The sequence below is a fragment of the Oncorhynchus kisutch genome, unplaced genomic scaffold (genome assembly GCF_002021735.2).
Source record: "Oncorhynchus kisutch isolate 150728-3 unplaced genomic scaffold, Okis_V2 Okis09a-Okis19a_hom, whole genome shotgun sequence".
NCBI classification, from domain to species: domain Eukaryota; kingdom Metazoa; phylum Chordata; class Actinopteri; order Salmoniformes; family Salmonidae; genus Oncorhynchus; species Oncorhynchus kisutch.
This window is the reverse complement of record NW_022261985.1, coordinates 14,071,070-14,207,009: the sequence shown is the minus strand read 5'-3', so window position 1 is coordinate 14,207,009 and position 135,940 is coordinate 14,071,070. Positions and strand designations below refer to the sequence as shown.

General features: G+C 46.6%; 2 protein-coding genes across 3 annotated transcripts; one reads left to right on the top strand and one right to left on the bottom strand.

Annotated features, from left to right (window-relative positions):
* Positions 1-4,695: 4,695 nt before the first annotated feature.
* Positions 4,696-12,102, top strand: LOC116360532 (transmembrane protein 178B-like). The gene is made up of 3 exons (XM_031815238.1): positions 4,696-4,720; positions 6,913-7,050; positions 11,599-12,102. Exons 1-3 carry the CDS (start codon positions 4,696-4,698, stop codon positions 11,847-11,849), a joined length of 414 nt encoding a protein of 137 aa, XP_031671098.1. The 3' UTR covers positions 11,850-12,102.
* A 26,182-nt stretch (positions 12,103-38,284) lies between these two features.
* LOC109883097 (CCR4-NOT transcription complex subunit 4) lies at positions 38,285-92,911 on the bottom strand. 2 transcript variants are annotated; one of them, XM_031815425.1, is made up of 12 exons: positions 92,698-92,911; positions 77,646-77,868; positions 74,038-74,235; positions 68,206-68,292; positions 67,892-67,993; positions 65,829-65,954; positions 65,470-65,591; positions 60,606-60,857; positions 59,265-59,340; positions 57,730-58,000; positions 56,822-57,391; positions 38,285-40,620 (listed from the first exon to the last, which is right to left on the bottom strand). In XM_031815425.1, the coding sequence occupies exons 2-12, from the start codon at positions 77,793-77,795 to the stop codon at positions 40,283-40,285; spliced, it is 2,292 nt and encodes a 763-aa protein (XP_031671285.1). In that variant the 5' UTR covers positions 77,796-77,868; positions 92,698-92,911; the 3' UTR covers positions 38,285-40,282. The 2 variants fall into 2 exon arrangements, with proteins under 2 accessions (XP_031671285.1, XP_031671284.1); XM_031815424.1 differs by having other exon boundaries at positions 59,265-59,358; positions 92,698-92,903.
* Positions 92,912-135,940: the final 43,029 nt, after the last annotated feature.

The window sequence follows — 135,940 nt, the reverse complement described above, 5'->3', positions numbered from 1 at the left end:
CTCCCCCCTCCTCAATCTCTCTCCCCACATCTCAATCTCTCCCCCTCCTCAATCTCTCCCCCCTCCTCCAATCTCTCCCCCCTCCTCAATCTCTCTCCCCACATCTCAATCTCTCCCCCCTCCTCAATCTCTCTCCCCACATCTCAATCTCTTCCCACTCCTCAATCTCTCCCCCCTCCTCTCATCTCTCCCCCCTCCTCAATCTCTCCCCCTCCTCAATCTCTCTCCCCACATCTCAATCTCTCCCCCCTCCTCAATCTCTCCCCCCTCCTCAATCTCTCTCCCCACATCTCAATCTCTCCCCCCTCCTCAATCTCTCCCCCCTCCTCAATCTCTCTCCCCACATCTCAATCTCTCCCCCCTCCTCAATCTCTCTCCCCCTCCTCAATCTCTCCCCCCTCCTCAATCTCTCCCCCCTCCTCAATCTCTTTTTGAAGTTTGAGTTCGAACTACAAGCTGAATCCTGATGAAATAGTATGATTATATTAATATAGAATATTGTGATTAGATTATATATAGATTATATTGTATAGATATAATGTATAAATAGTATGATTATAGATAGATTATATATAGATTATATTGTATAGATATAATGTATAAATAGTATGATTATGTATAGATTATATAGAGATTATATTACTATTATATTAATATAGATTATAGATCATATTAGATCACATTCCTCTATCCCTCCCTCGCTCCCTCTAGTCCTCCCTCTATCCATGCCTACTGTGTATATCTCTCCCTCCCTCCCTCCCTCCCTCCCTCCCTCCCTCCCTCCCTCCCTCCCTCCCTCCCTCCCTCCCTCCCTCCCTCCCTCCCTATTGTATATCCCTCCATCCATCCATCCATCCCTATTGTATATCCCTCCTTCCATCCATCCATCCATCCATCCATCCATCCATCCATCCCTACTGTATATCCATCCATCCCTCCCTACTGTATATCCCTCCCTCCCTCCAGCCATCCATCCCTATTGTATATCCCTCCCTCCCTCCTTCCATCCCTCCCTCCCTCCATCCATCCCTATTGTACATCCCTCCCTCCCTCCCTATTGTATATCCCTCCCTCCCTCCATCCATCCATCCATCCATCCATCCATCCATCCCTATTGTATATATCCCTCCTTCCATCCATCCCTACTGTATATCCCTCCCTCCCTCCATCCATCCATCCATCCATCCCTACTGTTTATCCCTCCCTCCCTCCATCCATCCCTATTGTACATCCCTCCATCCATCCATCCATCCCTATTGTATATCCCTCCCTCCCTCCTTCCATCCCTCCCTACTGTATATCCCTCCCTCCCTCCATCCATCCCTATTGTACATCCCTCCCTCCCTCCATCCATCCATCCCTATTGTATATCCCTCCCTCCCTCCTTCCATCCCTCCCTACTGTATATCCCTCCCTCCCTCCATCCATCCATCCCTACTGTATATCCCTCCTTCCATCCCTCCCTACTGTATATCCCACCCTCCATCCATCCCTCCCTACTGTATATCCCTCCCTCCCTCCTTCCATCCCTCCCTACTGTATATCCCTCCCTCCCTCCATCCATCCCTATTGTACATCCCTCCCTCCCTCCATCCATCCATCCCTATTGTATATCCCTCCCTCCCTCCTTCCATCCCTCCCTACTGTATATCCCTCCCTCCCTCCATCTATCCATCCCTACTGTATATCCCTCCTTCCATCCCTCCCTACTGTATATCCCACCCACCCTCCCTCCATCCATCCATCCATCCATCCCTACTGTATATCCCTCCACCATCCATCCCTACTGTATATCCCTCCATCCATCCATCCATCCCTACTGTATATCCCTCCCTCCATCCATCCCTATTGTACATCCCTCCCTCCATCCATCCCTATTGTACATCCCTCCCTCCCCCCATCCATCCCTCCCTATTGTATATCCCTCCCCTCTCCATCCATCCCTCCCTACTGTATTTCCCTCCCTCCATCCATCCCTCCCTATTGTACATCCCTCCCTCCCTCCCTCCATCCATCCATCCCTCCCTATTGTATATCCCTCCCTCCCTCCATCCATCATCCCTACTGTATATCCATCTCCTCCCTCCCTATGTATATCCCTCCCTTCCTCCATCCATCCATCCATCCCTAACTGTATATCCATCCATCCTCCTATTGTATATCCTCCCTCCCTCCCTCCATCCATCCCTCCCTATTGTATATCCCTCCCTCCCTCCATCCATCCCCTCCTATTGTACATCCCTCCCTCCCCTCCATCCATCCCTCCTATTGTATATCCCTCCCTCCCTCCATCCATGCCCTCCTATTGTACATCCCTCCCTCCTCCCTCATCCATCCATCCATCCATCCTCTCCCTATTGTATATCCCTCCCTCCATCCATCCCTCCCTATTGTATATCCCTCCCTCCCTCCCTATTGTACATTCCCTCCCTCCCTCCATCCATCCATCCCTCCCTATTGTCACTCCCTCCCCTCCCTCCATCCATCCATCCCTCCCTATTGTACATCCCTCCCTCCCTCCATCCATCCATCCCTCCCTATTGTATATCCCTCCACTCCATCCATCCCTCCCTCCCTATTGTACATCCCTCCCTCCATCCATCCATCCCTCCCTATTGTACATCCCTCCCTCCTCCATCCATCCATCCCTCCCTATTGTACATCCCTCCCTCCCTCCATCCATCCCATCCCTCCCTATTGTACATCCCTCCCTCCCTCCATCCATCCATCCCTCCCATGTGTATATCCTCCCTCCATCCATCCTCCCTCCCTATTGTACATCCCTCCCTCCATCCATCCATCCCTCCCTATTGTACATCCCTCCCTCCCTCCATCCATCCATCCTCCCTATTGTACATCCCTCCCTCCCTCCATTCCATCCATCCCTCCCTATTGTACATCCCTCCCTCCCTCCATCCATCCATCCCTCCTATTGTATATCCCTCCCTCCATCCATCCCTCCCTCCCTATTGTACATCCCTCCCTCCCTCCATCCATCCCTCCCTATTGTACATCCCTCCCTCCCTCCTGTACATCCCTCCCTCCCTCCATCCATCCTATCTCCCTATTGTACATCCTCCCTCCCTCCATCCATCCTATCTCCCTATTGTACATCCCTCCCTCCCTCCCTCCATCCATCCTATCTCCTATTGTACATCCCTCCCTTCCTCCTCCATCCTATCTCCCTATTGTACATCCCTCCCTCCCTCCATCCATCCCTCCCTCCCTATTGTACATCCCTCCCTATTGTACATCCCTCCATATTGTACATCCCTCCCTCCATCCATCCATCCATCCCTCCCTATTGTATATCCCTCCCTCTGTCCATCCCTCCCTCCCTCCATCCATCCATCCATCCATCCATCCCTCCCTATTGTACATCCCTCCATATTGTACATCCCTCCCTCCATCCATCCATCCATCCCTCCCTATTGTATATCCCTCCCTCTGTCCATCCTCCCTCCCTCCATCCATCCATCCATCCATCCATCCATCCATCCATCCATCCCTCCCTATTGTATATCCCTCCCTCTGTCCATCCCTCCCTATTGTATATCCCTCCCTCTGTCCATCCCTCCCTATTGGACATCCCTCCCTCATTCTAATACAGTGTGAAATAACACTAACACTATGTGAGAAAACTATTTTCTGTGTCGTTATAATAAGGTTGGTAGCGACTTGAACACACAATGCAGTAATCTCTATGGGCTGGCTGGCTAGCTGGTCAGCTGGTTAGCTGGTTAGCTGGTTAGCTGGCTAGCTGGTCAGCTGGCTAGCTGGCTAGCTGGTCAGCTGGTTAGCTGGTTAGCTGGCTAGCTGGTCAGCTGGTTAGCTGGTTAGCTGGCTAGCTGGTTAGCTGTCTAGCTGGTCAGCTGGTTAGCTGGCTAGCTGGTTAGCTGGTTAGCTGTCTAGCTGGCTAGCTGGTCAGCTGGTTAGCTGGCTAGCTGGTTAGCTGGTCAGCTGGTTAGCTGGTTAGCTGGCTAGCTGGCTAGCTGGTTAGCTGGTTAGCTTGTTAGCTGTCTAGCTGGCACTACCACCATCAAACCTTCCCCTAAACAATACTACATTTATCTTTGTTCGATTGTTCTGTGAATGTAGAACTTTAAGTAGGTTAAAAGAGGGTAGTTTAATAGAGGGTAGTTGAATAGAGGGTAGGATAATACAGGGTCGTTTAATAAAGGGTAGGAAATAGAGGGTAGGTTAATAGAGGGTAGGATAGTAGAGGGTAGGATCATAGAGGGTAGGATCATAGAGGGTAGGATAATAGACGGTAGGATCATAGAGGGTAGTTTAATAGAGGGTAGGATAATAGAGGGTAGTTTAATAGAGGGTAGGATAATAGAGGGTAGTTTAATAGAGGGTAGTTTAATAGAGGGTAGGATCATAGAGGGTAGTTTAATAGAGGGTAGGATAATAGAGGGTAGTTTAATAGAGGGTAGTTTAATAGAGGGTAGTTTAATAGAGGGTAGGATAATAGAGGGTAGTTTAATAGAGGGTAGGATCATAGAGGGTAGTTTAATAGAGGGTAGGATAATGGAGGGTAGTTTAATAGAGGGTAGTTTAATAGAGGGTAGGATAATAGAGGGTAGGATAATAGAGGGTAGTTTAATAGAGGGTAGTTTAATAGAGGGTAGGATCATAGAGGGTAGTTTAATAGAGGGTAGTTTAATAGAGGGTAGTTTAATAGAGGGTAGGATGATGGAGGGTAGGATGATGGAGGGTAGGATAATAGAGGGTAGGATAATAGAAGGTAGGATAATAGAGAGTAGGATAATAGAAGGTAGGATAATGGAGGGTAGTTTAATCCCTCTCTGCACCCTCACAGTCTCTCTCCCTCCGTCTCTCTCCCTCCGTCTCTCTCCCTCCGTCTCTCTCCCTCCGTCTCTCTCCCTCCGTCTCTCTCCCTCAGTCTCTCTCCCTCAGTCTCTCTCCCTCCGTCTCTCTCCCTCCGTCTCTCTATCTCTCTCCCTGCCCCACCTTCACTCTCTCTCGCTCTCTATTTGTTCTGCTCTGGGGCAGTTAGGGCAGACATGGGACTGTTGAAAGGTAGAGTATTTATGGGCCCTGTGGGACTGTGGGACAGATTACCTAGAGGGCGTTGGTGCTTGCCCGTCAAGGTTTAACGAGCCTCTCCCCACATCATTCTTCCTCAGCCCGTAAAAACATGCACACGGACTCGCACACACCAGCAGCGGGAGCTCGGTGGATGCTGAAGGTGTTTTCCTGAAATAGTATAGACAAACTAAGGTCTTACGGTATAAGGAAGTGAGGTCATACGATATTAGGAAGTGAGGTCATACGGTATTAGGAAGTGAGGTCATACGGTATAAGGAAGTGAGGTCATACGATATTAGGAAGTGAGGTCATACGGTATTAGGAAGTGAGGTCATACGGTATTAGGAAGTGAGGTCATACGGTATAAGGAAGTGAGGTCAAACGGTATTAGGAAATGAGGTCATAATGTCAGGAGATCTGATACGAGCAACATTACAGATTCCTACATTTGTCTTCTGTAGACGCTACAGTCGATCTTCTATCTCTGCTGTGTCGTCAGTAGTCTGTTCACAGAGTCAGGGGTTAGGACTGTTATGTTGGGACACTTCCAATAGCTGAATCACAGGCTTCCTGACAGGGTCAGAGGTTAAAAACAGTTCCAATAGCTGAATGACAGGCGTCCTGACAGGGTCAGAGGTTAAAAACAGTTCCAGTAGCTGAATGACAGGCGTCCTGACAGGGTCAGAGGTTAAAAATAGTCCCAATAGCTGAATGACAGGTGTCCTGACAGGGTCAGAGGTCAAGACAGTTCCAGTAGCTATTTCTGTCTGAACGTTGCCTAACCCTTCTGTGTGTGTGTCTGAACGTGGACTACAGTGTGTGTGTCTGAACGTGGACTACAGTGTGTGTGTCAGAACGTGGACTACAGTGTGTGTGTCAGAACGTGGACTACAGTGTGTGTGTGTGTCAGAACATGGACTACAGTGTGTGTGTCAGAACGTGGACTACAGTGTGTGTGTGTCAGAACATGGACTACAGTGTGTGTGTGTGTGTCTGAACATGGACTACAGTGTGTGTGTGTCAGAACGTGGACTACAGTGTGTGTGTCAGAACGTGGACTACAGTGTGTGTGTCAGAACGTGGACTACAGTGTGTGTGTGTGTCAGAACATGGACTACAGTGTGTGTGTCAGAACGTGGACTACAGTGTGTGTGTGTCAGAACGTGGACTACAGTGTGTGTGTGTGTGTCTGAACATGGACTACAGTGTGTGTGTGTCAGAACGTGGACTACAGTGTGTGTGTCAGAACGTGGACTACAGTGTGTGTGTCAGAACGTGGACTACAGTGTGTGTGTGTCAGAACATGGACTACAGTGTGTGTCAGAACGTGGACTACAGTGTGTGTGTCAGAACGTGGACTACAGTGTGTGTGTGTCAGAACGTGGACTACAGTGTGTGTGTGTCAGAACGTGGACTACAGTGTGTGTGTGTCAGAACATGGACTACAGTGTGTGTGTCAGAACATGGACTACAGTGTGTGTGTCTGAACATGGACTACAGTGTGTGTGTCTGAACATGGACTACAGTGTGTGTGTCTGAACATGGACTACAGTGTGTGTGTGTCAGAATGTGGACTACAGTGTGTGTGTCAGAATGTGGACTACAGTGTGTGTGTCAGAACTTGGACTACAGTGTGTGTGTGTCAGAACATGGACTACAGTGTGTGTGTGTCAGAACATGGACTACAGTGTGTGTGTGTGTCTGAACATGGACTACAGTGTGTGTGTGTGTCAGAACATGGACTACAGTGTGTGTGTGTCAGAACGTGGACTACAGTGTGTGTGTCAGAATGTGGACTACAGGTGTGTGTTGTAACCATGCTAACCCTCCCTCCTTGTATCTCTCCTGTCTCTCCAGACCTGAGGCGGATGACGGCAGGCTTCATGGGCATGGCTGTAGCCATCATTCTGTTTGGCTGGACGATAGGTGTTCTGGGATGCTGCTGGGATAGAGGACTGATGCAGTACGTGGCAGGATTACTGTTCCTAATGGGAGGTAAGAGGACAACACAGATACTGTTCCTTATGGGAGGTAAGAGGACAACACAGATACTGTTCCTCGTGGGAGGTAAGAGGACAACACAGATACTGTTCCTTATGGGAGGTAAGAGGACATCACAGATACTCTATACACACCGACTCTAACTACACACCGACTCTATACACACCGACTCTATACACACCGACTCTATACACACCGACTCTATACACACCGACTCTATACACACCGACTCTAAACACACCGGACTCTATACACACTGACTCTATACACACTGACAGGGCCCTACACACTACACACAGGGGGGGGTTACTGTGAACAGGAATAGCACCAGCTCAGGGGGGGTTACTGTGAACAGGAATAACACCAGCTCAGGGGGGGTTACTGTGAACAGGAATAACACCAGCTCAGTGGGGGGGTTACTGTGAACAGGAATAACACCAGCTCAGGGGGGGGGATTACTGTGAACAGGAATAACACCAGCTCAGGGGGGGGGGGGGTTTACTGTGAACAGGAATAACACCAGCTCAGGGGGGGGGGGGGTTACTGTGAACAGGAATAACACCAGCTCAGGGGGGGGGGGGGGTTACTGTGAACAGGAATAACACCAGCTCAGGGGGGGGGGGGGGTTACTGTGAACAGGAATAACACCAGCTCAGGGGGGGTTACTGTGAAAGAGCATAGCATCAACAGCCACATAGAGGACTGATTGTCTGGTGTGGAGGTGCTGAACTCTCATTAGTAGTGCTGGTGACTCTGATTAACAGCCTGCATTCTCCATGCCCCCCACACCACACACACACACACACACACACACACACACACACACGGAGGCAGTGGCGGTAACATCACACTAACAAATTATGTCATGCACGGCAGAAGGGGAGGGGGGGGCAGAGGGAGCGGAAGAGGGAGGGAGAGAGAGGGGGGGGACAGGGAGAGAGAGAGACAGAAGGGGAAAGAGAGAGAGCGAGAGAGAGGGAGGGGGGGGAGAGACAAGAGAGAGAGAGAGAGGGGGGGGGGGGGGAGAGAGAGAGAGAGAGAGAGAGAGAGAGAATAGAAATGAAGCAAAACAGAGGGAATATTACAGGTCAGATTACTGTGGTCAGGTCAGATTACTGTGGTCAGGTCAGATTACTGTGGTCAGGTCAGATTACTGTGGTCAGGTCAGATTACCGTGGTCAGGTCAGATTACCGTGGTCAAGTCAGATTACTGTGGTCAGGTCAGATTACCGTGGTCAGGTCAGATTACTGTGGTCAGGTCAGATTACTGTGGCCAGGTCAGATTACTGTGGTCAGGTCAGATTACTGTGGCCAGGTCAGATTACTGTGGTCAGGTCAGATTACTGTGGTCAGGTCAGATGACTGTGGCCAGGTCAGATTACCGTGGTCAGGTCAGATTACCGTGGTCAGGTCAGATTACTGTGGTCAGGTCAGATTACTGTGGTCAGGTCAGATTACCGTGGTCAGGTCAGATTACTGTGGTCAGGTCAGATTACTGTGGCCAGGTCAGATTACTGTGGCCAGGTCAGATTACTGTGGTCAGGTCAGATTACTGTGGTCAGGTCAGATTACTGTGGCCAGGTCAGATTACTGTGGTCAGGTCAGATTACTGTGGTCAGGTCAGATTACTGTGGCCAGGTCAGATTACTGTGGTCAGGTCAGATTACTGGGGCCAGGTCAGATTACTGTGGTCAGGTCAGATTACTGTGGTCAGGTCAGATTACCGTGGTCAGGTCAGATTACCGTGGCCAGGTCAGATTACCGTGGCCAGGTCAGATTACCGTGGTCAGGTCAGATTACCGTGGTCAGGTCAGATTACCGTGGCCAGGTCAGATTACTGTGGCCAGGTCAGATTACTGTGGCCAGGTCAGATTACTGTTGCCAGGTCAGATTACTGTGGTCAGGTCAGATTACTGTGGTCAGGTCAGATTACTGTGGCCAGGTCAGATTACTGTGGCCAGGTCAGATGACTGTGGCCAGGTCAAATTACTGTGGTCAGGTCAGATTACTGTGGCCAGGTCAGATTACTGTGGTCAGGTCAGATTACTGTGGTCAGGTCAGATTACTGTGGTCAGGTCAGATTACTGTGGCCAGGTCAGATTACTGTGGCCAGGTCAGATTACTGTGGTCAGGTCAGATTACTGTTGCCAGGTCAGATTACTGTGGTCAGGTCAGATTACTGTGGTCAGGTCAGATTACTGTGGTCAGGTCAGATTACTGGGGCCAGGTCAGATTACTGTGGTCAGGTCAGATTACTGTGGTCAGGTCAGATTACTGTGGTCAGGTCAGATTACTGTGGTCAGGTCAGATTACTGTGGCCAGGTCAGATTACCGTGGTCAGGTCAGATTACTGTGGTCAGGTCAGATTACTGTGGCCAGGTCAGATTACTGTGGCCAGGTCAGATGACTGTGGCCAGGTCAAATTACTGTGGTCAGGTCAGATTACTGTGGCCAGGTCAGATTACTGTGGTCAGGTCAGATTACTGTGGTCAGGTCAGATTACTGTGGCCAGGTCAGATTACTGTGGTCAGGTCAGATTACTGTGGCCAGGTCAGATTACTGTGGCCAGGTCAGATTACTGTGGTCAGGTCAGATTACTCTGGCCAGGTCAGATTACTGTGGTCAGGTCAGATTACTGTTGCCAGGTCAGATTACTGTGGTCAGGTCAGATTACTGTTGCCAGGTCAGATTACTGTGGTCAGGTCAGATTACTGGGGCCAGGTCAGATTACTGTGGTCAGGTCAGATTACTGTGGTCAGGTCAGATTACTGTGGCCACGTCAGATTACTGTGGTCAGGTCAGATTACTGTGGCCAGGTCAGATTACCGTGGCCAGGTCAGATTACCGTGGTCAGGTCAGATTACTGTGGTCAGGTCAGATTACTGTGGCCAGGTCAGATTACTGTGGTCAGGTCAGATTACTGGGGCCAGGTCAGATTACTGTGGCCAGGTCAGATTACTGTCGCCAGGTCAGATTACTGTGGTCAGGTCAGATTACTGTGGTCAGGTCAGATTACTGTGGCCAGGTCAGATTACTGTGGCCAGGTCAGATTACTGTGGCCAGGTCAGATTACTGTGGCCAGGTCAGATTACTGTGGTCAGGTCAGATTACTGTGGTCAGGTCAGATTACTGTGGCCAGGTCAGATTACTGTGGTCAAGTCAGATTACTGGGGCCAGGTCAGATTCAAGTTGATTGATTGTTACTCAGTTTTACTGATGTTATAGTGCAGAGAAATTACTATAGTTCCGGGCAGGGTACTGGGGGGAGGCTAGTAACAAGTGACTGTAGTTCAGGGCAGGGTACTGGGGGGAGGCTAGTAACAGGTGACTGTAGTTCAGGGTACTGGGGGGAGGCTAGTAACAAGTGACTGTAGTTCAGGGTACTGGGGGGACACTAGTAACAGTGACTATAGTATAGGGTGCCATTGGGTCCTGGTCAGAAGTAGTGTCCTATAGAAGGTTGTTGGGTGCCATTGGTTCCTGGTCAGAAGTAGTGTCCTATACAAGGTTGTTGGGTGCCATTGGTTCCTGGTCAGAAGTAGTGTCCTATACAGGGGTGTTGGGTGCCATTGGGTCCTGGTCAGAAGTAGTGTCCTATACAAGGTTGTTGGGTGCCATTGGTTCCTGGTCAGAAGTAGTGTCCTATACAGGGGTGTTGGGTGCCATTGGGTCCTGGTCAGAAGTAGTGTCCTATACAGGGTTGTTGGGTGCCATTGGGTCCTGGTCAGAAGTAGTGTCCTATACAGGGTTGTTGGGTGCCATTGGTTCCTGGTCAGAAGTAGTGTCCTATACAGGGGTGTTGGGTGCCATTGGGGACACAGATAAACAGCCCAGCGGTGTCACACACCCAGCTCACAGAGTTAGGGTGGAATTACACCCTCAATCTACACACAAAAGAGAGGAACCGTTGAAAAAGTCCAAAGTAATATATTTTAATGCTGTACAGTGGACAGTTTTCTGTTTGTACAAAATGTTCACAGTCTGAATGAGAAATTGGTTCTCCAAAATAATGATGATAGGAATGTTGTATTATATTACTGATAAACGGTTTCACACCCAAACACCAAGTGAACATCGTTCTTATTGCATCAGTGTAACCCTCTCTCTCTCTCCTTCCCTCCCTCTTCCCACCTCCTCTCTCTCCCTCTTCCCACCTCCTCTCTCTCTCTCTCTCTCTCTTCCCACCTCCTCTCTCTCTCTCTCCCTCCCTCTTCCCACCTCCTCTCTCTCTCTCTCTCTCTCTCTCTCCCTCTTCCCACCTCCTCTCTCCCTCTTCCCACCTCCTCTCTCTCCCTCTACCCACCTCCTCTCTCTCTCTCTCTCTCTCTCTCCCTCTTCCCACCTCCTCTCTCTCTCTCCCTCTTCTCTCTCTCTCTTTCCCTATCCCCACCTTCTCCCTCGCTCCTTTCCCCAACCTCCCCTCTCTCCACCCCTCCCCTCTCCTTTATCTTCCCCCACTCTCTCCCTCGACACCTCCCCTCTCTCCCTCGCTACCCTTACCCTCCCTCTCCCCACCTCCCCCTCTCTCTCTCTCCTCCCCAGGCACCTTCTGTATAATCTCTCTCTGTACCTGCGTGGCGGGGATCAACTTCGAGCTGTCCCGTTATCCTCGCTATCTGTACGGCCTGCCGGACGACATTGGCCATGGCTACGGCTGGTCTATGTTCTGCGCCTGGGGAGGTCTGGGGCTCACCCTCATCGCTGGTTTCTTCTGTACCCTGGCTCCCTCCGTCCAGCCCATCCCTCGATCCACCTGCCCCAAGTCGAGGCAGGAGAACGGGACGGTCTGCTAGAGGGACTGGGATGGAGGATAGAGGGACTGGAGGTCCAGTCCTAGATAGATAGCTGACTACACCTTTAACCACACAGGACAGCCATAACAAAAGAGAATTTAACAAACAAAAATGTAACAATGAGTTGACAAATCCATTTAATTAATAATTTTCCTGGCCACTTAAAGACAATGTTTAGTTTTTTCTTTGATTAAGTGTGTGTGTGTATAAACATGTTGAAAGTGTGTGTGTGTGTGTGTGTGTGTGTGTGTGTGTGTGTGTGTGTGTGTGTGTGTATAAACATGTTTAAAGTGTGTGTGTGTGTGTGTGTGTATAAACATGTTTAAAGTGTGTGTGTGTGTGTGTGTGTATAAACATGTTGAAAGTGTGTGTGTGTGTGTGTATAAACATGTTGAAAGTGTGTGTGTGTGTGTGTGTGTGTGTGTGTATAAACATGTTTAAAGTGTGTGTGTGTGTATAAACATGATCTTGTTTCTTGAAAAACAATAGTTTTTTTTAAACACACAAACTGACAGAAAAATCTAATCATCGATCTGAAGTTGTGCTGGGGGGGGGGGGGGTTGTAGTCGGGGAGCGGATGTTGTGATGCTTGAAATGGATGTACCATGAAACGGCCTTCTCTACTGGGAGGAACCTTTCAGTAATGATCGATGACAGACGGATGGACAACAAGGGATGGGAGTTACAAGAACAACAGTCTGAACCTCAGAGGAACTAACTCATCATGGTGACCAGCCTCCACAACAAGGAGAATAACTGAAACTCTGTTGTTGCTGAGGGGAGGATGGCTCATCGTAATGGCTTGAACGGCGCAAATGGAACGGTATCAAACACATGGAAACCATGGAAACCAAACCATTCAAACACATGGAAACCATGGAAACCAAACCATTCAAACACATGGAAACCATGGAAACCAAACCATTCAAACACATGGAAACCAAACCATTCAAACACATGGAAACCATGGAAACCAAACCATTCAAACACATGGAAACCAAACCATTCAAACACATGGAAACCATGGAAACCAAACCATTCAAACACATGGAAACCAAACCATTCAAACACATGGAAACCAAACCATGTGTTTGATACCATTCCACGTATTTCCTCTCAAGCCATTTGCCACGAACCCGTCCTCCCCAATTAAGGTGCCACCAACCTCCTGTGTCGAAGAGGGTCAATCAACACTAACTGAGAGGGGTCAAAGGTTGGATTATTATAAACAGCACATCCTGTTCTAAAGAGACACCTCAGCATGTTGGAGACTTCCGATTGGACTAGCTGTGTGTTCCTCAGATCTACTCTGGGTCAAAGGACTAGCTGTGTGTTCCTCAGATCTACTCTGGGTCATTGGACTAGCTGTGTGTTCCTCAGATCTACTCTGGGTCATTGGACTAGCTGTGTGTTCCTCAGATCTACTCTGGGTCATTGGACTAGCTGTGAAGGAAGAATAGCACATCACACGATACAGACTCTCTAGAGTATCTCTACTGTTGTACAAAACTACAGAATCATCCTTCCAGAGAAATTACAGCCAATCGTCCCAAATGGCCCCCTTTTCCCCTCTGGTCCCTAGTCAACAGTAGTACAGTACACTGGACAGGGAAATAGGGTGCCAATCGTCCCAAATGGCTCCCTTTTCCCTCTGGGCTCTAGTCAACAGTAGTACACTGGACAGGGAATAGGATGCCAATGGAGACACATACCTATTTCTTAAAGCCCTGTCTATCCTCAGTCATCTAACATTTTATACATTCATTCCTTTTTCTTTGTATCATCCTGAATTAACTGTGTGTTGTCCTGAAACCCATCCTGAATGAACTGTGTGTTGTACTGAAACCCATCCTGAATGCAGGAAACTGTGTGTTGTACTGAAACCCATCCTGAATGAACTGTGTGTTGTACTGAAACCCATCCTGAATGAACTGTGTGTTGTACTGAAACCCATCCTGAATGAACTGTGTGTTGTACTGAAACCCATCCTGAATGAACTGTGTGTTGGACTGAAACCCATCCTGAATGAACTGTGTGTTGTACTGAAACCCATCCTGAATGCAGGAAACTGTGTGTTGTACCCATCCTGAATGAACTGTGTGTTGTACTGAAACCCATCCTGAATGAACTGTGTGTTGTACTGAAACCCATCCTGAATGAACTGTGTGTTGTACTGAAACCCATCCTGAATTAACTGTGTGTTGTACTGAAACCCATCCTGAATGAACTGTGTGTTGTACTGAAACCCATCCTGAATTAACTGTGTGTTGTACTGAAACCCATCCTGAATTAACTGTGTGTTGGACTGAAACCCATCCTGAATTAACTGTGTGTTGTACTGAAACCCATCCTGAATTAACTGTGTGTTGTACTGAAACCCATCCTGAATGAACTGTGTGTTGTCCTGAAACCCATCCTGAATGAACTGTGTGTTGGACTGAAACCCATCTTGAATGAACTGTGTGTTGGACTGAAACCCATCCTGAATGCAGGAAACTGTGTGTTGTACCCATCCTGAATGAACTGTGTGTTATACTGAAACCCATCCTGAATGAACTGTGTGTTGTACTGAAACCCATCCTGAATGAACTGTGTGTTGGACTGAAACCCATCCTGAATTAACTGTGTGTTGTACTGAAACCCATCCTGAATGAACTGTGTGTTGTCCTGAAACCCATCCTGAATGAACTGTGTGTTGTACTGAAACCCATCCTGAATGCAGGAAACTGTGTGTTGTACCCATCCTGAATGAACTGTGTGTTGTACTGAAACCCATCCTGAATGAACTGTGTGTTGTACTGAAACCCATCCTGAATGAACTGTGTGTTGGACTGAAACCCATCCTGAATGAACTGTGTGTTGTACTGAAACCCATCCTGAATGAACTGTGTGTTGTCCTGAAACCCATCCTGAATGAACTGTGTGTTGGACTGAAACCCATCCTGAATGAACTGTGTGTTGTACTGAAACCCATCCTGAATGCAGGAAACTGTGTATTGGACCCATCCTGAATGAACTGTGTGTTGGACTGAAACCCATCCTGAATGAACTGTGTGTCGGACTGAAACCCATCCTGAATGAACTGTGTGTTGTACTTAAACCCATCCTGAATGCAGGAAACTGTGTGTTGTACTGAAACCCATCCTGAATGCAGGAAACTGTGTGTTGTACTGAAACCTTATACACTACTCAAAGAAATAAAGGGAACACTAAAATAACACATCCTAGATCTGAATGAACGAAATATTCTTATTAAATACTTTTTTCTTTACATAGTTGAATGTGCTGACAACAAAATCACACAAAACTTATCACTGGAAATCAAATTTATCATCCCATGGAGGTCTGGATTTGGAGTCACACTCAAAATTGAAGTGGAAAACCACACTACAGGCTGATCCAACTTTGATGTAATGTCTTGAAAAAACAAGTCAAAATGAGGCTCAGTAGTGTGTGTGGCCTCCACGTGCCTGTATGACCTCCCTACAACGCCTGCTCCTGATGAGGTGGCGGATGGTCTCCTTAGGGATCTCCTCCCAGACCTGGACTAAAGCATCCGCCAACTCCTGGACAGTCTGTGGTGCAACGTGGCGTTGGTGGATGGAGCGAGACATGATGTCCCAGATGTGTTCAATTGGATTCAGGTCCGGGGAACGGGCGGGCCAGTCCATAGCATCAATGCCTTCCTCTTGCAGGAACTGCTGACACACTCCAGCCACATGAGGTCTAGCATTGTCTTGCATTAGGAGGAACCCAGGGCCAACCGCACCAGCATATGGTCTCACAAGGGGTCTGAGGATCTTATTTCGGTACCTGATGGCAGTCAGGCTACCCCTGGCGAGCACATGGAGGGCTGTGCGGCCCCCCAAAGTAATGCCACCCCACACCATGACTGACCCACCGCCAAACCGGTCATGCTGGAGGATGTTGCAGGCAGCAGAACGTTCTCCACGGCGTCTCCAGACTCTGTCACGTCTGTCACGTGCTCAGTGTCAACCTGCTTTAATCTGTGAAGAGCACAGGGCGCCAGTGGCGAATTCACCAATCTTGGTGTTCTCTGGCAAATGCCAAACGTCCTGCACGGTGTTGGGCTGTAAACACAACCCCCACCTGTGGACGTTGGGCCCTCATACCACCCTCATGGAGTCTGTTTCTGACTGTTTGAGCAGACACATGCACATTTGTGGCCTACTGGAGGTCATTTTGCAGGGCTCTGGCAGTGCTCCTCCTGCTCCTCCTTGCACAAAGGCAGAGGTAGCGGTCCTGCTCCTGGGTTGTTGCCCTCCTACAGCCTCCTCCACGTCTCCTGATGTACTGGCCTGTCTCCTGGTAGCGCCTCCATGCTCTGGACACTACGCTGACAGACACAGCAAACCTTCTTGCCATAGCTCGCATTGATGTGCCATCCTGGATGAGCTGCACTACCTGAGCCACTTGTGTGGGTTGTAGACTCCGTCTCATGCTACAACTAGAGTGAAAGCACCGCCAGCATTCAAAAGTGACCAAAACATCAGCCAGGAAGCATAGGAACTGAGAAGTGGTCTGTGGCACCACCTGCAGAACCACTCCTTTATTGGGGGTGTCTTGCTAATTGCCTATAATTTCCACCTGTTGTCTATTCCATTTGCACAACAGCATGTGAAATGTATTGTCAATCAGTGTTGCTTCCTAAGTGGACAGTTTGATTTCACAGAAGTGTGATTGACTTGGAGTTACATTGTGTTGTTTAAGTGTTCCCTTAATTTTTTTGATCAGTGTATCATTAATATAAACCAATATTACCCTGGTTCTGTCCTGTCATCTGTTTAAACAATATTACCCTGGTTCTGTCCTGTCATCTGTTTAAACAATATTACCCTGGTTCTGTCCTGTCATCTGTTTAAACAATATTACCCTGGTTCTGTCCTGTCATCTGTTTAAACAATATTACCCTGGTTCTGTCCTGTCATCTGTTTGAGAGGACAATATTACCCTGGTTCTGTCCTGTCATCTGTTTAAACAATATTACCCTGGTTCTGTCCTGTCATCTGTTTGAGAGGACAATATTACCCTGGTTCTGTCCTGTCATCTGTTTAAACAATATTACCCTGGTTCTGTCCTGTCATCTGTTTGAGAGGACAATATTACCCTGGTTCTGTCCTGTCATCTGTTTAAACAATATTACCCTGGTTCTGTCCTGTCATCTGTTTGGGAGGACGAAGACTTTCAAATTGCATTGTTGCCCTCTGCCTTGGGCAGATTATATTTAGAGCTAGAGGACAACCGGTGAAAGATGTCGTGAGGAGAGGTGGCACAGCTTCAGGTAAAACCACAAGCTTCTAAAGATGGAGGACAAAGGCTCAGCCTATCAAAGGCTGGGAATCTCAGCAATTCTAAAGATGGGGGACAAAGGCTCAGCCTATCAAAGGCTGGGAATCTCAGCAATTCTAAAGATGGAGGAGGACAAAGGCTCAGCCTATCAAAGGCTGGGAATCTCAGCAATTCTAAAGATGGAGGACAAAGGCTCAGCCTATCAAAGGCTGGGAATCTCAGCAATTCTAAAGATGGAGGACAAAGGCTCAGCCTATCAAAGGCTGGGAACCTCAGCAATTCTCTTTCTGTAAAGGTTTGTCACAACATCATATCCCTTTTGATCATGAAGTACAGTGTTATTCATAAACAATTACAGAAAACTTTAAATGTAAAGAAATGTCCAATCCCAGTGGTGTAAAGTACTGAAGTAAAAAATACTTTTAAATACTACTTAAGTCGTTTTTTTTTTGGGGGGGGGGGTATCTGTACTTTACTATTCATATTGTTTATGTCTTTGACTTCACTACATTCCTAAAGACAATAATGTGCTTTTTACTCCATACATTTTCCCTGACACCTAAAAGTGCTCGTTACATTTTGAATGCTTATCAGTGCTTATCAAGAGAACATTCCCTGGTCGTCACTACTGCCTCTGATCTGGAGGACTCACTAAACAGAGAACATCCCTGGTCATCCCTACTGCCTCTGATCTGGAGGACTCACTAAACAGAGAACATCACTGGTCATCTCTACTGTCTCTGATCTGGAGGACTCACTAAACAGAACATCCCTGGTCATCCCTACTGCCTCTGATCTGGAGGACTCACTAAACAGAGAACATCCCTGGTCATCCCTACTGTCTCTGATCTGGAGGACTCACTAAACAGAACATCCCTGGTCATCCCTACTGCCTCTGATCTGGAGGACTCACTAAACAGAGAACATCCCTGGTCATCCCTACTGCCTCTGATCTGGAGGACTCACTAAACAGAGAACATCCCTGCTCATCTCTACTGCCACTGATCTGGAGGACTCACTAAACAGAGAACATCCCTGGTCATCTCTACTGCCTCTGATCTGGAGGACTCACTAAACAGAGAACATCCCTGGTCATCTCTACTGCCTCTGATCTGGAGGACTCACTAAACAGAGAACATCCCTGCTCATCTCTACTGCCACTGATCTGGAGGACTCACTAAACAGAGAACATCCCTGGTCATCTCTACTGCCTCTGATCTGGAGGACTCAACAACCACACATGCATTGTGTGTAAAGTGTCAGAGCCCCTGATCATCCCTACTGCCTCTGATCTGGCGGACTCAACAACCACACATGCATTGTGTGTAAAGTGTCAGAGCCCCTGATCATCCCTACTGCCTCTGATCTGGAGGACTCAACAACCACACATGCATTGTGTGTAAAGTGTCAGAGCCCCTGATCATCCCTACTGCCTCTGATCTGGAGGACTCAACAACCACACATGCATTGTGTGTAAAGTGTCAGAGCCCCTGATCATCCCTACTGCCTCTGATCTGGAGGACTCAACAACCACACATGCATTGTGTGTAAAGTGTCAGAGCCCCTGATCATCCCTACTGCCTCTGATCTGGAGGACTCAACAACCACACATGCATTGTGTGTAAAGTGTCAGAGCCCCTGATCATCCCTACTGCCTCTGATCTGGAGGACTCAACAACCACACATGCATTGTGTGTAAAGTGTCAGAGCCCCTGATCATCCCTACTGCCTCTGATCTGGAGGACTCAACAACCACACATGCATTGTGTGTAAAGTGTCAGAGCCCCTGATCATCCCTACTGCCTCTGATCTGGAGGACTCAACAACCACACATGCATTGTGTGTAAAGTGTCAGAGCCCCTGATCATCCCTACTGCCTCTGATCTGGAGGACTCAACAACCACACATGCATTGTGTGTAAAGTGTCAGAGCCCCTGATCATCCCTACTGCCTCTGATCTGGAGGACTCAACAACCACACATGCATTGTGTGTAAAGTGTCAGAGCCCCTGATCATCCCTACTGCCTCTGATCTGGAGGACTCAACAACCACACATGCATTGTGTGTAAAGTGTCAGAGCCCCTGATCATCCCTACTGCCTCTGATCTGGAGGACTCAACAACCACACATGCATTGTGTGTAAAGTGTCAGAGCCCCTGATCATCCCTACTGCCTCTGATCTGGAGGACTCAACAACCACACATGCATTGTGTGTAAAGTGTCAGAGCCCCTGATCATCCCTACTGCCTCTGATCTGGAGGACTCAACAACCACACATGCATTGTGTGTAAAGTGTCAGAGCCCCTGATCATCCCTACTGCCTCTGATCTGGAGGACTCAACAACCACACATGCATTGTGTGTAAAGTGTCAGAGCCCCTGATCATCCCTACTGCCTCTGATCTGGAGGACTCAACAACCACACATGCATTGTGTGTAAAGTGTCAGAGCCCCTGATCATCCCTACTGCCTCTGATCTGGAGGACTCAACAACCACACATGCATTGTGTGTAAAGTGTCAGAGCCCCTGATCATCCCTACTGCCTCTGATCTGGAGGACTCAACAACCACACATGCATTGTGTGTAAAGTGTCAGAGCCCCTGATCATCCCTACTGCCTCTGATCTGGAGGACTCAACAACCACACATGCATTGTGTGTAAAGTGTCAGAGCCCCTGATCATCCCTACTGCCTCTGATCTGGAGGACTCAACAACCACACATGCATTGTGTGTAAAGTGTCAGAGCCCCTGATCATCCCTACTGCCTCTGATCTGGAGGACTCAACAACCACACATGCATTGTGTGTAAAGTGTCAGAGCCCCTGATCATCCCTACTGCCTCTGATCTGGAGGACTCAACAACCACACATGCATTGTGTGTAAAGTGTCAGAGCCCCTGATCATCCCTACTGCCTCTGATCTGGAGGACTCAACAACCACACATGCATTGTGTGTAAAGTGTCAGAGCCCCTGATCATCCCTACTGCCTCTGATCTGGAGGACTCAACAACCACACATGCATTGTGTGTAAAGTGTCAGAGCCCCTGATCATCCCTACTGCCTCTGATCTGGAGGACTCAACAACCACACATGCATTGTGTGTAAAGTGTCAGAGCCCCTGATCATCCCTACTGCCTCTGATCTGGAGGACTCAACAACCACACATGCATTGTGTGTAAAGTGTCAGAGCCCCTGATCATCCCTACTGCCTCTGATCTGGAGGACTCAACAACCACACATGCATTGTGTGTAAAGTGTCAGAGCCCCTGATCATCCCTACTGCCTCTGATCTGGAGGACTCAACAACCACACATGCATTGTGTGTAAAGTGTCAGAGCCCCTGATCATCCCTACTGCCTCTGATCTGGAGGACTCAACAACCACACATGCATTGTGTGTAAAGTGTCAGAGCCCCTGATCATCCCTACTGCCTCTGATCTGGAGGACTCAACAACCACACATGCATTGTGTGTAAAGTGTCAGAGCCCCTGATCATCCCTACTGCCTCTGATCTGGAGGACTCAACAACCACACATGCATTGTGTGTAAAGTGTCAGAGCCCCTGATCATCCCTACTGCCTCTGATCTGGAGGACTCAACAACCACACATGCATTGTGTGTAAAGTGTCAGAGCCCCTGGCTATCCGTAAATGTAAATAAAATTTAAAAAATATTGCGTTCTGCTTTAATTAATAAAAAAAGAAATTAGAAATGATTTATATTTTTGCTGTTAAAACGTAAAGTATACTTCAGCAGTTACATTGACTTTTGATACTTAATTTAAAACTAAATACTTTTAGACTTTCACTCAAGGCGTATTTTACTGGGTGACTTTCACTTTTACTTGAGTCGTTTTCTATTAAGGGATCTTTATTTTTACTACAGTAGTACACTAGTACTATTACTGACTATTGGGTACATTTTTCCACCACTGTCATAGTGCTCATTTAGGGCTGAAGTCAATCCATATCGTGGAATATCCGTGTTAAATAAAAATGTAAAGGTCATTTCCCTGATTGAGCTGACATATGCGGCGTTTACCGTGAATGTCGTCTCTGCTAACGAGGGAACGTTGCTTTTAAATGTCAATCTAGCTATAAGCGCAGATCTTCCGTGATACTGTTGGAAACAGAATCCGGCCTTTAAAGCTGCAATCAGCAGTAAAAACATTAAGTAACCTTCCCTGTTTCAGATAATACATTTACTAACCTTCCCTGTTTCAGATAAAACATTAAGTAACCTTCCCTGTTTCAGATAATACATTAAGTAACCTTCCCCACCCCGTTTCAGTTAAAACATTAAGTAACCTTCCCTGTTTCAGATAATACATTAAGTAACCTTCCCTGTTTCAGATAATACATTAAGTAACCTTCCCTGTTTCAGTTAAAACATTAAGTAACCTTCCCTGTTTCAGATAATACATTAAGTAACCTTCCCTGTTTCAGTTAAAACATTTAGTAACCTTCCCTCCCCTGTTTCAGATAACACATTAAGTAACCTTCCCTGTTTCAGATAATACATTAAGTAACCTTCCCTGTTTCAGATAATACATTAAGTAACCTTCCCTTCCCTGTTTCAGATAACACATTAAGTAACCTTCCCTGTTTCAGATAATACATTAAGTAACCTTCCCTGTTTCAGATAACACATTAAGTAACCTTCCCTTCCCTGTTTCAGATAAAACATTAAGTAACCTTCCCTTCCCTGTTTCAGATAACACATTAAGTAACCTTCCCTTCCCTGTTTCAGTTAAAACATTAAGTAACCTTCCCTGTTTCAGTTAAAACATTAAGTAACCTTCCCTGTTTCAGTTAAAACATTAAGTAACCTTCCCTGTTTCAGATAAAACATTAAGTAACCTTCCCTGTTTCAGATAATACATTAAGTAACCTTCCCTGTTTCAGATAATACATTAAGTAACCTTCCCTTCCCTGTTTCAGATAAAACATTAAGTAACCTTCCCTTCCCTGTTTCAGATAACACATTAAGTAACCTTCCCTTCCCTGTTTCAGTTAAAACATTAAGTAACCTTCCCTGTTTCAGTTAAAACATTAAGTAACCTTCCCTGTTTCAGTTAAAACATTAAGTAACCTTCCCTGTTTCAGATAAAACATTAAGTAACCTTCCCTGTTTCAGATAATACATTAAGTAACCTTCCCTGTTTCAGATAATACATTAAGTAACCTTCCCTTCCCTGTTTCAGATAAAACATTAAGTAACCTTCCCTTCCCTGTTTCAGATAACACATTAAGTAACCTTCCCTTCCCTGTTTCAGTTAAAACATTAAGTAACCTTCCCTGTTTCAGTTAAAACATTAAGTAACCTTCCCTGTTTCAGTTAAAACATTAAGTAACCTTCCCTGTTTCAGATAAAACATTAAGTAACCTTCCCTGTTTCAGATAACACATTAAGTAACTTTCCCTGTTTCAGATAATACATTAAGTAACCTTCCCCACCCCGTTTCAGTTAAAACATTAAGTAACTTTCCCTGTTTCAGATAATACATTAAGTAACCTTCCCTGTTTCAGATAACACATGAAGTAACCTTCCCTTCCCTGTTTCAGATAACACATGAAGTAACCTTCCCTGTTTCAGTTAAAACATTAAGTAACCTTCCCTGTTTCAGTTAAAACATTAAGTAACCTTCCCTGTTTCAGTTAAAACATTAAGTAACCTTCCCTGTTTCAGATAAAACATTAAGAAACCTTCCCTGTTTCAGATAATACATTAAGTAACCTTCCCTGTTTCAGTTAAAACATTAAGTAACCTTCCCTGTTTCAGATAATACATTAAGTAACCTTCCCTGTTTCAGTTAAAACATTTAGTAACCTTCCCTCCCCTGTTTCAGTTAAAACATTAAGTAACCTTCCCTGTTTCAGTTAAAACATTAAGTAACCTTCCCTGTTTCAGATAATACATTAAGTAACCTTCCCTGTTTCAGATAACACATTAAGTAACCTTCCCTGTTTCAGATAATACATTAAGTAACCTTCCCTGTTTCAGATAATACATTAAGTAATCTTCCCTGTTTCAGATAATACATTAAGTAACCTTCCCTTCCCTGTTTCAGATAACACATTAAGTAACCTTCCCTTCCCTGTTTCAGTTAAAACATTAAGTAACCTTCCCTGTTTCAGTTAAAACATTAAGTAACCTTCCCTGTTTCAGTTAAAACATTAAGTAACCTTCCCTGTTTCAGATAAAACATTAAGTAACCTTCCCTGTTTCAGATAACACATTAAGTAACTTTCCCTGTTTCAGATAATACATTAAGTAACCTTCCCTGTTTCAGATAATACATTAAGTAACCTTCCCTGTTTCAGTTAAAACATTAAGTAACCTTCCCTGTTTCAGATAATACATTAAGTAACCTTCCCTGTTTCAGATAATACATTAAGTAACTTTCCCCACCCCGTTTCAGTTAAAACATTAAGTAACCTTCCCTGTTTCAGATAATACATTAAGTAACCTTCCCTGTTTCAGTAAAAACATTAAGTAACCTTCCCTGTTTCAGTAAAAACATTTAGTAGCCTTCCCTGTTTCAGTTAAAACATTTAGTAACCTTCCCTGTCCCGTTTCAGTTAAAACATTAAGTAACCTTCCCTGTCCCGTTTCAGTTAAAACATTAAGTAACCTTCCCTGTTTCAGTTAAAACATTAAGTAACCTTCCCTGTTTCAGTAAAAACATGAAGTAACCTTCCCTGTTTCAGTTAAAGCATTAAGTAACCTTCCCTGTTTCAGATAAAACATTAAGTAACCTTCCCTGTTTCAGTTAAAACATTAAGTAACCTTCCCCTGTTCGGGCTGCAGAAATGTAACATGTTTCAGATTCTTAGACAGAGCTATGGATGCAAGGACTGACCATCCGTGATATCAACATGAGAGTTTGAACCATGTTTTGAGGCTAGACAGTGTTTGTTTACATTTACTTTGTCTACTAACATTGGAGTAGAAACAAGCATATATTTGGGCTTCTGATGGGGTACGACAGTTGAACTAAGCTAAGGAGAGCGACTATGATCGACCTGCACCTTGCTCTTAAAAAATAAATAAATGAATTACCAGTTGAATATGTAAAAATAGCAGCCAACAGGAAGAAGTGTTTCTGAAGGAAATATAGAATATTCGATTTTGATGATCTGAGACGGAGGCCTGCGCTTCAAATGGCACCTTGTTCCCAATAGTGCACTACTCTGTTCCGAAGTAGTGCACTACTCTGTTCCGAAGTAGTGCACTACTCTGTTCCGAAGTAGTGCACTACTCTGTTCCGAAGTAGTGCACTACTCTGGTCCAAAGTAGTGCACTACTCTGGTCCAAAGTAGTGCACTACTCTGGTCAAAAGTAGTGCACTACTCTGGTCAAAAGTAGTGCACTACTCTGGTCAAAAGTAGTGCACTACTCTGGTCAAAAGTAGTGCACTACTCTGGTCAATAGTAGTGCACTACTCTGGTCAAAAGTAGTGCACTACTCTGGTCCAAAGTAGTGCACTACTCTGTTCCAAAGTAGTGCACTACTCTGTTCCAAAGTAGTGCACTACTCTGTTCCAAAGTAGTGCACTACTCTGGTCCAAAGTAGTGCACTACTCTGGTCCAAAGTAGTGCACTACTCTGGTCCAAAGTAGTGCACTACTCTGGTCCAAAGTAGTGCACTACTCTGGTCAAAAGTAGTGCACTACTCTGGTCAAAAGTAGTGCACTACTGTCGTGGAAATGTCCTCTATTTACCAAATCATGAGAGCAAACCACAACACAAGTCAGAGTTAGTTATCAAAGTCCATCTTTAATTATATGAGCTCTATCACAACCCTGTGACTCTCAGATCAATTCAGTGTCTCTCAGTGAATTCTCTGAGAGCCCCTTCCACATTGCAATAGCCTTTTGACTTTCAACAGTTCAGTATCTCTAATGAAAAGTTGAGAGTCCCAACACAACGGCAAAATGGGATCCTTTATAGCAAAGATACACAGGATAAGACAGCATCGACATAATTCATTGTTCAGCTTTGTCTCCGCTCTCAACCTCAGAACCATAAACCAATCCTCCATATCAACAGGCATATATCAAATTGTCATTTAGATACAACCAATTCTAAATACAACCAATCCTGGACAAGATCACACAGACACATTAACTGGCACACAGACATTGTGGAGCAAAAGATATGTTTACACATGATGACACCTTGACCTCTCCCCTCTCAGCGGCCCAAGAAACTTAGTCCTGACATAGAACATATGCTGCATCAGTATTATACAAAAATACCATTCTGATGAGAAGTAACTTACAAGCATATGATGAATATAAAACATCTTACCTATGTTACCAACAAATTCTGATTCTTCCACGACACTACTCTGTTCCAAAGTAGTGCACTACTCTGTTCCAAAGTAGTGCACTACTCTGTTCCAAAGTAGTGCACTACTCTGTTCCAAAGTAGTGCACACTAAAGAGAATAGGGTTGGGACCAGAAAGTAGAGCCCTTGTCTGACCCTTTACTAAACACCCTGACTGTTGTAGGAATGGCAGCTCACACACTGATCAATGAGGACCGTAATCTTGTACACCTTTGGAATGAGCTCTGAATCTATACGTCAATAATTAGGTTGGACCTATAGCTAATGAAGCTTGTCGTGAAAGGTCTCCTCGATCAATCAACATCCTCAGAGAAGATCACTTGGGGGCTCACGAGTGGCGCAGCGGTCTAAGGCACTACAGACACCCTGGTTTGAATCCAGGCTGTTTCACAACCGGCCGTGATTGGGAGTCCCATAGGGCGGCGCACAATTGTCCCAGCATCATCCGGGTAGGGGTAGGCCGTCATTGTAAATAAGAATTTGTCCTTAACTGACTTACCTAGTTAAATAACGGTTACATTAAAAAATATATATATATATATAATAATAATCATTCAATTTAAATATCTGAGGTGAGTCTCATTGAGTTAGGTTGTCTCCCCCTGTTACCTGAGATGAGTCTCACTGAGTTAGGTGGTCTCCCCCTGTTACCTGAGGTGAGTCTCACTGAGTTAGGTGGTCTCCCTCTCTAACCCCTGTTACCTGAGGTGAGTCTCACTGAGTTAGGTGGTCTCCCCCTGTTACCTGAGGTGAGTCTCACTGAGTTAGGTGGTCTCCCCCTGTTACCTGAGGTGAGTCTCACTGAGTTAGGTGGTCTCCCTCTCTAACCCCTGTTACCTGAGATGAGTCTCACTGAGTTAGGTGGTCTCCCTCTCTAACCCCTGTTACCTGAGATGAGTCTCACTGAGTTAGGTGGTCTCCCCCTGTTACCTGAGGTGAGTCTCACTGAGTTAGGTTGTCTCCCCCTGTTACCTGAGGTGAGTCTCACTGAGTTAGGTTGTCTCCCCCTGTTACCTGAGGTGAGTCTCACTGAGTTAGGTGGTCTCCCTCTCTAACCCCTGTTACCTGAGGTGAGTCTCACTGAGTTAGGTGGTCTCCCCCTGTTCTCACTGAGTTAGGTGGTCTCCCTCTCTAACCCCTGTTACCTGAGATGAGTCTCACTGAGTTAGGTGGTCTCCCTCTCTAACCCCTGTTACCTGAGATGAGTCTCACTGAGTTAGGTGGTCTCCCCCTGTCACCTGAGGTGAGTCTCACTGAGTTAGGTGGTCTCCCCCTGTTACCTGAGGTGAGTCTCACTGAGTTAGGTGGTCTCCCTCTCTAACCCCTGTTACCTGAGGTGAGTCTCACTGAGTTAGGTGGTCTCCCTCTCTAACCCCTGTTACCTGAGATGAGTCTCACTGAGTTAGGTGGTCTCCCTCTCTAACCCCTGTTACCTGAGATGAGTCTCACTGAGTTAGGTGGTCTCCCTCTCTAACCCCTGTTACCTGAGATGAGTCTCACTGAGTTAGGTGGTCTCCCCCTGTCACCTGAGGTGAGTCTCACTGAGTTAGGTGGTCTCCCCCTGTTAACTGAGATGAGTCTCACTGAGTTAGGTGGTCTCCCTCTCTAACCCCTGTTACCTGAGATGAGTCTCACTGAGTTAGGTGGTCTCCCCCTGTCACCTGAGGTGAGTCTCACTGAGTTAGGTGGTCTCCCCCTGTTACCTGAGGTGAGTCTCACTGAGTTAGGTGGTCTCCCTCTCTAACCCCTGTTACCTGAGATGAGTCTCACTGAGTTAGGTTGTCTCCCCCTGTTACCTGAGGTGAGTCTCACTGAGTTAGGTGGTCTCCCTCTCTAACCCCTGTTACCTGAGATGAGTCTCACTGAGTTAGGTGGTCTCCCTCTCTAACCCCTGTTACCTGAGATGAGTCTCACTGAGTTAGGTGGTCTCCCCGTTATCTGAGGTGAGTCTCACTGAGTTAGGTGGTCTCCCCCTGTTACCTGAGGTGAGTCTCACTGAGTTAGGTGGTCTCCCTCTCTAACCCCTGTTACCTGAGGTGAGTCTCACTGAGTTAGGTGGTCTCCCTCTCTAACCCCTGTTACCTGAGATGAGTCTCACTGAGTTAGGTTGTCTCCCCCTGTTACCTGAGGTGAGTCGCACTGAGTTAGGTGGTCTCCCTCTCTAACCCCTGTTACCTGAGATGAGTCTCACTGAGTTAGGTGGTCTCCCCCTGTCACCTGAGGTGAGTCTCACTGAGTTAGGTGGTCTCCCCCTGTTACCTGAGGTGAGTCTCACTGAGTTAGGTGGTCTCCCTCTCTAACCCCTGTTACCTGAGATGAGTCTCACTGAGTTAGGTTGTCTCCCCCTGTTACCTGAGGTGAGTCTCACTGAGTTAGGTGGTCTCCCTCTCTAACCCCTGTTACCTGAGATGAGTCTCACTGAGTTAGGTGGTCTCCCTCTCTAACCCCTGTTACCTGAGATGAGTCTCACTGAGTTAGGTGGTCTCCCCGTTATCTGAGGTGAGTCTCACTGAGTTAGGTGGTCTCCCCCTGTTACCTGAGGTGAGTCTCACTGAGTTAGGTGGTCTCCCTCTCTAACCCCTGTTACCTGAGGTGAGTCTCACTGAGTTAGGTGGTCTCCCTCTCTAACCCCTGTTACCTGAGATGAGTCTCACTGAGTTAGGTTGTCTCCCCCTGTTACCTGAGGTGAGTCGCACTGAGTTAGGTGGTCTCCCTCTCTAACCCCTGTTACCTGAGATGAGTCTCACTGAGTTAGGTGGTCTCCCTCTCTAACCCATGTTACCTGAGATGAGTCTCACTGAGTTAGGTGGTCTCCCCGTTACCTGAGGTGAGTCTCACTGAGTTAGGTGGTCTCCCCCTGTTACCTGAGATGAGTCTCACTGAGTTAGGTGGTCTCCCTCTCTAACCCCTGTTACCTGAGGTGTGTCTCACTGAGTTAGGTGGTCTCCCCCTGTTACCTGAGGTGAGTCTCACTGAGTTAGGTGGTCTCCCCCTGTTACCTGAGGTGAGTCTCACTGAGTTAGGTGGTCTCCCCCTGTTACCTGATGTGAGTCTCACTGAGTTAGGTGGTATCCCTCTCTAACCCCTGTTACCTGAGATGAGTCTCACTGAGTTAGGTGGTCTCCCTCTCTAACCCCTGTTACCTGAGATGAGTCTCACGGAGTTAGGTGGTCTCCCCCTGTTACCTGAGGTGAGTCTCACTGAGTTAGGTGGTCTCCCTCTCTAACCCCTGTTACCTGAGGTGAGTCTCACTGAGTTAGGTGGTCTCCCCCTGTTACCTGAGGTGAGTCTCACTGAGTTAGGTGGTCTCCCTCTCTAACCCCTGTTACCTGAGGTGAGTCTCACTGGGTTAGGTGGTCTCCCCCTGTTACCTGAGGTGAGTATCCCTGAGTTAGGTGGTCTCCCCCTGTTACCTGAGGTGAGTCTCACTGAGTTAGGTGGTCTCCCCCTGTTACCTGAGGTGAGTCTCACTGAGTTAGGTGGTCTCCCCCTGTTACCTGAGGTGAGTCTCCCTGAGTTAGATGGTCTCCCCCTGTTACCTGAGGTGAGTCTCACTGAGTTAGGTGGTCTCCCCCTGTTACCTGAGGTGAGTCTCACTGAGTTAGGTGGTCTCCCCCTGTTACCTGAGGTGAGTCTCACTGAGTTAGGTGGTCTCCCTCTCTAACTCCTGTTACCTGAGGTGAGTCTCACTGAGTTAGGTGGTCTCCCCCTGTTACCTGAGGTGAGTCTCCCTGAGTTAGGTGGTCTCCCCCTGTTACCTGAGGTTTAATGACTCTCTCTGCAAAGTGTGGGTGGATTAATGACTCTCTGCAAAGTGTGGGTGGTTTAATGACTCTCTCTGCAAAGTGTGGGTGGATTAATGACTCTCTCTGCAAAGTGTGGGTGTATTAATGACTCTCTCTGCAGTGTGGGTGTATTAATGACTCTCTGCAAAGTGTGGGTGTATTAATGACTCTCTGCAAAGTGTGGGTGGATTAATGACTCTCTCTGCAAAGTGTGGGTGTATTAATGACTCTCTCTGCAGTGTGGGTGGATTAATGACTCTCTCTGCAAAGTGTGGGTGGATTAATGACTCTCTCTGCAAAGTGTGGGTGGATTAATGACTCTCTCTGCAAAGTGTGGGTGGATTAATGACTCTCTGCAAAGTGTGGGTGGATTAATGACTCTCTCTGGAAAGTGTGGGTGTATTAATGACTCTCTCTGCAGTGTGGGTGTATTAATGACTCTCTGCAAAGTGTGGGTGGATTAATGACTCTCTCTGCAAAGTGTGGGTGTATTAATGACTCTCTGCAAAGTGTGGGTGGATTAATGACTCTCTCTGCAAAGTGTGGGTGTATTAATGACTCTCTCTGCAGTGTGGGTGGATTAATGACTCTCTCTGCAAAGTGTGGGTGTATTAATGACTCTCTCTGCAAAGTGTGGGTGGATTAATGACTCTCTGCAAAGTGTGGGTGGATTAATGACTCTCTCTGGAAAGTGTGGGTGGATTAATGACTCTCTCTGCAAAGTAGGACTCAATTTGGTACTTTGAGGTCAGGAGGATATTGTAAAAAGAATTATAAAAACAAAAATGTTTTTTTTGGTCTTAATTTAGGGTTAGAGACCACTCCAAAACGAAATGAATGATAAAAAACGCTAACCTATGCCTCTTAAATGTAAATTGGTCCAATGCTTAAGAGGCATTAGAAGAAAACAAAAAATGAATATTACCAATTGAAATCCTATTGCAGGATAAATCCATGTTAAAGTTTACATAGCTGGCCATATATGGATGTTGCATTTGACTTTATGGGTTGGTATGTACAGTACCAGTCACATTTTGGACACACCTACTCATTCAAGGGTTTTTCTTTATTTTTACTATTTTCTACATTGTAGAATAAGAATCAGACCTGTGATAACACGTATGGAGTCATGTAGTAACCAACAAAGTGTTAAACAAATCAAAAAAATATTTTCTATTTGAGATTCACCTGGATGTTTTTCCAACAGTCTTGAAGGAGTTCCCACATATGCTGAGCACTTTTTGGCTGCTTTTCCTTCACTCTGCGGTCCAACTCATCCCAAACCATCTCAATTAGGTTGAGGTTGAGTGATTGTGGAGGCCAGGTTATCTGATGCAGCATTCCATCACTGTCCTTCTTGGTCAAATAGCCCTTACACAGCCTGGAGGAGTGTTGGGTCATTGTCCTGTTGAAAAACAAATGATAGCCCCACTCAGCTCAAACCAGATGGGATGGCGTATCGCTGCAGAATGCTCTGGTAGCCATGCAGGTTAACTGTGCCTTGAATTCTAAATAAATCACAGGCAGTGTCACCAGCAAAGCACCCCCACACCTCCTCCTCCATGCTTCACGGTGGGAACCACACAAGATCATCCGGAGATCATCCGTTCACCTATTCTGCGTCTCACAAAGACACCGCGGATGGAACCAAAAATCTCAGATTTGGACTCATCAGACCAAAGGACAGATTTCTACCAGTCTAATGTCCATTGCTCATGTTTGTTGGCCCAGTTAAGTCTCTTCTTCTTATTGGTGTCCTTTAGTAGAGGTTTCTTTGCAGCAATTTGACCATAAAGTATAAATAAATTTTGCCTGCATTAAAGCCCCCGGCCACTAGGAGCGCCACTTCTGGATCAGCATTTTCTTGTTTGCTTATGGCCTCATACAGCTGGTTGAGTGGCCTTATACAGCTGGTTGAGTGGCCTTATACAGCTGGTTGAGTGGCCTTATACAGCTGGTTGAGTGGCCTTATACAGCTGGTTGAGTGGCCTCATACAGCTGGTTGAGTGGCCTTATACAGCTGGTTGAGTGGCCTCATACAGCTGGTTGAGTGCTGGTCTTAGTGCCAGCATCAGTCTGTGGTGGTAAATAGACAGCTACGAATAATATAGATGAGAAATATCTTGCTAGATAGTCTACAGCTCAGCTTATCATTTATGTGGAACCTTTAACTAGGCAAGTCAGTTAAGAACAAATTCTTATTTACATTGACGGCCAAACCCTAATTGCGCGCCGCCCTATGGGACTCCCAATCGCGGCCGGTTGTGATACAGCCTGGGATCGAATCAGGATCTGTAGTGATGCCACCAGCACTGACCACCAGCACTACGGATGGTAGAGGCACGTTACCCACTCGGGAAGCAGTATATCTTTCACGTGAGACTCACTTAAAGAAAAAAATCTTTGTCCAGTTCGAGGTGGCTCAGTATACTGACCACAGAAGGCAAGGTATACTGTGTTACAGTGTGTAACCTGTCCATAAAAGCACACCTGAAAAGCAGTTGCACTCTATCCAGTATTGACAGATCTCTACTTTGTAAGGGCCCTTATATCACCGGTTGGCAGACTCAGGGTCTTGTAATACCACACTGTAGGCTCCACAGAGATAGAACAAACGTCAGTGGTTCCAGGCCCTTCTACACATGTGTGTTTCTACGGTAGGATCACATGTGAACTCATTCTCTAGAACTGTTTGAACCCTACTGAAAAACATACCAATCCTCTTTACAGGAACAACTGACCAGACCAGGACAGATGCTTCAAATGCTTGACGAGTGTGGAAGGGACTTCTGCGAATGTGGGTTTGAGGTTTCAGATGGTTTGAATGGTGTAAAACAGTCAAAACAGAGATGCTGCACCTTTCCTTTTGGACGGATAATGAACAAAACCAAAGGATCGATCAACCTTTTACATCAGTAATGTGTCTGTTAAAACCCCTTTTACATCAGTAATGTGTCTGTTAAAACCCCTTTTACATCAGTAATGTGTCTGTTAAAACCCCTTTTACATCAGTAATGTGTCTGTTAAAAAACAACATGAAATGAAGAAAAACTGAACCCTGGAAAATGTTCAACTGTGGAATGTAAAATCATGATGAAATAAATCTCATTGGTGTGTTATCACGTTGGTGGTTCTGTTGTCATACTGTGTACAATGGAATGTCCCTCTCTCCCCCTCTACTGTGTAAATGGAATGTCCCTCTCTCTCCCTCTCCTGTGTACAATGGAATGTCCCTCTCTCCCCCTCTCCTGTGTACAATGGAATGTCCCTCTCTCCCCCTCTCCTGTGTAAATGGAATGTCCCTCTCTCTCTCTCTCCTGTGTAAATGGAATGTCCCTCTCTCTCCCTCTATAGGGAATAGAGCTCTGGTCTATAGTAGTGTACTATATAGGGAATAGGGCTCTGGTCTATAGTAGTGCACTATATAGGGAATAGGGCTCTGGTCTATAGTAGTGCACTATATATGGAATAGAGCTCTGGTCTATAGTAGTGCACTATATAGGGAATAGAGCTCTGGTCTATAGTAGTGTACTATATAGGGAATAGGGCTCTGGTCTATAGTAGTGCACTATATAGGGAATAGAGCTCTGGTCTATAGTAGTGCACTATATAGGGAATAGGGCTCTGGTCTATAGTAGTGCACTATATAGGGAATAGGGCTCTGGTCTATAGTAGTGCACTATATATGGAATAGAGCTCTGGTCTATAGTAGTGCACTATATAGGGAATAGAGCTCTGGTCTATAGTAGTGTACTATATAGGGAATAGGGCTCTGGTCTATAGTAGTGCACTATATAGGGAATAGAGCTCTGGTCTAAAGTAGTGTACTACATAGGGAATAGGGCCCTTATCTAAGGTAGTGCACTACATAGGGAATAGGGCCCTTGTCTAGGGTAGTGTACTATATAGGGAATAGGGCTCTGGTCTAAAGTAGTGTACTATATAGGGAATAGGGCTCTGGTCTAAAGTAGTGTACTATATAGGGAATAGGGATCTGGTCTAAAGTAGTGTACTATATAGGGAATAGGGCTCTGGTCTAAAGTAGTGTACTACGCAGGGAATAGGGTGCCATATGGTACATAAGGTCCGGATTCTAACAGGCTGACTTGTTCTATGAGGATGTAGAAATAACACACACTTTCCAAATGAGGACTGACTATGTAAAAATGTTACTGGATGTTTCCTAGCTTGGCTCAGCCAATTAGCTGGGAGTCATTTCACCCAAAGAGAGCATGACCATATCCCAGAGGAGTAGAGTAGCTGCTATATGTAGGGCAAATGGCAACCTATTCCCTATTTAGTGCACTACTTTTGATCAGGGCCCTGTGAGGGCTAGTGGAACTAGAAAGGGACTAGGGTGCCATTTGGGATGCAAACAAGTGTTAGTTCTCCAGCCAGCTAGGTTCATCAGAGTACGAGCAGGTTCGTTCTCTTGACATTATGGGATGTTAGTTCTCCAGCTAGTTAGGTTCATCAGAGTACGAGCAGCTTTGTTCTCTAGACATTATGGGATGTTAGTTCCCCAGCCAGCTAGGTTCATCAGAGTACGAGCAGCTTAATATTCTTGACATTTTCTAAGAGGCGCTGTCTCTTCGGGCTAGATAAAGTTAATTGGCCCACATGAAAAGACATTTGAAGTCTGTCCTTTCAAAGGAACGCTTCTTCCTTAGGAACGGAAGTTGGTGGTGTAGTCGACAGTCAAATCATCTTCTGAAGGTAATGAGCTGAAGTGTGGACTGAACTCTCTCTCTCCTGATGAGATGTTGGTTTAGTTCTGACAGGGTGCATGGGAACATGTCTCGTCATATCAGGTTCTTATGCAAAGGAAAGGAAGTGTTTGCAGAGAGAGAGACAGAGAGGGGGAGAGAGAGAGAGAGAGAGAGAGAGAGAGAGAGAGAGAGAGAGAGAGAGGCAGAGAGAGGGAGAGGCAGAGAGAGGGAGAGAGAGAGAGAGGGAGAGGCAGAGAGAGAGAGAGAGAGAGAGAGAGAGAGAGAGAGAGAGAGAGAGAGAGAGAGAGAGAGGGAGAGAGGGAGATTCTCAAATAACACCTCTATGAACAGTTGCTTTGAGAACAGGCTGTCTGTTCCCTGATGGGGGAGCGTTCACTGATGGGGGAGCGTTCCCTGATGGGGGAGTGTTCCCGGATGGGGGAGCGTTCATTGATGGGTGAGTGAACTGTGTTGTGCCACGGTCCAGTCTTACACTCGGGACCTGTGGTCTGTGTCACCGTTAAGACATGGCTACCAGGTGGCGACTGACTGAGGGAAGTTACAGTACAACAAACCCCACATAGTGGCGCCCAGTCTCCTTCCTGGCCCAACCTGTGCTGTTCTGAGTGGGTCACAGGTCCATCTCCATGCTCCCTATGAGGTATAGGTGGTCGCCCCCTTCTGGTCTGGCATGGAGCTGCTCCTTCCTCTGATAGACGGTCAGCTTACATCCACGCCTGGTAAGGGTCGTCTCAAATGCCACCCTATTCCCTATATAGTGCACTACTTTAGACCAGAGCCCTATTCCCTATATAGTACACTACTATAGACCAGAGCCCTATTCCCTATATAGTACACTACTATAGACCAGAGCGTTATTCCCTATATAGTGCACTACTTTAGACCAGAGCCCTATTCCCTATATAGTGCACTAATTTAGACCAGAGCCCTATTCCCTATATAGTGCACTACTTTAGACCAGAACCCTATTCCCTATATAGTGCACTACTTTAGACCAGAGCCCTATTCCCTATATAGTGCACTACTTTTGACCGGAGCCCTATAGTACCGCACTATAAAGGGGTTAGGGCACCTTTTTGGGATGCACCCAATGCGAGTCCTCCCAACCCCTCTCCCCCTTCTCAGGGAGGCCTGAAACCAGAGACCTATTTAGGGATGTGAGAAACTCTGAACCCTACCCTACTAGTCAGAGGCTTAGCTTTCACTACTAACCTAACTAACCTGCAGAGTAAACTAACCTGTAAACTAACCTGCAGAGTAAACTAACCTGCAGAGTAAACTAACCTGTAAACTAACCTGCAGAGTAAACTAACCTGTAGAGTAAACTAACCTGTAAACTAACCTGCAGAGTAAACTAACCTGCAGATTAAACTAACCTGTAGAGTAAACTAACCTGTAAACTAACCTGCAGAGTAAACTAACCTGTAAACTAACCTGCAGAGTAAACTAACCTGTAGAGTAAACTAACCTGCAGAGTAAACTAACCTGCAGAGTAAACTAACCTGTAGAGTAAACTAACCTGCAGATTAAACTAACCTGCAGAGTAAACTAACCTGTAAACTAACCTGTAGAGTAAACTAACCTGCAGAGTAAACTAACCTGTAGAGTAAACTAACCTGTAAACTAACCTGTAGAGTAAACTAACCTGCAGAGTAAACTAACCTGCAGAGTAAACTAACCCGCAGAGTAAACTAACCCGTAGAGTAAACTAACCTGTAGAGTAAACTAACCTGCAGAGTAAACTAACCTGCAGAGTAAACTAACCTGCAGAGTAAACTAACCTGTAAACTAACCCGTAGAGTAACTAACCTGAAGAGTAAACTAACCTGTAAACTAACCTGCAGAGTAAACTAACCTGTGAACTAACCCGAAGAGTAAACTAACCTGCAGAGTAAACTAACCTGCAGAGTAAACTAACCTGTAGAGTAAACTAACCCGTAGAGTAAACTAACCTGAAGAGTAAACTAACCTGCAGAGTAAACTAACCTGTAAACTAACCCGTAGAGTAAACTAACCTGAAGAGTAAACGAACCTGTAAACTAACCCGTAGAGTAAACTAACCTGTAGAGTAAACTAACCTGCAGAGTAAACTAACCTGCAGAGTAAACTAACCTGCAGAGTAAACTAACCCGTAGAGTAAACTAACCTGCAAACTAACCTGCAGAGTAAACTAACCTGTAAACTAACCTGCAGAGTAAACTAACCTGTAGAGTAAACTAACCTGTAGAGTAAACTAACCTGTAGAGTAAACTAACCTGCAGAGTAAACTAACCTGTAGAGTAAACTAACCTGTAGACTAACCTGTAGAGTAAGACGCTTAGCGGTATTTTGCCTTTCAGGCTACTTCCTGAAAGGGCTCCACCACCAGAGTGACCTTGGATTTGGCTGGTCTTAGAGACGAGGACTGCAATCAGCTGAATCCTCAGTGGTCTACACAGACTGCCTGACTGCATCATCAGTGGTCTCTACACAGACTAGGGTGGTCAGGGTTTCTACCACTAGGGTAGTCAGGGTTTCTACCACTAGGGTGGTCAGGGTTTCTACCACTAGGGTAGTCAGGGTTTCTACCACTAGGGTAGTCAGGGTTTCTACCACTAGGGTAGTCAGGGTTTCTACCACTAGGGTGGTCAGGGTTTCTACCACTAGGGTAGTCAGGGTTTCTACCACTAGGGTGGTCAGGGTTTCTACCACTAGGGTGGTCAGGGTTTCTACCACTAGGGTAGTCAGGGTTTCTACCACTAGGGTAGTCAGGGTTTCTACCACTAGGGTGGTCAGGGTTTCTACCACTAGGGTGGTCAGGGTTTCTACCACTAGGGTGGTCAGGGTTTCTACCACTAGGGTAGTCAGGGTTTCTACCACTAGGGTAGTCAGGGTTTCTACCACTAGGGTAGTCAGGGTTTCTACCACTAGGGTGGTCAGGGTTTCAACCACTAGGGTAGTCAGGGTTTCTACCACTAGGGTAGTCAGGGTTTCTACCACTAGGGTAGTCAGGGTTTCTACCACTAGGGTGGTCAGGGTTTCTACCACTAGGGTGGTCAGGGTTTCTACCACTAGGGTAGTCAGGGTTTCTACCACTAGGGTAGTCAGGGTTTCTACCACTAGGGTGGTCAGGGTTTCTACCACTAGGGTGGTCAGGGTTTCTACCACTAGGGTAGTCAGGGTTTCTACCACTAGGGTGGTCAGGGTTTCTACCACTAGGGTAGTCAGGGTTTCTACCACTAGGGTAGTCAGGGTTTCTACCACTAGGGTGGTCAGGGTTTCTACCACTAGGGTAGTCAGGGTTTCTACCACTAGGGTAGTCAGGGTTTCTACCACTAGGGTGGTCAGGGTTTCTACCACTAGGGTAGTCAGGGTTTCTACCACTAGGGTGGTCAGGGTTTCTACCACTAGGGTAGTCAGGGTTTCTACCACTAGGGTAGTCAGGGTTTCTACCACTAGGGTAGTCAGGGTTTCTACCACTAGGGTAGTCAGGGTTTCTACCACTAGGGTAGTCAGGGTTTCTACCACTAGGGTAGTCAGGGTTTCTACCACTAGGGTAGTCAGGGTTTCTACCACTAGGGTAGTCAGGGTTTCTACCACTAGGGTAGTCAGGGTTTCTACCACTAGGGTAGTCAGGGTTTCTACCACTAGGGTAGTCAGGGTTTCTACCACTAGGGTAGTCAGGGTTTCTACCACTAGGGTAGTCAGGGTTTCTACCACTAGGGTAGTCAGGGTTTCTACCACTAGGGTAGTCATGGTTTCTACCACTAGGGTAGTCAGGGTTTCTACCACTAGGGTGGTCAGGGTTTCTACCACTAGGGTGGTCAGGGTTTCTACCACTAGGGTAGTCAGGGTTTCTACCACTAGGGTGGTCAGGGTTTCTACCACTAGGGTGGTCAGGGTTTCTACCACTAGGGTAGTCAGGGTTTCTACCACTAGGGTATATTTTTGGCCCATGAATTTTTCAAAAAGTACAAATAAAAAATGTCAAAAAGTTTAAGAAAATGTATATTTTCATTCGTTTATCATACTAATGATTGCTCCTGAGTGGTCTAAGGCACTGCATCTCAGTTCATCACTACAGTACCTGGTTCGAATCCAGGCTGAATCACATCCGGCTGTGATTAGGAGTCCCACAGGGCGGTTCACAATTGGCCCAGCGTCGTCCGGGTTTGGTCTGGGGTAGACCGGGTTTGGTCTGGGGTCCACCGTCATTGTAAATAAGTATTTGTTCTTATCTGGCATTGCCTTGTTAAATAACACTACTAAATGCCATGAATTGTAACCACTGATAAATGGACCTACGTCCATCATGGTAAAAACCAATTTAATAACGAATGTAACAAACTGGACTATATTTAGTAACTTAATTTGAAGAGATTGTGATTGGGTCTGAACACAGTAGCAAACGTTGAGACACACCTCCTCATTCAAGGGTTGACAGAATGACAGAGTGAGCAAAGCTGTCAAGAACACAAACGTTGAGACACACCTCCTCATTCATGGATTGATAGAATGACAAGAGTGAGCAAAGCTGTCATCAAGACCACAAAAAAGTGGCTACTTTGAAAAAAATCTCAAATATAAAATAGATTTTGATTTGTTGAACACTGTTTTGGCTACGATATAATTCCACATATGTTATTTCATAGTTTTGATGTCTTCACTACTATTTTACAATGTAGAAAATAGTAAAAATAAAGAAAAACCCTTGAATGAGTAGATGTGTCTAAACGTTTGCCTGGTACTGTGCTTGGCAGGGTAGATTCTGTGTTTCAAACTGCCATTTCCCGACAGACTTACCACACAACAACTCTGTTTCCTCATCTTCAGAAGCATCAGCGGTCACCAAACTGTGTGTGGTTATCCTTAGACCTATTTTCCTACTTATACATAGGGATTAGTTGACGTGTCGTAATTTTTTAAAATTCTAGATTACATTTTCTCCTGAAAAAAATTGCATTTGAGTATTTTTGACAGATAGAAATGTGTAAAAAAAGGTTTCATTCACAATCTGTTATGTATAAATCCAGTCGTGGAGTGTCCTAACAAAATTAAATAGCCTAAATATTTGTGACTTTAAACCCAGTGTCCAGAATAATGTATTCGCGTGATATGCAAATAAGTGCATTTGAAAAAAAATGAAATATCACCTCATTTGCATATCTCAAAATAATATTTCCAGGGGGGAAATTATAGAAAAATAATTATATTTGTGTCCACGTTCAACCGGTAAAAGTTGACTGTGATGTGACTGTGATGTGATTAAGGGTGTGGTGCCTGGACGTCCATAGAGCAAAAGGAAGAACAGCCCACCGGATCAAAGAGGAAGTGTGACGTACCCCGATTTGATCTGCGAATCAGAAGCTTACGTCTCGGGGTCTGGCAGGAAGCTGCGTATCAACAAAACGGAGGTGAGGGACGCACTCAAAACCTATGTAGGACACCGCTTTAGACCAGAGCCCCATGGGTCCTAGGAAGTAGTGAACTATATAGGTAACGGGGTTCCGTTTGAGATCTGATTCGTAGCTTTGACGTTCAGTTATATTTGTGATAAAACACACTATTTTAATATCTGGATCATATCTCTGTTTTGACATCTTCAAATGTTCCTCTTTAAGCTTGCCGTCAAATCCCGATGGTGCCGTCACTAATGCTGCCATAGAAACCTGGGAACATCTGGTAACTGTTATCGGTCACGATGTGGTTGGACAGACAGGGGCCAGGTAGACAGACAGGGGCCAGGTAGACAGACAGGGGCCAGGTAGACAGACAGGGGACAGGTAGACAGACAGGGGCCAGGTAGACAGACAGGGGCCAGGTAGACAGACAGGGGCCAGGTAGACAGACAGGGGCCAGGTAGACAGACAGGGGCCAGGTAGACAGACAGACACAGACAGAGAGACAGACAGAGAGAGACCGACAGAGAGACAGACAGATCGACAGGGCCAGGTAGACAGACAGACAGACAGACAGGACCAGGTAGACAGACAGACAGACAGACAGACAGACAGGACCAGGTAGACAGACAGGACCAGGTAGACAGACAGGACCAGGTAGACAGACAGAGAGTATAGCAGGATAGTAGTTTGCCTCTATAGACCAACTGAAACAACCCAACCAAGATGGAACACAGGATCAGAAAACCAGCTCACCAGGAAGAACAACATCTCTTAATATTTTTGATTGTGTTAATTACATCCGATTTAGTTTAATTTATGTTTCTGTGGGGTGATTTAAAGACGGGAATCAGAAGTCCACTTCACAGCATCGCCCCCTAGTGGCGGTCCATGCCGGCGCTCTGGAGCAGCTCTGTGGGTGTCTGAGTCGGGGGTCTGAAAGCAGTCTGGAAGCCTGGAGGTGGGGAGTGGAAGTGGCCGACTGGGTGGGGGTTGTGAGAGGCTGTGGATGGGGGTGGGAAGGGGGCCCAGCTGGGTCTGTGGTGAGGACGGACCTGGCCGCTGTGTGAGTTGGGCTGCTGGGGGTTCGGGTTCGCAGTGGAGCTGGGGATAGATGGAGCATCCATCTCTGTAAGGGCCTGAAGGGACTTGAGCCAGTGGGGAGGGTTGTCATCCTGGAGGGAGTCAAAACTGTTGCCTGCTGACGATGGGAAACCTGGAGGCAGAGAGAGAGAGAGAGGCAGAGAGAGAGGCAGTGAGAGAGAGAGAGAGGCAGAGAGAGAGGGAGAGAGGCAGAGAGAGAGGGAGACAGAGAGAGACAGAGAGAGACAGAGAGAGAGACAGAGAGAGACAGAGAGAGACAGAGAGAGAGAGAGAGAGAGAAGAGTTAATGAGAACCACAGTACAGAACAAGCCTGAAGTCCAACTGACAAAACTCAGGGTGGAGAAAGAACTCCGAGACTGATGTCAGCACTGACAGACCCAGGATCCTCATCACTAACCAGGCTGCCTCCCTCCGACAGGACAGCTACAGAAAGGAGAGCTGGGCCTGGCTGGCTGACGGGAGAGCTTGCTATTAAATTATTAAAACCACACAGAGACAGACAGCCACAATGATTGGCCACCATTACATGATTAGCCGTTAGAGGAGAAATCCTCTGTGTAGAGGACCTGTCTGTCTGGAGTCAAGACCTACTAATACGACAAAAAGCCTTGAGGCCTAACAGCTAGCATTAGCAGATCTTCCCAGACAGGAAGTGGCTGAGTTTTATAGTTTCCCTATTCCCTATATATAACACTACTATAGACCAGGGCCCTATATAGAACACTACTATAGACCAGGGCCCTATACAGAACATTACTATAGACCAGGGCCCTATATAGAACACTACTATAGACCAGGGCCCTATATAGAACACTACTATAGACCAGGGCCCTATATAGAACACTACTATAGACCAGGGCTCTATATTAGACCAGGGCCCTATATAGAACACTACTATAGACCAGGGCTCAGAGGGAATAGGGTGCCATTTGGACCACGATAACCATTTCTTATCAGATTGATGCGGTCTTCTGCCCGCTGGTGATTGAACATCATCTTAAAAGGAAGAAATTGATTGGATGGGACCCTAGACGGAGTGCATTGATTGGTCGATGTACAATTGGCAATAACCCTGTTTTACTGCCATTGATTTCAGCATAGTTTCCAGGCTGTTATGGACGACAGGGGTGAAGAGAACAGCCCTATTGGACAATCTACTTCCCATAGTATTTTACTGAGACCGTTGGGTTGACACTAGAGCAGACAGACATTATGGTAGTATAGGGAGAGCTTCAGTCAGCCACTATCCTCACACTCAGAAGATACAGTTCTCTGATAATGTCTGTGAATTTATGCACTTCGGTAATAGACATTCTAAACAGAACAGTATCTGACAGTGGATGGAAGGAGAGAGACAGAGGGATGTATTGCATAAGGAACAACACACCTGGTCTCCCCATGCAGCCCAGCTGGATGTATAGCATAAGGAACAGACAGGGAGTCCAGCTGGATGTATAGCATAAGGAACAGACAGGGAGTCCAGCTGGATGTGTAGCATAAGGAGCAGACAGGAAGTCCAGCTGGATGTATAGCATAAGGAGCAGACAGGAAGTCCAGCTGGATGTGTAGCATACCGTAATGCCATAAGGAAATTCCCTTTGTGTTCTATCGTTTGTACCGTCTCTGAACTCTAAATAGAAATTAACAACAGATGTAAAATGGTATAATTCCCTTCTTTTCCATTCACAGTGTCTCACAGTCTCTCACAGTGTCTCGCAGTCTCTCACAGTCTCACACAGTCACAGTCTCTCACAGTCTCACACAGTCTCACACAGTCTCACACAGTCTCAGTCTCACAGTCTCTCACAGTCTCACACAGTCACAGTCTCTCACAGTCTCACACAGTCACAGTCTCTCAGTGTCTCACAGCCTCTCACAGCCTCTCACAGCCTCTCCATAATACATATTATGGATACATACATAATGACACAGCAATATACTGGGATTACGTGTCCGAATACATTTAATCCCAGATTACATGTAGACTAGTGGTTGTTTCTGACAAAACCCAAATCCTGGGCCTACATCTGCCAAGCAAGCCCTGGCTTGACTATCTCTGCCCTGCCCAAAACACAACATACAGGGCATTCGACAAGTATTCCAGAACCCTTGACTTGTTCACACATATTGTTACGTTACATCCTTATTCTAAAATGGATTCAATACATTTTTTCCTCATCAATCTACACACGATACCCCATACTGACATCACAATACCCCATACTGACATCACAATACCCCATACTGACATCACAATACCCCATACTGACATCACACGATACCCCATACTGACATCACAATACCCCATACTGACATCACACGATACCCCATACTGACATCACACGATACCCCATACTGACATCACAACACCCCATACTGACATCACAATACCCCATACTGACATCACAACACCCCATACTGACATCACAACACCCCATACTGACATCACAATACCCCATACTGACATCACACGATACCCCATACTGACATCACACGATACCCCATACTGACATCACACGATACCCCATACTGACATCACACGATACCCCATACTGACATCACACGATACCCCATACTGACATCACACGATACCCCATACTGACATCACAATACCCCATACTGACATCACAATACCCCATACTGACATCACACGATACCCCATACTGACATCACAACACCCCATACTGACATCACAACACCCCATACTGACATCACAACACCCCATACTGACATCACACGATACCCCATACTGACATCACACGATACCCCATACTGACATCACAGCACCCCATACTGACATCACGATACCCCATACTGACATCACAACACCCCATACTGACATCACAACACCCCATACTGACATCACAACACCCCATACTGACATCACAATACCCCATACTGACATCACACGATACCCCATACTGACATCACACGATACCCCATACTGACATCACAATACCCCATACTGACATCACAATACCCCATACTGACATCACAACACCCCATACTGACATCACAACACCCCATACTGACATCACAATACCCCATACTGACATCACACGATACCCCATACTGACATCACACGATACCCCATACTGACATCACAATACCCCATACTGACATCACAATACCCCATACTGACATCACAACACCCCATACTGACATCACAACACCCCATACTGACATCACAACACCCCATACTGACATCACAACACCCCATACTGACATCACAACACCCCATACTGACATCACAACACCCCATACTGACATCACAGCACCCCATACTGACATCACAGCACCCCATACTGACATCACAACACCCCATACTGACATCACAACACCCCATACTGACATCACAATACCCCATACTGACATCACAACACCCCATACTGACATCACAATACCCCATACTGACATCACAATACCCCATACTGACATCACAACACCCCATACTGACATCACAACACCCCATACTGACATCACAACACCCCATACTGACATCACAACACCCCATACTGACATCACAACACCCCATACTGACATCACAACACCCCATACTGACATCACAATACCCCATACTGACATCACAACACCCCATACTGACATCACAGCACCCCATACTGACATCACAATACCCCATACTGACATCACAACACCCCATACTGACATCACAATACCCCATACTGACATCACAATACCCCATACTGACATCACAACACCCCATACTGACATCACAACACCCCATACTGACATCACAACACCCCATACTGACATCACAGCACCCCATACTGACATCACAACACCCCATACTGACATCACAACACCCCATACTGACATCACAATACCCCATACTGACATCACAACACCCCATACTGACATCACAACACCCCATACTGACATCACAACCCCCCATACTGACATCACAACCCCCCATAATGACATCACAACCCCCCATAATGACATCACAACCCCCCATAATGACATCACAACCCCCCATAATGACATCACAACCCCCCATAATGACATCACAACCCCCCATACTGACATCACAACACCCCATAATGACATCACAACACCCCATAATGACATCACAACACCCCATACTGACATCACAACCCCCCATAATGACATCACAACACCCCATACTGACATCACAACACCCCATACTGACATCACAATACCCCATACTGACATCACAACCCCCCATACTGACATCACAACCCCCCATAATGACATCACAACCCCCCATACTGACATCACAACCCCCCATAATGACATCACAACCCCCCATAATGACATCACAACACCCCATAATGACATCACAACACCCCATACTGACATCACAACCCCCCATACTGACATCACAACACCCCATAATGACATCACAACACCCCATACTGACATCACAACCCCCCATAATGACATCACAACACCCCATACTGACATCACAACCCCCCATAATGACATCACAACCCCCCATACTGACATCACAACCCCCCATACTGACATCACAACACCCCATAATGACATCACAACCCCCCATAATGACATCACAACCCCCCATACTGACATCACAACACCCCATAATGACATCACAACACCCCATAATGACATCACAACACCCCATACTGACATCACAACCCCCCATAATGACATCACAACACCCCATACTGACATCACAACCCCCCATAATGACATCACAACCCCCCATACTGACATCACAACACCCCATACTGACATCACAACCCCCCATACTGACATCACACGATACCCCATACTGACATCACAACCCCCCATAATGACATCACAACCCCCCATAATGACATCACAACCCCCCATACTGACATCACAACACCCCATACTGACATCACAACCCCCCATACTGACATCACACGATACCCCATACTGACATCACAACCCCCCATAATGACATCACAACCCCCCATAATGACATCACAACCCCCCATACTGACATCACAACACCCCATACTGACATCACAACCCCCCATACTGACATCACACGATACCCCATAATGACATCACACGATACCCCATAATGACAAAGCAAACAGGATTTATTCTTTTTTTTTGTGCAAATTAATAAAAATAAAAATGTATTATTTGCATAAGGATTCAGACCCTTTGGCTCTCTGGTTCCCTGAGATGCAAGGATTCAGACCCTTTGGCTCTCTGGTTCCCTGAGATGCAAGGATTCAGACCCTTTGCTATGAGACTTGAAATTGAGTTCAGGTGCATCCTGTTTCCATTGATCATCCTTGAGATGTTTTTCAACTTGGAGTCCACCTGTGGTAAATTCAATTGACCAGGGAGGTGACCAAGAACCCGATGGTCACTCTGACAGAGCTCCAGAGTTCCTCTGTGGAGATCGGAGAAACTTCCAGAAAAGACAACCACCTCTGCAGCACTCCACCAATCAGGACTTTATGGTAGAGTGGCCAGACGGAAGCCACTCCTCAGTAAAAAGCACATGAGTGCCCACTTAGACTTTGCCAAAAGGCACCTAAAAGAACACTTGACCATGAGAAACAACATTGTCTGAGAATGGCCACCAAATGGCAACACACCACACGCTTCCTATATAGCATTTAGGTTACTAAATTGCCAGACAGGCCATCTCAGGGAACCAGAGAGCCAGACAGGCCATCTCAGGGAACCAGACAGGCCATCTCAGGGAACCAGACAGGCCATCTCAGGGAACCAGACAGGCCATCTCAGGGAACCAGACAGGCCATCTCAGGGAACCAGACAGGCCATCTCAGGGAACCAGACAGGCCATCTCAGGGAACCAGACAGGCCATCTCAGGGAACCAGACAGGCCATCTCAGGGAACCAGACAGGCCATCTCAGGGAACCAGAGAGGCCATCTCAGGGAACCAGAGAGGCCATCTCAGGGAACCAGACAGGCCATCTCAGGGAACCAGAGAGCCGGACAGGCCATCTCAGGGAACCAGAGAGCCGGACAGGCCATCTCAGGGAACCAGAGAGCCGGACAGGCCATCTCAGGGAACCAGAGAGCCGGACAGGCCATCTCAGGGAACCAGAGAGCCAGACAGGCCATCTCAGGGAACCAGAAAAGCAGACAGGCCACCAGACAGGCCATCTCAGGGAACCAGAGAGCCAAACAGGCCATCTCAGGGAACACCTCAGAGCGAAACTAGGCAGACATCATCCTAGAGAAGAACGCCAAGAAGGTGTCATTGAACTCTCTGTCTGCAGCAAACACAACACAGAGGAGAGAGTGAGAACTGACCCTTAGAAACATTCATCTAACTGAATCATAATGCTGTTGTAAGATGGGCTGGGGGATTTGGGGAGTTGGGAGGGAGGGTAGTAATGTCTGCCAAAAAGCTCAGTGGCTCGCTGTGAACTATGACTTGATAGTCAGAGCACACGCAACATACAACACCGCACACAACAACGAGAGGCTGTCAGTTTAAAAGCACCTGCTTTCAAAATGGAGACTGTTGGAGGATGGGCTGTACAGTTGTCTGCAGTGCACAATGATCTAGATTCATCTCAGTGGCTGGATGTGGTATATTCATCTCAGTGTGGTATATTCACCTCAGTGTCTGGATGTGGTATATTCATCTCAGTGTGGTATATTCACCTCAGTGTCTGGATGTGGTATATTCACCTCAGTGTCTGGATGTGGTATATTCATCTCAGTGTCTGGATGGGGTATATTCATCTCAGTGTCTGGATGGGGTATATTCATCTCAGTGTCTGGATGTGGTATATTCATCTCAGTGTGGTATATTCACCTCCGTGTCTGGATGTGGTATATTCACCTCAGTGTCTGGATGTGGTATATTCATCTCAGTGTCTGGATGGGGTATATTCATCTCAGTGTCTGGATGGGGTATATTCATCTCAGTGTCTGGATGGGGTATATTCATCTCAGTGTCTGGATGTGGTATATTAATCTCAGTGTCTGGATGTGGTATATTCATCTCAGTGTCTGGATGTGGTATATTCATCTCAGTGTCTGGATGTGGTATATTCATCTCAGTGTCTGGATGTGGTATATTCATCTCAGTGTCTGGATGTGGTATATTCATCTCAGTGTCTGGATGTGGTATATTCATCTCAGTGTCTGGATGTGGTATATTCATCAGTGTCTGGATGTGGTATATTCATCTCAGTGTGGTATATTCATCTCAGTGTCTGGATGTGGTATATTCACCTCAGTGTCTGGATGTGGTATATTCACCTCAGTGTGGTATATTCATCTCAGTGTCTGGATGTGGTATATTCACCTCAGTGTGGTATATTCATCTCAGTGTCTGGATGTGGTATATTCACCTCAGTGTGGTATATTCATCTCAGTGGCTGGATGTGGTATATTCACCTCAGTGTTTGGATGTGGTATATTCACCTCAGTGTCTGGATGTGGTATATTCACCTCAGTGTCTGGATGTGGTACATTCACCTCAGTGTCTGGATGTGGTATATTCATCTCAGTGTCTGGATGTGGTATATTCACATCAGTGTGGTATATTCACCTCAGTGTTTGGATGTGGTATATTCACCTCAGTGTCTGGATGTGGTATATTCACCTCAGTGTCTGGATGTGGTATATTCACCTCAGTGTCTGGATGGGGTATATTCACCTCAGTGTGGTATATTCACCTCAGTGTCTGGATGTGGTATATTCATGTCAGTGTCTGGATGTGGTATATTCACCTCAGTGTCTGGATGTGGTATATTCATCTCAGTGTCTGGATGTGGTATATTCATCTCAGTGTCTGGATGTGGTATATTCACCTCAGTGTCTGGATGTGGTATATTCACCTCAGTGTCTGGATGTGGTATATTCATCTCAGTGTGGTATATTCACCTCAGTGTCTGGATGTAGTATATTCATCTCAGTGTCTGGATGTGGTATATTAATCTCAGTGTGGTATATTCACCTCAGTGTCTGGATGTGGTATATTCACCTCAGTGTCTGGATGTGGTATATTCACCTCAGTGTCTGGATGTGGTATATTCATCTCAGTGTCTGGATGTGGTATATTCACCTCAGTGTCTGGATGTGGTATATTCACCTCAGTGTCTGGATGTGGTATATTCACCTCAGTGTGGTATATTCACCTCAGTGTCTGGATGGGGTATATTCACCTCCGTGTCTAGATGGGGTATATTCATCTCAGTGTCTGGATGGGGTATATTCATCTCAGTGTCTGGATGGGGTATATTCACCTCAGTGTCTGGATGGGGTATATTCACCTCAGTGTCTGGATGGGGTATATTCACCTCAGTGTGGTATATTCACCTCAGTGTCTGGATGTAGTATATTCATCTCAGTGTCTGGATGTGGTATATTAATCTCAGTGTGGTATATTCACCTCAGTGTCTGGATGTGGTATATTCACCTCAGTGTCTGGATGTGGTATATTCACCTCAGTGTCTGGATGTGGTATATTCATCTCAGTGTCTGGATGTGGTATATTCACCTCAGTGTCTGGATGTGGTATATTCACCTCAGTGTCTGGATGTGGTATATTCACCTCAGTGTGGTATATTCACCTCAGTGTCTGGATGGGGTATATTCACCTCCGTGTCTAGATGGGGTATATTCATCTCAGTGTCTGGATGGGGTATATTCACCTCAGTGTCTGGATGGGGTATATTCACCTCAGTGTCTGGATGGGGTATATTCACCTCAGTGTCTGGATGGGGTATATTCACCTCAGTGTCTGGATGGGGTATATTCACCTCAGTGTCTGGATGGGGTATATTCACCTCAGTGTCTGGATGGGGTATATTCACCTCAGTGTCTGGATGGGGTATATTCACCTCAGTGTCTGGATGGGGTATATTCACCTCAGTGTCTGGATGGGGTATATTCACCTCAGTGTCTGGATGGGGTATATTCACCTCAGTGTCTGGATGGGGTATATTCACCTCAGTACATAAATAAAGGCCAGTCCAGTTTGACAAATATAATGAAGTATAATGTCTAAAGGCTTGATTCTGTTGACATTCTCCAGACACCGTTCAGATTAGACGGTCTCAAGACCAGAGAGTGAAGGTCAGTGCCTGTCACGCAGAGCACATGGCCCACCTTGAAGTGCCTGTGGCTCTGAGTACATGGCCCACCTTGAAGTGCCTGTGGCTCAGAGTACATGGCCCACCTTGAAGTGCCTGTGGCTCAGAGCACATGGCCCACCTTGAAGTGCCTGTGGCTCAGAGCACATGGCCCACCTTGAAGTGCCTGTCGCTCAGAGTACATGGCCCACCTTGAAGTGTCTGTCACTCAGAGCACATGGCCCACCTTGAAGTGCCTGTGGCTCAGAGCACATGGCCCACCTTGAAGTGCCTGTCACTCAGAGCACATGGCCCACCTTGAAGTGCCTGTCACTCAGAGCACATGGCCCACCTTGAAGTGCCTGTCGCTCAGAGCACATGGCCCACCTTGAAGTGTCTGTCACTCAGAGCACATGGCCCACCTTGAAGTGCCTGTCACTCAGAGCACATGGCCCACCTTGAAGTGCCTGTCACTCAGAGCACATGGCCCACCTTGAAGTTCCTGTCACTCAGAGCACATGGCCCACCTTGAAGTGCCTGTCACTCAGAGCACATGGCCCACCTTGAAGTGCCTGTCACTCAGAGCACATGGCCCACCTTGAAGTGTCTGTCACTCAGAGCACATGGCCCACCTTGAATCTCAGTAGAAAGGGGTCAGCATTTTGACCATCATCTTCACTGTTTAAAACCTGGGTGTCTTATATTTTACAAAGCGTCTTCCCTTGTTTCCTAGCCACAATATGACCATGGAAATAAAGCATGATCATTACACAGGTGCACCTTATGCTGGGGGACAAAAATATGCAGTGTGCTGTATGGGATACACTCTGGGTGTTTCTGAGTCAGTGTAGGGAAGAGTGTGCTGTATGGGATACACTCTGGGTGTTTCTGAGTCAGTGTAGGGAAGAGTGTGCTATATGGGATACACTCTGGGTGTTTCTGAGTCAGTGTATGGAAGAGTGTGCTATATGGGATACACTCTGGGTGTTTCTGAGTCAGTGTAGGGAAGAGTGTGCTATATGGGATACACTCTGGGTGTTTCTGAGTCAGTGTAGGGAAGAGTGTGCTATATGGGATACACTCTGGGTGTTTCTGAGTCAGTGTATGGAAGAGTGTGCTATATGGGATACACTCTGGGTGTTTCTGAGTCAGTGTAGGGAAGAGTGTGCTATATGGGATACACTCTGGGTGTTTCTGAGTCAGTGTAGGGAAGAGTGTGCTATATGGGATACACTCTGGGTGTTTCTGAGTCAGTGTAGGGAAGAGTGTGCTATATGGGATGCACTCTGGGTGTTTGAGTCGGTGTGTCGTGTCCTGACCAAAAACACACTTTTAGATTTAGACCTCAATCTTGTCTCCCATATCTCCATCAGTGGAGGGAGAGAGAAGTCAGGGAAGGAGAGGGAGGGTGCTTGGCCTCAGTCTCCCTGACTGACGTATTTGGGAGGAGATGAAAGGAGGGGAGAGGAGGAGGAGGAGATCGGAAGGGGAGGAGAGCAGAGGGAAGAGGAGAGGAGGAGAGTGAAAGGGAGGAGAGTGGAGAAGAGGAGAGGAGTGGAGAAGGGGAGTGGAGTGGAGAAGGGGAGAGGAGAGGAGGAGATCGGAAGGGAGGAGAGTGGAGAAGGGGAGAGGAGCGGAGGAGAGCCGAGGGAAGAGGAGAAGATCGGAAGGGAGAAGAGTGGAGAAGGGGAGAGGAGGAGATCAGAAGGGAGAAGAGTAGAGAAGGGGAGAAGAGTAGAGAAGGGGAGAGGAGCAGGGGAGAGGAGCGGAGGAGAGCAGAGAAGGGGAGAGGAGAAGATCAGAAGGGAGGAGAGTAGAGAAGGGGAGAGAAGGAGATCAGAAGGGGAGAGCAGAAGGGAGGAGAGTAGAGAAGGGGAGAGGAGAAGGGGAGAGGAGCGGAGGAGAGCCGAGGAGGGGAGGAGCAGCTGAGGTAAACGGAAAAGCGAAGAGGAGCCGCACTCACTTGTCAGCCTCACAGGATGAACGACCCAGAACCAGGGCTGACCCCAAACGGCCTGGTCACAAGTTGTTCTACACTATATAGGGAACAAGTGCTATTTGAGATACAGCCCTAGGCTGGGGGGGGGTGATGACATTGTTTTCTGGGCAGCCATCCAGAGAGCAGAGGTGGGTCAGCAACAGCCAAACAAAGAGCTGATGGACGAATGAGGAGCGAGAGAGGTGGTGGCTCTGATAAACGTGTTTATTGCTGTTCTTCAAACAGGAAGAGGTCGTTCAGGTCCGAGACCATGGTCTGATTCCTAAACTGGTCAGACAGATCTGACTCGTCCTGGGAGGATTACGTTGTCGGTCAGTCAGAGAGAAAGATGGATTGTAAAAATGGTTTGCAGTCAATGTAGGAGCTCAACTACCTAACCAAAGGCATTTAGATTCTTTGATCAATTTGCTAAATATTATTATTATTATTATTATATAATTATTATTATACATGATTTCAAAGCTATGTAGCCAAACAGTGATGCAAAATCCGTACATATGACCCTGGAATTAACATCCTATGACATCTTCTATACTGTTGGCTGACTGGGTGAGTCTGTTCTGTTCTGATGGTCATTCCAGCCACGACACTACACTAGGGTATTCATGTGCTGCCACCCAGTGGTTCTCTCGCTCATGTTTACCCTATTACCTACCCACAATGCAATGCAATTCAATGACCTCATGGGATTGTTTGTGGACAAAAAAACAACAACAAAAGAGAGCTGCAGGGTTGGGTTTTTCCCAGTCATAACTACCACGGACAGCTTTTCCCAGTCATAACTACCACTGGCAGCGTTCCATGTCTCCATTAGAAACACGGACAGCTGTTCCCAGTCATAACTACCACGGACAGCTGTTCCCAGTCATAACTACCACGGGCAGCTGTTCCCAGTCATAACTACCACGGGCAGCTGTTCCCAGTCATAACTACCACTGGCAGCTGTTCCCAGTCACCACTGGCAGCTGTTCCCAGTCATAACTACCACTGGCAGCGTTCCATGTCTCCATTATAAACACGGACAGCTGTTCCCAGTCATAACTACCACTGGCAGCTGTTCCCAGTCATAACTACCACTGGCAGCTGTTCCCAGTCATAACTACCACTGGCAGCTGTTCCCAGTCATAACTACCACGGGCAGCTGTTCCCAGTCATAACTACCACTGGCAGCGTTCCATGTCTCCATTATAAACACGGACAGCTTTTCCCAGTCATAACTACCACGGGCAGCTGTTCCCAGTCATAACTACCACTGGCAGCTGTTCCCAGTCATAACTACCACTGGCAGCTGTTCCCAGTCATAACTACCACTGGCAGCGTTCCATGTCTCCATTATAAACACTGACAGCTTTTCCCAGTCATAACTACCACGGGCAGCTGTTCCCAGTCATAACTACCACTGGCAGCTGTTCCCAGTCATAACTACCACTGGCAGCGTTCCATGTCTCCATTATAAACACTGACAGCTGTTCCCAGTCATAACTACCACTGGCAGCTGTTCCCAGTCATAACTACCACTGGCAGCGTTCCATGTCTCCATTATAAACACTGACAGCTGTTCCCAGTCATAACTACCACTGGCAGCTGTTCCCAGTCATAACTACCACGGGCAGCTTTTCCCCAGTCATAACTACCACGGGCAGCTTTTCCCAGTCATAACTACCACTGGCAGCTGTTCCCCGTCATAACTACCACGGACAGCTGTTCCCAGTCATAACTACCACTGGCAGCTGTTCCCAGTCATAACTACCACTGGCAGCTGTTCCCAGTCATAACTACCACTGGCAGCGTTCCATGTCCCCATTATAAACAGCTTGGATCCCGGATGCTTATCGACTAAGTATATAGCACTACATGCATCTATACCACTGTTTATTTCATAAACAGTGGTATAGTCATTCTCGCTGACTATATTTCATACATTATCCCAAAGTCCTTCTGACTAGTTAAATACATTATCCCCAAGTCATTCTCACTGACTATATTTCATACATTATCCCAAAGTCCTTCTGACTAGTTAATAAATACATTATCCTTCAGTTCTTCTTACTGACGATATTTCATACATTATTCCGAAGTCCTCATTGACTATATTTTATACATTATACCCAAGTCCTCTCCACTTAGTCTGTACTGGGAGTCTGGACTGTATCGTGTTCTCTCTCTACTTAGTCTGTACTGGGAGTCTGGACTGTATCATGTTATGGGAGATGGGAGAACCTTTCCGAAGCACTCCACCAATCAGGTCTTAATGGGAGTGGCCAGACGCCAGCCACTCTTCAGTAAAAGGCACATGACAGCCCGCTTGGAGTTTCCCCAAAAGGCACCTAAAGAGTCTCAGACCATGAGAAGCAAGATTCTCTGGTCTATAAAACCAAGATTGAACGCTTTGGCCTGAATGCCAAAGGAAACCTGGCACCATCCCTACGGTGAAGCATGGTGGTGGCAGCATCATGTCTGGAGGAAACCTGGCACCATCACTACGGTGAAGCATGGTGGTGGCAGCATCATGTCTGGAGGAAACCTGGCACCATCCCTACGGTGAAGCATGGTGGTGGCAGCATCATGCTGTGGGGATGTTTTTCAGCGGCAGGGACTAGTAGACTAGACAGGATTTAGGGAAAGATGAATGGAGCAAATACCCAAGAAGACTCGCGGCTGTAATCACTGCCAAGGATGCCTCAAAGTACTGTGTAAAGGGTCTGAATACTTATGTAATGTAAGAATATGTATGTAAGAAATTAGCAAACATTTCTAAAATCCCGTTTTTGCTTTGTCATTATGGGGCATTGTGATGTCATTATGGGGTATTGTGATGTCATTATGGGGTATTGTGATGTCATTATGGGGTATTGTGAGGCCATTATGGGGTATTGTGAGGCCATTATGGGGTATTGTGAGGCCATTATGGGGTATTGTGAGGCCATTATGGGGTATTGTGATGTCATTATGGGGTATTGTGATGTCATTATGGGGTATTGTGATGTCATTATGGGGTATTGTGATGTCATTATGGGGTATTGTGATGTCATTAGGGTGTATTGTGATGTCATTATGGTGTATTGTGATGTCATTATGGGGTATTGTGATGTCATTATGGGGTATTGTGATGTCATTATGGGGTATTGTGATGTCATTATGGGGTATTGTGATGTCATTATGGGGTATTGTGATGTCATTATCGGGTATTGTGATGTCATTATGGGGTATTGTGAGGTAGATTGATGAGGGGAAAACATTTATTTAATCCTGTAACGTAACAAAATGTGGAAAAAAACGTCAAGGCGTCTGAATACTTTCTGAATGCACATTATTATGGTATGTATTACCTACTTTCTGAACGCTCTGTATACATTATTATGGTATGTATTACCTACTTTCTGAACGCTCTGTATACATTATTATGGTATGTATTACCTACTTTCTGAACGCTCTGTATACATTATTATGGTATGCATTACCTACTTTCTGAACGCTCTGTATACATTATTATGGTATGTATTACCTACTTTCTGAACGCTCTGTATACATTATTATGGTATGTATTACCTACTTTCTGAACGCTCTGTATACATTATTATGGTATGTATTACCTACTTTCTGAACGCTCTGTATACATTATTATGGTATGTATTACCTACTTTCTGAACGCTCTGTATACATTATTATGGTATGCATTACCTACTTTCTGAACGCTCTGTATACATTATTATGGTATGTATTACCTACTTTCTGAACGCTCTGTATACATTATTATGGTATGCATTACCTACTTTCTGAACGCTCTGTATACATTATTATGGTATGTATTACCTACTTTCTGAACGCTCTGTATACATTATTATGGTATGCATTACCTACTTTCTGAACGCTCTGTATACATTATTATGGTATGCATTACCTACTTTCTGAACGCTCTGTATACATTATTATGGTATGCATTACCTACTTTCTGAACGCTCTGTATACATTATTATGGTATGTATTACCTACTTTCTGAACGCTCTGTATACATTATTATGGTATGTATTACCTACTTTCTGAACGCTCTGTATACATTATTATGGTATGCATTACCTACTTTCTGAACGCTCTGTATACATTATTATGGTATGTATTACCTACTTTCTGAACGCTCTGTATACATTATTATGGTATGCATTACCTACTTTCTGAACGCTCTGTATACATTATTATGGTATGCATTACCTACTTTCTGAACGCTCTGTATACATTATTATGGTATGCATTACCTACTTTCTGAACGCTCTGTATACATTATTATGGTATGTATTACCTACTTTCTGAACGCTCTGTATACATTATTATGGTATGCATTACCTACTTTCTGAACGCTCTGTATACATTATTATGGTATGCATTACCTACTTTCTGAACGCTCTGTATACATTATTATGGTATGTATTACCTACTTTCTGAACGCTCTGTATACATTATTATGGTATGCATTACCTACTTTCTGAACGCTCTGTATACATTATTATGGTATGTATTACCTACTTTCTGAACGCTCTGTATACATTATTATGGTATGCATTACCTACTTTCTGAACGCTCTGTATACATTATTATGGTATGCATTACCTACTTTCTGAACGCTCTGTATACATTATTATGGTATGTATTACCTACTTTCTGAACGCTCTGTATACATTATTATGGTATGTATTACCTACTTTCTGAACGCTCTGTATACATTATTATGGTATGCATTACCTACTTTCTGAACGCTCTGTATACATTATTATGGTATGTATTACCTACTTTCTGAACGCTCTGTATACATTATTATGGTATGTATTACCTACTTTCTGAACGCTCTGTATACATTATTATGGTATGTATTACCTACTTTCTGAACGCTCTGTATACATTATTATGGTATGTATTACCTACTTTCTGAACGCTCTGTATACATTATTATGGTATGTATTACCTACTTTCTGAACGCTCTGTATACATTATTATGGTATGTATTACCTGCTTTCTGAACGCTCTGTATACATTATTATGGTATGTATTACCTACTTTCTGAACGCTCTGTATACATTATTATGGTATGTATTACCTACTTTCTGAACGCTCTGTATACATTATTATGGTATGCATTACCTACTTTCTGAACGCTCTGTATACATTATTATGGTATGCATTACCTACTTTCTGAACGCTCTGTATACATTATTATGGTATGTATTACCTACTTTCTGAACGCTCTGTATACATTATTATGGTATGCATTACCTGTCGTGGCGATGCCTCCCAGCCCTGTACTGGGCAGCATCAGGTCCAGGAAGCTGCCGTGTTGTGACACCGTACGGTTGCCGCCGAAGTGCGTCGTGAAGTTATTTCGGTTCGGGGCAGACGTCATCCAGGGGTGGCGGCTGGTCTGTGATGAAGACGAGGACGATGATGAAGGCGGCTGTCCGGGGAAGCTGAAGGAGTTATAGACAGCCCGTTGTGGAGGGTGGTGTTGATGCATCTGGGAGAAGCAGTGATTACTAGAGAGCCCGGAGATGGGCCCAGAGAAGAAGTGGTTACGGGGTATCAGTTCTCCAGGGGGACCAGGAGCAGCTTTGGTGGCGACGGAGGAGAGGAGTGAGTGGTGGTGGTGGGGGGGGAAGGGACCTGGGGAGATGGAGAGGGACGGGAGGCTGTCCTGAACGCTGAGCTCCTTCTCTATCAGGTCCTCCAGGGCTTTACGCGTGATGTCGAAAGGATCGAATCCCAAGTCATCTTCTGACGTCTGCTGTTTGGATGAGCCGAAGCCGAAGGCTGCCTGCCAGTCTGTTGAGGACGATACTGGGATGGAATCTGGAGGAGGAGAGGGAGGAAGAAAGAGATAGATATCAGTGATGTCAAATTTAACTGAAAAAGCTTTTAAAATGCCTATAATTAATACACACGCGACAGTGGCCGGGCCGCCTCGCGACAGTGGCCGGGCCGCCTCGTCAGTGGACGGGCCGCCTCGCGACAGCGGCCGGGCCGCTTCGTCACCGGCTAGACATTTGGACAGTGTTGTCCACCCGGACTCTCAAACCCCCAGTAAAATCAATTAGATTACATGATCAAAAAGAGTATAGATCTCGCATTTATAACGTACACAGATACAAAAAGATATACTTGTCGTTTATATTGATTTCCCACTGTACCTGAAGTGAAGAGGCTGTGTGGTTGGGGTGCAGTGGGCCAGGTGTCGTGGTTGTTATGTGTGGAGGTGCTGGGGAACCCACGGAGGCTACTGGGGATGGGGTTAGGATGGCGATAGTTACTATTGTCTGAGAACAGAGACTGGGACTCGGCGGCAGCCCCCTGAAAGGGAGACCGGGTAGTCACACTGATGGGAACCACTTGGCTGGCTTTGGAGAAACCAGGAGGGCCGGAGAGGACAGGAGGGGGCGACGGAGAGTCACTGTCTGGGAGCTGAGGGGAGAGAGAGAGAGAGGGGGAGAGAGGGAGGGATTAGCGAGGAGAGAGAGAGAGATGAGGGAGGAGAGAGAGATGAGGGAGGAGAGAGAGATGAGGGAGGAGAGAGAGATGAGGGAGGAGAGAGAGATGAGGGAGGAGAGAGAGATGAGGGAGGAGAGAGAGATGAGGGAGGAGAGAGAGATGAGGGGAGGAGAGAGAGAGGGAGGAGAGAGAGATGAGGGAGGAGAGAGAGAGGGAGGAGAGAGAGATGAGGGAGGAGAGAGAGATGAGGGAGGAGAGAGAGATGAGGGAGGAGAGAGAGATGAGGGAGGAGAGAGAGAGAAGGGAGGAGAGAGAGAGAGAGAGATGGGAGGAGAGAGAGATGAGGGAGGAGAGAGAGAGGAGGGAGGAGAGAGAGAGGAGGGAGGAGAGAGAGAGAAGGGAGGAGAGAGAGATGAGGGAGGAGAGAGAGATGAGGGAGGAGAGAGAGATGAGGGAGGAGTGGGAGATGAGGGAGGAGAGAGAGATGAGGGAGGAGAGAGAGATGAGGGAGGAGAGAGAGAGAAGGGAGGAGAGAGAGATGAGGGAGGAGAGAGAGATGAGGGAGGAGAGAGAGAGAAGGGAGGAGAGAGAGAGGAGGAGAGAGAGAGAAGGAGGAGAGAGAGAGAAGGGAGGAGAGAGAGAGAAGGGAGGAGAGAGAGATGAGGGGAGGAGAGAGAGAGAGAAGGGAGGAGAGAGAGAGAAGGGAGGAGAGAGAGATGAGGGAGGAGAGAGAGAAGGAGAGAGAGAGAAGGGAGGAGAGAGAGATGAGGGAGGAGAGAGAGAAGGGAGGAGAGAGAGAGAAGGAGGAGAGAGAGAAGGGAGGAGAGAGAGATGAGGGAGGAGAGAGAGATGAGGGAGGAGAGAGAGAGAAGGGAGGAGAGAGAGATGAGGGAGGAGAGAGAGATGAGGGAGGAGAGAGAGATGAGGGAGGAGAGAGAGATGAGGGAGGAGAGAGAGATGAGGGAGGAGAGAGAGAAGGGAGGAGAGAGAGAGAAGGGAGGAGAGAGAGAGAAGGGAGGAGAGAGAAACAATAATATTAGAATGAATAAACCAACACTGATTAGTTGTTTTTTATGAAGAATAATACTGACCAATGTGTAACAGCTTTTCAATCAAGATGTCTAGGAAGCAACAGATAGCTGCAGATTCCCATCTACCAAGTCTAAGGTCGAATAAAGACCATCTTGGCATAACATTTTCCTAGCCCCTGAAAACTCTCCCATGTTCTCCATCTTACCAGGTTGTGACGTTCAGAGGAGTCCCCATGTTGTGTGTCCCTGCCCCTGGTGACGTCTGGCAGAGCGTCCCTGGGGCTGAAAGACACAGCAGCCCTGTTAGAACAACCATGGTGTGGAGAGGATGACCAGAGATTAAATTACACTACCAATAGGATGTGGACACCTGCTCGTCCAACATGTCATTCCATCACCATGAGCATTAATATGGAGTTGGTCCCCTCTTTGCTGCTATAACAGCCTCCACTCTTCTGGAAAGGCTTTCCACTAGATGTTGGAACATTACTGCTACAACAGCCTCCACTCTTCTGGGAAGGCTTTCCACTAGATGTTGGAACATTGCTGCTATAACAGCCTCCACTCTTCTGGGAAGGCTTTCCACTAGATGTAGGAACATTGCCACTCCAGCAGGCGAGAGAGAACAGCCACGCCAGTAGACGAGAGTAAACAGCCACACCAGTAGACGAGAGAGAACAGCCACACCAGTAGACGAGAGAGAACAGCCACACCAGTAGACGAGAGTAAACAGCCACACCAGTAGACGAGAGTAAACAGCCACACCAGTAGACGAGAGAGAACAGCCACACCAGTAGACGAGAGAGAACAGCCACACCAGTAGACGAGAGAGAACAGCCACACCAGTAGACGAGAGAGAACAGCCACACCAGTAGACGAGAGAGAACAGCCACACCAGTAGACGAGAGAGAACAGCCACGCCAGTAGACGAGAGAGAACAGCCACGCCAGTAGACGAGAGAGAACAGCCACGCCAGTAGACGAGAGAGAACAGCCACGCCAGTAGACGAGAGAGAACAGCCACGCCAGTAGACGAGAGAGAACAGCCACGCCAGTAGACGAGAGAGAACAGCCACGCCAGTAGACGAGAGAGAACAGCCACGCCAGTAGACGAGAGAGAACAGCCACGCCAGTAGACGAGAGAGAACAGCCACGCCAGTAGACGAGAGAGAACAGCCACGCCAGTAGACGAGAGAGAACAGCCACACCAGTAGACGAGAGAGAACAGCCACACCAGTAGACGAGAGAGAACAGCCACACCAGTAGACGAGAGAGAACAGCCACGCCAGTAGACGAGAGAGAACAGCCACACCAGTAGACGAGAGAGAACAGCCACGCCAGTAGACGAGAGAGATTCTTTGTGTGAAAACATTTCAATGGCGCCTTTAGATAAGAAGCTGTGTGTAAAATGGGTTGGGGAGGTAATGTCAGTGGATGGTTGTTAAAGACTGATACACACAAACGGAGCGATGGAGCGCCGTAGACCAGCGCCGTGCAACATTTTAGCTACTCGAAAGCGTTTGAGTGAAGTGTGTACCGCCCTTTTACCTTGGGGGGTCACGGCTTGAGGAGAAGGGCGAGAGGCCAGTCACAGAGCCCAGGCCAAGGTCACGTTCTGGTCCGTCCGGTGTCATGTGGCCAACGTCACGTTCTGGTCCGTCCGGTGTCATGTGTTCAGAGTCCAAGCCGCCACCGTTCAGCGGCGGGCTCTTACTGTGCTCCGATAGACCATTGGTCGTCGTCCCCGTGGGTTGTAACGTTGGCCACACGTCTTGTCCATGACTGTTGTTACTGTTGGATCTGTAGAGAAGAGGAGAGAGAGGGCGGAGGAAGGGAGCGGGAGGGGGAAGGGAGCGGGGCGGGAGGGGGAAGGGAGCGGGAGGGGGGGTAGAGCGAACAGGAGAAGAGAGAAAGAAGGAATAGTGAGTAACTGGGGGGGAAGAGAAGGGAGACGAATGTAACACGAGTCTCAGCTCTTCAAAAGACATCAGTCAAGTGTCAGGTATCAAAATGGATCCCAGGATAGTGTTTACCTCTAAAGAGCTTAGCCTACCTCAGTAAACAGCAGGGTTTAGAGCTCTTAGCCTACCTCTGTAAAGGTTTAGAGCTCTTAGCCTACCTCTGTAAAGGTTTAGAGCGCTTAGCCTACCTCTGTAAAGGTTTAGAGCGCTTAGCCTACCTCTGTAAAGGTTTAGAGCGCTTAGCCTACCTCTGTAAAGGTTTAGAGCGCTTAGCCTACCTCTGTAAAGGTTTAGAGCGCTTAGCCTACCTCTGTAAAGGTTTAGAGCGCTTAGCCTACCTCTGTAAAGGTTTAGAGCGCTTAGCCTACCTCTGTAAAGGTTTAGAGCGCTTAGCCTACCTCTGTAAAGGTTTAGAGCGCTTAGCCTACCTCTGTAAAGGTTTAGAGCGCTTAGCCTACCTCTGTAAAGGTTTAGAGCGCTTAGCCTACCTCTGTAAAGGTTTAGAGCGCTTAGCCTACCTCTGTAAAGGTTTAGAGCGCTTAGCCTACCTCTGTAAAGGTTTAGAGCGCTTAGCCTACCTCTGTAAAGGTTTAGAGCGCTTAGCCTACCTCTGTAAGGTTAGAGCGCTTAGCCTACCTCTGTAAAGGTTTAGAGCGCTTAGCCTACCTCTGTAAAGGTTTAGAGCGCTTAGCCTACCTCTGTAAAGGTTTAGAGCGCTTAGCCTACCTCTGTAAAGGTTTAGAGCGCTTAGCCTACCTCTGTAAAGGTTTAGAGCGCTTAGCCTACCTCTGTAAAGAGCAGGGTTTAGAGCGCTTAGCCTACCTCTGTAAAGAGCAGGGTTTAGAGCGCTTAGCCTACCTCTGTAAAGAGCAGGGTTTAGAGCTCTTGGCCTACCTCTGTAAAGAGCAGGGTTTAGAGCTCTTGGCCTACCTCTGCAAAGAGCAGGGTTTAGAGCCCTTAGCCTACCTCTGCAAAGAGCTGGGTTTAGAGCTCTTAGCCTACCTCTGTAAAGGTTTAGAGCTCTTAGCCTACCTCTGTAAAGGTTTAGAGCTCTTAGCCTACCTCTGTAAAGGTTTAGAGCTCTTAGCCTACCTCTGTAAAGGTTTAGAGCTCTTAGCCTACCTCTGTAAAGGTTTAGAGCTCTTAGCCTACCTCTGTAAAGGTTTAGAGCTCTTAGCCTACCTCTGTAAAGGTTTAGAGCTCTTAGCCTACCTCTGTAAAGGTTTAGAGCTCTTAGCCTACCTCTGTAAAGGTTTAGAGCTCTTAGCCTACCTCTGTAAAGGTTTAGAGCTCTTAGCCTACCTCTGTAAAGGTTTAGAGCTCTTAGCCTACCTCTGTAAAGGTTTAGAGCTCTTAGCCTACCTCTGTAAAGGTTTAGAGCTCTTAGCCTACCTCTGTAAAGGTTTAGAGCTCTTAGCCTACCTCTGTAAAGGTTTAGAGCTCTTAGCCTACCTCTGTAAAGGTTTAGAGCTCTTAGCCTACCTCTGTAAAGGTTTAGAGCTCTTAGCCTACCTCTGTAAAGGTTTTAGAGCTCTTAGCCTACCTCTGTAAAGGTTTAGAGCTCTTAGCCTACCTCTGTAAAGGTTTAGAGCTCTTAGCCTACCTCTGTAAAGGTTTAGAGCTCTTAGCCTACCTCTGTAAAGGTTTAGAGCTCTTAGCCTACCTCTGTAAAGGTTTAGAGCTCTTAGCCTACCTCTTAAAGGTTTAGAGCTCTTAGCCTACCTCTGTAAAGGTTTAGAGCTCTTAGCCTACCTCTGTAAAGGTTTAGAGCTCTTAGCCTACCTCTGTAAAGGTTTAGAGCTCTTAGCCTACCTCTGTAAAGGTTTAGAGCTCTTAGCCTACCTCTGTAAAGGTTTAGAGCTCTTAGCCTACCTCTGTAAAGGTTTAGAGCTCTTAGCCTACCTCTGTAAAGGTTTAGAGCTCTTAGCCTACCTCTGTAAAGGTTTAGAGCTCTTAGCCTACCTCTGTAAAGGTTTAGAGCTCTTAGCCTACCTCTGTAAAGGTTTAGAGCTCTTAGCCTACCTCTGTAAAGGTTTAGAGCTCTTAGCCTACCTCTGTAAAGGTTTAGAGCTCTTAGCCTACCTCTGTAAAGGTTTAGAGCTCTTAGCCTACCTCTGTAAAGGTTTAGAGCGCTTAGCCTACCTCTGTAAAGGTTTAGAGCGCTTAGCCTACCTCTGTAAAGGTTTAGAGCGCTTAGCCTACCTCTGTAAAGGTTTAGAGCGCTTAGCCTACCTCTGTAAAGGTTTAGAGCGCTTAGCCTACCTCTGTAAAGGTTTAGAGCGCTTAGCCTACCTCTGTAAAGGTTTAGAGCGCTTAGCCTACCTCTGTAAAGGTTTAGAGCGCTTAGCCTACCTCTGTAAAGGTTTAGAGCGCTTAGCCTACCTCTGTAAAGGTTTAGAGCGCTTAGCCTACCTCTGTAAAGAGCAGGGTTTAGAGCGCTTGGCCTACCTCTGTAGAGAGTAGGGTTTAGAGCGCTTAGCCTACCTCTGTAAAGAGCAGGGTTTAGAGCTCTTAGCCTACCTCTGTAAAGAGCAGGGTTTAGAGCCCTTAGCCTACCTCTGCAAAGAGCTGGGTTTAGAGCTCTTAGCCTACCTCTGTAAAGAGCAGGTTTAGAGCTCTTAGCCTACCTCTGTAAAGAGCAGGGTTTAGAGCTCTTAGCCTACCTCTGTAAAGAGCAGGGTTTAGAGCTCTTAGCCTGCCTCTGTAAAGAGCAGGGTTTAGAGCTCTTAGCCTGCCTCTGTAAAGAGCAGGGTTTAGAGCTCTTAGCCTGCCTCTGTAAAGGTTTAGAGCCCTTAGCCTACCTCTGTAAAGGTTTAGAGCTCTGAGCCTACCTCTGTAAAGGTTTAGAGCTCTGAGCCTACCTCTGTAAAGGTTTAGAGCTCTGAGCCTACCTCTGTAAAGGTTTAGAGCTCTGAGCCTACCTCTGTAAAGAGCAGGGTTTAGAGCTCTTAGCCTACCTCTGTAAAGAGCAGGGTTTAGAGCTCTTAGCCTACCTCTGTAAAGGTTTAGAGCGCTTAGCCTACCTCTGTAAAGAGCAGGGTTTAGAGCTCTTAGCCTGCCTCTGTAAAGGTTTAGAGCCCTTAGCCTACCTCTGTAAAGAGCAGGGTTTAGAGCGCTTAGCCTACCTCTGTAAAGAGCAGGGTTTAGAGCTCTTAGCCTACCTCTGTAAAGAGCAGGGTTTAGAGCTCTTAGCCTACCTCTGTAAAGAGCAGGGTTTAGAGCGCTTAGCCTACCTCTGTAAAGAGCAGGGTTTAGAGCGCTTAGCCTACCTCTGTAAAGAGCAGGGTTTAGAGCGCTTAGCCTACCTCTGTAAAGAGCAGGGTTTAGAGCGCTTAGCCTACCTCTGTAAAGAGCAGGGTTTAGAGTTCTTAGCCTACCTCTGTAAAGAGCAGGGTTTAGAGCTCTTAGCCTGCCTCTGTAAAGAGCAGGGTTTAGAGCTCTTAGCCTACCTCTGTAAAGAGCAGGGTTTAGAGCGCTTAGCCTACCTCTGTAAAGAGCAGGGTTTAGAGCTCTTAGCCTACCTCTGTAAAGAGCAGGGTTTAGAGCTCTTAGCCTACCTCTGTAAAGAGCAGGGTTTAGAGCGCTTAGCCTACCTCTGTAAAGAGCAGGGTTTAGAGCGCTTAGCCTACCTCTGTAAAGAGCAGGGTTTAGAGCGCTTAGCCTACCTCTGTAAAGAGCAGGGTTTAGAGCGCTTAGCCTACCTCTGTAAAGAGCAGGGTTTAGAGCTCTTAGCCTACCTCTGTAAAGAGCAGGGTTTAGAGCTCTTAGCCTGCCTCTGTAAAGAGCAGGGTTTAGAGCCCTTAGCCTACCTCTGTAAAGAGCAGGGTTTAGAGCTCTTAGCCTACCTCTGTAAAGAGCAGGGTTTAGAGCTCTTAGCCTACCTCTGTAAAGAGCAGGGTTTAGAGCTCTTAGCCTACCTCTGTAAAGAGCAGGGTTTAGAGCTCTTAGCCTACCTCTGTAAAGAGCAGGGTTTAGAGCTCTTAGCCTACCTCTGTAAAGAGCAGGGTTTAGAGCTCTTAGCCTACCTCTGTAAAGAGCAGGGTTTAGAGCTCTTAGCCTACCTCTGTAAAGAGCAGGGTTTAGAGCTCTTAGCCTACCTCTGTAAAGAGCAGGGTTTAGAGCTCTTAGCCTACCTCTGTAAAGAGCAGGGTTTAGAGCTCTTAGCCTACCTCTGTAAAGAGCAGGGTTTAGAGCTCTTAGCCTACCTCTGTAAAGAGCAGGGTTTAGAGCTCTTAGCCTACCTCTGTAAAGAGCAGGGTTTAGAGCTCTTAGCCTACCTCTGTAAAGAGCAGGGTTTAGAGCTCTTAGCCTACCTCTGTAAAGAGCAGGGTTTAGAGCGCTTGGCCTACCTCTGTAAAGAGCAGGGTTTAGAGCCCTTAGCCTACCTCTGTAAAGAGCAGGGTCTAGAGCTCTTAGCCTACCTCTGTAAAGGTTTAGAGCTCTGAGCCTACCTCTGCAAAGAGCTGGGTTTAGAGCTCTTGGTCGTCTCCCCTCCTGAGGTCTGGGTGGTAAAGCTGGGGTTCTGGTACAGATCCTGTAACAGCCTCTGCTCATACTCTTGATGCTTCCCTGCCTGACAGACGACACAGAGCAACACAAAGGATCACGTTAGGAAGATAAAAACCTGCTGTGACGTCAACACCACTACAATCTTGGGACTCCATTTCAATTCTCCTAGTTCATCGCATCCCATCTATTCGTCTCCTTCTCAAGCATTATTGGTCCCTCAAACCTTCCCACAATGTGTTTTGAGGAGGAGGTAGGAGATAGCAGGGTTTCCTTTCCTAAGTATTGAAATTGGTCATCTTACCTGCATCTCCTCTTTAGTGAAGCTGGCCGCATCGTCCCCCAGCTCGTGTAGATACATGCAGTCAGGTTTGGGACACCCCATGCTCTTCAGAAAGTAGCTGCAGTATTTCGTCGTCCCTAAGGAAGCCTGCAGAACACAACGACAGTTCGTTAGCTGCAGTACTTCATCGTCCCTAAAGAAGCCCGTAGAACACAACGACAGCTCGTTAGCTGCAGTATTTCATCGTCCCTAAAGAAGCCCGTAGAACACAACGACAGTTCGTTAGCTGCAGTATTTCGTCGTCCCTAAAGAAGCCCGTAGAACACAACGACAGTTCGTTAGCTGCAGTATTTCGTCGTCCCTAAAGAAGCCCGTAGAACACAACGACAGCTCGTTAGCTGCAGTATTTCGTCGTCCCTAAAGAAGCCTGTAGAACAACGACAGCTCGTTAGCTGCAGTATTTCGTCGTCCCTAAAGAAGCCCGTAGAACACAACGACAGCTCGTTAGCTGCAGTATTTCGTCGTCCCTAAAGAAGCCTGTAGAACAACGACAGCTCGTTAGCTGCAGTATTTCGTCGTCCCTAAAGAAGCCCGTAGAACACAACGACAGCTCGTTAGCTGCAGTACTTCATCGTCCCTAAAGAAGCCCGTAGAACACAACGACAGCTCGTTAGCTGCAGTACTTCATCGTCCCTAAAGAAGCCTGTAGAACACAACGACAGCTCGTTAGCTGCAGTACTTTGTCGTCCCTAAAGAAGCCTGTAGAACACAACGACAGTTTGTTAGGTCAAACTATGCACGAGATATCCACATGTACAACACGCTTGGCAATAATTCCCCAAGACAGGGATTGATTGAACGAGTAGAAAAGAGAAACGCCTTCATTTAGTCAAGTTCAAGTTAAACCCCTTTTCAAACCGAGATGAAAAGTCGCTAAAGCCTCAGGATAAACCTCTCCTCTTACCTGCTTTGGCATTCAATCACGGACATTCTATTGTTGTTGTCTGATATCAAACTTGTCATTATGAAAAAGTATAAACACAAATGGCACGACGACATCTCGGGCCAGTCTGGCCCAACCCGTCTGGGCGAGACGTTTCGGGCCAGTCTGGCCCAACCCATCTGGGCGAGATGTTTCGGGCCAGTCTGGCCCAACCAACAATGCTACACGATATTTTTTCGCACCCATATAGAAATCGGTTTAAAAATGTATTCAGGATATGTTAACTAATAGCAACTTTTATAGACAATGCTTTTTATCTTGTTAGCTAGCTATCCAGCTGGCTAGCCAGCTCATATCATTACCAGAACATATCTGACAACACTTTTTATTCACCATGACAACGATACCAACAACAGGGTCCAAGTTGAACGTCTCTTTCTCCTTGCCGGCTAAGCAGTGGCTATATTAAAAAGGTGAATGCCGACAATAAAAATAAAAATGGGGCTGTTTGAAAAGAAGATTTAAAAACATCACACAATTGTTATTACAGCCAACACACAATAAATCCTGTGTGAAAGGTATAGAAATTGACATCAGAGAAGCAGACATTTCAAATGTTAATCTAATATGGAGATGCTTATTGTTTTGTCCTGTGCCCAGACTAGAGATGCTTATGGTTTTGTCCTGTGCCCAGACTAGAGATGCTTATGGTTTTGTCCTGTGCCCAGACTAGAGATGCTTATTGTTTTGTCCTGTGCCCAGACTAGAGATGCTTATTGTTTTGTCCTGTGCCCAGACTAGAGATGCTTATGGTTTTGTCCTGTGCCCAGACTAGAGATGCTTATGGTTTTGTCCTGTGCCCAGACTAGAGATGCTTATTGTTTTGTCCTGTGCCCAGACTAGAGATGCTTATGGTTTTGTCCTGTGCCCAGACTAGAGATGCTTATGGTTTTGTCCTGTGCCCAGACTAGAGATGCTTATTGTTTTGTCCTGTGCCCAGACTAGAGATGCTTATTGTTTTGTCCTGTGCCCTGACTAGAGATGCTTATGGTTTTGTCCTGTGCCCAGACTAGAGATGCTTATGGTTTTGTCCTGTGCCCAGACTAGATGTACATACCGTGGTATATTTTCCCAAACTTACCTTCAGTGTTCTGCCGTCTACTACTAGGTTGTTGACACACTGTATTGCTCTGAGGGCGTCTTCTGAGCGGATGTAAGTGACATAGGCACTGGCACTGGGACCCTTGGGGGGACAAGACCAAGACAATCAATGGATCAATCAATGTGTTAATCAATCAATGTACTTTATGTATTTCCATTGTACTGGTGTTATTATATTGTGTTAGTAATACATTTCTAATGCACTCCATCAACCAACCAAACGCCATCAATTTAAACTACAACATTACTGTCAATCATCCTCGCCCACTAGGACGTTCCCACCCCCCCTCATACCTGTGAGCCGGCGTATGAGGTGCTGTTGTTGATGACTACTTTATGGACCTTCCCAAACTTCACAAAATACTCGGGTCTCTTTAGAATCTGGGACGGACGGAGAAAACAGAGGGGCTGTTGGGAAATGTAGTTTAGTCTACACATCAAAACATTAACTGTTATAATCATGTTACAACAGTCAATTACGCTCCAAAACAGTCAGAAGTCAGAAGGAGAACATAATTTCCATGACTTTCTTCCCTGGTTTGAGTCTAGTGGTTATCAGATTAACAGTCTATAAACATTGCAGTGCGTCATGCCGACGCAGGGGTGTGTCGCGTTGACGTCATGCCTACGCAGGGGCGTGTCGCGTTGACGTCATGCCTACGCAGGGGCGTGTTGCGTTGACGCCATGCCGACGCAGGGGCGTGTCTCGTGACGTGACATAACGACGTGACATAACGACGTGACATAAAGACATGACATAACGACATGACGTAACGACGCAGTAAGTGAAAGAAACAGGTTTTGATGATGTTTTACTGGTAATGGGGTAAATGACAACAATGACAACAAAACAATGTTTTGTTCAGTGTGGTGTGTGTGTGTGTAACCTTCATTTAACCAGGCAAGTCAGTTAAGAACAAATTCTAATTCACAATGACGGCCTACCCAGGCCACTTGTGCGCCGCCCTATGAGACTCCCAAACACGGCCGGATGTGATACAGCCTGGATTCGAACCAGGGACTGCAGTGCCTTAACACACACACACATGGACGCAGAGGTCTAACTATTTAACTTAAAAGGCTAAAAGTTTAAATATCGGTTATTGGTATCGCGTTTTTTTTTTAGCAAGGAAAATATGGGATATCAACTTAGGCCTGTATTTATACATTATTAAACCAGAATGAACATGAAACCGTTACTGTACATCGAAGCATGTTGTTACTACTTCCTGTTGGGAGTAAATGACATCACAGAACTAGGAGGGGAAAAGGCTGATGCTTCACATTTCAAGAAAAACTCAATTATGATCCGCAGCGAGGAGGTTTCTGATCTGAAGCGAGGAGGTTTCTGATCCGCAGCGAGGAGGTTTCTGATCCGCAGCGAGGAGGTTTCTGATCCGCAGCGAGGAGGTTTCTGATCCGCAGTGAGGAGGTTTCTGACCCGCAGTGAGGAGGTTTCTGACCCGCAGTGAGGAGGTTTCTGACCCGCAGTGAGGAGGTTTCTGACCCGCAGTGAGGAGGTTTCTGATCCGCAGTGAGGAGGTTTCTGATCCGCAGTGAGGAGGTTTCTGATCCGTAGTGAGGAGGTTTCTGATCCGCAGTGAGGAGGTTTCTGATCCGTTATGTTGGTGGTTTCTGTGGAAGGAGTCCAGGGTAGTGAGAGGGGTAAAAGAGGGAAGTGGTTGGTTGTGTTGGTGGTTTCTGTGGCCCGAGCCGCTGGGCGACAATAGTTTTGACATTCTGGTCACTCTCCGTCCACTTCGACCAGAGCTCAAGACATCTCTTTGCAGCCTTTGTTTGACCAATGCTCCCTCCCTCCCTCCTCTCTCTCGCCCTTAAAGACTGAGTGAAACCATTGGCAGTAGCAGCTGTGTGATAAATCAAACGAGGACAGCGAGGACAGACACGGGGAAAATGTTGCTGGTCGTGTGCGTACAAACAGCAGAGTGCACGTGAGCAGACGGGGTTGAACCGTGAAAAGGTTATGACATCAGAAAGGTGTGGTCATGTCCACTTCCAACAGCATTGTAATCTCAGTATCTTCCTGACACTTCCAATTCCAACAGCATTGTAATCTCAGTATCTTTCCTACACTTCCAATTCCAACAGCATTGTAAACTCAGTATCCTCCTGACACTTCATAGACACATAATTTTTTTTTTCTGTGAACAGATGAATATTGGTGTCCTGTCTATTTGTGTGGAGGGTTGTTGCTATGACGATCATCCGGGACCACGTCAGAACACGGCGTTGTTGTTGTCCTGTACATATGTTGTTGTTGTTGTGTGGGAAATTAGCCAACAGAAAGGCTGATGCCTAGAAGCCAAATAGACCAAATAGCTAGTACACCAGATTCCAGACAAACCAGATTCCAGACAAACCAGATTCCAGACAAACCAGATTCCAGACAAACCAGATTCCAGACAAACCGGCTATTTTCCCCCCCTAGAGATTTTAGACAAGGTCTTTTATTCTTGTGTTGTTGGGTTCACCAAAACCCTTCTGTTGTACATTATACTACAGAGGAAACTGCTCCAGCTTTCTGCTAATGGAGCTTTTCACAACACTGAATAAATCACCAACTAATGTGATTCTACATGAGGTTTAGTGATGAAATATTCCTGGGTCATTTATACCCCCAGTGGGGATACAAAGCATATTACCCACAAGCCTTACTTTAAATCAAATTGGATTTTTCACATGCGGTGAATACAACCTTACACTGAAATGTTTACTTACGAGTCCCGAACAAACAACGCAGTTTAAAAAATACAGATAAGAATAAGAAATAAATGTAACAAGTAATTAAAGACCAGCAGTAAAATAACAATAGTGAGGCTATATACAGGGGGGTACCGGTACAGAGTCAATGTGGAGGCTATATACAGGGGGGTACTGATACAGAGTCAATGTGGAGGCTATATACAGGGGGGTACCGGTACAGAGTCAGTGTGGAGGCTATATACAGGGGGTAGTGGTACAGAGTCAATGTGGAGACTATATACAGGGGGGTACTGATACAGAGTCAATGTGGAGGCTATATACAGGGGGTAGTGGTACAGAGTCAATGTGGAGACTATATACAGGGGGGTACCGGTACAGAGTCAATGTGGAGGCTATATACAGGGGGTACCGGTACAGAGTTAATGTGGAGGCTATATACAGGGGGGTACTGATACAGAGTCAATGTGGAGGCTATATACAGGGGGTAGTGGTACAGAGTCAATGTGGAGACTATATACAGGGGGGTACTGATACAGAGTCAGTGTGGAGGCTATATACAGGGGGGTACTGATACAGAGTCAATGTGGAGGCTATATACAGGGGGTAGTGGTACAGAGTCAATGTGGAGGCTATATACAGGGGGGTACTGATACAGAGTCAGTGTGGAGGCTATATACAGGGGGGTACTGATACAGAGTCAATGTGGAGGCTATATACAGGGGGTACCGGTACAGAGTCAATGTGGAGGCTATATACAGGGGGGTACCGGTACCTAGTCAATGTGGAGGCTATATACAGGGGGGTACTGATACAGAGTCAATGTGGAGACTATATACAGGGGGTACTGATACAGAGTCAATGTGGAGACTATATACAGGGGGGTACTGATACAGAGTCAATGTGGAGGCTATATACAGGAGGGTACTGATACAGAGTCAATGTGGAGGCTATATACAGGAGGGTACTGATACAGAGTCAATGTGGAGACTATATACAGGGGGGTACTGATACAGAGTCAATGTGGAGGCTATATACAGGGGGGTACTGGTACAGAGTCAATGTGGAGGCTATATACAGGGGGGTACTGATACAGAGTCAATGTGGAGGCTATATACAGGGGGGTACTGATACAGAGTCAATGTGGAGGCTATATACAGGGGGGTACTGATACAGAGTCAATGTGGAGGCTATATACAGGGGGGTACTGATACAGAGTCAATGTGGAGGCTATATACAGGGGGTACTGATACAGAGTCAATGTGGAGGCTATATACAGGGTGTACCGGTACAGAGTCAATGTGGAGGCTATATACAGGGTATTACGGTACAGAGTCAATGTGGAGGCTATATACAGGGGGGTACTGATACAGAGTCAATGTGGAGGCTATATACAGGGTGTTACGGTACATAGTCAATGTGGAGGCTATATACAGGGGGTACTGATACAGAGTCAATGTGGAGGCTATATACATGGTGTTACGGTACAGAGTCAATGTGGAGGCTATATACAGGGTATTACGGTACAGAGTCAATGTGGAGGCTATATACAGGGGGGTACTGATACAGAGTCAATGTGGAGGCTATATACAGGGTGTTACGGTACAGAGTCAATGTGGAGGCTATATACAGGGGGTACTGATACAGAGTCAATGTGGAGGCTATATACAGGGTGTTACGGTACAGAGTCAATGTGGAGGCTATATACAGGGGGGTACTGATACAGAGTCAATGTGGAGACTATATACAGGGTGTACCGGTACAGAGTCAATGTGGAGACTATATACAGGGGGGTACTGATACAGAGTCAATGTGGAGGCTATATACAGGGGGGTACTGATACAGAGTCAATGTGGAGGCTATATACAGGGGGTACCGGTACAGAGTCAATGTGGAGACTATATACAGGGGGTACCGGTACAGAGTCAATGTGGAGGCTATATACAGGGGGTACCGGTACAGAGTCAATGTGGAGACTATATACAGGGTGTACCGGTACAGAGTCAATGTGGAGGCTATATACAGGGTGTACCGGTACAGAGTCAATGTGGAGGCTATATACAGGGGGGTACTGATACAGAGTCAATGTGGAGGCTATATACAGGGGGGTACTGATACAGAGTCAATGTGGAGGCTATATACAGGGGGGTACTGATACAGAGTCAATGTGGAGGCTATATACAGGGGGTACTGATACAGAGTCAATGTGGAGACTATATACAGGGGGTACTGATACAGAGTCAATGTGGAGACTATATACAGGGGGTACCGGTACAGAGTCAATGTGGAGGCTATATACAGGGGGTACCGGTACAGAGTCAATGTGGAGACTATATACAGGGGGTACCGGTACAGAGTCAATGTGGAGGCTATATACAGGGGGTACCGGTACAGAGTCAATGTGGAGACTATATACAGGGTGTACCGGTACAGAGTCAATGTGGAGGCTATATACAGGGTGTACCGGTACAGAGTCAATGTGGAGGCTATATACAGGGTGTACCGGTACAGAGTCAATGTGGAGACTATATACAGGGGGGTACTGATACAGAGTCAATGTGGAGGCTATATACAGGGGGGTACTGATACAGAGTCAATGTGGAGGCTATATACAGGGGGTACTGATACAGAGTCAATGTGGAGACTATATACAGGGAGTACCGGTACAGAGTCAATGTGCCGGGGCACCGGTTAGTTGAGGTAGTATGTACATGTAGGTAGAGCTATTAAAGTGACTATGCATAGATGACAACAACAGAGAGTAGCATCGGTGTAAAGAGGGGGGGGGGGGGGGGGGGGGGGGGGGGTTAGGAATGTCAATAGTCTGGGTAGTCATTTAATTACTTTCCATTATAAACTAGCTTTGCCCTATAATCTCATCCTCTGCATATTATATCACACTCCACTGCCTCCAGAGTTACCATCAGAGCTGACTGAGTCAACCTCTCCCTCTCTCTCTCCCCTCTCCTTCCCCCTCCCTCCCTCTCTCCTTCCCTCCCCCTCCTTCCCTCCCTCCCCTCTCCTTCCCCCTCCCTCTCCTTCCCCATCCCCCTCCTTCCCTCCCTCCCTCCTTCCCTCTCCCTCCCTCCCTCTCCCTCTCTCCCTCTTTCCCTCCCTCTTTCCCTCTCCCTCCCTCTCTCTCTCCCTCTTTCTCTCCCTCCCTCCCTCCCTCCCTCTTTCTCTCCCTCCCTCTTTCTCTCCCTCCTCCTCCTCCCCTCCCTCCTTCCCTCTCCCTCCTTCCCTCTCCCTCCTTCATTCATTAAGTTAATTTACAGGAAGCAGGGAAGGAAAGGAAGGATAATCTCACAGCAGTCATTGATGACGACGATAATGAACAAATATTCTCTCTGTGTTGTTTTTAGGAGTGTTATTCTCAGATCTCCGGGTGTGTCTCTGTGTTCCTACCTCGGGGTCGGCCAGTCTCTGTGACAGTCCCACTAGAAACACCAGGTTTCTCTGCACCACCCTGACGCTGGCCAGGTGCTTCCTGTTTTCTGTCGTCTTCTGTTTCTTCTCCACCTGTTTGGCCTTCTTCTCATTCTTTATCCTCTGCAGCTCCTCCGCTGACAGGGGGTTGTAGACCGCTGGGTTCTCTGGGTAAGGCTGTTACAGAGACAGGAGAGAGAGGGGTTTGTTTTCACCGCTGAGTCCTCTGGGTAAGGCTGGTACAGAGACAGGAGAGAGAGGGGTTTGTAGACTGCTGAGTCTTCTGGGTAAGGCTGTTACAGAGACAGGAGAGAGAGGGGTTTGTAGACTGCGGAGTCTTCTAGGTAAGGCTGTTACAGAGACAGGAGAGAGAGGGGTTTGTAGACTGCGGAGTCTTCTGGGTAAGGCTGTTAGAGAGACAGGAGAGAGAGGGGGTTTGTTAGATAAAAGGAAAGGGGTCTGTACACCGCTGAGTCCTCTGGGTAAGGCTGGTACAGAGACAGAAGAGAGAGGGGTCTGTACACCGCTGAGGCCTCTGGGTAAGGCTGTTAGAGAGACAGGAGAGAGAGGGATATGTTAGATAAAAGGACAGGTATTTGTACACCTCTGTGTAAAGCTGTAGGCAGAGAGGCAGCACGTTACACCGCCCCCGAACTTTCCCAAGATTCCCCGGTTTCCTGTTGTTCCCAGAGCAGGCTATTCCCCAGTTTCCTGTTGTTCCCAGAGCAGGCTATTCCCCAGTTTCCTGTTGTTCCCAGAGCAGGCTATTCCCCAGTTTCCTGTTGTTCCCAGAGCAGGCTATTCCCCAGTTTCCTGTTGTTCCCAGAGCAGGCTATTCCCCAGTTCCTGTTGTTCCCAGAGCAGGCTATTCCCCAGTTTCCTGTTGTTCCCAGAGCAGGCTATTCCCCAGTTTCCTGTTGTTCCCAGAGCAGGCTATTCCCCAGTTTCCTGTTGTTCCCAGAGCAGGCTATTCCCCAGTTTCCTGTTGTTCCCAGAGCAGGCTATTCCCCAGTTTCCTGTTGTTCCCAGAGCAGGCTATTCCCCAGTTTCCTGTTGTTCCCAGAGCAGGCTATTCCCCAGTTTCCTGTTGTTCCCAGAGCAGGCTATTCCCCAGTTTCCTGTTGTTCCCAGAGCAGGCTATTCCCCAGTTTCCTGTTGTTCCCAGAGCAGGCTATTCCCCAGTTTCCTGTTGTTCCCAGAGCAGGCTATTCCCCAGTTTCCTGTTGTTCCAGAGCAGGCTATTCCCCAGTTTCCTGTTGTTCCCAGAGCAGGCTATTCCCCAGTTTCCTGTTGTTCCCAGAGCAGGCTATTTCCCAGTTTCCTGTTGTTCCCAGAGCAGGCTATTATTTTTCTATTGTGAAAGATGCTGTGAAGCCTCATAGCCAGTTAAGTTATTTTATATAGACCTAATATAACAAGGTAGCTATAATTTTCAGCACCAAGCGCTGTCCACCTATTGATTGCGCTGCGGTTGCAGAGTTCACGTTTCAGCACCACTGAAACGGTCCGCTGGCCTGTTTATCAGCTCGCCGTCTCCTGTATTCTCTCTCAACACGAAGGAAGTTAAAATGTAACTTCTGCATGATTTTAGGCAACTTCCTTCTTAGAAAATTACATTTGGCACTTGTTGAATCTCGGGTTTATTATTAAATCATTTGGGGGCTTTGGGGGACCAAATAATATTACTTGCAGGTCAGATTTGGCCCGCGGACCACCAGTTGGGGAATCCTAGGGTAGGGGGGTAGCCTAGGGTAGGATACGGGGTAGGGTTAGACTAGGGTTTAGGGTAGGATATGAAGTAGGGGTTAGACTAGGGTTTAGGGTAAGGGTTAGACTAGGGTAGGGTTTAAGGTAAGAAAGGATATGGGGTAGGGAGTTAGACTAGGGTAGGGTTTAGGGTAGGATATGGGGTAGGGGGTAGACTAGGGTAAGGTTTAGGGTAGGATATGGGGTAGGGGTTAGACTAGGGTTTAGGGTAGGATATGGGGTAGGGGTTAGACTAGGGTTTAGCGTAGGGGTTAGACTAGGGTTTAGCGTAGGGATTAGACTAGGGTTAGGGTAGGGGTTAGACTAGGGTTTAGGGTAGGGGCTAGACTAGGGTTTAGGGTAGGGGTTAGACTAGGGTTTAGGGTAGGGGTTAGACTAGGGTTTAGGGTAGGGGTTAGACTAGGGTAGGATTTAGGGTAGGATATGGGGTAGGGTTAGACTAGGGTAGGAGGTAGGTTAGGATATGGGGTAGGGGTTAGACTAGGGTAAGGTATAGGGTAGGATATGAGGTAGGGTTTGACTAGGGTAGGGTTTTGGGTAGGATATGGGGTAGGGGTTAGACTAGGGTAGGATATGGGGTAGGGGTTAGACTAGGGTAGGATATGGGGTAGGGGTTAGACTAGGGTAGGATATGGGGTAGGGGTTAGACTAGGGTAGGATATGGGGTAGGGGTTAGACTAGGGTAAGGTATAGGGTAGTATATGAGGTAGGGATTAGACTAGGGTAAGGTATAGGGTAGGATATGAGGTAGGGTTTGACTAGGGTAGGGTTTTGGGTAGGATATGGAGTAGGAGTTAGACTAGGGTAGGATATGGGGTAGGGTTAGACTAGGGTAGGATATGTGGTAGGGGTAGACTAGGGTAGGGTTTAGGGTAGGATATGGGGTAGACAAGGGTAGGGTTTAGGGTAGGATATGGGGTAGGGTTAGACTAGGGCAGAGTTTAGGGTAGGATATGGGGTAGGGGTTAGACTAGGGTAGGATATGTGGTAGGGGTAGACTAGGGTAGGGGTTTAGGGTAGGATATGGGGTAGACAAGGGTAGGGTTTAGGGTAAGATATGGGGTAGGGTTAGACTAGGGTAGGAGGTAGGGTAGGATATGGGGTAGGGGTTAGACTAGGGTAAGGTATAGGGTAGGATATGAGGTAGGGTTTGACTAGGGTAGGGTTTTGGGTAGGATATGGAGTAGGGGTTAGACTAGGGCAGAGTTTAGGGTAGGATATGGGGTAGGGGTTAGACTAGGGTAGGATATGTGGTAGGGGTAGACTAGGGCAGGGTTTAGGGTAGAATATGAGGTAGGGGTACACTAGGGTAGGCTACCTTTCTGCAAGCAGGGCAGAGGCCAGGGTAGGATATGGGGTAGGGGTACACTAGGGTAGCCTACCTTTCTGCAAGCAGGGCAGAGGCCAGGGTTTAGGGTAGGAAATGGGGTAGGGGTACACTAGGGTAGCCTACCTTTCTGCAGGCAGGGCAGAGGCCAGGGTTTAGGGTAGGAAATGGGGTAGGGGTATACTAGGGTCGCATACCTTTGTGCAGGCAGGGCAGAGGCCAGGGTTTAGGGTAGGAAATGGGGTAGGGGTATACTAGGGTCGCATACCTTTGTGCAGGCAGGGCAGAGGGTAGACTAGGGCAGGGTTTAGGGTAGGGGTTAGACTAGGGTAGGGTTTAGGGTAGGATATGGGGTATGGTTAGACTAGGGTAGTGTTTAGGGTAGGATATGGGGTAGGGTTAGACTAGGGTGGTGTTTAGGGTAGGATATGGGGTAGGGAGTAGACTAGGGTAGTGTTTAGGGTAGGGTATGGGGTAGACCAGGGTAGCCTACCTTTCTGCAGGCAGGGCAGAGGCCGTTCTCGTCTGTGCGGATGCGGTGCCAGCAGAAGCGACAGATCTGGTAGCCGCAGGTGCAGGGAAAGAAGTTGGCATCGTCTGTCTCCAGCGGCTCCAAACACAGCGGACACTCCATAGGATCCATATCCTTCACCTCTGGACTGCAGGATATCCAAGACGACGAGCAGAGAGAGACACGTGGCAGAGGGCAGCGCAGGCTGGAAAGAGACGGCGGGGGGGGGATATTACAACACTGAACAGATAGTCCCACCAGTGGACAAAGTGTGTTGAATTGCAGGAAATTAGCTTTGACAGTGTGTTGAATTGGTGGAAATTAGCTTTGAAAGTGTCACATTTTCTTTCCGCCAAACAAGAGGGATGTGAACAGTTTTGGGGGATTAATAGTATCTGGTTGAGTACCCCTGGTGTGCTGGTTGAGTACCCCTGGTGTGAGTGTTAATAGTGGCTGGTTAAGTACCCCTGGTGTGAGTGTTAATAGGAGCTGGTTGAGTACCCCTGGTGTGAGTGTTAATAGGAGCTGGTTGAGTACCCCTGGTGTGAGTGTTAATAGGAGCTGGTTGAGTACCCCTGGTGTGAGTGTTAATAGGAGCTGGTTGAGTACCCCTGGTGTGAGTGTTAATAGTGGCTGGTTGAGTACCCCTGGTGTGAGTGTTAATAGTATCTGGTTGAGTACCTCTGGTGTGCTGGTTGAGTACCCCTGGTGTTAGTGTTAATAGTGGCTGGTTGAGTACCCCTGGTGTGAGTGTTAATAGTATCTGGTTGAGTACCCCTGGTGTGCTGGTTGAGTACCCCTGGTGTGAGTGTTAATAGTGGCTGCTTGAGTACCCCTGGTGTGAGTCTTAATAGTATCTGGTTGAGTACCCCTGGTGTGCTGGTTGAGTACCCCTGGTGTGAGTGTTAATAGGAGCTGGTTGAGTACCCCTGGTGTGAGTGTTAATAGTGGCTGGTTGAGTACCCCTGGTGTGAGTGTTAATAGTGGCTGGTTGAGTGCCCCTGGTGTGAATGTTAGTAGTATCTGGTTGAGTACACCTGGTGTGCTGGTTGAGTACCCCTGGTGTGAGTGTTAATAGTGGCTGGTTGAATACCCCTGGTGTGCTGGTTGAGTATTCCTGGTGTGAGTGTTAATAGTATCTGGTTGAGTACCCCTGGTGTGAGTGTTAACAGTGGCTGGTTGAGTACCCCTGGTGTGAGTGTTAACAGTGGCTGGTTGAGTACCCCTGGTGTGAGTGTTAACAGTGGCTGGTTGAGTACCCCTGGTGTGAGTGTTAACAGTGGCTGGTTGAGTACCCCTGGTGTGAGTGTTAGTAGTATCTGGTTGAGTACCCCTGGTGTGCTGGTTGAGTACCCCTGGTGTGAGTGTTAATAGTATCTGGTTGAGTACCCCTGGTGTGCTGGTTGAGTACCCCTGGTGTGAGTGTTAATAGGAGCTGGTTGAGTATTCCTGGTGTGAGTGTTAATAGTATCTGGTTGAGTACCCCTGGTGTGAATGTTAGTAGTATCTGGTTGAGTACACCTGATGTGCTGGTTGAGTACCCCTGGTGTGAGTGTTAATAGTGGCTGGTTGAATACCCCTGGTGTGCTGGTTGAGTATTCCTGGTGTGAGTGTTAATAGTATCTGGTTGAGTACCCCTGGTGTGAGTGTTAGTAGTGCTGTACAGAGAACCAATGACCAACAAAGCATACTGACTACATAGTACCGTACAGAGAAACAATGATTGGCTTAAAAGGTCTCTGGTTGACAATGTGTCTGAGTGAGTCTCAACCAACCACAGAGAGAAAGAAAGGCTTTTATGTCCCAGCCGTGTGGCCTGTTTTCCGCTCAGCCATTTCAGGAATTAAATTGATTTAGTGGTCTAGACCTCGTTAAAACTCTCATGTTCCTCTACCCAGAGAGAGATGAGAAGAGCCATTGGAGAGGTTGAAACACAGGCCTGTGTTTTAAGTCTTAAGTGAATACTACGCATAATGAGTTGCTGTTTCCGGTGTTAACCGGCTAAAGCCTTCCGGCGTGCTTTGGTTCGGTTGGCGCCGAGGACCTCATCTACGCCAACCGAACGAGCTCCATACTCCCTTAAAAAGACCGTCACTTGAAAAATGAGGGGGGAAAACGGCACTAGTACTGTTTGTCCATCTAGAGTCGCCGTAGCCAGTATATTCTGACTATTCCTCAAAATAGTCCGAATTAAAATCTAAGAATCTAACTCAAGGAAAAAAAAAAAATAATTATAATTTTGACGTGGAGAACACAGTCGTCCAATTTTACATCCAACACTAAATATGTGCATTATTCCTCAAGTCAAAAAAAGTTGCAAGGCGGTGATTCCTCGATGAACCAAACTTCTCTTTGACTTGGTCTTGCAGAGAGAAAGAGAGAAAAAATGTCTTGTGCACAAACAGCCGAAAGAACCCTTGTCAAAGACCAAAAACACCATAAAATGTCCTAATACATGAAGGAACTGTTCTGAACTGTTTCAGATGGGAAGACAAGAAGATATAAACTAACCAGAGTCTCGTGAGGGTAATAACAGCAGCCTAATTAAAAACTGCCGTCAACAACATACCCAAAACGCTGCACCCGTACTCAGCAACATTCTCTGCAAAGCCAACAGATGTCACATGACGAGGATGTCGACTGACGTCTGAAGAGTTGAGACATTTATAAACTGATAGAGCAGACGTCTGGTGTGACGTGAGGAGTGTTGTATGTGTCAGGGAAGGTGTGATTCATAAGAACTATGAGCATACAGACTACACAGTGCCTTGGGAAAGTATTCAAACCCCTTCCCTGTTTCCACCTTTGGTTACGTTACAGCCTTGTTCTAAAATGGATTGAATCATTTGTCCCTCAGTCTAAACACAATACCCCATAATGACATCACAATACCCCATAATGACATCACAATACCCCATAATGACATCACAATACCCCATAATGACATCACAATACCCCATAATGACATCACAATACCCCACAATGACATCACAACACCCCACCATGACATCACAACACCCCACAATGACATCACAATACGCCACAATGACATCACAATACCCCATAATGACATCACAATACCCCATAATGACATCACAATACCCCATAATGACAAAGCCAAAACAGTTTTTTAGAAATGTTAGCATAAGTATTCAGACCCTTTGCTATGAGACTTGAAAATGAGCTCGTATGCATTCCGGTTTTCCATTGATCATCCTTGAGATGTATTCTGCAACTTGATTGGAGTCCACCTGTGGTAAATTCAATTGATTGGACATGATTTGGAAAGGCACACACCTGTCGATATAAGGTCCCACAGTTGACAGTGCATGTCAGAGCAAAAATCAAGCCATGAGGTTGAAAGATTTGCCTGTAGAGCTCCGAGACAGGATTATTTTGAGGCACAGATCTGGGGAAGGGTACCAAAATGTCTGCATCATTGAAGGTCTCCAAGAACACAGTGGCCTCCATCAATCTAAAATGGAAGAAGTTTGGATTCAACTAGACTCTTCCTAGGGCTGGCCGCCCGGGCAAACTGAGCAATCACGGGAGAAGGGCTATGGTTTGGGAGGTAACAATGAACCCGATGGTCACTCTGACAGAGCTCCAGCGTTCCTCTGTGGAGATGGGAGAACCTTCCAGAAGGACAACCACCTCTGCAGCACTCCACCAATCAGGCCTTTATGGTAGAGTGGACAGATGGAAGCCACTCCTCAGTAAAAAGGCACATGACAGCCAGCTTGGAGTTTGCCAAAAGGCACCTAAAGAACTCAGACCATGAGAAACAAGATTCTCTGGTCTGATGAAACCAAGATTGAACTCTTTGGCCTGAATATCAAGTGTCATGTCTGGATGAAACCTGGCACCATCCCTACGGTGAAGCATGGTGGTGGCAGCATCATGTCTGGAGGAAACCTGGCACCATCCCTACGGTGAAGCATGGTGGTGGCAGCATCATGCTGTATGGATATTTTTCAGCTGCAGGGACTGGGAGACAAGTCAGGACAGAGGGAAAGATGAACGGAACAAAGTACAGAGAGATCCCTTGATGAAAACCTGCTCCAGAGCGCTCAGGACCTCAAACTGGGGCGGAGGTTCGCCTTCCAACAGGACAACGACCCGAAGCACACAGCAAAGACAGAGCATGAGTGGACAAGTCTCAATGTCCTCGAGTGGCCCAGCCAGAGCCCGGACTTGAACCTGATTGAACATCTCTGGAGAAACCTGAAAATAGCTGTCAGAGCATGAGAGGATCTGCACAGAACAATGGGAGAAACTTCCAGAATACAGGTGTGTCAGGCTTGTAGCGTCATACCCAAGAAGACTCGAGGATGTAATCGCTGCCAAAGGTGCTTCAACAAAGTACTGAGTAAAGGGTCTGAATACTTGTGTAAATGTGATCAGTTTTTTATAGATATATACATTTGCTAAATAACAGTTTTTGCTTTGTCATTATGGGTTGTGTAGATTGACGAGGGGAAAAGACACGCTCATCCACTTTTAGAAAAAGGCTGTAACGTAAAACAAAATGTGGGAAAAAAAGTCAAGGGGTCTGAATACTTTCCGAATGCCAAGTCACTAACACACAGGGACACTGACACACACAAAGAAATGGGGAGAGGAAGAAAGAATCTCACACATACACACACACACGGAAGGATATAATGAGACCGGCTGAGTCAGAGACATACTGGAAGACTCCCCCAGAGAGGATCATGGGTAGCCTGTCTGTAAAAAAGCTCTGAATGGATGTGATGGACAATAACAAGGGCCTTTTACAATCCATCCCATCACACCGGAAGACTCCCTCAGAGAGGATCCTGGGTAAATAACAACATCCCCAGACATCTGTCTTTTTAATTGGGAAAGGATCCCCTACTTCTAAAGTGATTTACTCTAACAGTAAGCAATACAACACATACACTACATGACCAACGGTATGTGGGCACCTGCTCGTACAACATCTCATTCCAAAATCATGGTCATTAATACGGAGTTGGCCCCGCCCCTTTGCTGCTATAACAGCCTCCACTCTTCTGGGAAGGCTTTCCACTAGATGTTGGAACATTGCTGCTATACCAGCCTCCACTCTTCTGGGAAGGCTTTCCACTAGATGTTGGAACATTGCTGCTATAACAGCCTCCACTCTTCTGGGAAGGCTTTCCACTAGATGTTGGAACATTGCTGCAGGGGGACTTGCTTCCATTCAACCACAAGAGCATTAGTGAGGTCGGGTACTGATTGTTGGGCGATTAGGCCTGGCTCGCAGTCAGCGTTCTAATTCATCACGAAGGTGTTCGATTTGGTTGAGGTCAGGGTTCTGTGCAGGTCAGTCAAGTTCTTCCACACTGATCTTGACAAACCATTTCTGTATGGACCTCACTTTGTGCACGGGGGGCATTGTCATGTTGAAACAGGAAAGGGCCTTCCCCAAACTGTTGCCACAATGTTGGAAGCACAGAATCTTCTAGAATGTCATTGTATGCTGTAGCGTTAAGATTTGCCTTCACTGGAACTAAGGGGCCCGAACCACGAAAAACTCCACCAAACTTTACAGTTGGCACTATGCATTAAGCCGGTAGCGTTATCCTGGCACTCGCCAAACCCAGATTTGTCCGTCGGACTGCCTGATGTTGAAGCAGGATTCATCACTCCAGAGAACTATGTGCTCGATTTTATACACTCGTTAGCAACGGCTGTGGCTGAATTAGCTGAATCCACTCATTTGATGGGGTGTCCACATACTTTTCTATATAAATTGTAGGCCTAAAGGGCAAATAACCAATTTCACACCATGTTTCATGCTAACAGATGCATTTTATTTTGTTATTTCCAGGGCAACATATTGGTTAGCAAAGCCTTCGCCGTTTTCTCCTCAAACTTTAAAATATCCTTTTTGTTTTACAAAACAATGGTCTCTTGAGGATGCTTTAGGCTGACACCTGGGCCTGCATGACTATCAACAAGAGTCCTGGTGCAAAGACCTGGTGACACTGACCAAGGTTCAACTCAGGCTGCATTCTGTTCTGGTTCTCACAGAGAGAGAATGTCTCTTCAGGCTGACACACACACACACGGGGTAGAGGAAGGGAGAGTCTAAAAATACACTGTCCCATCCCCAGCCCGGAGAGAGGAGGAGGAGGAGCCAGCTCCCATCCCCAGCACGGAGAGAGGAGGAGGAGCCAGCTCCCATCCCCAGCACGGAGAGAGGAGGAGGAGGAGCCAGCTCCCCGGTCCTCTCTTTAAAGGGAAGTGGTGAAGGGAAACATGGTGCTCTTTCAAATCAAAATGTATTTATATAGCCCTTCTTACATCCCTCCCCTTCTTCTCCTGCCTGCTCTACATGTAACCATCAGCCTTTCCTGGGGTCGACCCCGTCATGCAGCCCAAATAGAGCCCTATTCCCTATATAGTACACTACTTTAGACCAGAGCCCTATTCCCTATATCGTACACTACTTTAGACCAGAGCCCTATTCCCTATATCGTGCAATACTTTAGACCAGAGCCCTATTCCCTATATCGTGCACTACTTTAGACCAGAGCCCTATTCCCTATATCGTGCACTACTTTAGACCAGAGCCCTATTCCCTATATCGTGCACTACTTTAGACCAGAGCCCTATTCCCTACATTGTGCACTACTTTAGACCAGAGCCCTATTCCCTATATCGTGCACTGCTTTAGACCAGAGCCCTATTCCCTATATAGTGCACTACTTTAGACCAGAGCCCTATTCCTTATATAGTGCACTACTTTAGACCAGAGCCCTATTCCCTATATAGTGGTACTACTATAGACCAGAGCCCTATTCCCTATATAGTGCACTACTTTAGACCAGAGCCCTATTCCCTATATAGTGCACTACTTTAGACCAGAGCCCTATTCCCTATATAGTGCATTACTTTAGACCAGAGCCCTATTCCCTATATAGTGCACTACTTTAGACCAGAGCTCTATTCCCTATATAGTGCACTACTATAGACCAGGGCCCTATTCCCTATATAGTGCACTACTTTAGACCAAAGCCCTATTCCCTATATAGTGCACTACTTTAGACCTGAGCCCTATTCCCTATATAGTGCACTACTTTAAACCAGAGCTCTATTCCCTATATAGTGCACTACTATAGACCAGAGCCCTTTGGACCCTGGTGATAAAGTAGCGCACTATAAAGAGAGTAGGGTGCCATTTGGGGGACAACCCCACTGAACACAGGCCAGAGGTGGGGTATCCAAGTGGGCCCTACCCTGATTGGATGGGTGATAGGCCTGCAGAGTGGAGCTGGTCTGACTCACGCTCCTACACGTGTCCAGTATGAAATTAGAAAACAGCCACGGGCGCATTTGACATTTTATCCTCCCAGTTAAGTTACTGTACAGCGTTGAGACTCGGGCTGTGGTTTCCCAGGATGCCATCACGGTAAGATCTGTCTGTCTGGCTACGGAGGGAAGCACCACTGTGGTCGTTCCTACCAGGGGGCGTAGAGTGGAGTCTGCACCATATACTCTCACTAGTGGGGTCCCCCAGGGCTCGGTTCTAGGCCCTCTCCTCTTCTCTCTATACCAAGTCACTGCTCCTCTCACGGTCTCTCCGATCATTGCTATGCATTGACAATCAGCTACTCTTCCACATTTACTCAATATTATTTATTTATTTTAATTATTTCTCTCAAAACCCTTTGTATGTTGTCCAATAGAATAATCTGTACTCTTTACTAATGTGCCCCCAAAAAAATATAAAAATATTTTAGGGACCCCACTGCAGTTTCCCTGCGACAACACTAGGGGTCGCCACCCCACCTTTGAATACCACTGCTCTATAACATCAGCAGAGTGACATACCACTGCTCTATAACATCAGCAGAGTGACATACCACTGCTCTATAACATCAGCAGAGTGACATACCACTGCTCTATAACATCAGCAGAGTGACATACCACTGCTCTATAACATCAGTAGAGTGACATACCACTGCTCTATAACATCAGCAGAGTGACATACCACTGCTCTATAACATCAGCAGAGTGACATACCACTGCTCTATAACATCAGTAGAGTGACATACCACTGCTCTATAACATCAGCAGAGTGACATACCACTGCTCTATAACATCAGCAGAGTGACATACCACCGCTCTATAACAGAGTGACATACCACTGCTCTATAACATCAGCAGAGTGACATACCACTGCTCTATAACATCAGCAGTGTGACATACCACTGCTCTATAACATCAGCAGAGTGACATACCACCGCTCTATAACAGAGTGACATACCACTGCTCTATAACATCAGCAGAGTGACATACCACTGCTCTATAACATCAGCAGAGTGACATACCACTGCTCTATAACATCAGTAGAGTGACATACCACTGCTCTATAACATCAGCAGAGTGACATACCACTGCTCTATAACATCAGCAGAGTGACATACCACTGCTCTATAACATCAGTAGAGTGACATACCACTGCTCTATAACATCAGCAGAGTGACATACCACTGCTCTATAACATCAGCAGAGTGACATACCACCGCTCTATAACAGAGTGACATACCACTGCTCTATAACATCAGCAGAGTGACATACCACTGCTCTATAACATCAGCAGTGTGACATACCACTGCTCTATAACATCAGCAGAGTGACATACCACCGCTCTATAACAGAGTGACATACCACTGCTCTATAACATCAGCAGAGTGACATACCACTGCTCTATAACATCAGCAGTGTGACATACCACTGCTCTATAACATCAGCAGTGACATACCACTGCTCTATAACATCAGCAGAGTGACATACCACTGCTCTATAACATCAGCAGAGTGACATACCACTGCTCTATAACATCAGCAGAGTGACATACCACTGCTCTATAACATCAGCAGAGTGACATACCACTGCTCTATAACATCAGCAGAGTGACATACCACTGCTCTATAACATCAGCAGAGTGACATACCACTGCTCTATAACATCAGCAGAGTGACATACCACTGCTCTATAACATCAGCAGAGTGACATACCACTGCTCTATAACATCAGCAGAGTGACATACCACTGCTCTATAACATCAGCAGAGTGACATACCACTGCTCTATAACATCAGCAGAGTGACATACCACTGCTCTATAACATCAGCAGAGTGACATACCACTGCTCTATAACATCAGCAGAGTGACATACCACTGCTCTATAACATCAGCAGAGTGACATACCACTGCTCTATAACATCAGCAGAGTGACATACCACTGCTCTATAACATCAGCAGAGTGACATACCACTGCTCTATAACATCAGTAGAGTGACATACCACTGCTCTATAACATCAGCAGAGTGACATACCACTGCTCTATAACATCAGCAGAGTGACATACCACTGCTCTATAACATCAGCAGAGTGACATACCACTGCTCTATAACATCAGCAGAGTGACATACCACTGCTCTATAACATCAGCAGAGTGACATACCACCGCTCTATAACAGAGTGACATACCACTGCTCTATAACATCAGCAGAGTGACATACCACTGCTCTATAACATCAGCAGTGTGACATACCACTGCTCTATAACATCAGCAGAGTGACATACCACCGCTCTATAACAGAGTGACATACCACTGCTCTATAACATCAGCAGAGTGACATACCACTGCTCTATAACATCAGCAGAGTGACATACCACTGCTCTATAACATCAGCAGTGTGACATACCACTGCTCTATAACATCAGCAGAGTGACATACCACTGCTCTATAACATCAGCAGAGTGACATACCACTGCTCTATAACATCAGCAGAGTGACATACCACTGCTCTATAACATCAGCAGAGTGACATACCACTGCTCTATAACATCAGCAGAGTGACATACCACTGCTCTATAACATCAGCAGAGTGACATACCACTGCTCTATAACATCAGCAGAGTGACATACCACTGCTCTATAACATCAGCAGAGTGACATACCACTGCTCTATAACATCAGCAGAGTGACATACCACTGCTCTATAACATCAGCAGAGTGACATACCACTGCTCTATAACATCAGCAGAGTGACATACCACTGCTCTATAACATCAGCAGAGTGACATACCACTGCTCTATAACAGAGTGACATACCACTGCTCTATAACATCAGCAGAGTGACATACCACTGCTCTATAACATCAGCAGAGTGACATACCACTGCTCTATAACATCAGCAGAGTGACATACCACTGCTCTATAACATCAGCAGAGGGACATCAGACTTTTCCTCACACAGGAAGTGGCACAGGTCCTAACCCAGGTCCTAACCCAAGTCCTAACCCAGGTCCTAACCCAGGTCCTAACCCAGGTCCTAACCCAGGTCCTAACCCAGGTCCTAACCCAAGTCCTAACCCAGGTCCTAACCCAGGTCCTAACCCAGGTCCTAACCCAGGTCCGAACCCAGGTCCGAACCCAGGCACTTGTCATCTCCAGTTTAAACTCCCCGATGAGCCATCAAACCCCTGCAACTTATCCAGAATGTTTTATTGTATCTTTATTTAACTAGGCAATTCTCATTTTCAACGACGGCCTAGGAACAGTGGGTTAACTGGTCTAGGAACAGTGGGTTAACTGGTCTAGGAACAGTGGGTTAACTGGTCTAGGAACAGTGGGTTAACTGGTCTAGGAACAGTGGGGTTAACTGCCCAGGAACAGTGGGTTAACTGGTCTAGGAACAGTGGGTTAACTGGCCTAGGTACAGTGGGTTAACTGGTCTAGGAACAGTGGGTTAACTGGTCTAGGAACAGTGGGTTAACTGGTCTAGGAACAGTGGGTTAACTGGTCTAGGAACAGTGGGTTAACTGGTCTAGGAACAGTGGGTTAACTGCCTAGGAACAGTGGGTTAACTGGTCTAGGAACAGTGGGTTAACTGGTCTAGGAACAGTGGGTTAACTGGTCTAGGAACAGTGGGGTTAACTGCCCAGGAACAGTGGGTTAACTGGTCTAGGAACAGTGGGTTAACTGGTCTAGGAACAGTGGGTTAACTGGTCTAGGAACAGTGGGTTAACTGGTCTAGGAACAGTGGGTTAACTGGTCTAGGAACAGTGGGTTAACTGGTCTAGGAACAGTGGGTTAACTGGTCTAGGAACAGTGGGTTAACTGGTCTAGGAACAGTGGGTTAACTGGTCTAGGAACAGTGGGTTAACTGGTCTAGGAACAGTGGGTTAACTGCCTAGGAACAGTGGGTTAACTGGTCTAGGAACAGTGGGTTAACTGGTCTAGGAACAGTGGGTTAACTGGTCTAGGAACAGTGGGTTAACTGGTCTAGGAACAGTGGGTTAACTGGTCTAGGAACAGTGGGTTAACTGGTCTAGGAACAGTGGGTTAACTGGTCTAGGAACAGTGGGTTAACTGGTCTAGGAACAGTGGGTTAACTGGTCTAGGAACAGTGGGTTAACTGGTCTAGGAACAGTGGGTTAACTGGTCTAGGAACAGTGGGTTAACTGGTCTAGGAACAGTGGGTTAACTGGTCTAGGAACAGTGGGTTAACTGGTCTAGGAACAGTGGGTTAACTGCCCAGGAACAGTGGGTTAACTGGTCTAGGAACAGTGGGGTTAACTGCCCAGGAACAGTGGGTTAACTGGTCTAGGAACAGTGGGTTAACTGCCTAGGAACAGTGGGTTAACTGGTCTAGGAACAGTGGGTTAACTGGTCTAGGAACAGTGGGTAACTGGTCTAGGAACAGTGGGGTTAACTGCCCAGGAACAGTGGGTTAACTGGTCTAGGAACAGTGGGTTAACTGGTCTAGGAACAGTGGGTTAACTGGTCTAGGAACAGTGGGTTAACTGGTCTAGGAACAGTGGGTTAACTGGTCTAGGAACAGTGGGTTAACTGGTCTAGGAACAGTGGGTTAACTGGTCTAGGAACAGTGGGTTAACTGGTCTAGGAACAGTGGGTTAACTGGTCTAGGAACAGTGGGGTTAACTGCCCAGGAACAGTGGGTTAACTGGTCTAGGAACAGTGGGTTAACTGGTCTAGGAACAGTGGGTTAACTGGTCTAGGAACAGTGGGTTAACTGGTCTAGGAACAGTGGGTTAACTGGTCTAGGAACAGTGGGTTAACTGGTCTAGGAACAGTGGGTTAACTGGTCTAGGAACAGTGGGTTAACTGGTCTAGGAACAGTGGGTTAACTGGTCTAGGAACAGTGGGTTAACTGGTCTAGGAACAGTGGGTTAACTGGTCTAGGAACAGTGGGTTAACTGGTCTAGGAACAGTGGGTTAACTGGTCTAGGAACAGTGGGTTAACTGGTCTAGGAACAGTGGGTTAACTGCCTTGTTCAGGGGCAGAACAACAGATTTTTACCTTGTCAGCTCAGGGATTTGATCCAGCAACCTTTCAGGATACTGGCACAACGCTCTAACCACGAGGTGACCTGACACCCCATAATGAATGACACAGCCCGCCTGGTCGTTCAACCTTCCTAAATCCTCCCGTGTCACCTCGCTCCTCCGCACACTCCACTGGCTTCCAGTCGAAGCTCGAATCATCTTCAACACCATGGTGTTTACCTACGGAGGAGCAAGAGGAACTGCCCCTCCCTACCTTCAGGCTATGATCAAACCCTACACCCCAACCTGAGCACTCCGTCCTGCCACCTCTGGGCTCTAACTACCTTCAGGCTATGATCAAACCCTACACCCGAACCTGAGCACTCCATCCTGCCACCTCTGGGCTCTTGGCCCTAACTACCTTCAGGCTATGATCAAACCCTACACCCCAACCTGAGCACTCTGTCCTGCCACCTCTGGGCTCTTGGCCCTAACTACCTTCAGGCTATGATCAAACCCTACACCCCAACCTGAGCACTCTGTCCTGCCACCTCTGGGCTCTAACTACCTTCAGGCTATGATCAAACCCTACACCCCAACCTGAGCACTCCGTCCTGCCACCTCTGGGCTCTTGGCCCTAACTACCTTCAGGCTATGATCAAACCCTACACCCCAACCTGAGCACTCCGTCCTGCCACCTCTGGGTTCTTGGCCCTAACTACCTTCAGGCTATGATCAAACCCTACACCCCAACCCGAGCACTCCGTTCCTGCCACAGCACTCCGTCCTGCCACGCCTGGTCTCTTGGGCCTCCCAACTAGGGCTGGGAAATATGGCCTAAAAATCATACCTTGCTTTTTTCAAATTTATGGGCGATTCACAAATATATATAAACACGCACAAACATCAGCTTGGTTCACAAGTTTCTAAACCAGCTTTGGTATAGTTTCACCATAATATTTACATTGAGGAAGTGTGATCATAATCATTATATTTCCTGTAGTTCCGTTCGCCTCCATTGGTCTGTTCTGGACTTAAGACTGCGAAGAGACCTCTGGTGGCATGTCTTGTGGGGGTATGCATGTCCGAGCTGCGTGCTCTTTGTTTAAAAACAGACAGCTCGGTGCTTTCAACCTCTCACTAATACAAGTAGTGATGAAGTCAGATCCCTCCTCTACTTTGAGCCAGGAGAGATTGACATGCATATTATTAATGTTTGCTCTCTGTCTACATCCGAGGGCCAGTCGTGCTGCCCTGTTCTGAGCTAATTGCAATTCTCCAAGGCCCTGGAGGATTAGGGCCTTGGAAAAACCGCCATGCAGAGAAGATGGACGGAATCCAAACATTAAAACAGAATTGAACAATATTCAGTAAAGTTCATCATAAGACATGAACAGAATGCTTCAGTGATTCGTATTTCCTGCAACTTTCTGAACAGGCAACGAGATCCCCTGTGTGTATGTGCCGGTCTACCACTTTGTGTAGACGTTAGCAAAGATGCTAATAAAAACAGTCTTCTGGTAGATGGCAAGGCTTACACAAAAACTTTCTCATTTAAATGTTAACTACAAAGTTGCCATTTGCCTACATGGCAGAATGATATCTTGATTATTTACAAACTCTACCATCATGTGCACTACAAAAACACTGCTAAACAACAGCCTCTGTAACTGTTTTAAAGTCACCATTGGCCTCATGGTGAATCTCTGAGCGGTTTCCTTCCTCTCCGGCAACTTAGTTAGAAAGGACGTCTGTATCTTTGTATTGACTGGGTGTATTGATACACCATCCAGAGTGTAATTAATAAATTCACAATTCTCAAAGGGATATTCAAAAAAGAATTATCCCCATCTAACAAGCTCCCTGGTCTTTGTGGTTGAATCTGTGTTTGAAAAACACATAATTGTATGTGTGGGGTACAGAGATGAGGTAGTCATTCAGAAATTATGTTAAACACTATTGTACACAGTGAGTACATGCAACTTGTGACTCAATACGATTCTAATACATCTGTAAAGACTTGTAAAAAAACATAATTCCACTTTGGCATTACTATACGGGTTATTGTGTGTGTAGTCCAGTAAACTAAATCTAAATGTTATGGATTTTAAATTCTGGGTGTAACAACAAAAGGTGATAAAACTGAAGTGGTGTGAAAACTTTAAGGGGACTGACTGTATTTGACAGATGCTTTACACTTTTAAATAAGCCGGTCAAGTGACGCGAATGTAGCTAGCTAGCGCTAGCGTATGAAGCTAGCACCTCTCTGTAGGCTAGCTAGCTAACCAGACAAACCAACAATAATAAATAAAACTGAACACTAATGACATTCTAAAATACTATTTTCATATTATAAACAAAAACACTACACTACTTTTAGACGTATAAAACAGGTTTTCAAACGAGAAAGAAGTGTCAGGTTTGCTCTCTGTTAGCTAGCTAGGTTTAGCATTAGCAAAGAACAGGAAAACCGTTCAAAACTGACAGTGCGGCCTACCTCTTCCCGGCAAAGCCTGGGACTTTCCTACTCAGATTGGCCCCCAAGACCTGCAAGCATTTTGGGCGAACCTTTTGACTTTTCCCACTGCCCTTGTAACATTAAACTTCGAAGACAGGGGTAGGATATTTGTGAATGATGGGTTTGTACTCCATCCCGATTTACTTTTGTAATCATTGCAAGCTATCTGGCGCTAGTTTTCAGGCGAGAGTTTGAGTTACTCACCCTGTCTATTTTTGCTGGGATTTCTCTCCAGGGGATATCCAGACCAAACTAGGGCAGGGATTGATAATATTTCTGAGCTTGCAACTGTATTTCAGTCAGCGTTAATATTCAATTCTAGTTGTCCCTCTTGAGAAAACGCCTTGCTTTTTCTCTTTCAGCCTCTGTGTAATGATAGCGGTACCTTCTCTTCTTCTTCGTGTTGGTCTGACAGACTAGAGGCTTTGTTAAGTATTACTGCCTTTCACAGGTCGGAGTGTGAATTGCACGTTTTGTTCAAATCAAATCAAATTGTATCGGTCACATACACATATTTAGCAGATGTTATTGCAGGTGTAGCGAAAGGATTGTGTTCCTAGCTCCAGCAGTGCCGTAGTATCCCCTTCACAAAAAACGATAAAGGGGAATGGGATTTTCTATTTTATTGCACCACAATCTAACCCTACCACATGAGGCTGCTGAGGGGAGGATGGCTACTTCGGCTACTACTAGATCCTACAAAAGGATTACGGCCTGGGGGGCTGGAACCCCTTCTCTCATAACCCCATGTAGTTCTTCTGCACTAAAAGCTCTGACGCCCAATAAGTTATCTGCTGCTGATACCAGATCAACCTTCTGCGATTTCCATTCCATCTGTGTGGTACAATTAATGACCATAGAAATAAAAACTCAAGAAATCATACCTTACTAAAACTCATTCTCTCTGTCTCTCTCTCTCTCTTCAGGCCTACTCACTGACGGGCTCCCAGGGGAATCACTCACCCTTGGGCTATCCTCTAGTCTCTTCACTGCCTCAGCATAGGAAACTTTCTTCCCCACTCGAAACTGGCAATCTCAACCTGTCTGTGTCTCACAGGGCACTTCGCATCCCCATCTTCAGTTAACACACAGTGCTTTTTTCTATACCAACTCTATCCCAACTTTACACTCCCTCTGACCATGCCCTCCTGCACATCTCCCTTTTACACAATGCTGCAACATGTCTGAATCCTTGGCACCTAAAGCACCGTAGCGGGTTCGTAACATGGGCCCTCAAAGAATATCAAATATAACCTAACCTGACCTTATCAGGTGGAAACTCTGTGTCAAAGCTAACAAAACAGACAGGGAATTGCCACCGGGGCTACATCTCATCAAACGGCGGGCGTCACAAATACCAGCAATATTATTTCTTTCCATTTGATCCACCCCACTGATCACTCCTTTGAGCCGCGCCTTGCTCCGGATTGCAAAGCACGACACAGGTTGAGCCCTGAGACGCGTGACAGAGAGCGCCTGCAGCCTCTGGGCGAAGGATGCAGAAAAACAATAAACACAATTACACTTTTCAAAACTTTGACAGATTTAACCACTGCCAGTTTGTTTTTCAACCAGCTTGACACGACATACACCACATGGCCAAAAGTATGTGGACACCTGCTCGTACAACATCTCATTCAAAATCATGGGCATTAATATGAAGTTGGTCCCCCCTTTACTACTATAACAGCCTCCGTTCTTCTGGGAAGGCTTTCCACTAGATGTTGGAACATTGCTGCTATAACAGCCTCCACTCTTCTGGGAAGGCTTTCCACTAGATGTTGGAACATTGCTGCTGTAACAGCCTCCACTCTTCTGGGAAGGCTTTCCACTAGATGTTGGAACATTGCTGTGGGGGGACTTGCTTCCATTCAGCCAGAAGAGCATTAGTGAGGTCGGGCACTGATGTTGGGCGGTTAGGCCTGGCTCGCAGTCAGCGTTCTAATTCATCACGAAGGTCAGGGCTCTGTGCAGGTCAGTCAAGTTCTTTCACACTGATCTCGACAAACCATTTCTGTATGGACCTCGCTTTGTGCACGGGGGCCTTGTCATCGTGAAACAGGAAAGGGCTTTCCCCATTTCCACAAAGTTGGAAGCACAGAATCGTCTAGAATGAAAATTTATGCTGTAGCGTTAAGATGTCCCTTCACTGGAACTAAGGGGGCTAGCCCGAACCATGAAAAACAGCCCCAGACCATTTTTCCTGTTCCACCTAACTTTACAGTTGACATTGGGGCAGGTAGCGTTCCAAAGCCAGATTCATCCGCCAGACTGCCAGATAGTGAAACGTGATCCATCACTCCAGAGAACACATTTCCACTGCTCCAGAGTCCAATGGCAACGATCTTTACAACACTCCAGTCAATGCTTGGCATTGCGCAAGGTGATCTTAGGCTTGTGTGCAGCTGCTTGGCCATGGAAACCACTTTTCATAAAGCTCCCAACGAATAGTTATTAACTGACGTTGCTTCCAGAGGCAGTTTGGAACTCAGTAGTGAGTGTTGCAACCAAGGACAGATGATTTTTAGGTGCTACGCGGTTCAGCACTCAGCGGTCCCATTCTGTGCGTTTGTGTGGCCTACCACTTCGTGGCTGAGCCATTGTTGCTCCTAGACATTTCCATTTCACAATAACAGCACTTAGAGTTGACCGGGGCAGCTCTAGCAGGGCAGATTTTTGAAAAAAACGAACTTGTTGGAAAGATGGCATCCTTTAAACGGTGCCAAGTTGAAAGTCACTGAACTCTTCAGTAAGGCCATTCTACTGTCAATGTTTGTCTATGGAGATCGCATGGCTGTGTGCTCGATTTTATACACCTGTCAGCAATGGGTGTGGCTGTAATCGGGCAGGCTTAACTTCAGAGCAAACCACTAGTGCCATTTAGACATTCTCAAGATTCTCAGATACATCTAAAAGGATGTTTACTTGGATTGTACTCAGGAGAAGTTTATTTGTACTCAGGAGAAGTTTCTCTGTACTCAGGAGAAGTTTCTCTGTACTCAGGAGAAGTTTCTCTGTACTCAGGAGACAAAGGTTTGTAGTCAGGAGAAGTTTCTCTGTACTCAGGAGACAAAGGTTTGTAGTCAGGAGAAGTTTCTCTGTACTCAGGAGAAGTTTCTCTGTACTCAGGAGAAGTTTCTCTGTACTCAGGAGAAGTTTCTCTGTACTCAGGAGACAAAGGTTTGTAGTCAGGAGAAGTTTCTCTGTACTCAGGAGAAGTTTCTCTGTACTCAGGAGACAAAGGTTTGTAGTCAGGAGAAGTTTCTCTGTACTCAGGAGACAAAGGTTTGTAGTCAGGAGAAGTTTCTCTGTACTCAGGAGAAGTTTCTCTGTACTCAGGAGACAAAGGTTTGTAGTTAGCCCCCTGTTTCGCCTTTGTCGCGTCGTCTCACTTCCTCTACCGACTTCTCTCTTCTGCATTACCTTCTCACCACCATCTTAAATTGGAATGGAGAGGAGGGAAAATGTGCGGCCATTAACAACTCGCTGCTCCTCCTGCTGCTGCTCCTCCTGCTGCTGCTCCTCCTGCTGCTCCTCCTGCTGCTGCTCCTGCTGCTGCTCCTGCTGCATCTGCTCCTGCTGCTGCTGCTCCTGCTGCTGCTCCTGCTGCATCTGCTCCTGCTGCTGCTGCTCCTGCTGCTCCTCCTGCTGCTCCTCCTGCTGCTCCTCCTGCTGCTGCTCCCCTCTCCTGCTGCTGATCCCCTCTCCTGCTGCTGCTCCCCTCTCCTGCTGCATCTGCTCCTGCTGCTGCTCCTGCTGCTGCTCCTCCTGCTGCTCCTCCTGCTGCTCCTCCTGCTGCTGCTCCTCCTGCTGCTCCTCCTGCTGCTGCTCCTGCTGCATCTGCTGCTCCCCTCTCCTGCTGCTGCTCCCCTCTCCTGCTGCTGCTCCCCTCTCCTGCTGCTCCCCTCTCCTGCTGCTGCTCCTCCTGCTGCTGCTCCTGCTGCTGCTCCTCCTGCTGCTCCTCCTGCTGCTGCTCCTGCTGCTGCTCCTGCTGCATCTGCTCCTGCTGCTGCTGCTCCTGCTGCTGCTCCTGCTGCATCTGCTCCTGCTGCTGCTGCTCCTGCTGCTCCTCCTGCTGCTCCTCCTGCTGCTCCTCCTGCTGCTGCTCCCCTCTCCTGCTGCTGATCCCCTCTCCTGCTGCTGCTCCCCTCTCCTGCTGCATCTGCTCCTGCTGCTGCTCCTGCTGCTGCTCCTCCTGCTGCTCCTCCTGCTGCTCCTCCTGCTGCTGCTCCTCCTGCTGCTCCTCCTGCTGCTGCTCCTGCTGCATCTGCTGCTCCCCTCTCCTGCTGCTGCTCCCCTCTCCTGCTGCTGCTCCCCTCTCCTGCTGCTCCCCTCTCCTGCTGCTGCTCCTCCTGCTGCTGCTCCTGCTGCTGCTCCTCCTGCTGCTCCTCCTGCTGCTGCTCCTCCTGCTGCTCCTCCTGCTGCTCCTCCTGCTGCTGCTCCCCTCTCCTGCTGCTGCTCCTCCTGCTGCTGCTCCTGCTGCTGCTCCTCCTGCTGCTCCTCCTGCTGCTGCTCCTCCTGCTGCTCCTCCTGCTGCTGCTCCTCCTGCTGCTCCTCCTGCTGCTGCTCCTGCTGCTGCTCCCCTCTCCTGCGGCTGCTCCTCCTGCTGCTTCTCCTGCTGCTCCTCCTGCTGCTGCTCCCCTCTCCTGCTGCTCCTCCTGCTGCTGCTCCCCTCTCCTGCTGCTGCTCCTCCTGCTGCTCCTCCTGCTGCTGCTCCTCCTGCTGCTCCTCCTGCTGCTGCTCCTCCTGCTGCTCCTCCTGCTGCTGCTCCTGCTGCTGCTCCTGCTGCATCTGCTGCTCCCCTCTCCTGCTGCTGCTCCTCCTGCTGCTGCTCCTGCTGCTACTCCTCCTGCTGCTCCTCCTGCTGCTGCTCCTCCTGCTGCTCCTCCTGCTGCTGCTCCTGCTGCTGCTCCTGCTGCACCCCTCTCCTGCTGCTCCTGCTGCTCCTCCTGCTGCTCCTCCTGCTGCTGCTCCTGCTGCTCCCACTGCTGCTGCACCTCCTGCTGCTGCTCCTGCTGCTGCTCCTGCTGCATCTGCTGCTTCTTCTGTGCTTTTTATATGGCGGTTGGCCACCAACTTTAAGGTGCATTACTACCACCAACTGGAGTGGAGTGCGGACCAGAGACAGAGAAGGTCTGAATCCTTCCCATTGTTCTCATCTCCTTAAGGCAACGATATAAATCATTACATACGACTATCTCCTGAAGATTTCCCCAGCAGTTCACTTAAAGCTCTTCAACATCATTACTCCTTAAAATATAATAACTATCTCTCCCCTTTTCCCCCCTCCCATATTGCTGGCACTAAAATAGAATGTGTTCCTTTGTCTCCATCTCCTCTGGTTAGCGATGACACCTCCCAGTCGGATGCTTTCCCACCAGTGAACTGTTAAGCCTGGTGTGTCCAAACATTTGTTTCCTCCGTTCCCTATCCACCTGAGAATATTCCTGTCGTCACCTTTTCCTGGATTTTATACAGGTGTCTTTCCATTGGTTTCTCCCTGTTCCACAACTCTTTCCATTGGCTTCTCCCTGTTCCACAACTCATTCCATTTGTTTCTCCCTGTTCCACAACTCTTTCCATTGGTTGCTCCCTGTTCTACAACTCTTTCCATTAGTTTCTCCCTGTTCCACAACGCTTTCCATTGGTTGCTCCCTGTTCCACAACTCGTTCCATTAGTTTCTCCCTGTTCTACAACTCTTTCCATTGGTGTCTCCCTGTTCTACAACTCTTTCCATTGGTTTCTCCCTGTTCCACAACTCGTTCCATTTGTTTCTCCCTGTTCCACAACTCTTTCCATTGGTTTCTCCCTGTTCCACAACTCTTTCCATTGGTGTCTCCCTGTTCCACAACTCTTTCCATTGGTGTCTCCCTGTTCCACAACTCTTTCCATTGGTTTCTCCCTGTTCTACAACTCTTTCCATTGGTGTCTCCCTGTTCCACAACTCTTTCCATTGGTTGCTCCCTGTTCTACAACTCTTTCCATTGGTGTCTCCCTGTTCCACAACTCTTTCCATTGGTTTCTCCCTGTTCTACAACTCTTTCCATTGGTGTCTCCCTGTTCCACAACTCTTTCCATTGGTTTCTCCCTGTTCTACAACTCTTTCCATTGGTGTCTCCCTGTTCCACAACTCTTTCCATTGGTTTCTCCCTGTTCTACAACTCTTTCCATTGGTGTCTCCCTGTTCCACAACTCTTTCCATTGGTTGCTCCCTGTTCTACAACTCTTTCCATTGGTGTCTCCCTGTTCCACAACTCTTTCCATTGGTTGCTCCCTGTTCTACAACTCGTTCCATTGGTTTCTCCCTGTTCCACAACTCTTTCCATTGGTTGCTCCCTGTTCTACAACTCTTTCCATTGGTTTCTCCCTGTTCCACAACTCTTTCCATTGGTTTCTCCCTGTTCTACAACTCTTTCCATTGGTGTCTCCCTGTTCCACAACTCTTTCCATTGGTTGCTCCCTGTTCTACAACTCGTTCCATTGGTTTCTCCCTGTTCCACAACTCTTTCCATTGGTTGCTCCCTGTTCTACAACTCTTTCCATTGGTTTCTCCCTGTTCCACAACTCTTTCCATTGGTTTCTCCCTGTTCCACAACTCTTTCCATTGGTTTCTCCCTGTTCCACAACTCTTTCCATTGGTTTCTCCCTGTTCCACAACTCGTTCCATTGGTTTCTCCCTGTTCTACAACTCTTTCCATTGGTTTCTCCCTGTTCCACAACTCTTTCCATTGGTTTCTCCCTGTTCCACAACTCGTTCCATTGGTTTCTCCCTGTTCCACAACTCTTTCCATTGGTTTCTCCCTGTTCCACAACTCTTTCCATTGGTTTCTCCCTGTTCCACAACTCTTTCCATTGGTTTCTCCCTGTTCCACAACTCGTTCCATTGGTTTCTCCCTGTTCCACAACTCTTTCCATTGGTTTCTCCCTGTTCCACAACTCTTTCCATTGGTTTCTCCCTGTTCCACAACTCTTTCCATTGGTTTCTCCCTGTTCCACAACTCTTTCCATTGGTTTCTCCCTGTTCCACAACTCTTTCCATTGGTGTCTCCCTGTTCCACAACTCTTTCCATTGGTTTCTCCCTGTTCCACAACTCTTTCCATTGGTTTCTCCCTGTTCCACAACTCTTTCCATTGGTTTCTCCCTGTTCTACAACTCGTTCCATTGGTTTCTCCCTGTTCCACAACTCTTTCCATTGGTTTCTCCCTGTTCCACAACTCTTTCCATTGGTTTCTCCCTGTTCCACAACTCTTTCCATTGGTTTCTCCCTGTTCTACAACTCTTTCCATTGGTTGCTCCCTGTTCCACAACTCTTTCCATTGGTTTCTCCCTGTTCCACAACTCTTTCCATTGGTTTCTCCCTGTTCTACAACTCTTTCCATTGGTTTCTCCCTGTTCCACAACTCTTTCCATTGGTTTCTCCCTGTTCTACAACTCTTTCCATTGGTTGCTCCCTGTTCCACAACTCTTTCCATTGGTTTCTCCCTGTTCCACAACTCTTTCCATTGGTTGCTCCCTGTTCCACAACTCTTTCCATTGGTTTCTCCCTGTTCCACAACTCTTTCCATTGGTTGCTCCCTGTTCCACAACTCTTTCCATTGGTTTCTCCCTGTTCCACAACTCTTTCCATTGGTTTCTCCCTGTTCCACAACTCTTTCCATTGGTTTCTCCCTGTTCCACAACTCTTTCCATTGGTTTCTCCCTGTTCCACAACTCTTTCCATTGGTTTCTCCCTGTTCCACAACTCGTTCCATTGGTTTCTCCCTGTTCCACAACTCGTTCCATTGGTTTCTCCCTGTTCCACAACTCTTTCCATTGGTTTCTCCCTGTTCCACAACTCTTTCCATTGGTTTCTCCCTGTTCCACAACTCTTTCCATTGGTTTCTCCCTGTTCCACAACTCTTTCCATTGGTTTCTCCCTGTTCTACAACTCTTTCCATTGGTGTCTCCCTGTTCTACAACTCTTTCCATTAGTTTCTCCCTGTTCCACAACTCTTTCCATTGGTTTCTCCCTGTTCTACAACTCTTTCCATTAGTTTCTCCCTGTTCCACAACTCTTTCCATTGGTTTCTCCCTGTTCCACAACTCTTTCCATTGGTTTCTCCCTGTTCCACAACTCTTTCCATTGGTTTCTCCCTGTTCCACAACTCTTTCCATTGGTTTCTCCCTGTTCCACAACTCTTTCCATTGGTTTCTCCCTGTTCCACAACTCTTTCCATTGGTTTCTCCCTGTTCCACAACTCTTTCCATTGGTTTCTCCCTGTTCCACAACTCTTTCCATTGGTTTCTCCCTGTTCCACAACTCTTTCCATTGGTTTCTCCCTGTTCCACAACTCTTTCCATTGGTTTCTCCCTGTTCCACAACTCTTTCCATTGGTTGCTCCCTGTTCTACAACTCTTTCCATTGGTTTCTCCCTGTTCCACAACTCTTTCCATTGGTTTCTCCCTGTTCCACAACTCTTTCCATTAGTTTCTCCCTGTTCCACAACTCGTTCCATTAGTTTCTCCCTGTTCCACAACTCGTTCCATTGGTTTCTCCCTGTTCCACAACTCTTTCCATTGGTTTCTCCCTGTTCCACAACTCTTTCCATTGGTTTCTCCCTGTTCCACAACTCTTTCCATTGGTTTCTCCCTGTTCTACAACTCTTTCCATTGGTGTCTCCCTGTTCCACAACTCTTTCCATTGGTTGCTCCCTGTTCTACAACTCTTTCCATTGGTTTCTCCCTGTTCCACAACTCTTTCCATTGGTTTCTCCCTGTTCCACAACTCTTTCCATTAGTTTCTCCCTGTTCCACAACTCGTTCCATTAGTTTCTCCCTGTTCCACAACTCGTTCCATTGGTTTCTCCCTGTTCCACAACTCTTTCCATTGGTTTCTCCCTGTTCCACAACTCTTTCCATTGGTTTCTCCCTGTTCCACAACTCTTTCCATTGGTTTCTCCCTGTTCTACAACTCTTTCCATTGGTGTCTCCCTGTTCCACAACTCTTTCCATTGGTTGCTCCCTGTTCTACAACTCTTTCCATTAGTTTCTCCCTGTTCCACAACTCGTTCCATTAGTTTCTCCCTGTTCCACAACTCGTTCCATTGGTTTCTCCCTGTTCCACAACTCTTTCCATTGGTTTCTCCCTGTTCCACAACTCTTTCCATTGGTTTCTCCCTGTTCCACAACTCTTTCCATTGGTTTCTCCCTGTTCTACAACTCGTTCCATTGGTTTCTCCCTGTTCCACAACTCTTTCCATTGGTTTCTCCCTGTTCCACAACTCTTTCCATTGGTTTCTCCCTGTTCCACAACTCTTTCCATTGGTTTCTCCCTGTTCTACAACTCTTTCCATTGGTTTCTCCCTGTTCCACAACTCTTTCCATTGGTTTCTCCCTGTTCCACAACTCTTTCCATTGGTTTCTCCCTGTTCCACAACTCTTTCCATTGGTTTCTCCCTGTTCCACAACTCTTTCCATTGGTTTCTCCCTGTTCCACAACTCTTTCCATTGGTTTCTCCCTGTTCCACAACTCTTTCCATTGGTTTCTCCCTGTTCCACAACTCTTTCCATTGGTGTCTCCCTGTTCCACAACTCTTTCCATTGGTTTCTCCCTGTTCCACAACTCTTTCCATTGGTTTCTCCCTGTTCCACAACTCTTTCCATTGGTTTTTAAACAATGTAATAAATTGTTATGAATATTAGGATGTTGGAGAGCCTGCTTGGCAAGAACATCCACTTCCTCATTCCCCTGTACTCCAACATGAGCTGGTACCGAGAAGGAACCCCACAAATACCCTCTGGCTGCAGAAATAGTTATTATTATAATGGGCTTATGGGTATTGTAGTCACCCACATTGCTTTCTCCAAACGCTCTATTCAATAATATTGAAGGCAAAAGAGAGCACAAAATATGTTGTTGTTGTAGTTAAACATCACGCATTAAAATACACGGAAATACTAGACACACACAACTGATGGACTGCATTACATTTCCTGATAAGTAATGCATGTAGGCATCATATTTGGGCATTTAGACATAAAGTTTAGGTATGAGAAACATTTGATAAAAATCACAAATAGGCCTTAGAATTATTTAAAAACATTTTATAAAAATGTTGTCATATTGTTATTTAAACACTGACGCATACACATTGTATTTACAATGACATATTCTATGATATCCTACAGGAGAAAAAGGTGCCATGCTCAGCCCTGGTCTGTCATCAGAGGTAATGTATCAGCTATATCTGGAGCTAGGTCCTTTACCACCATGCTCAGCCCTGGTCTGTCATCAGAGGTAATGTATCAGCTATATCTGCAGCTAGGACCTTTAGCACCATGCTCAGCCCTGGTCTGTCATCAGAGGTAATGTATCAGCTACATCTGCAGCTAGGACCTTTAGCACCATGCTCAGCCCTGGTCTGTCATCAGAGGTAATGTATCAGCTATATCTGCAGCTAGGACCTTTAGCACCATGCTCAGCCCTGGTCTGTCATCAGAGGTAATGTATCAGCTATATCTGCAACTAGGTCCTTTAGCACCATGCTCAGCCCTGGTCTGTCATCAGAGGTAATGTATCAGCTACATCTGCTGCTAGGACCTTTAGCACCATGCTCAGCCCTGGTCTGTCATCAGAGGTCATGTATCAGCTACATCTGCAGCTAGGACCTTTAGCACCATGCTCAGCCCTGGTCTGTCATCAGAGGTAATGTATCAGCTATATCTGCAACTAGGTCCTTTATCACCATGCTCAGCCCTGGTCTGTCATCAGAGGTAATGTATCAGCTACATCTGCAGCTAGGACCTTTAGCACCATGCTCAGCCCTGGTCTGTCATCAGAGGTAATGTATCAGCTACATCTTGAGCTAGATCCTTTAGCACCATGCTCAGCCCTGGTCTGTCATCAGAGGTAATGTATCAGCTATATCTGCAACTAGGTCCTTTAGCACCATGCTCAGCCCTGGTCTGTCATCAGAGGTAATGTATCAGCTATATCTGCAACTAGGACCTTTAGCACCATGCTCAGCCCTGGTCTGTCATCAGAGGTAATGTATCAGCTATATCTGCAACTAGGACCTTTAGCACCATGCTCAGCCCTGGTCTGTCATCAGAGGTAATGTATCAGCTATATCTGCAACTAGGACCTTTAGCACCATGCTCAGCCCTGGTCTGTCATCAGAGGTAATGTATCAGCTATATCTGCAACTAGGACCTTTAGCACCATGCTCAGCCCTGGTCTGTCATCAGAGGTAATGTATCAGCTACATCTGCAGCTAGGACCTTTAGCACCATGCTCAGCCCTGGTCTGTCATCAGAGGTAATGTATCAGCTATATCTGCAGCTAGGACCTTTAGCACCATGCTCAGCCCTGGTCTGTCATCAGAGGTAATGTATCAGCTACATCTGTAGCTAGATCCTTTAGCACCATGCTCAGCCCTGGTCTGTCATCAGAGGTAATGTATATGAACCTCAGACCCACAGTGAGTTGCCTTCAGGAGATATGAACCTCAGACCCACAGTGAGTTGCCTTTAGGAGATATGAACCTCAGACCCACAGTGAGTTGCCTTCAGGAGATATGAACCTCAGACCCACAGTGAGTTGCCTTCAGGAGATATGAACCTCAGACCACGATGAGTTGCCTTCAGGAGATATGAATCTCAGACCACGATGAGTTGCCTTCAGGAGATATGAAACTCAGACCCACAGTGAGTTGCCTTTAGGAGATATGAATCTCACACCCACATTGAGTTGCCTTCAGGAGATATGAACCTCAGACCCACAGTGAGTTGCCTTCAGGAGATATGAACCTCAGACCCACAGTGAGTTGCCTTCAGGAGATATGAACCTCAGACCCACAGTGAGTTGCCTTCAGGAGATATGAATCTCAGACCCACAGTGAGTTGCCTTTAGGAGATATGAACCTCAGACCCACAGTGAGTTGCCTTCAGGAGATATGAACCTCAGACCCACAGTGAGTTGCCTTCAGGAGATATGAACCTCAGACCCACAGTGAGTTGCCTTTAGGAGATATGAACCTCAGACCCACAGTGAGTTGCCTTCAGGAGATATGAACATCAGACCCACAGTGAGTTGCCTTCAGGAGATATGAACCTCAGACCCACAGTGAGTTGCCTTCAGGAGATATGAGCCTCAGACCCACAGTGAGTTGCCTTTAGGAGATATGAACCTCAGACCCACAGTGAGTTGCCTTCAGGAGATATGAACCTCAGACCCACAGTGAGTTGCCTTCAGGAGATATGAACCTCAGACCCACAGTGAGTTGCCTTCAGGAGACAAATGTGGTTTTAATCCAGTGAGGTCCACATCATCTAGTCTATCGATGGTGTTGTGGGAAAATGTCTAAGTATTGGGGTGTCGTCGGGCAGATTTGGTGGCACGCTGTTGAGATTTCTGATAGGATAAATTCTTTATTCTCTTGTCTTGAAGTGACACACACAGGCCCAATCCTCTCTCTCCTCCCTCTGGAAGCACACAGTGGGACTGTCAGGAGGGATGGGATGGCAAAGGCACCACGTAGTCTCACTGACCTGGTGATGTGGAGAGGATCTGTGTCTGCACCACGTAGTCTCACCGACCTGGTGAGGTGGAGAGGATCTGTGTCTGCACCACGTAGTCTCACTGACCTGGTGATGTGGAGAGGATCTGTGTCTGCACCACGTAGTCTCACTGACCTGGTGATGTGGAGAGGATCTGTGTCTGCACCACAGTAGTCTCACTGACCTGGTGATGTGGAGAGGATCTGTGTCTGCACCACAGTAGTCTCACTGACCTGGTGATGTGGAGAGGATCTGTGTCTGCACCACAGTAGTCTCACTCCAGGCTCTTGTCATCTCCCCGTCTGGACTACTGCAACTCTCCGTTGGCTGGTCTCCCCGCTTGTGCCATCAAACCCCCTGTAACTTATCCAGAACGCTGCAGCCTGCCTGGTTATCAACCTTCCCAACTTCTCTCATGTCACCCCGCTCCTCCACACACTCCACTGGTTTCCAATCAAAGCTCGCATCCACTACAAGAGACGCAAGAGAGAACCAGATTCATATCTCTGCTACTCACTTCCTGTCACCCAAACCAAGGTGTTTTAAAGATAAACATTTCTCAGGGTAGCAAAGTCATTGTTGTTCCCCGGAAATGGCATTTACGCTTCCGAGCGCAAGGAATTGAAGGTGTGTTAGGTTTTTAATGGGATCTTGGCAATAGATGACTGTCATATATTAGTTGCTTGATAAAGTCCAGGATCTGGAGTTGAGGCAATGACAGATCCAGGATGGTTGACAAGGAGTTGTGAGATACATTTAGGAACTGGAGCCTGACAGTGTGAGCCAACACATTGGGTCAGTCCAGGAAGGTCCTAATCTATCGATGTTGTTGTGTGAGATGTCTACGTATTGGGTGTCGTCGGGCAGATTTGGTGGAACGCTGCTGAGAATCTGATTCTAAAATATAAGGTTGAATAGGACAGTTAGGTACAGTATAATATAAGGTTGATTAAGACAGTTAGGTACAGTAAAATATAAGGTTGAATAAGACAGTTAGGTACAGTATAATATAAGGTTGATTAGGACAGTTAGGTACAGTATAATATCAGGTTGATTAGGACAGGTAGGTACAGTATAATATCAGGTTGATTAGGACAGTTAGGTACAGTATAATATCAGGTTGATTAGGACAGGTAGGTACAGTATAATATCAGGTTGATTAGGACAGTTAGGTACAGTATAATGTAAGGTTGATTATGGACAGTTAGGTACAGTATAATGTAAGGTTGATTAGGACAGTTAGGTACAGTATAATATCAGGTTGATTAAGACAGTTAGGTACAGTATAATATCAGGTTGATTAGGACAGTTAGGTACAGTATAATATAAGGTTGATTAGGACAGTTAGGTACAGTATAATATCAGGTTGATTAGGACAGGTAGGTACAGTATAATATCAGGTTGATTAGGACAGTTAGGTACAGTATAATATCAGGTTGATTAGGACAGTTAGGTACAGTATAATATCAGGTTGATTAGGACAGGTAGGTACAGTATAATATCAGGTTGATTAGGACAGTTAGGTACAGTATAATGTAAGGTTGATTATGGACAGTTAGGTACAGTATAATATCAGGTTGATTTAGACAGGTACAGTATAATATCACGTTGATTAGGACAGTTAGGTACAGTATAATATCAGGTTGATTAGGACAGTTAGGTACAGTATAATATCAGGTTGATTAGGACAGTTAGGTACAGTATAATATCAGGTTGATTTAGACAGGTACAGTATAATATCAGGTTGATTAGGACAGTTAGGTACAGTATAATATCAGGTTGATTAGGACAGTTAGGTACAGTATAATATCAGGTTGATTAGGACAGTTAGGTACAGTATAATATCAGGTTGATTAGGACAGTTAGGTACAGTATAATATCAGGTTGATTAGGACAGTTAGGTACAGTATAATATCAGGTTGATTAGGACAGTTAGGTACAGTATAATGTAAGGTTGATTAGGACAGTTAGGTACAGTATAATATCAGGTTGATTTAGACAGGTACAGTATAATATCAGGTTGATTAGGACAGTTAGGTACAGTATAATATCAGGTTGATTAGGACAGTTAGGTACAGTATAATGTAAGGTTGATTAGGACAGTTAGGTACAGTATAATATCAGGTTGATTAGGACAGTTAGGTACAGTAAATTAAAGGATATAAATATATACAGCTATCGATATATATGTATTTATCAAACTATTTTTGACATCAATTCATAAGTGGAATGAAATCCTAAATAATAATCATACTGTAGAGATATAAAACCAACGGGGGAAATCAAAACATTCACCTTTACCTGGCCGTAGTTTCTTTAGGTTCTACCTAGACTGGTTCACATCGTGAGTCCTCAGCCCCAATGGGGGAAATCAAAACATTCACCTTTACCTGGCCGTAGTTTCTTTAGGTTCTACCTAGACTGGTTCACATCGTGAGTCCTCAGCCCCAATGGGGGAAATCAAAACATTCACCTTTACCTGGCCGTAGTTTCTTTAGGTTCTACCTAGACTGGTTCACATCGTGAGTCCTCAGCCCCAATGGGGAAATCAAAACAATCACCTTTACCTGGCCGTAGTTTCTTTAGGTTCTACCTAGACTGGTTCACATCGTGAGTCCTCAGCCCCAATGGGGGAAATCAAAACATTCACCTTTACCTGGCCGTAGTTTCTTTAGATTCTACCTAGACTGGTTCACATCGTGAGTCCTCAGCCCCAATGGGGGAAATCAAAACATTCACCTTTACCTGGCCGTAGTTTCTTTAGGTTCTACCTAGACTGGTTCACATCGTGAGTCCTCAGCCCCAATGGGGGAAATCAAAACATTCACCTTTACCTGGCCGTAGTTTCTTTAGATTCTACCTAGACTGGTTCACATCGTGAGTCCTCAGCCCCAATGGGGGAAATCAAAACATTCACCTTTACCTGGCCGTAGTTTCTTTAGGTTCTACCTAGACTGGTTCACATCGTGAGTCCTCAGCCCCAATGGGGGAAATCAAAACATTCACCATTACCTGGCCGTAGTTTCTTTAGGTTCTACCTAGACTGGTTCACATCGTGAGTCCTCAGCCCCAATGGGGGAAATCAAAACATTCACCTTTACCTGGCCGTAGTTTCTTTAGGTTCTACCTAGACTGGTTCACATCGTGAGTCCTCAGCCCCAATGGGGGAAATCAAAACATTCACCTTTACCTGGCCGTAGTTTCTTTAGGTTCTACCTAGACTGGTTCACACTGTGAGTCCTCAGCCCCAATGGGGGCAATCAAAACATTCACCTTTACCTGGCCGTAGTTTCTTTAGGTTCTACCTAGACTGGTTCACATCGTGAGTCCTCAGCCCCAATGGGGGAAATCAAAACATTCACCTTTACCTGGCCGTAGTTTCTTTAGGTTCTAACTAGACTGGTTCACATCGTGAGTCCTCAGCTCCAATAGTCTGTGAGTGGGACATTTCTCCAATAGTCTGTGAGTTGGACATTTCTCCAATAGTCTGTGAGTTGGACATTTCTCCAATAGTCTGTGAGTTGGACATTACTAAACTATAAGTGTGTATTGTGAGTCCTCAGCTCCAATAGTCTGTGAGTTGGACATTTCTAAACTATAAGTGTGTATTGTGAGTCCTCAGCCCCAATAGTCTGTGAGTTGGACATTTCTCCAATAGTCTGTGAGTTGGACATTTCTAAACTATAAGTGTGTATTGTGAGTCCTCAGCCCCAATAGTCTGTGAGTTGGACATTTCTCCAATAGTCTGTGAGTTGGACATTTACTAAACTATACGTGTGTATTGTGTTAATGAACTAAACAAAGAGCCTAGAGACTCAGTTATCTTATCACGTAACACTTCTCCGATCTTGCCAAGACAAGAGGGTACTTCCTGTTGCCAGCTACAACACAAAGTTTGGTGGCCATGACATATTTTCTGCTTTTATCAAAGATGTAGTAAATTATCTTTGAAAACGTTGGCAGTTTTGAGTTGACACCATTTTATAATGCATGTATTTACAGAAGATAACATATATAATAGAGATGCAGTAAAACCCTAATAAATTATTCAAAGTAGAATCAAGGTCATTTTTTAAAAAATTGTTTTTTTTTTATTGAGAAAATGTGAATATTTTTGATCTTCTGGGGAAATTCCCCTTATATTTTGCCCAAAACAAGATAATATCATCAGGTATCCAGAGATGTTTATCAAATATTCCGACCACTAAGCCCATAACGAAATAATATCCGAAGAGGAGATTTATTACAAAATAGCATCACACATTATATTAACAATTCATATTAACATCAACATTTCAGTACATTTGAGTTCACTCTAGTACCAGTAAATCATTGACCGTGAAAATAATTTCATTTTATTTGAAAATTCAAATTAGAAGTTGCATTTCCTGCACATCAGTAAAATACGCAACAACAACAACAACAACAACAGAATCAGTAGAAAAGGTCAAGGTTCATCATCGGGTTGTGTTGGTTTTAGGTGTCAACTCCGTCTGCTATCACTCAGGGTCTGGAAGAACTTGCTTTCTGCAAACGACAAGACAAAACACATCGTCTGTTTAAAACATAAAAAAATAAATAAACAACACATTTGTCATAACCTATGAAAGACACGTCCAAATCAACAACATTATGGAGGAGTTGTACCCAGGTTACCTGTCCTCTGTGAGATCCCCTTGAGGTGACACTTGCCAAGGTCCACGTCACAGGTGTAGAGTCCCAGGCATCCTGCACAGTGACCATGAGCACTGCAGCTCCTTGCCTGGATACCACTGCAGCCGTGCTACAGAGACGTTACAAGGTCAATCAGTGACTCACATAAGGAAGATGTGATTCAACGTTTCTGCTGAATGGGACGTCCTTGGTGGGATCGACGTCACATTCAGCAGTGAATGGATGGAGGAAGAAAAGCTTCATTTAAAGATCATTTTATGACATGAAATGTTTTTAATGAGTTATCGAATCAACAACAACACTCACCGTGTCAGAGTTGAATTGACCAGAGTTGAATTGGCCAAAGCGTGTCTGTTCTCTGTCCCTGCGATTTCTGTTCAACTGTTTTGGCTGAGAAAATGAACCAAATCCCACAAAACCTTGGTTCAGACGGTCCCTATCGATTCGATCGATTACCCCGCCGTGGGAACGTAGAATATTCGTCACGGTGTCTCTCTTCGGGGAGAAAGGAAGCTTGCTGTCCTCTCGGTGAAACCTCGCCAGTACTCTCCCTGTTACCGATATTACCTGACCAACTCAACTGACCGTCTCTCTTTCCCCGTCTTGGTTGGACACTCCTGACTCTGCTAAACTCAACGCTTGTGTTAAAATCAACAGGAGGAGACACGCATACTTCCCAAGAGGAAACATGTTGTCCATTAGAACTCTGACAACAACCTAGAAGCTTAGCCTGGGTAAAAAAGTCTGTATCTATCTCAGGCTTGGGATGCATTTATAAAGGCCATCCTAGACCTAGAACCCCTCCTCTTTAACTCATCTGTGACGTCTCTACATCTCATAGATACCCACTTTAAAATTTGAAAAGAAAAAGTAATGGCCCCCTGCGGCTACAAATGTTTAACTAACCGTTTAGTAAAGCTCGATGAGAGCAAATTGTAGTGATGTGATGATTGGTCTACTATTATGAGCTGTCTGCCAATCGCCTACTGCTTTGTCTGGAAGATAATAAGGGGGAACTTTAATGAGTATTACCTAGTGCTCTGTGTCTCTCGTACCTCTCTCTCTTTCTCTCTCTCTCTAATCTCTATATCTATTCTCAATATATACTATATGCTCTTTCTATCTTATTAATGTATCTATATATCATATCTGTATATCTATTGTCTTTTGTCTCATCTTTTGTAATATTCTAACTCTATCTTTCTATTCTATCTCATGTATTCTCTATATATCTATCTTAGTATATCTTTCTCTGTCTCTATTCTCTCTCTCTATTTCCTTCTGCTCTTCTATCTCTCTGTCTCTCTCTATCTCTCTCTCTATCTATCTCTCTATCTCTCTATCTCTATCTCTCTGGCCTCTCTATCTCTCTGTCTCTGTCTCTCTCTATGTCTATGTCTATCTCTGTCTCTCTCTCTCTCTCTCTCTCTCTCTCTCTCTCTCTCTCTCTCTCTCTGTCTCTCTCTCTCTCTCTCCCTCTGCCTCTTTCTCTCACTATCTCTGTCTCTCTCTCTCTCTCTCTGTCTCTCTCTCTCTCTCTCTCTCTGTCTCTCTCTCTCTCTCTCTCTCTCTCTCTCTGCTTCTCTGTCTCTATCTCTGTCCTCTGTCTCTCTCTATGTCTCTCTATCTCTCTCTGTCTCTCTCTCTCTCTGTCTCTCTCTCTCTGTCTCTCTCTCTCTCTGTCTCTCTCTCTCTCTCTCTCTCTCTCTCTCTCTCTCTCTCTCTCTCTCTGTCTCTCTCTCTCTCTCTCTCTCTCTCTCTCTCTCTCTCTCTCTGCCTCTCTCTCTCTCTGTCTCTGTCTCTCTCTCTGTCTCTGTCTCTCTCTCTCTGTCTCTCTCTCTCTCTCTCTCTCTCTCTCTCCTGTCTCTCTCTCTCTCTCTCTCCCTTTGCAGAGGGTTCTGCCTAGCACCCTTTATGTAGGGTTCTTCATAGAACTCTATGTATATGGTTCTACCTAGAACCCTCTATGAAGGGTTCTACCAATAACCATTTAATAATATAAGCGTTCTTTCTAGAATCCTCTATGAACGGTTCCACCAGCCTTATTAGTTTTTTAAAACTGTAATTACGTATGAGAATACATGACATATATCATAAGGTCTTTCATTGAGGGTCTAGTTTAAACCCTAACACAATGGTGACATATATCATAAGGTCTTTCATTGAGGGTCTAGTTATACCCTAACACAATGGTGACATATATCATAAGGTCTTTCATTGAGGGTCTAGTTATACCCTAACACAATGGTGACATATATCATAAGGTCTTTCATTGAGGGTCTAGTTATACCCTAACACAATGGTGACATATATCATAAGGTCTTTCATTGAGGGTCTAGTTATACCCTAACACAATGGTGACATATATCATAAGGTCTTTCATTGAGGGTCTAGTTAAACCCTAACACAATGGTGACATATATCATAAGGTCTTTCATTGAGGGTCTAGTTATACCCCTAACACAATGGTGACATATATCATAAGGTCTTTCATTGAGGGTCTAGTTATACCCTAACACAATGGTGACATATATCATAAGGTCTTTCATTGAGCGTCTAGTTATACCCTAACACAATGGTGACATATATCATAAGGTCTTTCATTGAGCGTCTAGTTATACCCTAACACAATGGTGACATATATCATAAGGTCTTTCATTGAGCGTCTAGTTATACCCTAACACAATGTTGACATATATCATGAGGTCTTTCATTGAGGGTCAGGTTATACCTTAACACAATGGTGACATATATCATAAGGTCTTTCATTGAGCGTCTAGTTATACCCTAACACAATGGTGACATATATCATAAGGTCTTTCATTGAGGGTCTAGTTATACCCTAACACAATGGTGACATATATCATAAGGTCTTTCATTGAGGGTCTAGATATACCCTAACACAATGGTGACATATATCATAAGGTCTTTCATTGAGGGTCTAGATATACCCTAACACAATGGTGTATGGAAACCCCTGGTTTACAGGCCACATCAGGCCTGCAAGTCACATTATTCTGGCTTGCAAAGGGATGCTTAATCACTATTGGAATCTTGTCCAAGGAGGATATTAGGATATCCAACAATTGGAATTGTTAATCACCCGCAATCTGCATTCAGAATAACTGCCCGGGTAGGGGAGATTGAATACTGAGACTACTTCAATTCTTTAAACGGGAACAACTGTCTCAGGAACAGGTGCAACTACTAACAGATTGGATTAGTTTAGAAAATTGTTCTCTATTTATCTTTGTGTAGCATTAAATTAATGAATCAATCAATGTACATTCAAAAACACAGATACTAAAACAAACAAACATCAAATCAACATGCAACACAGCATGCTGGGAAATATGATATATGGTTCAATGTAGAACCCTTTCCTGCATTCCAAAGAACCCTTCTTGCATTCCAAAGAATCATCAAAGAACCCTTTGTCTTCCAAAAGGGGTTCTTCAGATCAAAACGGTTCCTGGTAGAACCCTCATCCCTCCGCAAAGAACCATTTTGTGGAACCCTTTTTTCTTCTAAGAGTGAGTCCTATTGGGCCCGTGGTCAAAAGTAGTGTTCTATATAGGGAATAGATCTCTGGTCAAAAGTAGTGTTCTATATAGGGAATAGATCTCTGGTCAAAAGTAGTGTACTATATAGGGAATAGATCTCTGGTCAAAAGTAGTGTTCTATATAGGGAATAGGTCTCTGGTCAAAAGTAGTGTACTATATAGGGAATAGGGCTCTGGTCTAAAGTAGTGTTCTATATAGGGAATAGGGCTCTGGTCAAAAGTAGTGTACTATATAGGGAATAGGGCTCTGGTCTAAAGTAGTGTACTATATAGGGAATAGGGCTCTGGTCTAAAGTAGTGCACTATATAGGGAATAGGGCTCTGGTCAAAAGTAGTGCACTATATAGGGAATAGGGCTCTGGTCTAAAGTAGTGCACTATATAGGGAATAGGGCTCTGGTCTAAAGTAGTGCACTATATAGGGAATAGGGCTCTGGTCTAAAGTAGTGTACTATATAGGGAATAGGGCTCTGGTCTAAAGTAGTGTACTATATAGGGAATAGGGCTCTGGTCTAAAGTAGTGTACTATATAGGGAATAGGGCTCTGGTCTAAAGTAGTGCACTATATAGGGAATAGGGCTCTGGTCTAAAGTAGTGTCCTATATAGGGAATAGGGCTCTGGTCAAAAGTAGTGCACTACAAAAGGTAGTAGGGTGCCATTTAGGACTCAGACTTTTTTTTTCTGTGCCTCCAGGCAACTCCTAGCCAAAACACGTCTGCAAAACAGACTCGTGACGACTGTTGCTGACGTCCAAATTAGTGAGCCGTCACTCAGAGAGTAATGAAGCTTTGCAGTTCTTTTGAAGGGCACTCAGAGTTATTCTGCCACATGGTAAGATGGTATACGGTCACCGTGTCAAAGCAATTCCTTCATAGGATTAGCCTAGTGGTTAGAGCGTTAGACTAGTAACCGGAAGGTTGCGAGTTCAAACCCCCGAGCTGACAAGGTACAAATCTGTCGTTCTGCCCCTGAACAGGCAGTTAACCCACTGTTCCTAGGCCGTCATTGAAAATAAGAATGTGTTCTTAACTGACTTGCCTGGTTAAATAAAGGTAAAAAAATAAAAATAAAAATGGTACAACTGTATACTGGTATTCTGTCTCAAAGGAAATTCCTCCATAGAGTTTTGGGTCAGACGCCATTTAATGTCCGTTCCAGGTCTAATGTTGGAACCACACCTGTGGCACTTACACCTGTGATTATCCCGTTTCCAGGGGTGGCAGTGTGTGTTTGGTCTCCAAGCAATGCTCTGTGGAGTCTAATCTCTCCTCTTTAACGGGCCAATTCGGGTGAGGGTGATGACAGGTGAGGGACAGGGAGTGCCACAGGGATCAATGTTGGGGTCAATTCTGTTCTCAGTTCAGTCAACTTATTTTGACTGAATTATAAAACTGAAGTGATGCAGGATTCTCATTCCTTTACGATGCAGGATTCTCATTCCTTTATGATGCAGGATTCTCATTCCTTTACGATGCAGGATTCTCATTCCTTTATGATGCAGGATTCTCATTCCTCTACGATGCAGGATTCTCATTCCTCTACGATGCAGGATTCTCATTCCTTTACGATGCAGGATTCTCATTCCTTTACGATGCAGGATTCTCATTCCTTTATGATGCAGGATTCTCATTCCTTCACGATGCAGGATTCTCATCCTCAGTGATAGCAAGTTGTTTGCTTCTCCAACATGGTCCTGTTGGTGTTTAAAATGGGGCTTGTTTATAGACCTGTTTCTGAAACACGACAGGTGAGAGAGAGTATTTTCCTTCTCTCTCTATCGTTGTCTTTTGTGTTCTCTGTTCTGATCTGCACTGAGACGTCATAATGAAGACAAATCAACCATCCATTTAAACCTAATGAACCACTCCTGTCCCTGGCAGGATAAAGCTGTTTATAAAACATATTTGGGTTGATGTCTGCTGCACTGCACAGGCTGTCTCCACCAACACGCCTCTTCTTCTGTCCTTGTTTGCTGCTCAAAAGCAGAACAACATATTTAATTAATACATTTATTTAACCTTTATTTAACCAGGTAGGCTAGTTGAGAACACATTCTCATTTACAACTGCGACCTGGCCAACATAAAGCAAAGCAGTGCGACACAAACAACAACACAGAGTTACACATGGAATAAACAAAACATACAATCAATAATACAATAGGAAAATCTATGTACAGCGTGTGCAAATGAGGTAGGATAAGAGAGGTAATAAATATAGAGAATAGGGTGCCATTTGGGACGCAACTTCTGACTGTTTGCCAGGATTCTCATTCCTTTACGATGCAGGATTCTCATTCCTTCACGATGCAGGATTCTTATTCCTTCACGATGCAGGATTCTCATTCCTTCACGATGCAGGATTCTCATTCCTTTACGATGCAGGATTCTCATTCCTTCACGATGCAGGATTCTCATTCCTTCACGATGCAGGATTCTCATTCCTTTACGATGCAGGATTCTCATTCCTTTACGATGCAGGATTCTCATTCCTTTACGATGCAGGATTCTCATTCCTTTATGATGCAGGATTCTCATTCCTTTACGATGCAGGATTCTCATTCCTTTACGATGCAGGATTCTCATTCCTTTATGATGCAGGATTCTCATTCTATTATGATGCAGGATTCTCATTCCTTTACGATGCAGGATTCTCATTCCTTTATGATGCAGGATTCTCATTCCTTTATGATGCAGGATTCTCATTCCTTTACGATGCAGGATTCTCATTCCTTTATGATGCAGGATTCTCATTCTATTATGATGCAGGATTCTCATTCCTTTAAGATGCAGGATTCTCATTCCTTTACAATGCAGGATTCTCATTCCATTACGATGCACATATTCAGAAGCACTGTACTGTGGAATGAATCATAAACCAACTGAGATGAGTGTGACAAACACTCCAAAATGTTTGGAGGTACGTGGTACGTGGGTAAAATCCCTGGGGAAACCAAGCCAGTAAAAAAAGCCATATTTCAACCAATGTTGTTGTGATAATTGCGTTGTTTGCTCTATAACCCATTAGTTCATATGCCACTGTGATATACAATAAGGCCCGTGACAACAAAAAGACAACAGTCACACAGTTGAGGAATAAATTCAACTACACATACGTTTGTTTGATCACAAAACCGGAGAGCAACATCTGTCCGGTGAAGACCACAAAGCAAATATTGCCTGTAACAAACCTGCAGCATGGTCACATGTTTTATCTTATTTAACTAGGCAAGTTAGTTAAGATCAAATTCTTATTTACAATGACGGCCTACACCAGCCAGACCCGGTCGACGCTGGGTCAATTGTGCGCCGCCCTATGGAAATCACGGCCGGTTGTGATACAGCCTGGATTCAAACCAGGGTGTCTGTAGTGACGCCTCTAGCACTGAGATTGCAGCGCCTTAGACCGCCGCGCCTCTCGGGAGCGAGTTTTCAACAGTTTACTAAACAACAACTGATTTGGAACCACAAGTTACCAGAAGTCAGCAGGAGCCCTGCCTCTGCTATTCCAGCACCCGTTAAACATCATCAAATGCACAAGTTACCAGAAGTCAGCACAGAGACAACAGGAGCCCTGCCTCTGCTATTCCAGCACCCGTTAAACATCATCAAATCCACAAGTTACCAGAAGTCAGCACAGAGACAACAGGAGCCCTGCCTCTGCTATTCCAGCACCCGTTAAACATCATCAAATCCACAAGTTACCAGAAGTCAGCACAGAGACAACAGGAGCCCTGCCTCTGCTATTCCAGCACCCGTTAAACATCAAATCCACAAGTTACCACAAGTCAGCACAGAGACAACAGGAGCCCTGCCTCTGCTATTCCAGCACCCGTTAAACATCATCAAATCCACAAGGTTATATAAGCTTAATTTAATACACTTAAAACAAACGCAAAGATACGAAAAAAATGATTTAGTCTTCATCAATGTTGCTAATTATCATGTGTCTGTCCATGGTACTTGTGCGCGCTAGTAATAAAAATGAAGTTGACTCGCCCCTACTTGCAGACTAGTTTATTCACCAATGCCATCCTTCTCTCTTTCATTTTGGCAAAACCGTCTACGTCTCTGTCATACAGTACACTTTTAGTTTTTGTTTTATAGGCTAACTAGCTCAAATGCTTGCTAGCCTGACCTCCTCACATCGGCAACAATGCACCAGCTAAGTTAGCTAGCTAGTTAACGTTAGCCTACTAGGCTACATCTAGGCTACATACTGAACTTCAATTGTTTCAGGCCAGTGGCACAACATATTCATTTATGATCAGAATCACCGTCATAATCATTGGCTTGTACAGAGAAAGTCAAAACCACAAGTCCAAATCCCCATCTCCATCCATGGCCAAGGAAAGGGCTGATTTAGCAACCTAGCTACAGCAGGACATCACCGCAAGCAGACCAGAATCTGACACGTTTTTTCTGACAATGATGACGTTTTGCTTAGGATGTGATTTTATTGGTTTGAAGCCAAATCCAAACTGGCTTCCCTTGGGTGGAGTTGTGCTCCTCCAGGATAACCCACAGTTGAGCTTAATTCGATGTTTATTGCCTAATTATTTTTTACATTTCTTTATATCAAAGGAGGCCAAATGCTTACGTCAATCAATCAAATGCTATGGTGTCAACCAGTCATACTCATTTGTTTCAGACAGCATCAGATACATGGTCTACACGTTTCCTATGTTTCAGACAGCATCAGACAACATGGTCTACACGTTTCCTATGTTTCAGACAGCATCAGATAACATGGTCTACACGTTTCCTATGTTTCAGACAGCATCAGATAACATGGTCTACAAGTTTCCTATGTTTCAGACAGCATCAGATACATGGTCTTCATGTTTCCTTCGTTTCAGACAGCATCAGATACATGGTCTACACGTTTCCTATGTTTCAGACAGCATCAGATACATGGTCTACACGTTTCCTATGTTTCAGACAGCATCAGATACATGGTCTACACGTTTCCTATGTTTCAGACAGCATCAGATAACATGGTCTACACGTTTCCTATGTTTCAGACAGCATCAGATAACATGGTCTACACGTTTCCTGTGTTTCAGACAGCATCAGATAACATGGTCTACACGTTTCCTATGTTTCAGACAGCATCAGATACATGGTCTTCATGTTTCCTTCGTTTCAGACAGCATCAGATACATGGTCTACACGTTTCCTATGTTTCAGACAGCATCAGATACATGGTCTACACGTTTCCTATGTTTCAGACAGCATCAGATACATGGTCTACACGTTTCCTATGTTTCAGACAGCATCAGATACATGGTCTACACGTTTCCTATGTTTCAGACAGCATCAGATAACATGGTCTACACGTTTCCCTCGCACGGACGATTTCTCTGGTGAGATTCAGCCACTTGAGAATTTACCGAAAATGATGAAAACACAGAGAGACGAAAGAGAACATATTTAATAATTGTTATTTTTTTATTGGTCAAATATTTTGGGGGAAGCTTGGCTTCCTTTAGCATCCGCTGCTTGCTATTCCCCCATCCGTTTCCATCAACAACACTGTCGTAAGTGTTACCTCTACACAGTGACCTCTGCCTGTTTGATGTACGCTGCTTCAATCCCCTAGAGAACAAATAAATACAGAAATAGGGCTGAATAGTAACGGATTAAAGGCTTTATCAGAGTAAAGAGGAACAGAAACGGTTGCCTCTTGTGATCTTCACAAGTGTTGCACCACCGCTTATAACCCCTCTATATCTCCTCCAGTGAGATCATATCAAGGAGGGATTGTTTGAAAGCTTCAACATGTTTTTCCATTTTGTTAAAAAATTTGCCTGTTGTTTTTTTTTTTTTTTGGGGGGGGGTGACATCAGAACATTGTGTGTGGTATTGTACACGCTTTCATCACTTCCCTCTCCTCAAACACGAGCTGTGTTCCGTGTTCCAGCCTGGTATCCACGGTGACAGCACATCCTTGTTTACCACGCGTTGCTCATAGAGGAGTTTGCATAAATGTGCTGATGTCATAAAGACATCTGCTACACACACACACACAACCACACACACACACACACTGAACATGGAAACGGTTTACAGTATAGAATGTCTCTCCAAGGTGACTGAGCCCTCAGGATCAGTGGTCTTGTATGAGGGTGACTAGAGCTGCGTTGACAGACACGTTAATGTACTGAGGTCTGTGGGAATTTCTCCGAGCTGTAAGCCTTACAGAATCATGTTGCCACCACCTTTTATCAAAGGACTGTTAAAGGGGATGTGCGGCTGATTGGGGATTTATAAAGACTTTTCTTCAGCTACTGATCTGTTCGTCTCCGGAGGTCTGCTTATGTCGCTATTCAACAACATCCAATCGACACCTGTCGTCGCTCTGAGGTGTAAGAGTTCGGGAAGTGTAGATCCTGGAAAATGTTGAGACAATTCCCAGCACCCATGAGCAGAAAGCATGGCCGTGATCTCCTGCGTCGTCTACCTCCTACCTACCTAACCTCTCACCTGTAACCCTGAAGGACAGCTTTTGTCGTGGCAACCAAACGGTAAACAACAGCAAAGTGGGACCTGAAGATCACTGCTGTGACAAAGGATGTTCCCTTAACTAATTCTCCCTAACTTATTCCCCCTAACCTATTCCCCCTAACTAATTCTCCCTAACTAATTCTCCCTATCTTATTCCCCCTAACTAATTCCCCCTAACTAATTCTCCCTAACTTATTCCCCCTAACCTATTCTCCCTAACTTATTCCCCCTAACTAATTCCCCCTAACCTATTCTCCCTAACTTATTCCCCCTAACTAATTCCCCCTAACCTATTCTCCCTAACTTATTCCCCCTAACTAATTCTCCCTATCTTATTCCCCCTAACTAATTCTCCCTATCTTATTCCCCCTAACTAATTCTCCCTAACTAATTCTCCCTATCTTATTCCCCCTAACTAATTCTCCCTAACTAATTCTCCCTAACTAATTCTCCCTAACTAATTCTCCCTAACTAATTCTCCCTATCTTATTCCCCCTAACTAATTCTCCCTAACTTATTCCCCCTAACTAATTCTCCCTAACCTATTCTCCCTAACCTATTCTCCCTATCTTATTCCCCCTAACTAATTCTCCCTAACTAATTCTCCCTAATTTATTCCCCCTAACCTATTCTCCCTAACTAATTCTCCCTAACTAATTCTCCCTAACTAATTCTCCCTAATTTATTCCCCCTAACCTATTCTCCCTAATTTATTCTCCCTAACTTATTCCCCCTAACTAATTCTCCCTAATTTATTCCCCCTAACCTATTCTCCCTAACCTATTCTCCCTAACTAATTCTCCCTAATTTATTCCCCCTAACCTATTCCCCCTAATTTATTCCCACTAACTTATTCCCCCTAACTTATTCTTCTGTCATGCTCATACTGTTTCTACCATTGTCTGGGGCCTTTTTTATTCCAACCGTACTCACCAGAGGAGGCTGCTGAGGGGAGGACGGCTCATAATAACGTCTGGAACAGCGCGCAAGGGATTTGCATCAAACACCTGGAAACCACGGAAACCAATGTGTTTGAAGTATCTCATACCATTCCACTGAATTCCGCTCCAGGTCTTACCACGAGCCCATCCTAAAACCCACCTGAGATACCTATATCATATACATATATACAATTAAACAGAATGGTGAAGCAGTGACTGTTTCCCTTGTGTCGTCATAACAACTGCATCTGTCAGCCAATCATGATGCTAAGCTCATCCTCTGTTCTCCTGTCTATCTCCATAGCAACCCAACTGGTGTTCTCTGCCTGGCCTGGCACCAGAATACAGTTCTGCCATACTCTGACTTCCCAGAATACAGTTATGTCATACTCCTGACATCCCAGAATACAGTTCAGCCATACTCCTGACATCCCAGAATACAGTTCTGTCATACTCCTGACTTCCCAGAATACAGTTCTGTCATACTCCTGACATCCCAGAATACAAGACAGACCAAACTGAGGAGAACTTAACCCGGTGTCCAAAAAGGAGAAGACATTCTTTGCTACTGCTGTTTGAGGACAAAATTAGGTTATAAAAAAATATTGATCCTCAAACCAGACAGTCACTACGCCTGGGTGGATTGGCAGAAACCTCAACCCAGCAGCGTTACAGTATTACTACGGACCGTTCTGTCTCGGGACTAGGCTTATTAACTAACACACACTAACTACCTATTACAGCGACAGACACACGTCTGAAGTGGATAGTAAGATTACTGTTGATCATGATCATAATAAACAGTATGACTAGGAGAGACAGGGCTGGCTGTATGAGTAGGAGAGCCAGGGCTGTCTGTATGAGTAGGAGAGACAGAACTGTCTGTATGAGTAGGAGAGACAGGACTGTCTGTATGAGTAGGAGAGACAGGGCTGTCTGTATGAGTAGGAGAGACAGAACTGTCTGTATGAGTAGGAGAGACAGGACTGTCTGTATGAGTAGGAGAGACAGGACTGTCTGTATGAGTAGGAGAGACAGGACTGTCTGTATCAGTAGGAGAGACAGGGCTGGCTGTATGAGTAGGAGAGACAGGGCTGGCTGTATATGTAGAGGAGACAGGGCTGGCTGTATGAGTAGAGGAGACAGGGCTGTCTGTATGAGTAGGCGAGACAGGGCTGGCTGTATGTGTAGAGGAGACAGGGCTGTCTGTATGAGTAGAGGAGACAGGGCTGTCTGTATGAGTAGAGGAGACAGGGCTGGCTGTATGTGTAGGAGAGACAGGGCTGGCTGTATGATTAGAGGAGACAGGGCTGGCTGTATGAGTAGGAGAGACAGGACTGTCTGTATGAGTAGGAGAGACAGGGCTGTCTGTATGAGTAGGAGAGACAGAACTGTCTGTATGAGTAGGAGAGACAGGACTGTCTGTATGAGTAGGAGAGACAGGACTGTCTGTATGAGTAGGAGAGACAGGACTGTCTGTATCAGTAGGAGAGACAGGGCTGGCTGTATGAGTAAGAGAGACAGGGCTGGCTGTATATGTAGAGGAGACAGGGCTGGCTGTATGAGTAGAGGAGACAGGGCTGTCTGTATGAGTAGGAGAGACAGGGCTGGCTGTATGTGTAGAGGAGACAGGGCTGGCTGTATGAGTAGAGGAGACAGGGCTGTCTGTATGAGTAGAGGAGACAGGGCTGGCTGTATGTGTAGGAGAGACAGGGCTGTCTGTATGAGTAGAGGAGACAGGGCTGTCTGTATGTGTAGGAGAGACAGGGCTGTCTGTATGAGTAGAGGAGACAGGGCTGTCTGTATGTGTAGGAGAGACAGGGCTGGCTGTCAATCTGGCAAAGTCATTGCTGCCTGCCTTGAGCTCAGTGTTTGTGTGCGCGTGTGTGCGTGTGTGTGCGTGTGTGTGCTGGTTGGTGGCTCAGGCTCAGCTTGTAATCATGCTAATCATAGCTAATCAAGAAGCAGTGATAGCCTCTCGCAGGGAGAGCAGCGGCTGTTCTAATTATCTGTGGTACACTAACGAGGTGTCTGTGTCAGAACGAGGCATCGGAAAAGGGGCACAGAGAGAGTGACATACAGGCACAAGTAGGCATGAGTGGGAAAGGGATGTGGGTGCAGACACACACACACACACACACACACACACACAGACACACACACACACACACACACATTCACCTGTAAAGTCAAAATAAAACACAGTTTTAGTGCCCTCTAGTGGTGAAATGTAAGTTTTACTCCCACCCACACAACAGGTGCAGATTCTCCCTCTCTCTCTCTCTCTCTCTCTCTCTCTCTCTCTCTGTTTCTCACTCTGTTTCTCACTCTCTCTCTCTCACTCTCTCTCTCTCTCTCTCTGTTTCTCACTCTGTTTCTCTCACTCTCTCTCTCATTCTATCTCTCACTGTTTCTCATCTCTCCCTGTCACTCTCTCTCTCTCTCTCTCTCTCTCTCTCTCTCTCTGTTTCCTCACTTCCCCCACCCCAACCCTCTTTCCCTAGTCCTCTCTCTTTCAATCAACAAAGACCAAAATAGGTTTTTAAGGTCCCTCTCACTGAATATGCAGGTTGTTCTGTCCCCCTCACTGAATATGCATGTTGTTCTGTCCCAATCAATGAATATGCATGTTGTTCTGTCCCTCTCAATGAATATGCATGTTGTTCTGTCCCTCTCACTGAATATGCATGTTGTTCTGTCCCTCTCACTGAATATGCATGTTGTTCTGTCCCTCTCACTGAATATGCATGTTGTTCTGTCCCTCTCACTGAATATGCATGTTGTTCTGTCCCAATCAATGAATATGCATGTTGTTCTGTCCCCCTCAATGAATATGCATGTTGTTCTGTCCCGCTCACTGAATATGCATGTTGTTCTGTCCCTCTCACTGAATATGCATGTTGTTCTGTCCCTCTCACTGAATATGCATGTTGTTCTGTCCCTCTCACTGAATATGCATGTTGTTCTGTCCCTCTCACTGAATATGCATGTTGTTCTGTCCCTCTCACTGAATATGCATGTTGTTCTGTCCCCCTCAATGAATATGCATGTTGTTCTGTCCCCCTCAATGAATATGCATGTTGTTCTGTCCCGCTCACTGAATATGCATGTTGTTCTGTCCCTCTCACTGAATATGCATGTTGTTCTGTCCCTCTCACTGAATATGCATGTTGTTCTGTCCCTCTCACTGAATATGCATGTTGTTCTGTCCCTCTCACTGAATATGCATGTTGTTCTGTCCCAATCAATGAATATGCATGTTGTTCTGTCCCTCTCACTGAATATGCAGGTTGTTCTTATATACAGAGCATTCGGGAAAGTATTCAGACTGATTGATTTTTTCCACATTTTGTTACGTTATAGCCTTATTCTAAAATAGATAAAATCGTTTTTTCCCCTCAGCAATCTACACACAATCTGCCATAATGACATCACTGAGCAATCTACACACATTCTACCATAATGACATCACAATACCCCATAATGACATCACAATACCTCATAATTACAAAGCAAATATTCTGGCAAATTTCTAACAAAGAAAACAGAAATATTAGATTTCCATAAGTATTCAGAGCCTTTACTCAGTACTTTGTTTAAGCACTTTTGGCAGCGATTACAGACTCGAGTCTTCTTGGGTATGACGCTACAAGCTTGGCACACTGTTTTGTATTTTTCATTCATTTGCAAACAACGTCTAAAAACATTATGGGGGTATTGTGATGTCATTATGGGGGTATTGTGATGTCATTATGGGGTATTGTGATGTCATTATGGGATATTGTGTGTAGATTGATGAGGAACCTGTTTTATTTCTTCCATTTTAGAATAAGGCTGGAATTGAACAAAATGTGGAACAAGGGAAGGGGTCTGAATGCTTTCGGAATGCACTGTACATATATATTTATACTCAGGACTCTTGACAGCTCATTCCCTTTTGGATGGATGTGTGTATTGTTATCGTGTTGCTAGATATTACTGCACTGCTGCATTTCACCTGCGATAACATCTGCAAATCAGCGTACGAGACCTAGAAACTTGGATTTGATTTGATTTACTACATACTATGAAGTTCACAGGGGTTGAAGTATTGATGTAGCAGAGGATTGGAAAGGGATGGAAATGGAATGATCTGCCCCCCCCCCCCCCCAGCAGCGACACACACAGACCTGTGGAAATCAATACCTCCTTTGGGAGTAAAGTCAATAGGATGTCCTGTTTAGGATGTCTAGACCGACCCAGTGGGAATACACTCTACACATTGTAACACCAGGTAAAAATGTGAGTTAGCAAATAAAAAATACAGGAGTCTGTCATCATGACATGTGACACTTTGGGGTGGAAACCCTCCCGTCTCAACCAATGAGAAGACTTGAAATAGACAAGATGACGAACACATTGTTCCATTACTTCATGGAGCAAAACAAATGTACCCCCTGCAACTGGACGTGAACATTTTACGAGACTCTTGTTTCCACAAATCAAAGACGAAGACGGTATCGCTGAGGTTGGTTGACAATTCTCTGTGCTTCACCACACAGTACCTACCCTATAACTCCCAGTATAACCAGGTAGCCTAGTGGTTAGAGTGTAGAGGGGGCAGGATACACCACACAGTACCTATCCTATAACTCCCAGTATAACCAGGTAGCCTAGTGGTTAGAGTGTAGAGGCGGCAGGATACACCACACAGTACCTACCCTATAACTCCCAGTATAACCAGGTAGCCTAGTGGTTAGAGTGTAGAGGCGGCAGGGTGGCCTAGTGGTTAGAGTGTAGAGGGGGCAGGATACACCACACAGTACCTACCCTATAACTCCCAGTATAACCAGGTAGCCTAGTGGTTAGAGTGTAGAGGGGGCAGGATACACCACACAGTACCTACCCTATAACTCCCAGTATAACCAGGGTGGCCTAGTGGTTAGAGTGTAGAGGCGGCAGGGTGGCCTAGTGGTTAGAGTGTAGAGGCGGCAGGGTGGCCTAGTGGTTAGAGGCAGGTAGCCTGATGGTTAGAGGCAGGTAGCCTAGTGGTTAGAGGCAGGTAGCCTAGTGGTTAGAGGCAGGTAGCCTAGTGGTTAGAGGCAGGTGGCCTAGTGGTTAGAGGCAGGTAGCCTAGTGGTTACAGGCAGGTAGCCTAGTGGTTAGAGGGGGGTGGCCTAGGGGTTAGAGGCAGGTAGCCTAGTGGTTAGAGGCAGGTAGCCTAGTGGTTAGAGGCAGCTAGCCTAGTGGTTAGAGGCAGGTAGCCTAGTGGTTAGAGGCAGGTAGCCTAGTGGTTAGAGGCAGCTAGCCTAGTGGTTAGAGGCAGTAGAGGCAGGTGGCCTAGTGGTTAGAGGCAGGTAGCCTAGTGGTTAGAGGCAGGTAGCCTAGTGGTTAGAGGCAGGTGGCCTAGTGGTTAGAGGCAGGTGGCCTAGTGGTTAGAGGCAGGTGGCCTAGTGGTTAGAGGCAGGTAGCCTAGTGGTTAGAGGCAGGTGGCCTAGTGGTTAGAGGCAGGTGGCCTAGTGGTTAGAGGCAGGTGGCCTAGTGGTTAGAGGCAGGTGGCCTAGTGGTTAGAGGCAGGTAGCCTAGTGGTTAGAGGCAGGTAGCCTAGTGGTTAGAGGGGGGTGGCCTAGGGGTTAGAGGCAGGTAGCCTAGTGGTTAGAGGCAGGTAGCCTAGTGGTTAGAGGCAGCTAGCCTAGTGGTTAGAGGCAGGTAGCCTAGTGGTTAGAGGGAGGTAGCCTAGTGGTTAGAGTCAGCTAGCCTAGTGGTTAGAGGCAGGTAGCCTAGTGGTTAGAGGCAGGTATCCTAGTGGTTAGAGGCAGGTAGCCTAGTGGTTAGAGGCAGGTGGCCTAGTGGTTAGAGGCAGGTGGCCTAGTGGTTAGAGGCAGGTGGCCTAGTGGTTAGAGGCAGGTAGCCTAGTGGTTAGAGGCAGGTGGCCTAGTGGTTAGAGGCAGGTGGCCTAGTGGTTAGAGGCAGGTGGCCTAGTGGTTAGAGGCAGGTAGCCTAGTGGTTAGAGGCAGGTAGCCTAGTGGTTAGATGAGGGTAGCCTAGTGGTTAGAGGCAGGTGGCCTAGTGGTTAGAGGCAGGTGGCCTAGTGTTTAGAGGCAGGTAGCCTAGTGGTTAGAGGCAGGTAGCCTAGTGGCTAGAGGCAGGTGGCCTAGTGGTTAGAGGAACGGGGCCTAGTGATTAGAGGAAGCTGGCCTAGTGGTTAGAGGCAGGTGGCCTAGTGGTTAGAGGCAGGTGGCCTAGTGTTTAGAGGCAGGTAGCCTAGTGGTTAGAGGCAGGCAGCCTAGTGGCTAGAGGCAGGTAGCCTAGTGGTTAGAGGCAGGTGGCCTAGTGGTTAGAGGCAGGTGGCCTAGTGTTTAGAGGCAGGTAGCCTAGTGGTTAGAGGCAGGTAGCCTAGTGGCTAGAGGCAGGTGGCCTAGTGGTTAGAGGAAGGTGGCCTAGTGGTTAGAGGCAGGTGGCCTAGTGGTTAGAGGCAGGTGGCCTAGTGGTTAGAGGCAGGTGGCCTAGTGTTTAGAGGCAGGTAGCCTAGTGGTTAGAGGTAGGCGGCCTAGTGGCTAGAGGCAGGTAGCCTAGTGGTTAGAGGCAGGTGGCCTAGTGGTTAGAGGCAGGTGGCCTAGTGGTTAGAGGCAGGTGGCCTAGTGGTTAGAGGCAGGTAGCCTAGTGGTTAGAGGCAGGTAGCCTAGTGGCTAGAGGCAGGTAGTCTAGTGGCTAGAGGCAGGTGGCCTAGTGGTTAGAGGCAGGTGGCCTAGTGGTTAGAGGCAGGTGGCCTAGTGGTTAGAGGCAGGTGGCCTAGTGTTTAGAGGCAGGTAGCCTAGTGGTTAGAGGCAGGCAGCCTAGTGGCTAGAGGCAGGTAGCCTAGTGGTTAGAGGCAGGTGGCCTAGTGGTTAGAGGCAGGTGGCCTAGTGTTTAGAGGCAGGTAGCCTAGTGGTTAGAGGCAGGTAGCCTAGTGGCTAGAGGCAGGTGGCCTAGTGGTTAGAGGAAGGTGGCCTAGTGGTTAGAGGCAGGTGGCCTAGTGGTTAGAGGCAGGTGGCCTAGTGGTTAGAGGCAGGTGGCCTAGTGTTTAGAGGCAGGTAGCCTAGTGGTTAGAGGTAGGCGGCCTAGTGGCTAGAGGCAGGTAGCCTAGTGGTTAGAGGCAGGTGGCCTAGTGGTTAGAGGCAGGTGGCCTAGTGGTTAGAGGCAGGTGGCCTAGTGGTTAGAGGCAGGTGGCCTAGTGTTTAGAGGCAGGTAGCCTAGTGGTTAGAGGCAGGCAGCCTAGTGGCTAGAGGCAGGTAGCCTAGTGGTTAGAGGCAGGTGGCCTAGTGGTTAGAGGCAGGTGGCCTAGTGTTTAGAGGCAGGTAGCCTAGTGGTTAGAGGCAGGTAGCCTAGTGGCTAGAGGAAGGTGGCCTAGTGGTTAGAGGCAGGTGGCCTAGTGGTTAGAGGCAGGTGGCCTAGTGGTTAGAGGCAGGTGGCCTAGTGGCTAGAGGCAGGTAGCCTAGTGGTTAGAGGCAGGTGGCCTAGTGGTTAGAGGCAGGTGGCCTAGTGGTTAGAGGCAGGTGGCCTAGTGGTTAGAGGCAGGTAGCCTAGTGGTTAGAGGCAGGTAGCCTAGTGGCTAGAGGCAGGTAGTCTAGTGGCTAGAGGCAGGTGGCCTAGTGGTTAGAGGCAGGTGGCCTAGTGGTTAGAGGCAGGTGGCCTAGTGGTTAGAGGCAGGTGGCCTAGTGGTTAGAGGCAGGTGGACTAGTGGTTAGAGGCAGGTGGCCTAGTGGTTAGAGGAAGGTGGCCTAGTGGTTAGAGGAAGGTGGCCTAGTGGTTAGAGGCAGGTGGCCTAGTGGTTAGAGGCAGGTGGCCTAGTGGTTAGAGGCAGGCAGCCTAGTGGCTAGAGGCAGGTAGCCTAGTGGTTAGAGGCAGGTGGTCTAGTGGTTACAGGCAGGTAGCCTAGTGGTTAGAGGCAGGTAGCCTAGTGGTTAGAGTCAGCTAGCCTAGTGGTTAGAGACAGGTAGCCTAGTGGTTAGAGGCAGGTAGCCTAGTGGTTAGAGGCAGCTAGCCTAGTGGTTAGAGGCAGTAGAGGCAGGTGGCCTAGTGGTTAGAGGCAGGTAGCCTAGTGGTTAGAGGCAGGTAGCCTAGTGGTTAGAGGCAGGTAGCCTAGTGGTTAGAGGCAGGTGGCCTAGTGGTTAGAGGCAGGTGGCCTAGTGGTTAGAGGCAGGTAGCCTAGTGGTTAGAGGCAGGTGGCCTAGTGGTTAGAGGCAGGTGGCCTAGTGGTTAGAGGCAGGTAGCCTAGTGGTTAGAGGCAGGTGGCCTAGTGGTTAGAGGCAGGTGGCCTAGTGGTTAGAGGCAGGTGGCCTAGTGGTTAGAGGCAGGTAGCCTAGTGGTTAGAGGCAGGTAGCCTAGTGGCTAGAGGCAGGTGGCCTAGTGGTTAGAGGAAAGTGGCCTAGTGGTTAGAGGCAGGTGGCCTAGTGGTTAGAGGCAGGTGGCCTAGTGGTTAGAGGCAGGTGGCCTAGTGGTTAGAGGCAGGTGGCCTAGTGTTTAGAGGCAGGTAGCCTAGTGGTTAGAGGCAGGCGGCCTAGTGGCTAGAGGCAGGTAGCCTAGTGGTTAGATGAGGGTAGCCTAGTGGTTAGAGGCAGGTGGCCTAGTGGTTAGAGGCAGGTGGCCTAGTGTTTAGAGGCAGGTAGCCTAGTGGTTAGATGAGGGTAGCCTAGTGGTTAGAGGCAGGTGGCCTAGTGTTTAGAGGCAGGTAGCCTAGTGGTTAGAGGCAGGTAGCCTAGTGGCTAAAGGCATGTGGCCTAGTGGTTAGAGGAAAGTGGCCTAGTGGTTAGAGGCAGGTGGCCTAGTGGTTAGAGGCAGGTGGCCTAGTGTTTAGAGGCAGGTAGCCTAGTGGTTAGAGGCAGGCGGCCTAGTGGCTAGAGGCAGGTAGCCTAGTGGTTAGAGGCAGGTGGCCTAGTGGTTAGAGGCAGGTGGCCTAGTGTTTAGAGGCAGGTAGCCTAGTGGTTAGAGGCAGGTAGCCTAGTGGCTAGAGGCAGGTGGCCTAGTGGTTAGAGGAAGGTGGCCTAGTGGTTAGAGGCAGGTGGCCTAGTGGTTAGAGGCAGGTGGCGTAGTGGTTAGAGGCAGGTGGCCTAGTGTTTAGAGGCAGGTAGCCTAGTGGTTAGAGGCAGGCGGCCTAGTGGTTAGAGGTAGGTAGCCTAGTGGTTAGAGGCAGGTGGCCTAGTGGTTAGAGGCAGGTGGCCTAGTGGTTAGAGGCAGGTGGCCTAGTGGTTAGAGGCAGGTAGCCTAGTGGCTAGAGGCAGGTAGCCTAGTGGTTAGAGGCAGGTAGCCTAGTGGCTAGAGGCAGGTAGCCTAGTGGCTAGAGGCAGGTGGTCTAGTGGTTAGAGGCAGGTGGCCTAGTGTTTAGAGGCAGGTAGCCTAGTGGTTAGAGGCAGGTAGCCTAGTGGCTAGAGGCAGGTGGCCTAGTGGCTAGAGGCAGGTGGCCTAGTGGTTAGAGGCAGGTGGACTAGTGGTTAGAGGCAGGTGGCCTAGTGGTTAGAGGCAGGTGGCCTAGTGGTTAGAGGCAGGTGGCCTAGTGTCTAGAGGCAGGTAGCCTAGTGGTTAGAGGCAGGTAGCCTAGTGGCTAGAGGCAGGTAGCCTAGTGGTTAGAGGCAGGTGGCCTAGTGGTTAGAGGCAGATGGCCTAGTGTTTAGAGGCAGGTAGCCTAGTGGTTAGAGGCAGGTAGCCTAGTGGCTAGAGGCAGGTGGCCTAGTGGTTAGATGAGGGTAGCCTAGTGGTTAGAGGCAGGTGGCCTAGTGGTTAGAGGCAGGTGGCCTAGTGTTTAGAGGCAGGTAGCCTAGTGGTTAGATGAGGGTAGCCTAGTGGTTAGAGGCAGGTGTTCTAGTGGTTAGAGGCAGGTGGCCTAGTGTTTAGAGGCAGGTAGCCTAGTGGTTAGAGGCAGGTAGCCTAGTGGCTAAAGGCAGGTGGCCTAGTGGTTAGAGGAAAGTGGCCTAGTGGTTAGAGGCAGGTGGCCTAGTGGTTAGAGGCAGGTGGCCTAGTGGTTAGAGGCAGGTGGCCTAGTGTTTAGAGGCAGGTAGCCTAGTGGTTAGAGGCAGGCGGCCTAGTGGCTAGAGGCAGGTAGCCTAGTGGTTAGAGGCAGGTGGCCTAGTGGTTAGAGGCAGGTGGCCTAGTGTTTAGAGGCAGGTAGCCTAGTGGTTAGAGGCAGGTAGCCTAGTGGCTAGAGGCAGGTGGCCTAGTGGTTAGAGGAAGGTGGCCTAGTGGTTAGAGGCAGGTGGCCTAGTGGTTAGAGGCAGGTGGCCTAGTGGTTAGAGGCAGGTGGCCTAGTGTTTAGAGGCAGGTAGCCTAGTGGTTAGAGGCAGGCGGCCTAGTGGTTAGAGGTAGGTAGCCTAGTGGTTAGAGGCAGGTGGCCTAGTGGTTAGAGGCAGGTGGCCTAGTGGTTAGAGGCAGGTGGCCTAGTGGTTAGAGGCAGGTAGCCTAGTGGCTAGAGGCAGGTAGCCTAGTGGTTAGAGGCAGGTAGCCTAGTGGTTAGAGGCAGGTGGCCTAGTGGTTAGAGGCAGGTGGCCTAGTGTTTAGAGGCAGGTAGCCTAGTGGTTAGAGGCAGGTAGCCTAGTGGCTAGAGGCAGGTGGCCTAGTGGTTAGAGGAAGGTGGCCTAGTGGTTAGAGGCAGGTGGCCTAGTGGTTAGAGGCAGGTGGCCTAGTGGTTAGAGGCAGGTGGCCTAGTGTTTAGAGGCAGGTAGCCTAGTGGTTAGAGGCAGGCGGCCTAGTGGTTAGAGGTAGGTAGCCTAGTGGTTAGAGGCAGGTGGCCTAGTGGTTAGAGGCAGGTGGCCTAGTGGTTAGAGGCAGGTGGCCTAGTGGTTAGAGGCAGGTGGCCTAGTGGTTAGAGGCAGGCAGCCTAGTGGCTAGAGGCAGGTAGCCTAGTGGTTAGAGGCAGGCGGCCTAGTGGTTAGAGGTAGGTAGCCTAGTGGTTAGAGGCAGGTGGCCTAGTGGTTAGAGGCAGGCAGCCTAGTGGCTAGAGGCAGGTAGCCTAGTGGTTAGAGGCAGGTGGTCTAGTGGTTACAGGCAGGTAGCCTAGTGGTTAGAGGCAGGTAGCCTAGTGGTTAGAGTCAGCTAGCCTAGTGGTTAGAGACAGGTAGCCTAGTGGTTAGAGGCAGGTAGCCTAGTGGTTAGAGGCAGCTAGCCTAGTGGTTAGAGGCAGTAGAGGCAGGTGGCCTAGTGGTTAGAGGCAGGTAGCCTAGTGGTTAGAGGCAGGTAGCCTAGTGGTTAGAGGCAGGTAGCCTAGTGGTTAGAGGCAGGTGGCCTAGTGGTTAGAGGCAGGTGGCCTAGTGGTTAGAGGCAGGTAGCCTAGTGGTTAGAGGCAGGTGGCCTAGTGGTTAGAGGCAGGTGGCCTAGTGGTTAGAGGCAGGTAGCCTAGTGGTTAGAGGCAGGTGGCCTAGTGGTTAGAGGCAGGTGGCCTAGTGGTTAGAGGCAGGTGGCCTAGTGGTTAGAGGCAGGTAGCCTAGTGGTTAGAGGCAGGTAGCCTAGTGGCTAGAGGCAGGTGGCCTAGTGGTTAGAGGAAAGTGGCCTAGTGGTTAGAGGCAGGTGGCCTAGTGGTTAGAGGCAGGTGGCCTAGTGTTTAGAGGCAGGTAGCCTAGTGGTTAGAGGCAGGTGGCCTAGTGGTTAGAGCGTGGTGCCAGTAACCTGAAAAGTTGCTAGATCGAATCCCCCGAGCTGACAAGGTAAAAATCTGTCATTCTGCCCCTGAACAAGGCAGTTAACCCACTGTTCCTAGACCAGTTAACCCACTGTTCCTAGACCAGTTAACCCACTGTTCCTAGACCAGTTAACCCACTGTTCCTAGGCAGTTAACCCACTGTTCCTAGACCAGTTAACCCACTGTTCCTAGGCAGTTAACCCACTGTTCCTAGACCAGTTAACCCACTGTTCATAGACCAGTTAACCCACTGTTCCTAGGCTGTCAACCCACTGTTCCTAGACCAGTTAACCCACTGTTCCTAGACCAGTTAACCCACTGTTCCTAGACCAGTTAACCCACTGTTCCTAGACCAGTTAACCCACTGTTCCTAGACCAGTTAACCCACTGTTCCTAGACCAGTTAACCCACTGTTCCTAGACCAGTTAACCCACTGTTCCTAGACCAGTTAACCCACTGTTCCTAGACCAGTTAACCCACTGTTCCTAGACCAGTTAACCCACTGTTCCTAGACCAGTTAACCCACTGTTCCTAGACCAGTGAACCCACTGTTCCTAGACCAGTTAACCCACTGTTCCTAGACCAGTTAACCCACTGTTCCTTGGCCGTCATTGTGAATAAGTATTTGTTCTTTAACTGCCTTGCCCAGTTAAATAAAGGTAAAATAATAATGGATTCCAAAGAAATGTGTTTAACTCACATTATCTGATGTTAGAATCTGTAGTTAAGAGAATCTATGCATTTGTTCCTGTTCTTTCATTCAGTTGAGTTGACCTCCATTTTGTTCTCTGAACACATAGTGTTACAACTACATCATAATGAATGGTCTACTTCTTCAATTACTTTGTGTAAATTCTGATTTGAAAGGGTGATTTACGCAATCGATGTAAAAAAATATATTTCTATTTTTTGTTTCACTAGATAAGTCGTTTAAGAGCAAATTCTTATTTACAATGACAGCCTACCCCGGCCAAGCCCTCCGCTTACCCGGACGATGCTAGGCCAATTGGCGTCACCCTATGGGACGATCATAGATGGTTGTAATGTGCCTTAGACCGCTGCACTCCTCAGGATGTGATGTTGCATTTGCATAACAGCATATCTGTTCTGTCAGTTTATTATGACCTCATAATGTGAATCAAAGATTTTTACAACTGACCCAAGATATGCCAGCCTGTCGTTTCCGATGGGAACAAATTAGTCATAGTGGGCGGAAGAAGCAAGTAGGGAGCAGATTCTAGCTAGCTAGATTCTATTGGTGCATTCATTATTTGCATATTTCCGTTAGGGGACGCCTACGCTCCTAAACAACAAAACATTTTACAACTTGTTTTACAAGGGTAAAATCAACAATAATTCGTCCACCCTGTTTGTAACAAATTCTAGTTTTGGGAACAGAAGACTGTATTGAGATCAAATTATTCATAGATGAGAATTTGGCTACTCCTACCCCGGACAACAGCACTGCACCCCCAACAGCAACTCGCCCAAGCCTTCCCCATTTCTCCTTCTCCCAAATCCATTCAGCTGATGTTCTGAAAGAGCTGCAAAATCTGGACCCCTACAAATCAGCCGGGCTAGACAATCTGGACCCTTTCTTTCTAAAATTATCTGCCGAAATTGTTGCCACCCCTATTACTAGCCTGTTCAACCTCTCTTTCGTGTCGTCTGAGATTCCCAAAGATTGGAAAGCAGCTGCGGTCATCCCCCTCTTCAAAGGGGGGGACACTCTTGACCCAAACTGCTACAGACCTATATCTACCCTACCGTGCCTTTCTAAGGTCTTCGAAAGCCAAGTCAACAAACAGATTACCGACCATTTCGAATCTCACCATACCTTCTCTGCTATGCAATCTGGTTTCAGAGCTGGTCATGGGTGCACCTCAGCCACGCTCAAGGTCCTAAACGATATCTTAACCGCCATTGATAAGAAACATTACTGTGCAGCCGTATTCATTGATCTGGCCAAGGCTTTCGAATCTGTCAATCACCACATGCTCATCGGCAGACTCGACAGCCTTGGTTTCTCAAATGATTGCCTCGCCTGGTTCACCAACTACTTCTCTGATAGAGTTCACTGTGTCAAATCGGAGGATCTGCTGTCCGGACCTCTGGCAGTCTCTATGGGGGTGCCACAGGGTTCAATTCTTGGACCGACTCTCTTCTCTGTATACATCAATGAGGTCGCTCTTGCTGCTGGTGAGTCCCTGATCCAACTCTACGCAGACGACACCATTCTGTATACTTCCGGCCCTTCTTTGGACACTGTGTTAACAACCCTCCAGGCAAGCTTCAATGCCATACAACTCTCCTTCCGTGGCCTCCAATTGCTCTTAAATACAAGTAAAACTAAATGCATGCTCTTCAACCGATCGCTACCTGCACCTACCCGCCTGTCCAACATCACTACTCTGGACGGCTCTGACTTAGAATACGTGGACAACTACAAATACTTAGGTGTCTGGTTAGACTGTAAACTCTCCTTCCAGACCCATATCAAACATCTCCAATCCAAAGTTAAATCTAGAATTGGCTTCCTATTTCGCAACAAAGCATCCTTCACTCATGCTGCCAAACATACCCTTATAAAACTGACCATCCTACCAATCCTCGACTTTGGCGATGTCATTTACAAAATAGCATCCAATACCCTACTCAACAAATTGGATGCAGTCTATCACAGTGCAATCCGTTTTATCACCAAAGCCCCATATACTACCCACCATTGCGACCTGTACGCTCTCGTTGGCTGGCCCTCGCTTCATACTCGTCGCCAAACCCACTGGCTCCATGTCATCTACAAGACCCTGCTAGGTAAAGTCCCCCCTTATCTCAGCTCGCTGGTCACCATAGCATCTCCCACCTGTAGCACACGCTCCAGCAGGTATATCTCTCTAGTCACCCCCAAAACCAGTTCTTTCTTTGGCCGCCTCTCCTTCCAGTTCTCTGCTGCCAATGACTGGAACGAACTACAAAAATCTCTGAAACTGGAAACACTTATCTCCCTCACTAGCTTTAAGCACCAACTGTCAGAGCAGCTCACAGATTACTGCACCTGTACATAGCCCACCTATAATTTAGCCCAAACAACTACCTCTTTCCCAACTGTATTTAATTAATTAATTAATTTTGCTCCTTTGCACCCCATTATTTTTATTTCTACTTTGCACATTCTTCCATTGCAAAACTACCATTCCAGTGTTTTACTTGCTATATTGTATTTACTTTGCCACCATGGCCTTTTTTGCCTTTACCTCCCTTCTCACCTCATTTGCTCACATTGTATATAGACTTGTTTATACTGCATTATTGACTGTATGTCTGTTTTACTCCATGTGTAACTCTGTGTCGTTTTATCTGTCGAACTGCTTTGCTTTATCTTGGCCAGGTCGCAATTGTAAATGAGAACTTGTTCTCAACTTGCCTACCTGGTTAAATAAAGGTAAAATAAATAAATAAATAAATAAATGTGCATAATCTCGGCCAGAATTAATCGCCCTTGATCTTCTCCAATGCCGTCCACAGGGCTTCTTCTCATCCCCATATTTGACCCAACCGGATGCTTCACATTTATACATCCGGTAAAATATCTGGCTCAT

Coding starts and splice junctions, on each gene's coding strand:
- LOC116360532 (XM_031815238.1), top strand. CDS start 4,696: ATGATGGAGGGTAGGATGATGGAGG. Junction 4,721..6,912: donor GGAGGGTAGGATGATGGAGG/GTAGGATAATAG, acceptor CTGTCTCTCCAG/ACCTGAGGCGGATGACGGCA. Junction 7,051..11,598: donor ATTACTGTTCCTAATGGGAG/GTAAGAGGACAA, acceptor TCTCCTCCCCAG/GCACCTTCTGTATAATCTCT.
- LOC109883097 (XM_031815424.1), bottom strand. CDS start 77,795: ATGGATCCTATGGAGTGTCCGCTGTGTTTGGAGCCGCTGGAGACAGAC. Junction 60,858..65,469: donor AAACCCAGCTCTTTGCAGAG/GTAGGCTCAGAG, acceptor TCTTCTCTACAG/ATCCAACAGTAACAACAGTC. Junction 59,359..60,605: donor TCAAGCCGTGACCCCCCAAG/GTAAAAGGGCGG, acceptor TTGTTCTAACAG/GGCTGCTGTGTCTTTCAGCC.